Source organism: Anomalospiza imberbis, chromosome 2 (genome assembly GCF_031753505.1).
Source record: "Anomalospiza imberbis isolate Cuckoo-Finch-1a 21T00152 chromosome 2, ASM3175350v1, whole genome shotgun sequence".
In the NCBI taxonomy this organism is placed as follows: Eukaryota; Metazoa; Chordata; class Aves; order Passeriformes; family Viduidae; genus Anomalospiza; species Anomalospiza imberbis.
In genome coordinates this window covers 84,905,592-85,049,770 of record NC_089682.1, presented here as the reverse complement: position 1 = coordinate 85,049,770, position 144,179 = coordinate 84,905,592, and the positions used below count along the sequence as shown (strand labels likewise).

The following is a 144,179-nucleotide window of genomic DNA, read 5'->3' as shown; positions in this document are numbered from 1 at the left end:
AATAGCATTTACCTAATCCCACACAGGCTGGGACCACAGTCCTTGATAAGCAATTCAGAGTGCTGGGTGTTAAAACTAAACAAACTCCCACCCAGACTCTGCTAAGCTTGTTGGCTTTCTGGTTTATTTTGGTGCCCAGGAAAAGGCACACAGGGAAATCCAAAGAGTGAAACTGCACTTGGAGAGTATTATTTGTTCAAGGAAATGATATATACTCAGAAGCACATAAATCATAATACATTTTTAAAACATAGGAATTGACAAAAGAAGAAATAATTAACACAAAACAAGCAATAACCTCCACTCAGGGGAAAAACTGTTTCTGCAAATTAGTAGTGCAATGCTTGAAGTAAGAGTTGAGCACCAGACAAGTCAGAAGCACCTGCAAGTTCAAGAGAAGACAAGCATTGTTCCAGTGGCTTAAATGCATTGTCTTTGTGCCTCAAAGATCCATGAGCAGAGCACAATCCAAAACTTGTGAGATAAAGTGTTTTCAAAAGAAAAGGTAACATCTTTCAAGCCCCAAAGTGGTTACTTTCAGTAAAGTTACTACACTGACGCTCATCTCTTCAGTGTGGCAACCTGAATATAACTAATAAGAGCTAAGAAAAGAGAGGTCAAGTGTTTACTCTCCTGCTTCAGTCTCTCCTGCTAAACTTTGCCTGGCTGCAGCAGGATTTCACGGCTGTGAGTGGTACATAATTGTCAATTGTGCACTTGGTGCTTTGGGTTACAGAGTGAGTAAAGTATTAAAAGGCAACTTAGACTGGCAGTCCACTTTTGCTGTGAAAATCTCACATTTCCATGTTTCTTTAGGTTTGATAACAGCAGCAGGCTTAAAAAAAAATCCAAGCCTACATGGCATTTAAATAGCAGATCGAATATAACTATGTGTAAGTTGGAACAATTATCTGAAAATCACGCAGGGAAAAAAGGAGGCAAAGCACTCAGCCACCACAAATGAAAATGCCAGAAGGGACCTCAGACTTCATTATAGACTGATGACCGCCTAAATTATATTGCCAGAGCACACGCAAGACCATCACTGACAGTCTAATTCCAGCTTACCTCTGCGGAGACATGAGAAATTCTTCTCTCAGCCCATGCCCAGAAAGCAGATTAAAAGAGCATGAAAATTAAAGGCTTCATAGAGATCTGCTGGACCATACTGATACTGCACCAGAACTTGATTAAAGAGGTTAAAGGGACTTCATATTTCTCCAGTTGTCTCAGCAGCCACTCTGACAAGATATGTATTGGATAGATGGAGAGTGTGCAAATAAGGACAGTCACGGACCCTTTAACTCTGGGAAATCAGTTTTCTCACACGTGCACTCTTTTGAGTTGTAAGTGCAAACTGGTGCAAGCCTGTTTAGCCAGGATGCAGGTGATGGTGAGGCTGGACTGTCACAGTGGAAGTAGAGGGGGTGGAAAAGAGAACTGCTGCTGGAGTGTATCTGCAGCACGCAGGGCAATACAGGAGAAGGACCCACTAACTGGAACTGGCTTTGTGACAGTGTAAACCAAATCCAGGCTGGTTAGCTGTGCTTTGGGTCAAGGACCAGGTTAATAGAGCAGCACAGTAGTAAAACAGTTATCTGATTTTTTGGGCAGGAGCAACGCTGTGCTGTGCTGTAGTTATACACAGATCTTCACGATTTCTTGGTGTGTGCCATGTGTACAACAGAGCTGCTTTCCTGCTCTGGTTCCTTCTATGAACTGAGAGCCAATCTTTTACTTTCAATATTGACACGTGGGTGAAATAGGGTGGTTAGACCTAGCAGGCTACAGCAATACTGATGGGCTTGGTTGTGGCAGCTTCACCAACAAAACAAGTGGGTTAATGCAAAACCTTAAACTGAAACGGGATAGGTTTAAATTTTATGTTGGGACAAAATGCTTTATTGTATGGGTGGTGAGACACTGGTATAGGGTGTCCGGAGGACCTGTAGATTCCCAAACCCTGCAAATATTCAAGGCCAGGCTGGATGAGGCTTTGAGCAACCTGGTCTGGTGGAAGGTGTCCTTGCCCACTATGAGGGAGGCAAAACTAGATGATCTTTGATTCCTTGCAGCCCAATTTATTATAGGACCCTCTGATTCACTGCGCTAGGGAAAAGTTTAGCCCATACTTCCCTTGGGAGAAGAGGGAAGAGTTATTTTGCCTCTTCTCAAACAAATGGACTGCTTTGTGCTTGGTCTCCAGCAGAGAGGGACTGTACATCACTTTTCACAGCCATGCTGGTTTCTGCTCCGGCTTCAGGGGCAATCAACCACTAAAAGGATCTACCAAGAAGGCAGGGAAAAAGTCCAAAGCAATGACATGCAAAAGATGCTGAGAACAGTTTAAAAAAGTCATGTTCCCCTAGCAGAGAGGACAGAAGGTACAGACACCAGCCCTCATTCTTGTGAGTCATTGCAGTTTTGACAGACCTTGGGTAAAGGGAGCACAGCATCACTTCTCAGAGAACATCAGAAGAGAGCTGCTCCCTAATTTGTGACCATGGGGAATAAATACAGACTCTTCATACTCTCCTTTACAGTTTCTCTGTGGAAACACTGTAGGTTCAAAAAACACTTTAAAAATCAGAATGTCATCTGCCTTGCAAAGGGCAGTGTATGTCTCCGCAAACTTCCTCGGTTTTTCCTCAGGGTAGATACATGATGGGCTATTCTTATATCGTCAAACCAGTCCTTAAACCTAGACCACAGAAAATGGAAAAATAATGAAAGCTTTTTTGCAAATATATGCATGATTATAAATAATGCTTGAGTCTTTTATATGGAGAGGCTATTTTAGTTTCTGTCAAAAAAGGGTTTACCTGTCCACCTTAAGGACAGAAATGTGGAGGATGGTATTTCCAAGATGATAAGGGTGTACATTTACAAGAAAAATTCTTGCAGATACATCAATATCAACACAGTATCACACAGTAATTGCACATTTCAGGCATAGAAATCCATCACAGCTATCTTTGTGTGAGGCAGAATTCACTAATTTGCTATGTCAATATTAAAGCTGAGTGACTCAGATGGCTGCAAGAAGGTAGATGATGACCAGATGCTAGAGTTGAGACTAAAGAACATTACAAATAAAAGGAGCATCTTTACCATCACTCCCACCTTGATAAGGTTTGTAAAGTTTGGTCTGGACAACCCTCATGAAATTAAAAAAAGAAATGGAAATTTTCCTGTCATTGTGATGGACTTTGTTTCACATCTTTACTTTGCAATTTGAATTTAAGTTTTCTAGCTGTCAAACAACAGATAATGTCACTGTGATTTGTAGGCAGACTACAGTGATTTTTTTTTTTTCACAGTAGCATTTTCCAAGGGAATTAATTCTACATAAGAAACAATTATTTCTTTTTGTGTGCCTCTAAAAAATTATGAAATAATTTTCATATACACCCTCACTTCAGAAGCATCAGAATGTTCCAGCTCTGTGTCTCTTGAACAACAAAATTACCTTGTTTGGTATGAAAACATAGATTACAGCAGTTTAATTAAGACAGTTCTGGAAAAGTGAACAAATATCAGAGAAAAATGTTCATCATTAAATGAAAGACAAATCGCTACATTTTGTTTTGATAGTTTGTATATTTGGCAGGGGAAAACATGTCTGTGCCTGAACTATTCTCCCTAGCTCCTCTTACAGACAGCAAATGGCAACAGGTACTTTTAGGACACAATTCATGTGATCAGCAGCAGATATTCATTTTTAAATGGGATTAATCACATCCTAGAATTATTATCATATTCTGTCCTAGACAAATGCAGATTTCTTCCTGCTATTCCTGCAGTGTAGCTGTATTTAAAAATACAGGCAAAATCGATTTTAATCACAATATTGGGCTCAAAAAGTGTAACACAGAGCAGGAGAGAGAGTGTATGGTACCTCATTAGAAATGGCCCTCTTCCTTCTCCATGTGCAGATCCAGTACTGGGAAATCTGTCTATCATTTGCTTTCCAACATAGATGAGGAAGCCAAGCTTATTATTCCCTTATTAGGAAGGGATATTAGTATTATAATTCAAGCTGGTGAAATTCAGATTTCTTATCCTGAGGGGTGTGGCAAGCACATTTCTCTCTCTCTCTCTCTCAGGATTTTTATAAAGGTGCACAGAGAGAAGTGAAAGAGAAAGCAATTTCTATGTCTGCTCCTTGTTTTTCTCATGTGGAATGTGTTTGGAGAATTGTTTACCTAGAGCGCATGCTTGGCTGGATCTGGCGAAGAGGGTCACGAGTTGTGAGTGAGTTAGATATGATAGTTAGAGAGAGTAGCATGTAGTTTTTAGTATCCTCTTTTATATAGTATATTAATGTATTGTAGCATAATTATAATAAAGAAATCATTCAGCCTTCTGAAATAAGTCAGACATCATCATTCTTCCCATTGGGTTCACCAACATCTACAACAGAGGGGAAGTCCAAGACACTGGCACTTGGTTTCACTGTACATCACAAATGAAAAAAAAAAAACCTTCACTTTGACTGTTCTTAAATATTTTGTTTTATTTTGTTTCAGCTGCCTCTGAAATAAATGAAAACAGTAATAAGGTCAAAATAAAATGTTATAACTTTTATCTAACTAATATTTTGATATTTTTTGTACATATTTTGACACAGCCATGGCCATGATTCAATTTAGTTTCTTTCAAATAGCATTTGCTGACAGAATGCTGTTACTTTTACAACTGTCCACAAACTATGATTAGAAATTAATTGATCTGCTAATAAGGGAGCAAACAAGTGTATTTTTCCTCCAGTGACACATGGCCAGGCCCTGGGACGCTTAAACATCACCTAGACTTAGAAGCAATATTGTATCAGAGGAATACTATTGCACACAGGAGACTGGACTCTCCCTGGACTAGCCTGGCTCTGCAGAGTTGACTTCTCCAGAAGGAATACTTGTTCACACCTGCTCCAGCAATGAACTCTCCAGCCTCGACTACCTATTTTCTGCTAATGCAGCTGTGAAAGGTGGACTAAAGAAAAGGAGGAAAACCATATTTAGTACTTTCCCAGTGTCTGAAATGACCTTTTCCTTGGTCATTGGTCGTTGGTCATGTTTCTTAGAGCCTCAGCAAAGGTTTTCAAATCCTCATATTCCAAAAGGCATGTTGAGTGCAATGCACTCCTCCTAGTCTGCAATTGATCTAGCTGGTTTTTCCTCTGATTGTTTGCTTGGGTATAGATGCATTACTTTTACACCTTAAGGCCCTCGGGGTACAGAGCTATTACCCGTCATACCCCATTTACCACCCATCTTTGTGGCCATCAGCAGTCCTACCTAAATGACAAACAGTAATAGCAAAGTCAAACGAAAAGGAGACCCAGATATCCAGAAAATGAGTGGAATGTGGAAGAGGGAAAAAGGAAGCAGAGGCTGAGGACAGAAGGCAGTGAAAGATTACCTAGTCCTGGCCTTTTAGGTGGGATATTGATCCCTCGGGATGAACTGGGCTGCATCCATTCTGCCAAGGCACAGAAGTAATAAGAGCTGTTGGACAACTGGATCTTTCACCAGAGGGACAAAGGGGCTTCAAATTTTTTCTACCTGGAGGCATTGGTTCCGGTTCACCCCCACCTCCAGTACAGGCACTTAACAGTGATGGGAGTGTGGGCAGCAGAAGCTGCCTCTGCGGAGGGAAGGAGACCTCACCCCAACACATTATTTTAATAATTATGCTAATGAGAAGCAGAAGTGAAGAAATAGATCTAGCACTCCACTGGGAGAGAATATATCTGTCCTAACCATCTTTTGCATCACTAATTAACATGTCCTGAATACTAATAGGCTGGGAAAATCAAAGCTGGAAGTTGCACTAAAAACAGGTGCTCAGAAATGACTACAACAAATATTAAAATGAGGAAATCTGTGGAAAAACTGAGAATTATGGGGGAAAATCGTAATAATAAACAATAATAGCTTGGATGTATCTAATGACTCTCAACCCAAAGGAACCCACAAGGTATTGCAGCATAATAAGGAAACTAATTAAGAAAGGTCACTTTACCCAGCATTAAAACAGAGCAGCCTCTTGCGTAATTGTCTGGTTGATAACAATCATTAACAGTACAGCAGCAGTAGTACAAAATTGCTTGGTTCTGGAAGTATAAAATAACACCAAAACCATCTAAAGTAAGTTTGATCAGGAAGGTAATTTGAGTTTATCCCTTCAAATGCTGTGTTAGTAGGAACAAGATTTTCTGAAGTCAGCAACACAGGGATTTCTGTGCCTGAACTATTCTCCCTAGCTCCTCTTACAGATAGCAAATGGCAACAGGTACTTTTAGGACACAATTCAGGTGATCAACAGCAGATATTAATTTTTAAATGAGATTAATCACATCCTAGAATTATAATCATATTCTTGCTTTTAAGGGAGTCCTGGCATGTAATTCAAATGTGAACAGCTTTATTGTATTTTTTTTATTTCTGTCAGGTTAAGACTACCTGATACATATAGGCACAAGATGCTGTGTGCAAGACACTCAACTTTGCTGTGCTGATTCTTTTTTTTTTTTTTTTTAATTTTAACAAAGAAAAGAAAAGCATAGCAAAATTAAAGTGTCTGCAAAATAGGAAAATGTAGGCTTTTCTGGTCACCATTTACTCTCATGGTGATGCCCCTATCTTTCTGCGCTCTTCATCTTCATATTTCTTGCATTGCAACATTCTATCTTCTGTTTTCTTTGCAAGATCATGCTTTTGTCAGGAAAATTAATCCACAAACATCAGAGGTTTATGTCTAAAAAGGAGACAGAGGAGTCTTCTTACTTTATTCCAATAAAAGGAGAGGCCATGGCACATTCCCCTGGGGTCTCTCAAATATTTGGAGGACGCAGCCTCCTCTTTTATCCTAATTTCCTGGCCACATTTCTCTTCTCTCTTTCCCCATTGGCTGAGGTACTTGAGAGGTACAGACTTCCTGATACACCTGATACTGAAGCTTTCCTTCTAATGTATATCCCTCCCTTTTAATTTTTAATTCTTATTGAATTTAGGGGTTTTCCCCATAGTTTCTTTCATCTTTCAATGTCTAATTTCATTTATCAGCAAACTTAAAGCTTATTTGTAAAAGCAAATATCTTTTTCCATTAATCAATCAGTCAAATCCTTCCCATTGTTTCTTTTATCTACCAGCAGACCCACAGCTTGTTTATAAAGACAAATCTGCTATTCCTCTCAATCCTTCCTCTTTTATGTTTTTTAGTAATTTTCTTTACATACTTTAGTTATCATTGACTTAATTTCCTGTTCCTGGGTCTTTTTTTTTTTTTTTGGTTTTGCAACTATTTGCAGTGACATCAATTTTTGTCCATTTGTAGCTATCTCTGGATCAGTAGGCATGGTTATTACCTGCATCCCTTTGATTACATGTTGAATAAGTTGTACTGAGCAAGGGATCATGCATGGTAAAAAAATTAGCATTGCTACAGCACATAAGATGAAAAAAACATTTGTTTAACCCATAGTCCTCCAGGTAACCATGAAAACATGTCTACTTCCCATCCTTTCTATGTTTGGACTACCACCTTTTTATTGTTTCAGTAATTATGGAAGGAACACCTTACCTACCTACTATTAGTGAGCTTAACATGCCTTTCTTTGAAGTTGGGAGCAGCTCTGTAAGTGCCAAATCACCACTTTAAGGGAGAAGGAAGAGTTCAGGATACTTGGAGAAACACTATAGAGGCCACAACCTCCTTTCCTCCCCCACTTCCTATCTCTTATTATTTTTCTTTAATTGGAATTTAAAATCAAGATAGTAATTGCTTGGAGGGCATAGCCAGCAGCAAGGTCTGCCAAGGCATAATCTGAAGAGAACATACAGGGAAATAAGGAGAAATCTGCTAGGCAAAGTTCCTGAAAGAGGAAATAACTGCAGCAAAATAGTAAGAATTTCTTTCAGAAATTGTCTGTGATTTTAATAGACCATGTTTCTGAGTAGGGCAAGCAACATCTAGCTAAGCCCCGTTTTGATGCCTTTGCTCTTATTCTTCCAGTAAGTAAGTTTTATGTCTAAAAATCAATATTTCTACATATTCTGTGATTATAGTAACATGGTTAAATACCAAAAATTATAATACTAACTTCCCAGAGAGAGCATGAGAAGCAATGGCTTTAGTAAATGGCATGATCCTTGAGAACATGGGAAAATTAGTCATTTCTTAAAGTTTTTTACTATTTCAGAGAGTTACTATTTTCTCTGAGCTTTATCTTTTTCAAGAATACTAAAGGAGGTTATAATTGAAAATAAGTGAACTATTGAAATAAGTCAACTATGTTCAAAATTTACAAGAGGCAAAAAAATTATTGTCTCCAAGGACCTGATTCTGAAGGTGCAACCAGAATCAGAAAAAGTCTTCTGCAAACTCCTTTCAACAACTACTATGACATTAAATATTCATACTCCTTTACATTTACAAGAAAAGCTCTCTTAGGAGATGGGCAATTTCTTTGTTAAATATATAGCTATATTAATTGTCTAGGAGTCTTGCTGCAAATGGATGAAGTTCCTTACATATAAAGACATGATAAAATTGAACCATGCTCTGTGAGGAGGGATGCAATGAGAAAGAAGACACAATGCAATATGGAAGTCTGTCAAGAAGCCATTGTTATGAAGATCCTGAGGACTTTTTAAAATGCATTCAGAACAGATGGTATGATAGGACCATGTCCTCTGTGCAAGAGAGACCAAAAGCTAGAAAAATGGTGCATTTTCATTTCATTAGATTTGGACCATCTGGCTGTGGTGGGAGATTTTGAACTGAGGAAATCCAAGTCCTCACAGATCCTTTATGGCTCAAAATATCTCAATTGTCCCTGGTTTTTACAATGAATCCATGCAAAAGTCATAAGTTCACCTTTTCCTCATTTTGCCAGTGTATTCTATCTGTGCATATTCTGCCTTTTCTCCATGCTCTTGAAGCTCTGGGCAATGAGCATCACCATTAAATAGCATTTTACTGGTCAAACCTTGCTTTCATTTTTAAGTGCTTTTACAAGCTTTCTTAAAACATTTTTTTTCATGTCAAAACCCATTGGGACAATTGTCATAATCATTTTACAAATGCTCCTACTAATCGCTGACATATATAGAGATTAAGTGACCTGCTTAATGCTACCAGAATTCTCTTGATAAGAAAAACCAGTACAGGAGGTAGGGCTGAATTTCAGGAATAACTTTCACTCTTCTTCCAGGATTTTGATCACAGTTTTTCTGATTGAAAATCAGCCATAAGGAAAATGAATTAAAGTCATGGTCAACACTGGGTATTAAGACGATGCACAACCAGCCTCACAGAGCCTGAACACAGGATCATAAGCCAACTCTCTGCACTGGGGTGACTTCCTTACAAGCTGTACATTGCTCTGAAAATAACAAGTGTGTTGCTGTAACATAGTGTTCTAAATAACGGAAAGGGCTGGAAAGAAACGACACCACCTAATTACTGCATGCAAGAACACGAAACCTTAGTCAGGTCCTTTTATGTCCTTCTCTTCTTCTCTGTTGCTGTACACAAATCTCAAGCCAAAGTGTGCTGTCATCCTTTGAGTATATTAATTCAGGTCAAAATTGATATTAATGATCCTTTTCCCAGGAATCACATATTCTAGTATAGCACTTGGTCTGAAGGCCAGTTTAGCAATGTTGCAGTGTTCTGGGACCTCTGGAAAATTATCTCATGCATCATTGGATAGCAACCCAGGAGATTTTTGATTTTGGCTAGGATTAATTGTACTTATTCTGAATGATGGATCAGCTACATTATACAGCTCATATTTCTCATGAAAGTTTTGCTCATAAATCAAAAGGGATACAGTCTCTTATGTACTTCATCTAATGAAATATAGATTAGTCTAGGGGTAGATTTTTGGAAACCATTTGATAAAAGTTAGTCTGTGTTTCTTCTCATCAGCCCTTTTGCTTAAAAAAAAAACAAAAACACCACAACACCAAAACTGAGTAAGATACATCCATTATAAAGGTATTAGCACCCAGATATTTCTTGGAGTCAAAGTGAGAGATTATTTGTCACATACAAGCAGGCGAGTACCTGTCTCAGATTATAAACTGTTCCTGAGGTGCAGACTAATGTCCTAAATGTCCTATTTACTGAAATCCTACAAACAGTTTAAGTACTATTGGTTCCCCAGAGCTTTTCCAATATTGAGGGTGACCTTGTAATGCTGCCAGTAAGTGCTGACACAGCAGAGCTTACACGTACCTTGTAAAACCAGTGAGTTCTAATTACAAATTAAAGGTGCCCAGCTCAGCACACAGCATGGCCATAAGAAACGTGATGAATTCAATTTTGCTTCTATTCTGTGTAAGTTGTTCGGCCCTCAGTTTAAAGCATCTGTCTCTTTTTCACGTGCACAGCATTGCTGCCTTCAACTCGGTGTAAATCAGGACCAGAGCAGAGGCAAGTGAGGTCTTCCAGGAGTGGTTCTCTCTGCGGGAAGTAAGCCCAGCTCTCATGTGACAGAGGTGGAAAACTCACAGGAACAGGGACCTCTACTGCCTGCCCTCCTAGAAGCTTGTTCTGAACAACTTCCCTGGAAGCCATGAGCTCCCAGCTCCCTGACACTTCTCATGCCCAGATGAGACCAGCAGAGAGGTTCAGGCTGATAAAATCAGCAATGTCTCAGCACAGTCAGCTGCGTTGGGCTCTGACAACTATTAAGGGCTTTCCAGGTGCCACCAGAGCTAAGAGCTGGTCAGGGTGCAGGTAAAAACACAGTGGTCCAGAATGGGAGACTATGGAGAAGATGGCAAGCACTGGGAAAGAAAATAACAGCAACAGAGGAGTAAATGTGCTGTGGATGAAAGGAGGTACAGAGGCCCGTGGAGCAAAACAGCAAAGAGCAGGACAGACTGATGCCAACCACTGCAGGTCCATTGTACAGTGGAGTCAGTGGAGTGATGTTAACTTACGTGAGCTGTTGTGTGTCCCAGGAAAATGTTTTGGGATGAACTATGAAAACACTGCCTGCACAGAGCAGCCCCTTACTCTGCTGGTAGTATGAGGGCACACTGAGCCCTGAAGAGCAGATCATCCACAGAGTAGAGCAACATGACTGAGAACTCATCACAGTGAGTGAAAGCTGGAAAGGGAGTATTAAAGAAGCAGCTCCATTCCCCCTAAAGGACATAATAGAGAGATAATAGAGATGTCTTCAGAGGCCCAGTCAGACATGATAGAAGAGCGCATTTCCAATTATCTGCTCATCTGAAAGGTGAGTAATGGGTGTCATTCACAATCAGGCTTATAGAAAAAATGCACTGCTCTTTTAAGCATGACATTTCTTGTCCAATTCAGATAACACAAGCATAATCACAGGGTTTGTTCTTCCCCAGAACCATACTCCTGACATTTTTTAGGAGCATAACAAGTCCAAGGAAAGTAACTCATGGATATTTCTTTGCAAGGAAGTTTGAGAATACTGTGAGAATCCCCATATCTGTCTACTGCAATTTGCTACCACAGGGAACAGTTTCAATTTGCTCCCATAATCTCCATGGATCTTGAGGGATCCACATACCACAGGACTACCAACCTCTGCTCTGGCTCTCAGAGAAGATGACAAAATTATATAAAGCACTCCCCTTCACTGTGAATATCCATAGTGAGCATTCAATAGTCCCTGCACAGCTTTTCAGCGTAATCAGAGGCTCCTTTTGGAAAGAGGAAAAGGCAATTTTTGATAGCTTTCTCTTCCTGGCTTTATCTCGCACCACTGCCAGTTCCCTGGTCAACTGGAAAATAGCGTGTACTCTAGCCTTTAATATATGATCCTCTTCAGACTTGTTATATATTTAGCGTTCAAGTCTTAGATGTTTGTGTTCCTGAAGACTCTTTTAGAAGGAAATTCAGTTCCAAGTTCATTTTATTGTCTTCTACTCTCTTCCTCTTTCTAATTGCTGTAAGAACTCTCTTGGGTATTTGTTTTTAACTTAATAATTTGCTGTTCTGTGCTGTGGTTATGTACATACACAAAGTTGTGGAGAGTCAAATATTAAACACAACACAGGATCACATGTAAACTTCGCATAAGAGAGTCCAAATTTCAGGACTGAATGCAAATAGATGTGTTCACTGCAGCACAACTGCTACAGAGAAAAAAACCCCAGCATTAATGAACAAAGTTTTCCTCTAAGAATTAAGTAAATGCCAAAAGGAGTAAATGACAAGGTTGACATTTTAATAGTGAACTTTCCTTCTGAGTCACAGCTGTGGGCTGCGAATTGTGTTGAGCTTATGCTCAAAGGATGTTGATTACCTTTTTTCAAATTGCTTAGCAGCATGTACTATTTAACACACTTAGTTCATGCATCCATAAGCAATTTCTTCCCCTTTCTTTTTTGATTTTTGTGATTTCCTTGCAATTTTTCTTTTTTTTTGTTGTTGTTTTTGTTTGTTTGTTTGTTTGTTTTGTTTTGTAGCAGATGCTCTTGAAAACTACCAGGTTATTTTTTTTATATACACAAAAGAGGAAAATAAAAATGGCAAAAAATTGAGGTTTTCATAAAGTTTGAAAGGCCTTACTCTGTCATTTCGATATATATATATTTATTGCTCTGTTTGGACAAAATGGATATACAGTGTACAGATAAGCTAGACTTTCCTTGGGCCCTTTCCACCACAGAAATTTGAAGTCATATAAAAGTGTTGGGTTTTTTAAGTTGTTTTCCAGCACTCATTAAATAGAGTTGGGTGCTACCTATGTAGCTAGTACCTAGATTTCAATTATTTCCATTTGTTCTCCACAATGGCTTCTTATCATGGCACCTAAAGTTGAGCATTTATTCCAAACAGAAATTAATTGCTCAGTTTTAAGTTTATTTTGTTTCAAACTTTGTGAGATCAGAGAGGAAAGTTTTTGTTAAAGTAAATTGGTGTGACTGAAAAACTGCTGTGTGTCCTTCATACTGGGTCATCCTATTCGAAATATTAATGACAAAGGGAAAATGAAGATGTTGTTCAGCCTTATTTTTGATACACTGCTTTGGTCAGCTCTGTGTTTCTTCGCAGAGATCTCGACCACAACCATCACAAACTACCATGTTCACAGACAATAAAAGACAGTGGTTAAGTATTGCCAATCCATTTGCAGAGGTTGAGGATAACACATGATGGGGAAACAGTCTTGGAAAATACTTCACTATCAAGTGTCACTAACAAGACCTAAATGCTAACTCATGTTGGAGAGTTATTCACACTGAAATTATTCATAGGATAGCCTGTATCTCAGTACATCCTGATTAAAATAGGCAGCTGCCTCCTATTAGAAATAATAGGAGAATGGCACGGATAGGTTCATTTGTAATCTCTTGCCCAAAAGACACTCTGGAGGTCAAATTTTGCAGTAACCAATGTGTGTCTGAAAAGTCCAATGCAATCAGCTGCCTGTTGTAGGTGATCAGAGACTGACACCAAACACCACAAAGAGAAAGGAGGATCACAAAGTAGCAAACATTGGTAGTAAGTTCTCAGAAACCTTCTCAACTACTATCACAGTGACCAACAGATATTATTAATAAGAGATCTGAATGCTTGAGAGAAAATGGTGAGAAAACAGATGAACAACAAGGAAGAAAAGAGGACACTGCTGATAAATATTTCTAAAATCAGGTTGTTCTAGCAAGACTCAGTACAGCTATTATACATCAGCTCAACAGTGAAGCACACAAACATGTCACCTGGTGAGCTACGAGGTGCAAGAGCAGTTAAGGACAAACCCAGTGCTCTGCATCTTACTGCTAAGCATGATTTTAGCACTTCTTTTACATTTAAGCCATCTAAGGACTTAAATAGGATAATTAAGGTAAGATTAGAGATGCTATCCCTGCTGCATTATAGGAGAGCAGAATTGGCATTTCCAAACCTTGTGACATATTGACATGTTGAAGCAATAAAGACTTCATATCTACTGAGAAACTGCTAGTTGTTCCATTAGTTCTTAGTGTTTTGATTGTTTTAAGACCAAGTCTTGGTCCTTCACAGTTCAGATGTTATCTACAGTGTGCATAGTTATCCACCTGAGATGCCCTCACCCACAGGAGAAATCCAACATATGTTCAGGACAGAAGGAATTAATGTCATGATGTAGAATTTTGCACTGCTGATCAGATCTTGGGTTTTCTGGAGAGTGGGTGCAATAGATCATAAAGGTTCACTGCTATTCTCTAGGAAGCAGAATTAATGCCATTTGGCAGGGGGAGGTGTGGAATGGGTTCCTTTACCTCTCCCACGATTTATTCAGCCTGAGCACTGCACAGCTGTGTTTCACTTGCTCAGCATTCAGGGAATATATTGGACTGGGAGTGTTCACCCAGTGATTTTCTAGCATGAGTAATGAAGCTGCAGGAAGCCATATGCTTTTTCTAATTATCCATTATCCTCATTATTAGGCTACTGTCTGATTATCGATTCAAATAATCCAGCTCAGCAGTGAGATTTAGATTCAGAAAATTAAATTTTCCAGTTGCTTTAGAATAACCTAAAAAGAAAAAAGAAATCTCACTAGCAAATTATACATTTATTAAGATAAATTACTGAGACCCCTCTGAGACATGAAATTAAAAGTAAGTGAAAAGTTAAAATGCAAGACTGGGAGATTCTTCCACTGATTTTTGCAATTTCACCTGGTGCTTCATGTCTACATGGGACATTCACTCCAAAAAATCGAACTTCCACTCAGAAAGAAAGAATAAAGGGGCTTTACTAGCAAACATAGAAAAGCAATTATCCCACTCTACTTGGGACTTGTCAGACCTCACCTGAAGGACTGTGTCCAGTTCTGATCCCCATAACTCAAGGAAGATGCAGGCAGACTGGAGAAAGTCCAAAAGAGTGCCATGAAAATGATCAAAGGGCTGGAAAATATGCCCTATGAAGAAAGACTGAAGGAACAAGTCTTCTCTCCCTGGAGAAGAGAAGGCTTGGGAGAACCTCATCACAGTTCTCCAGTACTTGCAGGGTGTCTAGAAAGAGGAGGGAGGATCTCTCCACACAGGGAGAAGACAAGTGATAACAGTGATAACAACTAATCCCTGGGACAACCTCCCCAGGGATGTGGTAGAGTTCCCATCAATGGAGGTTGTCAAGATGTAATGAAGAGTTGGACCACATAATCTTCCTGGGTCCCTTCCAGCCTGGGGTCTTTTGTGATTCATGAAGAAACACACAATGAAACATGCTAATTAATGCATGCTTGCTTTCTTAAAATATTTTAAGCCATACCAATGAAGTCAAACTACAACTGTCATCAGTCATGAACTTTCTCCTCCCTCACACCGAGCATTCCTCTGCCACATTGCACAGTCTGGTTCAGTGTGGAACTGAATTGCTAATTTTGACTGATGGATTGCTTTTTCTCACTAAAATGTGAGAGGAAAGAGCTGATGGGCTCCCCCATAATAAACTGTGTGTTATGAAACACTCAAAGAAGTGAGCAGGCATCTTGAAAATAAATTATGAGAAAAAGTACAACTGAGAAAGAACTGCCACCATTGATGCAGGATACAGACTGTTCTCTGTGTATGCAACGTGCTTCATCTCCTACACAAGAAAGTATTAAACAAAGAGCCAAGTAACACAGGTGACAGATGCTGGAAATGCACTAAAAGTAATTGCCCATCTCACTCTTTTTCGTGAAATCAAAAACCAATCCCAAATTATTCCTCTGGCCTCATTGCTGAGTGTCTATGTTGAGATGCACCCAAAATGAGGATGGGGCACAAAAACAATTTTCAGGACATAACAGGTTGCACTCAGTTGCAAAAACTCTGGCACTGGCACTTCCAGTCAGGAAGGCTGTCCAAGATTACACAGCTGCTGAGCTGTATCCATATTCCAACTGTATTCACTGAGATGATAGAAATCCTCAGGTCTGGATAACTGAGACTAATCTCTAACCAGTCGGGACATGAATAATCTCTATATCATCCCCTCATCTCTGTGAGTTACAGAGAATATTCCAGATAAATTATTCTAAATTCATGTTTTTATCCCAGTTCTCCCAGCTAAATGATACTACTATCTTAAAATAACAAAGGAAAAATATTACTGAGAATAAGGTGGGAATATGCAAGCAACATTAGTTCAAAATTTTTCTCTATCCTCTTCCTATGACCTCACAGGCTGTCAATCTCATTTATATTTTATAAACTGAGATTTCTAGTTTTTTCTCTTTTTACAGGTATTTTGATGTCTTTTCTGGAAGCTTTGCAATAATGTACAATGAAGTGAGCCAAATATGACAATGAGGAGGTGGGGAATACTGGAAGGCAAGATGAGTAAAACCCAGGAAAGGAGCTTTTCCATGACCTCCCACTAATTTCTGATATCAATAGGCAATATTTAGTCAGGTTACTCACAGAAGTTTGCAAATAAGCTGCACAGCACTATCCCAGTGTATGCCATTCATGCTGTGTGATGAGAAATAGAGGAGTCATTCCTCTCCTACTAGAACATCTTCCCTGTACCTACTCACTGTGGAGAAAAACCCGAGCTAAATCTACCTAGATTCTTCCTGAAATCTTCATAATTGTATTAAACAGACACAAAACTTTTGCACATCTTTCTGGGCTCTGGAGTTGTACTAAGTTTTGATTTTGCAGAAAAAGAAATGCATTTTTTAATGATTTCATGTAATAAAGGTTGGTCCAAGTATATTTTCCACAGCCAGAATAATGGCACACATTTGTCCCTCTAGGTTGTTTGCCAACATAACTTGTAGATTGGTGACAGATTGCCACCTTTTAAGAACTAGAAATTATATCTTCCAGTGTGCAGTTTCCACAGCACAGAGTTAAGAAAACATTCAGATGTTTAATTGATTTTTGTCACTTTTCAGCCATTTTCATTCATTAGGCATTTCCTTTGATCTCCAACTTGTTGCTTCTGGGTCCTAAAACAATATTCTTTCTCTTGGAAAATTAGCCTAATCTGACAAGAGCAATTTGACTTTCAGTGAAATATTTTTTGGGTTGAACACTTCAATGGTGTTGCTGAGAGAGGGCTTCATTAGAAGTGTTTGTCATTCTTTGCATTTTATTGACTTCTATGTTACAATTATAAGGAGCTTTGAGAATAAAAACTTTTGCTGGAGTAGACCTCAACAATTTCCCACTTTGTAGAGTCCATTTTGATCACATTTTATTTCACACAGTTTTTCTGCTTGGAATAATTTTTACATAAAGGCAGATTTCTTGACCTGGGTTATTTTATTTTAAAATTAATGGCATTTGCACTAGACAATGGAAAGTCAGCAAAACTTTGTCATTTCTTTCCACTGCTTTGAAAGAACTGACAAGGCTGACAATTTTCAGAGATTTTAATTTCTTCTACAGCAATATAGCAATGGACTGACAGCTGGCCCTTCAGTTAATGCTTTGCAATGAACTATATGAGAACCTAGAAACAGAATTTGTGGACATGAGATCTATCATAACATATGCATAAAAGGTAAGTGTCCATCTCATTCAATCAGCTGTGAGACAAAATATGCTTTTCTGAAAGTGTGGCACTCTTACTCCGTATGCAAAACACGCAGATAGGTCCCTCCCAAGGCTCTGCCAGGGGACTCAGCTGCTTTGTGCTGTGATAAACCAGTGCCATATTCTGGCTCTGTTCTCCCTGATTTTGTCCTGGAGCTAAGACACTGCAGGTCTTTCTCAGGCAGCTTTGGTTTCCAGCATGGGCACAGGGGGAGCAGAGGAGGCGAGCAGAGTGTGGTGAAGCTTGGCTGAGTCAAATGTATGCACAGGGTGGGTGTGAGGCATAAGGCATCTCACATCTCAGAGGGACATGGGAACTGAAGGAGCAAGTATACCAGAATATGAACCTTTCTGCAGTGGAACTGCCCAGGAACACGTCCTAGCTCTCCAGAAATACCAAGCTGGCTGAGGTCCAAGGTAAGAAGAAGATGACTTGAAGGTCAGGGAGGAAATATATCAAGAGATTCAGCTGCACTGCCTAAAGCACCTTCCATCTTTTTTCTTTCTCACCTCTCTGAACTCTACTAATTCTCCACTAATCTGTTCTGGCCCTCTGAAACACTCCTGAAACAGGTTTCACCTTCCTCCCAAACCACTGACATGGGGAACTTCACTGCTGCCATCAGTGGACTCTGCACTCTCACTTGCCATCAGCAGGTCCAAAGCTCCAAGCCAGCCACAACCGCATTGCTCTGTGGCAAATGGAAACATGGTAGGAAGCAGAGGTGGGGGAGAAGTCAAAACTTTTGGATATTTTGAGTGCCTTTGTTTCTTCAGCGTGGTTCCTCACCTGTGAAGCAGGACCCTTACACACAACCCTCCCAGACACTGCAGAACAGTGCCAGCTGTCCTTTTGTATCCGTGCCTCCAAGCTGTACGAGCTGACAGTCGTCTGCTGCCCTCAATGAGGAGGAGAACTAGACTTCCTTCAGTTCACAGAGTGCAGCACTTTTTCTGAGCTCTCTTTTTCAGGAACTCCTTATTCTTTCCAATGCCAACACCTGGAGGTATTTTCCACAGAAGTGGGAAAAGCCATGGATGGAGTACAGTTTAACATTTGTAGTATTTTTGTCATGTAAATTCAATTTAGTCAGTAGAGTTTGGTGAGTCAATGACCACACATGTATCATTCCAGAGTGATCGGAAGTGTCCTGTAAGCTGTTCTGCAATCTTAGACCAGTTCCCCAAACTTAAGGATGTAGGAAAATTTGAGATATCCTCGGGGATCCCACCTAGCCGCCATTTTCTGGAGCCCATTGATGCTAAGCCCTTCCAACTTGGTGGGGAAAGCTACAGGAGCTCCAGCTGATCCCTCCAGATTTTCCTTATTCATCTTCTTTCAAACTGGCTTGAAAGTGTGTTAAATCAATATGGGACTAAAATAAACAAACAAAACAGACCTTGAATTTCCATATGATGCCACATCTTTCCAAACATTGTCTTCCTCTATTAAGTCTGGGCAAAAGTGGGCCAAACTTTTCAGTCTTTCAAGAAAGAAAGAAGAAAAGGCCAAAAAATCCTACTTTCCTGACAGATTCAGTCCAATGTTATCACAAATTGCCTGCATTCTTAAATCCTGTTTTGAGTGGCTGAGGCCCAGAGGAGGTGCTACATCAGCTGACAGACCATGTCACCCCATATCATGAGGTTCCTATATCTTGTTGCCTTCAGTAAAAAGAAATTGGAGGGTTTTTTTCCCCAAAAGGGAGACTTAATTGAGGTAAAAAAACATTAAGACCAACTGCACATTGCACTTCAGCAACAGGGATGAGCAAATCAATTTCTGTTCACTCAAAGTAGTGCTTTTGATTTCTTTGCTGAGGCTTTAATGGTCTGAAAAAATGCATTTTAAAATCCTCAGGATGAAGGCTGTAGCTGGCAATTGTATTAAAGAAGACAATAAAAGCATCTAGAAAAGGGGTACAGCTTGTTTGTGCAGAAAAAGTGTCTGTGGGGGCTGAGTGAGGTAATGAAGTGAAGTACCCCATAGCTGGGACCACTGTAACCCTGACACATGGTTCTTCCAGACAAAGCAGGTTGCTTTGACTCTGTCATCTCAATACACATAAATACATGGAAGTATGTGTTTATTTTTCTTTAAAATCCCTGTAAATAAATGTTTATTTTTCTTTTAAATCCCTTCTGGAACAAGAATCACTGAATTAATTTCCAGTCCCCAAGTGCGGAAAGGAAGAGAGAACAAACAACATGTGACAGATGTTATTCCTACTGTAAAGTGTATTTGGAAGGCATTCAGATACTGAGGGATAATATCTATAAAAATCTTAATAGAAAATACTTCACAGTAGATCTCATGTAAGAGTGGCCTTACAAGAGAGGTGTGTCAAGGCTTCCTTTGCAGGTAGTGCTGATGCCTCCAACTCAGGGGGAGGGACAGCGGTCTCACGCATCGAGGACTGCACAGGAACATCCCTGTTCCAGGAATTCACCATGTATTAAGATGCTGTAGGGCAAGAGAGAAGGAAAATCATGATACACCATAGATCCCAACTTTTTTAGTATCCAGTTATATTTTGAATGTTGTTACCTAGATTTGTCTTTTGAATATTGCCCTTGAGATGAGATATCCATTTAATGAATTAATAAATGCTTGCAATGACATAAATCCTTCAAACCAGTAATGCTGACTTTGTTTAATCTGATTGCCACTCCCCACACAAAACCAATAGGGCTGATCCTCTTTCCATTGAAGTCAAAAACAAAGACCTAAAACTGCTCCAGGAGGAAGAAGATTAGGTTCTGAATTAGGATGAAGAACACTGACTCACTTGTCTTAAACATTGCTCCTTCCACCATATCCAATATCAGGTAGAATAGCTGATTTTTTCCTGAGCAGTCTTTTATAACATTAATGGGTGCCATAGCGTCTAAAATGCAATGCTGGTAGGTACACAGCAGCAGTTTGGAAGCAGTAGATTAATGTTTTTTGTTGTGTTCTTGACTTTTTTTAAATTAGAATTTCCTTTTTAACAAGGAGATTCTTATGACTGAGTCAAGTGGGAATGGATGTACACAAAAGCACAGCCATAATTCTCTCCTGATAGCCTGGTAGTTTGGAACAGTCAACAAAATTACCCTTCTCAACAATTCCTGTGTTGCCTCAGAGCCATGGTCAATAGCTAGGAGCCAAGCCCAAATGCTGACTTGGCACTTTTGGCCTTGTATCTCATCAAATCAGATTTAATTCCCAAACTTTATCTTTCTATCCTGAAAGAAACTATAGAACAATATGCAACTATTTAATCACTATGCTAAAAACCAGGGCAGTGAAAGCAAAGAAATTTAAACCAACATAACAAGCCAAATAAAGACTGAGGCTAAAGAGTTTCCATCTAAAAGACTTTAAGACTGACAAGAATAAAAAGCAGGACTACCTTTTTGTTCCAGATTAAGTCAGCAGATTTTCTCAGCTCTCCTCTTTTGCCACATGAATTAATATTTCCTTAAGTAGAAGATTTTCACTGAATTTTGGCAATGCTTCTAAGTGCATCTCTGTCATTGCAAAAACTGTAATTTCTTCAGCTTCAGCTTGGATATGTCTGTTATGAATTTTACATATTGCGCCTCAAAATATCTAGCATCTGTAATTTTCAAGAAATGTAATGACCCAGATAAAGAAGAGTAGAAGGGAAAAGCCAAAGCTGCAGTTTTCTATTCTAGGAACTCTTCAAAATATCAAAGCAAGACAGTATTACTTATGATACCTTACTCTTTGAATATGGTTTGAATATGCAAAACATTTTACTGGGTGCCAGGAAAATTTTCTAATACTGTGGTTGATAGAACTCTTGTGGAACATAAGCAAAAGCAGTGGGCATCTATTCTAGCATTTGGGGACAGGAACACACTTTAAAGCAAATTTCATGCTGATATCTATCACACAGCAATCCTGGGGGGTGTGAACTCAACCCCTTATGGATGAGGCAAGGAAAATCCAAATAAGACCACTGTCTCATCAATTTCAATAATTTGTTGTAAATCCCCACTTATTTTCTCATAGGCACATGTAAGTGACTGCAACTGGGAATTTTTAAGCCTAGCAAAAGAATGAGAAACCTTGCCATGAGGAATAAGAAATGCAGAATTTCTTCCCAGGTATTGCTCAATATTTATGCTGGCAGTCTTCAGACCACACAACCCAGCCATGTTTTTGTGCTGCTCATGGACCACTTCATGGAGAGCAAAGCATATTTAGGATCATACTTTGAGTGATAAATGGCTGAAGGCTGAGATAGCACTCAGAGAAGGCCATATATGTTGCACTGTCCATATGGTCTCCTCTGGGTATCTGCTTTTTTCTGCTGTAAGAGATGTGATACTGAGCTAGGTCAGCCTAGTGTCTGACTCAGCTTGACCACTGGTGTGTAAAGAGTTCCCAGTGAGCTCTGAACAGGACCTCACCCTGGCGGTGGTAGTTCCACTCCTGGAACCATTGCTGTGCCTCTATCACAAAGCAGATGGTATTAAAATCTCTGATTGCCTCAAGTCTCCTAATTTTGCCATATCTCACACACACACAAAAAAAGGCCTTGAATCTGAGGCTATTTTTCCATTGTTAATTCTGAAATTCATCATCCAAATCACTCTCTATATTCTGTTTTATTTTGGCTTTATAGGACCTACAATATTCATGATCCTGATATTTTCCCTTCTGTTAGAAGAAAGACAGCAAGCAAGCTAAGTCATCCACTACATTTCTTTTTACATCCCAGGCATGTTTCTGAGCACTTTCACCACATTTGCCATTTCAGCCGATCAATCTCAGCCTGCAGAAGTGACTGCTCACTCTATAAAATGAATGGATGAAAATGAGGCATAGCTAATGAGCATTTTTAGAGGTGTTTGCCCACAGACATTTTCCCTTGATACCAGGCACTTAGATGAATCAAAGGAAAGACACTTTTCAGAGGGAAAATAGCAATTTGCTCAATAAGTTTATTTTAATGGGTGAAAATGAGAAGATGTGTCTTTTTGAGAAGATGGGTGAGGTGGGTTTGCTAAATCTATTTTACTGTAAACCTTCATGTTTCTTAAAGGAGTATTTCATTATTTTGCCATTTCTATGACTGTAAGGCTAATGTTTGATTTCTGGCAAAAAACCCTGCCTATATTAGCTGTAGAGCATTGGATTTGTTGCAGGAAGGAGAGATAAGGAGTCACTTGAAAGCAAAGAAAGTGTGTTTGTTTAAAAATAGTTGTGGTGTTATACACATACCCGTGTAAGTGATCTTCAAGACAATTTTTACTAATTGCCACACTCCTTCAGAAATTCTCTTTTTCCAATATAAGAGATATTTCTAAACTCAAACATAAAAATACTTTGAATATATTATAAGCATCTGGCAATAGTCACTTCACATTGGACAAGTGTCCCCCAAACCTAACAGGAAATTTTGGTTTAGTAGTCATAGTCCAGAAGAAGCTGAAGGCTAAAATGTATTTGCACACATAATCATCTAGACTTACAAGAAACAGACCTATTAATATTATAATTTGCACAAAGACAACTCTCAAGCAGAGGAAAGACAAAAATATAACAAAAGAAATGTTCTCTGCCAATCATTTCTCCTTCTAGTAATTATAGTGTGAGAAAATAGATTGAACTTGAACAGGAGCACACAAGGCTGAACACTGAGGGAATTTCCCTAAGTTTTGTCCGTGGCAGTAACTGGTGATTGATGTCTCCCAGTCCTCACCTCAACTCATGAGCTTTCTGTTTTCTCTCCCCTGAGAGCTGAGGAGAGGACTGATAGAGTGGTTTTGGTGGGCACCCAGTGTCCAGCCAGGGCCAAACCACCGCAGGGCCACAAAGCCAACCAGAGTGCTGGAGCACCTCTCCTATGAGGAGAGGCTGAGAGAGTTTGGGTTGTTCAGCCTGGAGAAGAGAAGGTGCTGGGGATATAACAGTTTTTCAATACCTGAAAGGGGCTACAAACAGAGTTGGAGGGCATGTAGTGACAGGGCATAGGAGAATGGTTTTAAACTAAAAGAGGAGACATTTACATTGTATGTCAGGAGGAAGCTCTTTACTCAGAGGATGGTGAGACCCTGGCACAGGCTGCTAGAGAAGTTGTGGATAACATATCCCAGGAAGTGTTCAAGGCCAGGGTGATCACCTCGATGGGGCTTTGAACAAGCTGGTCCAGTGGAAGGTGTCCCTATACCTACAGGCAGGGGTTTAGAACTTGATGATCTTTAAGGTCCCTTCCAAGCGATAGTATTCTATGATTCTATGATTCTACAATATTCACAGCTACCCCAACTTTCTCCCTTATTTTCTGCATTGCAGTGCTCCAGCAGAACTCTTCTGTCAGGATTGTGCTTGGCAAAGTCTAACACAGATTAGGAGTAAAAGTTTAAAGAAAATAGCAGAAGTCTTGGAATTTACAGACTTACCTTAGTGTTGATTTACTGGTGTCTTTGAAACACAGACATAACTACCTGATTAGACGAATGAGAGATGCGGTTTGTTTACAGTCATAAAGCTGTTACCATTTATTTTCTGTATGTCTGTGTTTTGAAATTCACAGATGGACTCCTAATACTGAAATTCCTAGAGGTCCTGGGGATTCCCAATGTCTAGCAGATCTGTTCATGTCAAATCTTTATCAGCACCATGCTGTGGACTCTGCTGGGAACTGACTTTGGCAGTTTATCAATATTATGAAACTAAGGAAAGATAGCCTGCTGTTGAGTGTCTTTCCACCACCTGCTTTCTCCTTCCATGCCTCCTCAGCTTTCAGAGACCACTACTTGCTCTACTGGGATCTCCACCAGGTCCTCCTACATCCAAGGATGAATATTCATATTAACTCTTCCAGACAGCCTCTCCTACCACCACAGCTCACTCCAATGTTTTCAGTCAAAGTGCCCCTTCAAAATAGGATCTATCACATGTGGTCTTCTGTTCCAACAGGATGTAAGGAACAAAGAGCATGTCACAGTGAGTCACCACAAAATGATGACAAAAAAGCCCCATAAACAACCAGCTGCCTGAATCCAAAAGGTCCCAAAACAGTTTCCCTTTGTATTCTCTAATATGCTTGGACAGAAGCCTTTGGGTACAACTATCACATTTTCATGTGGGTTATTACCTCCTGTCAGGTCTCTAGGCATTAGCAATCACACCACACATCCCAGTTGACACAAAACATCTTTGAATGTCATACTCCAACATTTCTCAATGCTCTTTCTCACTGCACATTGTCAACATGCTAAGCACAAAAGCTTCAATAGGCTTTTGTTAGTCCTTTGAAAGACTGAAAACCTCCTGTCTGCTAGTCTGGTCTCTGAAAGCCTTTCCAGAAGACTTGCAAGCTTCTCTTTAGTTCATTTCCATGGCTACTGATATTCTGCTGAATAGTCTTCATATCTGACTGAGCCAGGTATCCAAATTTGGAACCTCTTCATCCTATTTACTATGAAATACATTAAAAAGGGTTCAGTGCATTAAGCCTTTTGGCCACTGCATAGACCTAAAATGGATGCAAGAATTTACACCATGACCATGCTCTTTTGCAAAATAGCTGCTGGCTTTGAGAAAAAACAAGCGAACACAAAAAAAACCCCAAAACAAACAAACAAACAAACAAACAAACAAAAAACCCCCAGAAAAACCCCTTATTTGCTTCAGATAGCAAGTGATGTAAAAGTACCTCTATAACATGGGGATATACCACTCACACCCTTTGGATTAACACTTATTTTGGCTATGCTGCTTCTTCTTCTTGTTGTTCTTTCCATTATATTATGTTGGTCAGAGCTGCTGACAGGTGGATTGATGTGTTTGGTCACAAATTATCAGGGAGATTCTTCTATGACTTTTTCATGTGGAAAGAGTGGATGGTAGAAGACGAAGAGGGTATTTTGGAAAAAAACAGAAGTTGTGATATACATTACATGTACATTCTAGCAGAGAGTTCTCTTCAGTAGGATGAAACTGCTTTGAACAAGTTCCTTTCCAGGTTTCAGCCAAACTTGAACTGCCCTGGTGAACACCAGCAGAGCTGGCAGCAGCCTGCAGCTCAGTCTGCTGAGCTGACTGAACTGCCTGGAAGGAGAAGACCAGATTTCATTTAGCTGATCCTGCTCTTCCCTTCCCAAGTATTCTCAGAGGAAAGCAAGCAGATAATGAATTATATATCCCCTAAACAGGGAGGGATCTGGGGACATGCCATGGAGCTCAGGGCATATCCAACATAGGTGGGCAGCTACTGGGCAAAGGACTGATGGTGAAGCCTGACAAAAGTGAATACCCCAAGTTCCATCTCTTGCTTTTAGTTTACTGTGTCTTACCACATATGGCTCATTGGCTGAGCAAAGGAAGAACACATATAAAACCACAGACACGCAGATCCACCCCAGCTCATGCAGAGATCTAATCCAAGTCACAAACATCACAAATATTTCCTAAAAAGAGGAAATATTATCAGATATGGGGTAATCATTCCACTCTCTTAGAAGCTCCCAAACTGCCCAGAACAATACAGGATAAACTCTGACACTTCTGATAGACCAGAGCATTAATAGCAGGCAGGGACTAAGCAACCTGTCTTCAGATTAAAACATTGGAAGACTTCCAGCAGATGCTTGATATGGATTTTGCTGAAATACATATGACATAGACATACACTCCTGCTCAGCAAATGATATCAAAGCAATAAATTAAAGATGCACTTCATATTCTCCACTGTCCGCCTAATAAGCTAAATTAATTTAAATGTCTTTATTTGCAAGGCCCATGACTGGCCTGATAGCTTTATCCTGTCCTTTTCCCTTTCACTGGGAGCTACACCAGGCTTGAAAGTTCAATCTTGGCAGAAAGAGGCCAGCCTAGGTTTGGTGGCTGGTGAAGAGCCACTTCTGAAGAATAAAAAATCTTTACTAGAAAACTGTGTCCCTTATTGGGTAGATGAACTGCTCAGACTTACAGATTTATTTCTGAAATCAGAAGATAAAGAAAAGAGTTGTCCTGGTTTTGGATGGGATATATTTCCTTTTTTTTCCACAGTAAGAATGCATCACTTAAAGGTGACTTTTTCACATCATACCTTTTCAATTACATTTCAAAACTCAGCTTTTTGCCTTGATCTATAGATTCATGGTCAAAAATTGGGGGGAAGTGAACTTTTCCCATATGTATTTCAGAATGTCTATAGTATTCTGCAAGTACTTTTTTAACACAAAAAGGATGCTAGCAAAACAGATAACTTGTTACTTGTATGCAAAACAACAGCAAAAGCAGTATTTATAATACTTTACACATGCTGTATATTCACAAAACTCTACAAAATAATCCATAATTCTTACTTTTATTGCCTCACTAATAATAAGAAATAACTTGCATTGTCATTATTTTACCATTTTAGCTATTACAGAAAATACAAGGTATGGTTTTGTGAAGAATTTATCTGTCTTCTGCTTCCAGATACATTACCCAGTTGTTCCTAGCGTAAACTGTCTGAGGCAGAGATAGGCACAAACATAGAAATTATGGAGCAGGACACATTTAGATGAATTGCTGTTTGGAAACCTCCTTCCATCTTAGATTCAGATGCTTTAAAAGTGAATACAATAGCTGTAGGATTCCAAAAGGAAGAGAGACTGATGGAAGTTGAACTCTCTTTAGCTTCATTGTACAACCCTCGGTTTCTGAAGAAAAACAAATCAATCAGCAACCTGGAAGAGTAGAGGAATTATTGGTTTTTTAAACATATAGAAAAGAGAATGGAGGAAAAATTGGAAGTTAAAGATATTCCAAATACATTTTGAAGGAATATTTCAAATTTGCCTTAACAGATTTTTCAAAGATGAGGTAAAGAGAGCTGAAACATCGCAAATGGAAATGTCGGCATTCATAACCATACAAAGAAATACATGCTGAGTAAGAAGTTGCTAAAGGTTATTTGAACTTACTGGTATTTCAACTGAAATGGGGGGAAATAGAAAAAAGAACTTACAGAATGTTTTCTGTAGTGCCCAAATCATCACAGCTCAGACAACAGTATCAATATCTGTTGCACTGTAAATAAAACAGCCTAAGCAACAAAACTGAGAAAGTTTAGCTAGGAAAATTATTCAAATTTGTGACTCAGTAGTAGACATTGCAAAGCATCATTATACAAACCAAAATAAAATGTTGCAATGTTTGCTAGCACCTGTTTGTTTCATCTACATCTGTTCAATTGCTTTTAATGACTGCAGCTTCAATCATTTCACTCAGCAAATCACTCCAGCAGGGCTCAAACACCAAGAATCAACTTTGAAGTTTGTCAGGACAAATCTATTTGTCACCTGTCCAGTAATTTGCATGTGGACTGGGGGTTTATGCAGTTAGCAGGAGTGAGAAACTCCTGTCAATTCCCATGGAGTTGTTTCTTCTTTCCTCTACTGTTGCTATCTTCCTTATTTCCTTAACCATTTTGTAGATGCTTTGTTCTCAATGTTCTCATACTGTGAGAAATGTCAGATTTCTGTTTCTAACAGGATGCAAAATATTTCAGAAGTTCAGGATGCTTTATCCCAAAAAAAACTCAGACACTGAAAGATCCTCATTAAGTCTCTTGAGGACTTTTTGACAATTCAGCTATTATTCTGCAGAGGCCCACACGTGTGGATTTACAGTGTGAGGAGAGTTAAAAGGAGCTTTCATGCTTTCATGCTCCACATCACAGTGTGAAACTACAGCTGTTGACTTGTCCAGCCCTGGCACAGAACAGCAGGATCCAACACTATTCACTTTTCAGTTGTGACCATCTTGTAGGCTATGCCTACAGTCAGATGGATGCTGTGGTCAAGGTTTAACCCCATCCAGCCCCACACAGCCACCCACTCACTGCTCCACCAGCAGGATCAGAGAGAGAATCAGAAGGGTAAAAGCTGGAAAACCCATAGGCTGGGATAAAGATAGTTTAATAGGGAAAGCAAAAGCCATCTGCACAAGCAAAGCAAAACAAGGAATTAAGTTACTGTGTCCCATGGGCTGGCAGGTGTTCAGCCATTTCCAGAACAACAGGGCCACGTTACATGCAATGGTGACTTCGATAGGCAAATGCCTTCACTCCAAATGTCCCCCCTTCCTCCTTCTTCCCTCACTTTTTATACTGAGCATGGTGTCACATGGTCTGGGATATCCCTTTGGTCAGTTTGGGTCACCTGTCCTGGCTGTGTCTCCTCCCAACCTCCCATGCACCCCTAACTTCCTCACTAGCACGTCAGTACAAAAAGCAGAAAAGGCCTTGGCTCTGTGTAATTCTTGCTCAGCAATAACAAAAACATTTCTGTATTATCAACCCTGTGTTCAGAACAAATCCAAAACCCAGTCCCATACCAGCCACTGTGAAGAAAGTTAACTCTACCCCCGCCAAAACCAGCACAGCTGCTTACAATCCAGGCTGTCTAGAAGCCATACACCTACTATTAGCAGACACAAAGAGACCAGAGGGATCAACTGAGAGGTTGTGCCTTTCCAACTGGCCTTAGCACCCTGCAAATACAGCAACATGGCTTATGGGCATGTTGACTGAGCAACATGTGCAGGCAAGGGACCACGCAAGCATAACGTAGCCTAGAAGCACTGCAGGCTCATCGTGCTCAGGGCTGTCTTCTGTCCTGTTGCTAAAAGCTTCTCTGGCATTGAAAAACAATCAGCCAGTAATTACCAGCCCTGAGGAAGTCAGATTGATGAGCCGTTTCCTATGAAGTTGTGAGCTTGGTTTGAGAAGCATGAGATTTTCAAAAGCTATAATGAACCTCTGGTTTTAACTGCCAGGCTTTGTTATTGAGCATATTATATGATTGTTAGCCTCCTCCCAGGATAGTTTTGCTATTTCTTTTTCAAGTCTCAGGCCCAAGAAAACACAGTTGGGCTGTAAGGCTGCAGTTTATCTTCTAGATTTAAAATGTTGTTCTATCCTTTACACCAGCATTGGGGTTGATCAGTTCAGTAGATTTCATTTGACTCCAGCTACAAAGTGTGAGATTGTACCACCCAGACTGGTGAAAATTAGACCCTCTGAAGGGAGGATGCCACCTTTGAATGGACGCCACCACAGAGACCAGCCTCCTGCATTCTTCCTCTGTAAGGTACATTAAGCTCCGTGGGATTAGCCTGGCCCTCTGTGTTTGCAAATGTGTTTAAGAAGAGGAGAGGCTCTTCTCAGCTCTCCCAAAATGACAGGCTTCACATGAAATCAAATCCTGAAATAATTCCAGAAGTCCCACATCAAAACATATATATTGAAAATATTATTATGTCGCTTCCCTAGCATCAAGCTTAACCTCATGTCACACTGAAGCAGGTGTTGCCAAGACAACTTACTCAAAGTGCACGTCAGTACTATCCTCAGTAAAGATCTGTTTCTGCACATGCAGAAGAGTTTTCTAGGGTGGGATCTTCTAATTTAAAAAAAAATGCCTTTGCCCTTAGTGGAAGTGCAAGTAAGAACTGTAAGACTGTCTCACAGAGCCTGCTGCAAAGATTATATTACTTCCTAGGGGATCACTGGATTTTTCATTCAGCAGAACCTGTGTTATAGTAAACTTGTGGGTCTTTATAATCTAAAGGCAATTCTGCACTGAAAAGGTTTGTCTGAGAAGTATCAAGGAGTACAGACAGTACAGACAATTGTTAAGTTGCTCCTTGGAAAATATTTTTATCTGATGGCAATTTTGACAGTTGAAACAAGGAATTTAGCAAAGTTCAGTTACAAATATATTCTTTACCTTTTCTAAATGTTGGAAATAGCACATAACTGTCACTGTTCAACAGAAACTCAGAAACTCACAAAATTTTCCATTAAAGCGAGAAGCAATCTCTTTTTCCCAGTATGCTTTCAGGTCTTATTTTGTTTTGCTGTAGCCTCTGACCTCACTTGTATTCAATATTTCTGTAATACGTATTCCCACAGCAGCTTGTCCATCAAATTGATTTACGAGACAGTAGGGTGTAAATAACCAAGTGATAATTTTCTATACTTAAAAATACCCTGTCAAAGACCCAATTCAAAGTCTCCCTGATGACAAAGGGAGCATTTCTGCTTTAACCACTGAACATTAAATTGGTCTTAGTTTATTGGTCTGGAGAAAGACCTACAGCCAACGTGAAAAAGTACAGGTCTAGCTCTGAAAGTTACTTTATTTTAAGAGACCTTCACACATAAAATTTGCACAAACTTTTCCTTTAGGAATGTCTTGTTGATTAAAATGTACAAAGCCAGCATTCAGCTGCTCAGTCTTGGTCCTGTATAGCAGAAAAGGACACAAAAGTTTTCAGCAACAGATCATAGGATTGCAACTGTAGTACTAGTTGTTGCAACAGTTGCAACAACTTACTTGAAACTATAGAAAGACCTGTAAAATGACAAGGATTAGAGGAACTACCCATTGATTTATCTGGATAAATCTCCTGCTCTCAAATGAAATATGGTATAAGTTGAAGCATGACAAGTTCATATTCTCTGTTCATAAATTCAGGACACAAGCTAAGAGATTTTATGGCTATTCACAGCCAACCTCAAAGAAAAGAACTCACTTCTATTCACTTTTCCTTGAAGACTGTTACTAGGACATCTCAGATTTATGAGCTTGCAATTCTTCTGCCTCAAAATTTATTTGCTCTGCTGCCTGACAACAACATTCACAAGGCATCACTGAACCAATGTTTAAGACAGTTATATCCCAGAGTACTGAACTTTGGCTTGATCCCAAGGTTAATGAGCCCAATTTCTGGTGTTATTTTGGGCAAGAGTTTGTCCTACTCCCAGGCAGCAGAGAAGACCAATGCATCAGGCTTCATGCAAGGAAGAACTTCAGCTTCAGGTAAGTTTTTGTCATCAAATGCTAGCCTCAGGCCTTGACAACCAACTCTCTGCCACTATTACCTCTGAATTATTACTTTTTAAACCTGTTTATTTTTAAACCTGATGATCTGGGGCATCCCCAAGAATTGCCAAAGGAAATTAAAATTGTTCTGCATTTTCAAAAGGGAGAAGATGAAGCAGTTCAGCACAGGATGTAGGAATATACTAGACAAAGAATGCATTTCTCCAGCTAGCAACTGACAATGTTGCTAGTTGCTCCAGTTGCTCCAGTTTGTTGATGGAGATTTTTATTCCATTCCTGATTATCTTTAGCTAAGGATAATTGCAAAGATTATTTTCTGTCCCAGTGAAAATGTAGAATTTGCACAGTCAAAGCAGTTGCTCTCATAGATACTGTGCCCATTTAGAGACAGGCAGATGAACAGTGCACGCTGATGTCTTTGTGCATCCAAGCAGCTGGTGTATTGAGACATTGTGTAACAAGGTCTTCACCTGCAGGCACCTTCTCCTTCTCAGTCTGTGTGTGATAAGGCAGTTAACATCTTTTCAAATCTGCTTCTGTTGAAAGAATTCCCAAGAGGTAATGTTAATCAACAAATTCAGGGCTGTGTGGTGCTCTCTAAGTTGATTTACTCAGCACCTTCCTCTGGTCCCTCATAGCTATGAGTAACCACCAGGAGAACCTCTCTAATAGGCACTGGCCTGAACCATCTGTAATACTGTCCTAAGACAGTAATCCAACAAATTCCCAAAGTGACCTTTTCCAGTTCACATCTCTATGTCATTTTTGCTGGTTAAGGTGGTTAGTTCCTACCCTACAACCCAGTTACAGAGAATAATGATCACCACTCTATGTTGTATCCATCAGTTTAAATGCTGGAAAAGGTTGTAATTTCTGCTCCTGACCTTTTTTCTGGAAAAGGAATAATTTGTTCAGAGTTTTCTTATACAACCCAAAGTTTTTAGCATTCTCACTACTATTTTCTGTATGTTTCCTACACATTTTCATTCTACTTCACAGATCGGTACCAGTACTCCAGTTGAGGTCTCATCAGCACAGTGAAGAGACATACATTTATTTCCATGTGCTTTGCACATTGCACTTTTATAATCTATTCCCAGAAAGGATCCAGCTTGTACTCTGCTCCAACTCTCAAATGATTTTTCACAGTACAGCTGCACTGGCAGATATTTCTCATTTGATAGCTGTCTTTTACTTTTTTTCTTCCTTAACCACAGTTCTTTGCTCTTGCCTTGGTTGAACTCCCTCTTGTTGATTTTGGATCACTATTCCAAAATATCTAGATTATTTTAAATTAAAATCTGGCCCGTCAAAGTACTTCCAATTCTTATCAAATTTGTTTATTTTAAGACGATTATAAGCATTTCTCAGATTCCATCTTCCAAGACATTAATGTCTATACTGGGTAAAACAGACAGACCTCCACAAGACCACTTAAAATACACTGCTAATTTAAGACAGAATTATTCTTAACAGTTTTTGGAGCAAATTTAATGCAATTATTCATGCCACTCATCATTATTTTATCTAGAGCATTCCCTAAGTTGCTTATGCAAGACAGTGTCAAAAGCCATGCTCAGGTCAAGATACACCTTTTAATTCCCCTTAATCAGCCATCTAAATGTTTTAACATGGCTTATTCTTGACCAATTCATATTAGCTGACACATATCACCAAATTTGTGTCTGTAAACTGCTTTATTTAGATATGGTGCTTAGTGACATGGTTTAGTGGTGAGCTTGGCAGTGCGAGCTTAATGGACCTCTTACATCTTAGAGGTCTTTTCCAATTTAAGTGATTCTGTGATTCTCTAGATCCTCATTTTTCTCCTTCTTAGTGACCTGTTCAATGTCCTTCACCTGCTCTCTGGACCCCACTGAGGAACTGAGAGCATCAGCTTGCTCCATGTAACCTGCTCTGTTTGTCTCTTTCCATCTGGAGTCATGCAGCCTTTTCTTGATGGCTTTCACAAACCTCACCACTCGGAGCACGGTTTGTGTGACAGCCTTTCTGTTCTTCCCTCTATGTACTTTACCAGAGGCCAACAACTAACCAGGGAATAAGGATCAATGTTTGGGCAAGGACAAGTTCATACTGGAGAACTTCACCTCAAATGGGCATTGTGTAAGTACCTTCTTTTCTTCCATTCCTATTGTTTTCCAGTAACTTTTCTTGGGTTCATACACTCACAAAGGGCCTGCTACTTTCAGTAGTAATCTGGACACAGACTGCTGCAGATGAACCTGTGGTAAATAGATGTCAAAACACAGCTAAGGCAGAAAAAATTCCCCAAATTTCCATGTAAATTCATGTGGGCACAAATGAAGTTGCATAGACTCATTTTAAAAGATTAGCCTGTACTGTAATGTGAGAAGTTTTAGCAATAGAGCCATGCTTTCTGTCTGGCCAGAATGCCTCTGAAACAGCAAAGGAAGAACATTACTGGCACAGAGTGTGTTAATAGTACTAGAATTTTCAGGCTAAGCCTTTTATCTCTGCAGTTCATTCTGTCAGTCTTAAAAAATTGTAAAATCTGATGTTCTTTAAATCATGCATTATGCAGTGGTTATATGAGATGCAAGCACCTAAAGTTTTGCTGATCAACAAGTCTTGAGGACTGGTACCAGTCAAACATTTTCCTACAAAGGTTTAGCATGGGGAAAAAAATGTTTTGACAAGCCAGAACCTTTATGTAGGCACATATCACTTGCAGTGACATTTTGTTTGGCAAAAAAGAGGTAAAGAAAGTTCGGTCCTCTGAGGACATTCTGCCAATCAAGTTCTTTCAATACTTTTCAAACCACCAGGTTTGAATTTTCAGCTTGAAATGATGTCTGGTTTTGCAATGTCATGGTATTAAAAAGCAAAAGTTACTCAAAGCATTTTAGTGTTACCATTAAACTGAAACACACAAGAAAATTTCCAAATATTTCTTAGCTATTTTTCTGGGAGACTGACAGTTTTAGTTAAAAATAAATTTTAGCATTTTGCAAACTCCTGCAAAAAGGACAATCTGGTTCCCTTCTACTCTTCAGAGGGAATACTTCAAATAGCATTTTAGTGAAAATACATTGAAAAGACATTCATGAACTCTAAAGTTTCAATGTTCTCAGCTGAACAGTAGCTTCTCATTTCTGACATGTCTCTTGTGTCACTTTCTACCTGCAATTTTGTCAGTGACAACAAAAACTGACTTTGAGGGTTGGCCCTCAAAAGATCTTTGTTTTCAGTTAGGAATTTCAGGAAAAAAAAATCAGTTTGCCTTCATTTGTGCTGAGTCAGACTCCATCTTCACACACCTAGGACAACTAATTTCTAAAGATATTTTCATTCTTAAATCAAAGTTATTTAATTTAATACTATAATTAATCTCCTTTGGTTTTTTGAACTAGATTCCATCTTCAAATATCTTTTGCTTCCTCTGAAGAGGACAGGGTTCTCAGCCACCAATGAATAGAAGAGCTGTGAAAAAAATTACACAGGGGTGGGTTTCTAACGCACAGAGGAGTAAAATATCTTATGTTTGCATGACACGAAGTCCAGATTTGTAGACTAGGCTTGGACAACAGCACAAAATACCTATGGGTACTTCATTTGCCCTTTGTGTGTTTCAGAAATTCTTTTCAGGTCTGTTCCCCAACTAAACTTATTTACCAGTGCTTTGCAGTTCAAGCTAAATTTTCCAGAAGTCTGCTATTAAATTTTTCAAACACAGACTTTATTCTTGTTTCTTCAAATAATTCTATTTTAAAAAAAGAACATAAAATTTCATTTCCACAGAAAAACTATAATATTTAAAAAACGAAAATAAAAAGCTGACTGTCAGCTATTTTTAAAGACCAGAGACTAAAGCACAATTTTGATTTCCTCTTTCAAGTGGGTGGAATTTATTTTTCATATGAAATGTATTCCATTCAGACACTAGCAAAATATATTTAATGCTATTGTAATTACAAATTGATTCATTTTCATAGTGCTCTTATTGACACTTATTTATGCAACCTGCATAGGAAAAATAATAAAGGTAGTTTTAAATAATCTGCTACAGTTTATGTCTGAGTAAAAAAATCAGACAGGTAACAAACACAACTAGCTGTTAAAGTTAAAATATGCAATTACTGCAAATAACATTTTTAGCAAGAAAATATTTTACCATATTTATTTGATATTCCAATGACGGTTTAAACAACCTTTGCTGAGCACTGGGTTTTTTTATTTCTACTCCAATTATGGTTCTGGCTGCCAAATGATGGTGAATCACCAGCACTGGGTTCAGAAGTTCAGACTTCCCCAGACAAGTGGCTTGCCCGAGCTGTTCACAGCACATCTGCTGTCAACAGCAGGGGCTCTACCAAACAAAGAGCAAGGTGGAATCATCACTTCTCTAGACTGGATGATCTTGGTTTTCCTGGACTAGATGATCTTGAAAGACCCTTTCCAATCCAAACCATTCTACAATTCTTGAAGAAAGCAGCAAGCTCACAGGGTTTCCAGCACAAGGGCAAAGCCTTTCAAAGCTGACTTTTGTTGCAATTGAGTGATGAGTCTTTGTCCTCTTCCCTTGTTTTGATAATGAGCATCTTACACAATCTTGCAAGTGTTGTCCATTTTTATGTAATTGACCTGAAGCTGCTTAAAACACTGAAAATTCAAGAAATATTGAACTCTAGGAAAGCGTGAACAGCCATTCATGTTGTCACAGTGTCTCTTTCTCGGCTTTAATCACTTCTGATTAAAATCAGTCACTGAAGACCTTCAGTGTTTATTTGCTTGTGTGAATGCCTCTATTCACCAGTAACATGACAATCTCCCTCTACCACTTCTCTCCTGAAATAAAGCAGAATTAAAAGTCCTTATAAGATACTTCAGAAATACGAAACCCTTTCTTCCCTCTGTAAGAGATGTCTTTGTCAAAGCAATTAATAATGCTGTTCCTCTCTTGAATTTCCCAAACCTTTTACAGGCTTCTTGGTAGAATAGGCAGGTGCAGACATTTTCTTTTATTATGAAATGGAGTAACATTGCCAGAAAATGGTAACAGATTGCCCTAGTAGCTTATGGGATGGCACTGTAGTATCACAAAGGAAGGTGGGGAAGGTTTTAGGGGGTTATAAGATGGCTGGTTAGAAACCCATCGAGATCTACACTGACAAATATATCTAAAAAGTATCTTAAGAACTGGCAACAAAAACATACTCTCATAAGTACACTTCTCGCTTTACAATCCACTTTCAACCCACTTTACAATTCATTTAAGTTTATAGCACTGTGATTGTGCAAGGAGGTGAGAAATCACACGTGTATTTCAAGCATACACCCCTGGGCCTCTGGCTACTGATGGATGCCTTCTGTAGGTTTTCTGATGCCTTCTGTAGGTTTTTTTCCATGTCTCTTGGGTGCTCAAGGGCATCTAAGGAAGCGTTGCATACCCATGTCTGGGCACTTCTCACTTGTACATATTTTACAACGTGCAGCACCATGTCACAGGATTTGGTTATTTAAGCATTAAGTCCATGTTTATGGCTGCTGACTTCATCAATGTACCAGTGCCTTTCTAAAGGATTTAGATTTCAACATATCTTGAAATGCCTGGTTTAACGGGGGGTCATGAGAACCATTTTATCAGAAAGTATGAACAATAAGTTTGCTGAACTGTTTCAATAAAAACCTGCCATTAAAAACCCTTTAGGCAAGTCAAGAACACAGCAATAAACTAACAATTCACTTTGGTGTCCATGCACAAACTTCTTCCCACTCCTCTGGCTATGCCCAGAGCCCCAGGGCTCCTTCAGGGGAAGTCTGCAACTCACAAAAACCACTTCCAGGCTAGACCTAAATAACCACTAAGTTCCACAGGCACTGTCCTGGCCAAGCCTGCCTGCCCAGCACACACAAACTGCTGAGCTCTTGCCCAGGGACACGGGCAGACATGCCAGCCTGCCCCAGCTACAGTGCTGTGCCTGCCAAACACCGGGATCTTCCATCTTATCCTGGGATAACAGAGGGCAGCTGCCATCGTTGGATTTGCCTGTCTGACACAAGGCAGGGGAAAATGCCATCATCAGGTACATTTTCTACTCAATAAAAGGGCTGTTCAGTTCCAATTATGCTCTTGTTATTCCTTTGAAGGTCATTTCCATGTGCTAAATACCATAACACTATTTTGCAATGCTGAATGTTTTAAACCCTTGGTTTTGAGTTTACATATATGCTAATTTAGCATATCAAAGCACATGTTTTCTCAGCAACTGTAAAGCTGTAGAATTACCTTTACAAATATTGCTCAGCTGTCTGAGTGCTGGCCCTGTTCCTTATTGCTTTGTTTTATTGCAGTGCTGCTGACAGCAACACCACATCAAATATTGGCCATTCTATCATCAGTCAATTCAGCTGTATAGCAAAAATTAATCCTGTTCTGGGTAGATTCAGCCAGCCAGTAATGTCTGAGATTTTTTTGCCTTATAGGTAATCAAGAATATGACATGTGATGTGCTACTCTTGTCTCACTCCCAATAAGTTGAAGGTAGGGATTTCTTCTTGTTCTGTGATTTTTGTGTAGTACATCTATGCTACAAATGCACTTCGGACTTGCAAAAATTTGTAAGTCGAGCACTTTAAACTACAATAGATTTTTTTTTAAGGGAATAGATGTTGGGAGCAGGGTTTATTTCACCCATCTGTAATTTCACAGGCAGAGAAAGGGACTTGATCAGAAACCTACAGACTTCCAGACACAAGTGATGACTACCAGAATGCTCCATACCAGCTTGTTGAGACCAACTATTAGATAACATTTTCAGCTTTGCACAGGACTGGCTGCATATCACAATATTTGTCCCTGAATATGCAGAGGCACATAAGTTTTCCAGGCCTGAGAAGGAAACCAGGACTTTTAACAGTCTTTTCCCTCTTTCATTATTTTAAAAATGTTTCTGTTTCTCCAGTTCAGGGGTTTATACACCTGCAGACATAACTTACAGCACCGGGATGTATTATTTACTCATTCTGACAATTCAAAAAAAGAACTATTTCTCAAAAAGAGGTTTTTGCTATTTTTGGAAGTGAAACTGTAAGGAAGATTCAGAAATTTAAAAATACAGTGTGCCCTTAAGGATAAAAATGAACTAGCTAGAAAATAAGTGCAAAACCTCAGCGTTAAAATAGATGGATAAGGGAGAAAATATCTTGCAGAAAAAGACCTGTGAAACTCTTTAGAGAATGTTAAATTAAATTCTCTATGATCTAATCTATAAATACTGAAGGTTTAACTATTCTAACAGAGTTGGTGTCTTCCTCTTGTTGTACTTACACCGTAATACTTGTAAAATTCTCAAGCACTGTGAAAGCTGATTTGAGATAATAATTTCATTAATTAACAATACAAATGCTCCCTGGTGAGATAATAAAAGAAATTGGAAATATGCAATTTTGACTTCATTGTTGATAAAATCTTTTCACTAGATTTTGGCCAATATAAGGAATCACAGTCTCTAATTAAGCAAGATAATTGAAAGTGTATGCCTAACCATAGAGATATGAATAGCTCTATTATCTTCAAAGAAGCAACCTGATTGAGAAAAGTTATTAATTGGCTTAAAGGTAGGCATATGATTGGGTGGATGAGGGCCATGGCAGATCAGAAATGTGTCGCGAGGGTAGTTTCACCTGCAGTAACAGAATTCAGCATGGTTTAGCTCCAGACTAAGCTCCATATTATTCCAGCACATTTTTTGAAGCTTCCAGATCTGAAGCCACCATCACTATTTCATCACATGAAACAAAGCTGCCCCTCCAAGATTCAAGGATCTCCAAGAAACTTCTGATTCAGATTCTGCTTTGCTTGTGCCATCCTGTACATTATTTGAGCTTCTAAAACTCTTATGTCACAAAGCATGTAGCAGTGGTGGCCAATGCTTGTAGGAGTAGCTGACAGACATTGCATCCCACTAGGGTGGAGAGTGCGGCCTGAGGAAGGGAGGCAAAGGGAAGAGGCCAGGTACAAACACACACCTTCTCCCCAGGATTAGCTCCTTTAAGAGGCAGCATCCCCTCTAAGGCTCAAAATGCCTGTTATCCAGATGGGGACAAAAATTATCAAATTCTGCCCCTGAAAATCCTGTAGTAAAGATCTAGAGCTAGACCAGTGTATGTGGGGGAAAAACAAACTAAAACAAACCCACACCCAGCCCACAGATCAATTGGCATCCATGGAAACAAGCCCATTTTTTTCCCTTCATGGTCTGACCTCTCCCCTCCAAGCATACAGGTAAGCAGAGCTAGCCCATGACGTAGATGCTTTGCCATAAGCAGCCTCTCTTTATTGGACTCCAGTCTGAAATGGGGCCATCATCTTCGACAAATTGCTTTATTTTTATGTAAATTCATTTGCTTGTATGACAGAAATATATGTAAATGCCAAAACTGAATCTAATTGTCTTATAAAATAGGTCATTTTTTCCCATTTTATCTTCCAGTTAATGGCATAAGTCTTCAAATGTCACTTTCCTAACAGAAAACATCAGAAGCTGTTTTGCAGTGCCAATTAGCCCTTGAAGGCCTTACCCTTGATTCAGTACAATGACAAACCATACAGGGCAACTCTTCTGTCAGTGAAGAAATTCAGATTGGGTCTTGAAACATCGTGGCATGTGCAGATTATTGCAGACCCATTTGCATGGCTCATTGAGGTTTCAGGAAACAGATCAAGCTCTTGTCATGTAGCTGTAATGTCTGTCAGGAGAAAAGCTAGCAGTGGTGGGAAAAGAGCAACGATACACAACAGTCAGAAATCAAAACCAAACTCTGATGTTTAACCCCAGCAGCCAAAGAGAAAGGAATATTGTCAGTCCCCAACAATAACTGCCTTCCTGTCCCTGGTGGTCTTGAAGAGAAGGAAGAATTAGCCATCTGTTGCTAATGCTTAAGACAATCCTAGCTATGCCATGTTTCAACAAGCAAATAAGACAAATGCTATTCCTCTGTAATAACTGAGTGGTAAAAATCCTTTTTAACAGAAGGGTATTAAATAAATTTCAATCAAAATAAAATAAATATTTAGTAGCATGAGCAAAACATAGATGAATAACAGTACATCACAATCCTGAAATGATTTTCAGTAAATCTACAGCATGACAAGGAACAAGGTCCCCAGATCTGCCTCCCCTAGCACTTATTTTACTCCAAATGGCATTGGTGCCACAAACAGGTATTCTCTGGGACATTGGATGTGGAGTTTCTCTACAGTCATGTATCCTTCTTGTTAATTTTATTTTTGATCCTTGCAAGAGGTGAGATGCAGACATGGGACAAGCACAGTTATGATTTACTGCAAGGAGAGATACCCAGAAAGCAGGAAGAAAGAAGGAGGCAATTAGAGGGTTAAAATGGGGAAAAGAGTAGTGAAAACTCTAAAGAAAGAGAAACAAGGGGCAGAAATATGAGTGGTATTTGAGAGAAAATATTTTTCTAATTTGATGTGGAAAGAAGTCATAAGTAATCATAACAAGGGAGATTTTCAAATGTACATTGGCAGCTTGCACTGGCTGTTATATCTGTGATTCAGGGAGAGGAGAGGCAGGAGATCCACTGGCTGAGAGAAGACCATGCCTACACTCTAGGTGGGCATAGGAGCAGCCCACTGCTCCAAGGGGATTTGTTAATGCTGTGGATGGCTGCACTAATGAAAAGCTTGGCTGACAGTGGGAAAAGGAGAAATGCTCTACCCCTCCAGGACAGAGGAAGGTGGTAATTACTAGAGTTAATGAGTCCTGGCTCTGATTTCAATGGCATGTCATTATGTTGGTATAAACTCCAAAAATGAGATGCAAACAGGGGAGAAAAACATGAAGCAAATATATCAGATGCAAGAAAATGGTTGTTGTATATGAAAACTAAGAAATGTAAGATTGCATTATCATTAATATAATTAAAAGCAGCACAAATCCTCTAATCTAAACCTGTAGCTTTACAAGTGTGTCATATAAGCAGGAACAGTTAAGAGAAGTGAACAGTAAAGACAGTTTCCTAATGGAACTAACTGTGAAATTCACTTGAAGAGCTAATTACTGCACATGAGATTATCTTCTCTGCTGGATCTAAAGCAACAGTTTGCCCAGAATTCATCTTTCAAAGGGAAATATATCTTACTCCTCCAAACTGAGAGGGAAAAATGATAAATTTGGTTAATCAGGTAATCAGCCAAGTAGAAAGGGTCTTTAGAGAGATATAAAAACCCAAACAAGCAGAGGTCCAGGACAGACCAGTACATGCAAGACTTATTCACTTAGTGCTCTGTCCAGGGATTGCTGCAGCTTGGCATCCCACTCTACTTCCTCACATGAAGACTTTCACAACTATTTGGAATAAAGTCTGATTTAAAGTCAGAATTAGCTCTTTGCATGCCTCTTGGACCATGTTGGATGGGGTTGAGCAACCTGTTCTAGTGGAAGATGCCCCTGCCCATGGCAGGGGAATTGAAACTAAATGACCTTTAAGGACTCTTCTAACCTAAATAATTATATTTTTCTATAATTCTATAATTTTATGATTCAAGCTGATGCCTGACTCTTAAAGACACTGCAGTACATACTTGAAGAAGTATTTTGGCCACAGGTTTTAAGAAAAAGAAAGCCAGAAAATATAATTTTCAGCAGTCCTACAACCATCTTTCTTAAAGACATTTAAAAGAGAGGAATAATTTGGAGATACTAATGCTCCACCCAAAAGTCATTTGGAGATACTAATGCTCCACCCATTCCTTTCACAATGGATACATTTAGAAAGGTGCCAGATGAGGCTGAGTTCAGTCAGCCTATTCTGCCAAACCTGTAAGATGAGCTCTTTCACGTTATGCAATTTTTACTTCAATGCATAATTCTGGATTGATACAAAATGGACCTTCAAAATATCTCTTGTTAGCAGAAATATTTTGATTATTTTTTGTTGTGGTTTGAAGTCTTCATCTACTTTATCTACATACAGTGCACTAGTCACCAGCAAAGCCAAGAAAGCTCCTTGCAGCCGTCACTGAGACATTCTACTCATGAAAAATGAAGGATGAAATTAAAGTCTTACAAAAGCAGCCACCTTACTTTGAAACTAGGCAGCCCAGGTTCAAACAGCAGCATAACCTATGGGAGCAGGGTGCTTTGTGACAGCCAGTGTCCCCACATGGTTTCTCCAAGCCCCCACATGTCCCCTGTGTTGCCATCACTGTGCTGCCATCACTAGCTGACTGGTCTAAGGCTGAAAAAAGTTACCTGAAGCAGGCACTGCCACAAGTTCTGTTCATAAAGTCTCAGAGAGAAAGGGCAATTCTGAGGTAAAGAATTTTACTTATTTTATCTTTGTCCTAATGTAGCCAGATTTATGCTTAATTTGAACTGTGTACTCAGATGTGGAGTTATTCAGCAACTCCCTTCCAAAAGGCAAATGCAGGCAATCTTGCTAACTAATTTCTTTTTTTTATCAACCAGGCGGTTCTTAGGAGTAAGAAATTATCCACAGGGATGTCAGACTGACATAGGTAGTCAGAAAACAGAAATAGAAAGGCTCTTATGATATATTATATATTTCTGTCCACTGCCCTTGGTAGAATGTGTACTTCAACTTTGTAACCTCCCTTTTCAGGCTGTTCATGGTTTGCTTCTGTTTTATTGTTGCTCTGTTGGAGGATGTTTAAAAGTTCCTGCCAAGAGGGAAGACCCCTATGAAACACACTGAGGCACAAGAACTAGAGAATATTTTGATAGATGAGAACCAGTAGTTAAAGGGTATCTCATGTATTAATAGAGGACTAAAGCACAAAAAGTTGATGTTCTTGATCTTGATCTTATTCTTTACAAACAAAGCCTCCAGCAGAACTGAAACAGACTCCAAGGTTGTAAGCCAAAGCTTACCAGCTTAATCACAACAGTGTCTTCTCTCACTGACAAATCCGTCCTTTGAAACAGATTAAAAAAATGATGTTGTTACCATGGCAGATCCTGGGGCTTTATCCTCAGATCCCTTTCCAAAATGACCGCTGAAGCTGAAAGATCATGTCTAAAGAGCTGAAAAGGAACCTAAGCAGTTTATCAAATATTCAAAGCATCCACTGAGAGCCAAAGTTAAATGTTTTTCTCTGTTTAAATCTCCCATTTCAAGATATTTTCAGGAGTAGGTTAAATAATATTAACCAAATATAACCTAAACAGCACTGAGTGACCAGGTGCAAACCATCAGCTGAAGTTTCATGCTCAGAGCAAGCTGCCCTCATTCCCCTTAGTATGAAAAAAAGAAAGAGGCACCTATTCCAAGGCCAATGGCAACCTGTATATCAGCAGTAGTGTGGCCAGCAGGATCAGAACAGGGATTGTGCCTCTGTACTCAGAACTGGTGAGGGCACACCTCGAATCCTGTGTTCAGTTCTGGGCTACTCACTAGAAGGACTCTGAGAGAAGGGCAAGGAGCTGGGGAAGGGTCTGGAGCACAAGTCAGGCGAGGGAGCTGGGGGTGTTTAGCCTGGAGAAAAGGTCTCTCTCAGGGGAGACCTTATCACTCCACAACTCCTGAAAGTTGTAGCAGTGGGTGGAGCCAGGTGGGGGATGGTCTCCCAAGTAACAAGCAACAGGACAAAAGGAAATGATCAGAAGACTTTTAGATTGGATACTAGGAAAATTTATTCAGAGAAGGGTGGTCAGGCATTAGAACAGGCTGACCAGGGAAGTGGTTGAGTCATCATTCCTGGAGGTATTTAAAAGATGTGTAGGTGTGGCACTTACAGACCTGGATTAGTGGTGGACTTGCCAATGTTGGGTTTATGATCAGACATTATGATCTTGGACTTTTCCAACTTAAATAATTTGATGGTTGTGTGATAATCCCAAGTAGCAGTCCTTCTGCTCCTGTTTCATAAGGATCATATTATGCTACTCTAAGCTTACCTCATCCTTCAACTGGTAGTAACACTGCTCCAAAAACCATATAGTCAAAGAATTGTGGAATGATTCGGGTTGGAAGGGACCTTAAGGATGATCTAGTTAAAGCCCCTCCCTGCTGTGGACAGGGACATCTTCACTAGACCAGGTTGCTCAGAGATCCATCCAACCTGTCCTTAAACACTTCTAGAGATGTGCCATTCACAGCTTCTCTGAGCAGCCTGTGCCAGCACCCATGTGGGGCTACAGTCACCAAAGCAAGGTTTCCAGCCCTGAAGTACTGTGAATATGTATTTTATTGTGTATGATATATTTTATAGTATATTATATATTTGTACTTTAATTATGTATTCAGCTAGAGTAGGTTTGTACAATGCTCAGGAGTCACCAAGAAGCCTTAGTGTCCACAGACACCATCAGCAAGAGTCTTCTTCAATCTAGGCGTGAAGGAAACATGGGTTTGGATTTGGGCGTAAAAATGTTGCCCAAGTCACACTTGGAGTATCTAAGATCTTCAGAGATTTTTGTGCTTGGAAGGTTCAGAGATGGGGTGAAGAGGCATTTTCCTTCTCCGGCAGTTTGCTCAGCTTGTCCCAGTGCTGACAGGGGGACTGTTCATTAACTACACAAGGTTATCGTGCTCTAAGCACTTTGGGGAGATAGGACAGGGCAATGCACAGAGCCTATTGCTTTGAAAGTAGCAGTAGCTAATTTTGGACTTTTCCATCTTATATTTCTATTCATTTTATGTCATTCTGAACCCCAGGTGTTGAGTTACCTGAACCAGGTACATGAAGGTAATGGTCACATGTGCTGGCAACTGATGTACCCTTGCTCCTCACAGCTGAATGATGCTGCCCACGTGGGCCAGCCAGCACAGCAGTAGCTTAGCAACACTGCCTGCACCACGGTGTGGATGTACAAAGTCCTGCTTGTTTTTAACAAAGAGAGATAGCAGATAGAAAGAGTCATGGTGTAATTAAAATACATCTGTCATTCCCCACCATGAATATCAGCCCTTCCAACCGCAAAATAATGGGAAGCGATTAAAACTCATATTTACAATTAAATAGAGAAAGGAAGAATGGTTTAGCTGGGTCAAAAGAAATCCATAAAGCATGCAGACACTGCCTACAGTAGTGTATTTATAATTAATCAATAAAAAGCTGACATAGACAAGGAGGCCCTTTATTGAAAATATGGCACTTCACAGATCTTGCATTCCCAGATCAAAAGCCCTCTCTAATACCCAGCAGTATTTTTATATGGAATGTTGTTTATCTTGCAAGGCACTTGAAACAACATACATTGTCAAAAAGCAGGCTGGGAAAATTATAGAGATAGAAAATTGCTTTACTGCATTAGCGCTCCCCTGAACACTTTCCTTATTAAAGTAATTAGACATTTAAGACAAAGAAACGTAAAGCCCTCGAGGTGTGCAAATTTCAGATGCAGTTGACATTGTTTTGGTGCACAATAGGATTTGATTAGCAGTTGCCACACATAAACCCACCACATAGCATGAACAACATTCACAATAAAAAACCCAAGAAAGATAAGCTCTTGGCTTTAGTGGTGTTTTAAATTTCATAAGAAAAAAAAATGTATTGGGAAATATTCTTAAGTGGATGCATCCTGGGAATTTAAACTGCAGTCATAATATATAATGATAATTTTGAGTGGTGCTTGGCATGTTATAGTCAGTGAATGCTGTTAGTGTAGCTATAGCTGGAGAAGTGACCTACTGTGGAAATATTTTCACCTGGAAATTTTCTCTCTGGAACTGCAACCAAAGGGCAAATCAAAATTAACATTCAGCACCCCGTCAGGTTTCTTGTTTACCTTGGATAAAGTTACAGTTGCCTAGGTACTAAGTGTAGCAATTGGACCTGGAATTAGCCAAATTCTTGACGACATCACTTAAAATATTCAAATATTTACTGCAATTTTCACTTGCTGGTAGCTAGTTATAAAGTGTGTAATTATACCCATTGGTTCAGTGAAGTGAGAAATAGTCATCGAAGAAGACATTTAAACTATTCACCCGTGTAGTTGCTGCACGTAAAAGCGCTCCATTACCCAAAGTGGAGCGGCAGCTGTGAATTGATACAAATTGTACAGAAAATGACCAGGTTCTTGCTAAAATGTAGCTCCAATGCTTGTCAGCAATGTGAAAGGAAAGTGCATTTCCAGCTCACGCGCCGCTCCGACTGTTTGCTTCTTCCTTCAACATCTTTTGTTCTTCTATGCCTTTTTGTGTTCCTGTAATCAGGTTTCGACAATAATTAAAATCAAGGAAAGCAAGGGCTTAGAAAATTTCCTGCTTTAATTATATTCCTGAAGCATATAAAAGTACTGCATTTCTTCTTTAGAAGATATAATAAACCCATAATAATTGCTTGCTGTATCATTTAACTATCCTAATTATTGCAATAAAAAAAAAAGACTCCTTTTCTTTCCTAGAAAATAATTAGGTAAACTGAAAATCCCAGGAATGAGCTAGTATTTAGATCTACACTGATAAATCAGACACAGTTGGAGTTTTGATGTTCAGGTGTGCTACCATCAGGAGATGTGTGCATCTCCAAACTCCATTTTGGAAATACAGCCCATAATAATGAAAATACAATGGCATATGATAAGAATATACAGAGATTACCAAAAATATGTATATATATATATATTAAAGGGTCTAGAAGGATCTCTCTTAGCTTCACATTGAGCCTGCTGGAGACTTCAGCTCAGGAAAGCATTTGAACTCATATGCTGAAGTATTGATTCAGCCACATACCTAACCAAGAGCTGGATTCAGTACTGCTCAGGAAGATACCCGAAATTCAACCCACGCCTAAAATCTTGCCACAGCTGTGTTCTCCACTGCTGCCACTAGAGTGATGGATTATCTTGGCTGTGTCAGGGAACTGGTGAACTGTGAATCACAAACTGATCTCCAAAGGCTGGCAACTAGTTTATTTGGACAAGGAGCATGGAAGTGCCTGCTGGATGTGCATTTAAGAAACAGAGCACATATGCTAAAAGGCATAGAAAATGCTAATGAATATTTCTCAAGTGTGATTTTAAAATAGATTTTAGAAAGAGAGTATACTTTTTGAAGTTAATTATATGTATAAAATACAGAACCAGAAGAAGAAATTTATCCTTTTTAATGGGATGAAGAGACACTGCATTTTATTGTAGCTAGAAGTATTATCCTTTAAAAAGGAAGATTAAGATTTTGCTGAATGTTAAGAAGTAGTAAATTCATTAAACATTCAAAGCATTAAAAAGAAAAGATCAATAAAGTTCAAAATTAAAAGCCTGGAAATATGGTTTCTGCTTTTCCAGATTATGGTGGGGTTTTTTTGTGCTTTGTTGCAAGCTGAAATTTTTGCAGCAACTAATTAGAATTGCTCCGCTCACATCAGCTGTGATCTGAGCTCAAAGTCCCTAGAACTCATGACTCTCCACACTGTGGTCTATACTGCAGTAAAAGAAACCCCATCTTCCTCCACATACAGATGAGTTTGTCAAAGTCAGTCCAATTGGCTACCCCAGAGTGTTAGTAACCCTGCTTGACTTCTTTCTATGTCAAATTATATCCCATTTATAAAACTACACATCATTATAGCACTTTGTCTGCTAACAGGGCTGGGTGAAACACATTTCTCCTTAAAGACAGTGCTTATCCTGAAACAAATTTTGAGGAAGGAGCCTGTCATAGCAGAAAACTATCAAGGATTTTATAAGAGACATCTTATCTGCACATAAAGAATAAAAATTGTTATATTATTACTGTTGCTCCATAAGATTGTTTAAGACTTCTGCTGAACAATTTTTTAGGAGAGGGGAGGAAGCAGCTCTACTCACATATGACTGAAATTGTCATTACATTGAGACAGACTTCTTAATACCTACCCATCCTCCAGGTTCCTTTCCATTGATTTCCTTCTGCTGACAAAGAAATAAGCCACCCATACTTTCTTTCAGTCTGTTTATCTCATTTATCCTGATCTTCCCACCATTCAAGTCCAGGCTGCCTCCAGTCCTCTAGGTAAGGCAAAGTCAGGTGTTTTTCCAGGCATAGGATAATAAACTCAAATGAAAAAAGAGGCCATTACAACTAATGCTTTCTAAAGTGCTTTCTCCTCTTTTTTCCCCTTGAAAATTTATGAAAACAACATCCACTAAGAATTACATTAACTGCTGGCTAACTCAAACCTGTAATGTGTCATTTTTAATGTAACTGGATTTTTTTTTTCTAATCTAGCTTTGAAGCTATCCCTCCTTTTAGGCAGGAAAATAGACTTGTTTCCTCCCAAAGTCACTTCCAACCTGAAGTATTCTGCAGTCCTGTTTGTTAGAACTCTGCCATTAGAAGCATCAGGAAGTGTCATGGTTTAACCCACCAGACAGCTGAACACCACACAGCCACTCACTCAATCAGTCTCCACCTCAGTGGGATGTGGCAAGAATTGGGAAAAAAAAAAAGTAAAATTCATGGGTTGAGAAAAAGACAGTTTAATAGTACAGAGAAAGAAGGGCAAATACTGAAAATAATTATAAAATAAATAGAGTATACAGAACAAGTGATGCACAATGCAATTGCTCACCACCTGCTGACTGATGCCCAACCAGTTCCTGAGCAGGGGCCTTGGGCCAGATTTACTCCAGTCTGTGCTGAGCATGAGGCAGAGCTGGATGCAGCACTCCAGGTGGAGTCTCACCAGAACAAAGGAGAGGGGCAGAATCATCTCCCTCAACCTGCTGGCCATACTGCCTTTGATACAGCCCAGGAAGAAGAAAGGGCACATTGCTGGCTCATGTCCAGCTCTCCATCCACAAGAATATAGGAGAAAGCAAATTGTAACAGGATAATTAGGTGAAGGTTCATTTCTGGTTCAATCATTATAGCAAAGCATGTCTTTTGGAGCACAAAAAGCAGTTCAACAGCACTTAAAGCCAAACTAGAACAAGTACTTGCTCAGTCATGCAGTAAGGTTGGATGAACAGAGGGACACTGTATGGAGCTGGGGAGGAAACCTTCATCCTGCCTATGGACTGGCCATGTCAGAGTTTTGGGCTAATGCTGGTCTTGCTGAAGCCAACGACAGCACTGTATTTCAGATATAAATTTTTGTTGGATCATTTACATGAAGAGAGGTGCTCATTCTAAGCAGGTCTGCATTAAGGAGAGCTGGGAAGAAGACAGCAATGAACAGCTGCAGCAACTTGCAAGTATTTGTGCTAAATCTGTGTCAAGAAAGATAATATGCAATGTCCAAAGTGGGACTGTTATGAAATCATTTACAACCCAGTTAGCCTCTGGTTTAAATTCTTTTTGTTATAGCACTATTACATTTCATCCATAGTGCTTTCCTTTTATGCTTTTTGGTTTTCATGAAAAATTAGAGACGAAGCTCAGACATAAAGTTTCTGATGAAGCAAAGCACTTTCCTGTCAAATTGTTCACAATAAAATAACCATACAGATGTCACAGCATATAATGAGATTGGAAACAAGATGATATGTGTCCTTCATGTCTGGTCTCAGTCCTTTTTAATAACTCTTGGCTGGGCTACATGGTTTATGGTAAAAACCATAAACTCCATTCACAGGCCCAGGCTTTCCTGATAAACGAATACTGTTCCCTCATCTTTTTCTTCCCTGTGTCTCCATATTTACCCCTACTCTAAATCTTTAGACAGTGCAATGCTTTGTCACAGCTGTCCTAAGGCAAAGAGAGAGGTGTTTTGTAATGTATGCAGGCAGCCCTGTGAGAAATGTGACACAGCTCGTGTGTCCCCTGCTGACAGACCTCATCTGTCATTCAGCTGCAGAAAGCACCAGCAGTAGCTGGAAGGGGGAGAGCTGATGGACTGTACATGTTAGAAAGAGCATTCACCTGATGGTTCCTGCATTGAGTTCTTTCTCAACTTGCAAAATTCCATGGACCCTTGAAACAGTGGGCTGGCATTTTTTGAAATCTTTTATGCATACTGTTTCTTTTCTGATGTGCCAGCATTCTTTCAAACCCACACTTGAAACCTTAAATGAAAAGTGCTGTTGTGTTGGAAACCTCCAATGTGAGAAAAGGAAAGTTCATCAGAACCCTCTCCCCTCCCTGCCTTAGTTATGCTCTTGGCTGTAAATGATGGCAGAGGAACCCAGGATTTAAAAAGCAAAAAGTTTCAAATACAATCCTGCTGCTTTTCTTATCATGTAACTCTTCAAAAATAGTAGATGGGAAGCAAGCCAGTAAATTACTTTCCCACTGTAGGTACAGCGAAGAAAGGAGAGCAGATTGACAGCAACCATCACTATTTGTGTCACCAAACAACCTCTGCATGAGATGCAGCCTTCATACTTGTTCCTACCCTGACAGTTCAGAATTTCTCCTGATTAGGAGGTTCACAATTATTTTGTGATACAAAAACAGATCAGTCCCTTGATACAGACTGATCATAAGTAATGACTTCACTATGTGCTGCTTTTGGCTGGGATAGTGTTAATTTTCTTACTAATAACTGCTATAGGGCTGAGTTTTGAATTTGTGACCATCAGAGAGCCGAAAGCACAGGGATGTGTTTGTTACTGCTCACAGCTGAGCAGTGCTGACACAGGGTCAGGGCCCTTTCTGCCTCTCACCCCACCCCAACAGTGAGAAGGCTGAGGGTGCACAAGGAGCTGGGAAAGGACACAGCTGGAACAGCTGACCCCAACTGGACAAAGGGATATCATCATCATCAGAATTTAAAGCTGGGGTAAGAAGGAGAAAGGGGGAGGATGTTTGGATTGAAGGCATTTTATTTTCCCAAGTCACTGTTACACATGATGGAGCTCTGCTTTCCTAGAAATGGCAGAACACCTGCCTGCCCATGGGAAGTGGTGAACAAATTCCCTGTTTTGCTTTGCTTACTCTTGTGGATTTTGCTTCACCTGTTAAACTGTCTTTATTTCAACCCACAGGTTTCCAGGCTTTTACTCTTCCGGTTCTCTCCCCCAGTCCTCTGGGGGAGGTGTGAGCGAGCGGCAGTGTGGTGCTTAGCTGCCAGCCAGGGTGAAATCATGACAGGAGAACCCAAACCTTCCCCTCCTTCTTCAGGGTGTCATCTCCAGCAGCACCCACAGGCTCTGCACTTCCACAGTGCTAGGATGCAAAGGTTGTCCAAAGACAGGGAGCTCTTGTTGTACCCTTGGAGAGGCCAAGGGGCTGTGAGAGGTTTTAAAGTATAACATATTATGTTCTGTTTACTCAAAACCAAATTATCCTCTTCTGTAACAATGTAGACCCTTGGGAAAAAAAAAAAAAAGAAACAAACAAAACCAACCTTTTCCAGTCTAAAAACTTTTCACATACATATTACAAATATTTACATGTTTATAGACAAATTAAACTGTTCACACCATAAAAGTAATTATAAACTTCGGGTGAAAACAAAATGTACTGGGTATCCAGTTATATTAAATTCCTTCACTCCTCTATTCCTCCTGAAGGAAGCTTGTGGACTATTCTATGTGGTTTCAGTATGGTGTATATAATGCCATGGTGTTTCTGCTTTCCCCTTTCAAGTCCCCAGGAAATAACTTACAGTTCTGGTGCATCCGAAAACCTTGGGAGAAGGCAAAACAGATGGGGTGGGATTAGGATTGTTTATGAAATGAAGTGGTCAAAGATAAACCCTTGGCAGGGCAGAGCAATTTACACTATATGCTGGGTGAGTAAACTTAAAATAAAATGTTATTTAGGTCCCAGTACACAGAATGGTCTTTCACAGAAATGTCAGTAGATATATTCATGCCAGGTTTTTAGCAGTCGATTTAAACTACACCACAGAGAACGGGACATTTTAAGAGTTACTCTGAGTAATGTCATGCCTTGTACCTGCCTACTTTCACCTAAGCTATTTCATTTGTGAGTTGATGGCATGAGATAATAGAAAACATGTAATATAAATCTTGCAATGTGTGCACTTGATGTCTTTTGAATGTGAATACCCCTGAAATTTGCAGAGTAGACAGATGCTTTAAATAAAAGTGTGAAGGTCAAAAAAGGCCAGAGAAGCAGAGCAACAACTTCAGTTGCTTCCCAAACCCTGAGACAGAAATGGCTAAGGTTGTAAAAATGCACTTGCAGTTACTGCTGATTATACAGTAGGACAAACAACCATGTAGAATCTGCTTGTGCCAAGAAAGAAGTGTCACTTCAGGGGAGGTCAGATCCTTGTTCTATTTCCAACACTGTATATTGCTCAGTCATCTTTGCTGTCCTGTCCTTCTTATTTGCCCCTTACAAGCTCTTAATAGCTTTGCAGAATGCATTTCTTTCAACCAGTCAAAGGCTCTGCTATGTCTACCTGGGTATCAGTACTTGTTTCTCACTCCTGATGATTTTAGCAGTCCTCTCACTTGCACTTTCCTCCTGATTCCAGCTGTCTTGCTTCAGCATACGGTGGCACGGGGCAAGGCTGAACAATAGTCTAATGCACTCCGTTAGAGATTCGGCTCTCCTACTTTGCTCCATGTTCAGCAGCTGTCTATATTACTTTAGAGCTTGCATTGTAGATTTTAGTCACTTCTGTGATGTCTAGATAATGATACTTTAAATTTATTCTCAATAGCACTTGAGTCAAAACCATTTTGTCTCAAGTACAGCTGTCATTAGTTGCCTATGCTATGCAACAGCTTCAAACTATTTCAGTGAGCAGGGAGAAATAAATGGAGATATCTAATCAATATAGTAGGCTGAACTTGAAGTACCCATCCTTTATTTAAGCTTCTTTCCTGAGAGTCAGTGTTTTATTAATCTTAATCCTGAGAACTGTGGTAGGTTGAAAGAAAGTCATTATTGACATTCACTACACTTACCCAGGAAAGTACTTCCCTATTGGAAGTTCTGCAGGAATACAGACACAATCTGAGGAACAAAGGGTCATAATCAAAGGTGTTTTTCATCTGAAAAAAATTAAAATATCAATGATGAAATCCAACATCAGGCTGCAAATAACCATTGAGAACAAACCCCACGCTTGATGACTGTGTACAGCCACATCACTGTTTCCATCCATACACAGCTCCCCATCTGGGAAATATTCTCAGGATCACACAGTGCAGGTGAAGAGAGAAATGTCAGGTGCTCAGATGTGTGACTTTTAGCCAGGTTTTATGTCACTGCAAATTTCTCTGGAAAGGTGTGAAACCACCACCCCCAGAGATGGGCACCCCTAGGAATAAATATTTGTGCAGCAGTAATTGCCAAGCTTATGATTGAAATTAAGAAGGCTTTGTATCACTTTTCTCCTTCTTCTCAACCGTGCAAAAGTAGAATAAGATCCTTATCCTGACATTTCAGCCCATACAAACACAGCCCACTCTGTTGTGGCTCAGCCTTGAACATGGTATCTCTCATAATGTGGAGGGATTGCTGTGTGTGGGCACAGAACATAATAATGCTGCTAAGTATCTGTTTGCAGATCAAATCACACTGATTTTTTTCTTCCAGAATAATAGTCTAGAATGGTGTAGCAGAAATGCTTCCAAAACAACCAGTTACCAGCCATAGTCATTTCCACACCCAGAGTCTAGCTCAGATCCAGGGCTAGGAAAAAGCTGAAGCCTGCCTGACCAGTGGTATGGTTGCCATAAACAAATAAGATTAAGTTGTCTGTGAAATAGTATGATAAACAGAGGGCCACTACTGTTACAGCACCCCACCTCTGGCACTGTCTGTTTGGGATAGTTGGCTTTTTTTCCTAGTGTTTCAGGGCACTGGTGCCAGACAATACCTTTCCCACTGAGTACCGGCTGAGCTTGCACTGGTTATGAATGTGTGGGGGTGGAATAGAAACTAAATACCTTAAAAACTGCTTGAACTGCCTTCAGTTGTGTTTATCTCATGCCTTTACAAATGACCTTTTTTACTTTCAGATCACTGATTTTCCAGAGAAGCTGGAAGTCAAATGAGAGAGGAAGGAAGGGCCCATCTTTACCCGTCTATAAGTACAAAGAAGCTCTGGTGCCCATTCCTCTTCATAGCAAAGCCTGTGGTACTCCATTAAACTGTGACTGATGACAGCCTGAACAGAAAAGGCACTGGATGACTCACATTCCAAAAGGGTCTTGAAAGCTTCCTTTTTGTGTGGATAAGTAACAACAAGCTGTTATCCAAGTGCTTGTTTCTCTGATAGCACCAAAGGCCACAGCTTGGTGATCACCTAGATTTCTGGGACTGGGAACCAGGTGATTTTGCAGAATTCAGTCCTATCTCTGGCTGTCTCTGCAACACAGACAAGGCTGGGACACAGGGAACAAGATCATCAAAACTTAGACAAGCTCACCTTTATTCCATTTCACTGGGGAATTCGTGTTTATGCATTTGAATCTAACCACTTATTCCAGTCCCTTGTGATCAGGCAGCACCTTAAATGACTGAGACATTGGAAAGACTTCCACTGCACTGCAGCCAGCAGGATTCATAGAATCATAGCATAATTTGGGTTGGAAAAGACCTTTATGAACATCAAGTTAACCTAACACTGGCAAGTCCACCACTAAACCATGCCCCCACATCTTTATCCATCTAGAAAGTAGGGGTTTAGTCTACACCAATCATCTAATTTATCTAGATAGCAGGTTCTCATCTCATATCTCAAGACAGGTGGGATGTCTTCTGTCTGAAACTTCTCATCCCTGCCTTGGATTATGGAGGAGACAGAAATTGGTAAAATGCAGCTGCCTGACCCTTATATAGAGCTGGCCAGCCAACTCAGGTCTTTTCTTGTCATTACGTAGCTGAATGTTTCCCCAGCTGAATGTTCTGCTCTTCCTGGCCCTGCTTTATTGCCAGCTCTATACAGGAGCACAGCTCAAGCTGCTGCAAACTGAGAAATATGTTCATGCTGTGGGGTAGGACAGGGAGAGAAGAGACTTGTTGCTGTATTGGAAATACAGTTATGAATGTTGATAAAAGCAACTTGAATGTTATCTTTGGCAATTATTATCAAAGTGTCCTGCTTCTTCTGCCAAAGGCTGATGAATAAACCTGAGGGCTGTGTTGAAGGAAGACTCACAAAGCCATACCCACAAGGAGCTCAGTCCTGCAGTACAGTGCCACACAGCTCTGTTTGCGGAAAGCCAAATTCCTACCTTGTCTGTCTACATACAGAGCTAGGAAAATCCTCTCCTCCATGAGATGCTGAAGGCACAATTTTCTTCCTCTCCCTGCTCCAGCTCTCCACATGCTCCCACTCACAAGTCACAAGTTGTCTTACCATCTCTTCTCCATCTCGCTGCCGCTGGCTCTCTCAGACCATTTCTAGTTTGCTGCCTGGTCACACCTGTAGGAAGAAGGAGTTAGGCTCTGCGTTAGCACTTCCTGGGGCCAGATCTATGTGTCACCATGGCTGTGAAGTGCCTCTTAGTTAGGATAGCACATCTGTGATCCTGGAAGGATGAGAACAGCAGCAAAGACAATTGTCAGGCCTGCAACCCCATCCTTATGTCTGTAGCCTTCTGAACACCAGAAACCCAACCCTGGAGCTGATCAGTATTTCCTTCACCCTTTGCCAAGGCTCTCTCTCACTTTTGCTGTGTTAATAATTCTGTTTCTCCATATGCTGAATGTTTCACACCCATTCTGGGATCCAGGAACTAAGAAATGTTACACATATATAAAATTTCACCCAAAAAAAGTTGGCATGCCACAGAAGCCAGAGCACAAAAGTGCCCTGCTTCGACTGTTGTGGGAGCCAGGAAGGAAATAGGAAATTAATATTAAACTTTCCAAAGTCCCACATGGCACAAAATGAGCCAGTTGCCACAGTTAGAGTTACAGGGCAGCAAAGCTAAATGTAATGGCAAATTACACGACTTTCTGGAGGAGAATGCAATGATACTTCACAGTATCCAGTGAATAAAACTGCCTGAAACACCCAACCTGAATGATGCTTCATTCCAGCATCAAATGTTGCAGTTGGACTGGATTCCATGTTGCAAAACATCCTGTGTTCTAAGTCACAGGATTTACTGACTTCAATCTTATTTTCCTTATTTTAGTGAGAGTGCAAGGTGCAAATTCATTCCAGCAAGCCTAAGTCTTCTCAATTAGGAGGCTAATCGAAAGGCATGAGGTTCTTTAGAGAGCAATTCAAACCTCCACTGATGTGAACTGCAGTCCTTTGCCATAAAAAAAATAAGATTGGGTTTTCTATGAAATAGTATCATAAACAGAGGGCCACTGCTGTTGCAGCACCCCACCTCTGCCATTGTCTGTTTGGGATAGTTGGCAGTCCTTAGAGGAGCAGAAATGGAACAAGCTTTCATAAAAACTCCTGCAACAGATTAGGAGTTACTGTCTGCAAATGATCTAACAAATTCCCCACCAAGAATTGCTGTCAGCATGAAACAGAAATGTGATAATAAGAAAAGCTACATTAGCATGTTTATGTTTATTTCTTACATCCCCACTTTTTGATTTTGTTTTGTATTCTAAGTTATTCTTCTTTCCCTCACCCTCTTCCCCTCCTTCCTGACACTCCTTTATTTCTGTCACCATATGCTTCTCCAATTTCTCGTGCTCTCAGACATGCCTCTCTCCTCCCCTCCTTTTTCCTTTTGCTGTGAAAGTCGAGGGTCTCAGCCTGGTTTGGTGCACCTCTTCCTTAAGAGTGGTTTTTGGAACAGTTTGTGGAGATGTGCACTAGAGAATACACAGTCACCTTTCACCTTTCACACCTAGAAGGACTAGGAGTGGTAGGTAGAGTAGCAGGATGAGAGGTGAGAAAATTTTCTGTGCAGCTGTGGCCCCTAATGTGCAGAAATTCCAGAGCTGATCTCCACAATGGTTCTTTTCATACACAAAAAGAATGAGTCACCTACATGTAGAGTATCAAAAGAAATCCAGAGAAATTCCATTTTTCTGTCATCCCATGAGGTCCAGGGGAGGGGTCAAGCCTCTTAGGATTTTTTCCCACATTCCTGCCGTTATGTTGAAACCAACAGCCCTCCTCATGGACAGCAGCAGAGGCCATTGTCCTCTCCACTCACTGCCATTCACTCTCAAGCATGAGCCCTCCATCGTGCAGGATGAGTCAGTTTCTACATCTTTTTCTCATTCATTTACCACTTTTCTCATCTTCCTACTCAGACCATCACACTCAAAGATTTCCTGCCATGGCATTACAGGCATGCATCTATGCAGGATCCATACAGAGTACCACCATACAATGAATCCAGCTCTACTATTCATCACCAAACCTTGACCACTCTGTGGGGATAGCATCATTATGGCAGGCCTTGGACTTATGTCAATCCCATCACCCCCTGTTTCTCTGTGACCTATAAAACTAAATCAGATGGGAAAGATCTTCAGCCTGAGGAATTACAGACCACTTTAAGAAGTTGAAAGTGAAACAAAGCATCTGAGCAACAGTGCAGGAGGGCTGTCGAAAACAACTTTTCTCATTTCACTTAGTGGGTTTTGATACATACAGGCATCCTGGCAGCAGGTAGATCACACCAAAGGAGCTGAGACTGGAAAGTGCTCTCACCATTGTAAAGAGATGAGACCATGCCACAGATAAATAAGAGAAGCAAGGCAAAAAGGATGGTCATGTCAATGGTAAAAATGGACAGGAGTTAGGAGGAATAGGAAGAGGATGGAGAAGACAGATACAGGCATATTGGTGGTGAATCTCTCCAAATTGTGACTCCCAACAAGGTTTGCAAGGAAGAGGAACTCTAGAGTAGGTCTATTCCACAGGAAAAAGGGGTCCATCCACACAACACCACTGTGTGTTTGTGTTAATAGTTACTGCATCACCTCACACAGAGTGGTGTGGCCTTCTGCCACCTTAATTACTACCCAGGTGCTACTGCTTCCAGTGCAACAGAGAGAAGAGACGTGGGCTGGTGCCTGGTGGGGGAAAGGTGACCATTTTCACTTGTCTCACAACAAGAGAGCCACTGTGTTTGCCAGATGGATCAACACTTCTCTCTGCCCTCTCAGCTTGTAACAAGCCCATCCTGGGAAGAGAGCACAAAACCTCTCCTAGAAATGTCACTGGAATCACCAAGAGACTCTGCAGTTCACAGCAGCTTTGTGCCCTACATTCCTCAGGAAACTCCCTAATCCAAGGAGGCAAAATCCAGAGGACAGGAGGCAGCACATCCCACACGGAAGCAGCACACCCACGGATGTGCCTTCAGCAAGGAAAACTGTTAGTCCGAGGAAGCATTGGCTGAGCTGGGTCCTTGCTGCCTCCATTGCAAAGCCTTACCATAGCATTTGCTGAGACTAAAAGTCATCATGGAAATGATCAATCAGAAAAGTTGGTGGAGCTAGCAGGGAATCTTCTATCAGTACATATTAAAAATGAATGATCGGCAAAAAAGCTTCTCTCTTCCAATGACAAAATAATGATGGATGGTCAGATGAAAAATGAGTAAGAAGACAGAAAAGAAATTTTCAGTCCCTCCTGCAGCTCAGCAGTCATAAGTCTTCCATTAATTTTAGTTACAGACAGATGATGTATTAATTAGGTTTTGCCCAAGGCATGTCACTTTAATTAAATATCTATTCAAACTAGGAAAACAGGAAAATGGTTTATTTTCTTTCCTGATTCCTTATCAAGAGCTTAATATTTTCTTACGTAATTTCAAAAAATAACCAACAACTTTTATTAAAAGTGAAGTCTGAAATCCTTAATGAGGCACAGATATCAAATAAAACTACAGAGTCATAGAATACAGTGTTTACAAAGATTGGTCACATATTTAATTGAGAGACTATCAGCTTGTTCAAATAAGTGTATATTTTATATTTGACGTGAGCTGAAATCCCCCACAGTATTTGAAATATCACAGTGCCTTCTGTGAGCCTTCAGTTGCAGAATTGCGTAATGACTGGTGCCATAAAAATGCTTCCAGGAGGATCTGACCTGCTCCAAAATAACAAGACAGCCTGAGCCTGCCAGGTGGAAGCAGGGTTCAAATTGTTGGGATATGACTCAGCACCTTCATTCCCACTGCCCTTGGCTATAAAATACAGAAATACAAAAGCAGTGGGATGAACCATTCCACATCTGAGTTGTAAGTGCTTGAACTAGCCCCCCAGAACAGATGCCAGAGTTCCCTGCCTTGAGCACAGAGGAGGAGTGTATCAGACACAGGCGTCAAAGGTCTTCAGAGGAAGAGGATGCTGCCCGCACACATCTCTCTTATCGCTGGCATCAGAGAGAGGTAATATCCCTGTGGAGATCCTCAAATTAAAATATTATTTGATATTTGGGGCTTCCCCAATCACTTTACAAGAGTACTTTGCTATTATTTCTGTCCAGCAGAGAGCAGAGTGTCTTTGCCCAGAAAGACTGTTCCTGCCTCCCTTGCCCTATATACCATAAGATACTCTTAATCATCCAGAAATTATCCATAAGAAGAGGAGAGGAAGGCACTTATTTAGAGGAATATAATTGCAACTAATGTAATATGTGTACAAGGTGCCCAAAAGCCACACAGCTTTATGAGCTGTTCACTGGGGGGTGAGTAGGCTGTAAACTAATAAAACTATTTTATATAAACATTGTGTAATGGAGCCAGGAATCCTACAAAGACATCCACACTAAGCAAGTGGTGAAGTCCTGAACCTGAACTTTTACAGAAACCTTCAGTTCCCTTTTAACAGATTCCCACCAGCAAGAACATGAAAAACTTTAAATAGAAAATAAATGTGCTTTCTGCTGTTCTGTTCTCAGGGGGAAAATGGAGGGACAAAAAAAGAAAAAACATACATTAAATGTAGAAAAATTAATGTCACTAGTTAGAATAAAACTCTTCAGAATGAAGGTTCAGGAGGGCCTATCCAAGGAGTCTGGTTACAATATTAGTGATAAATTGTACTTATTCATACTTAGCATTTATTTTTGCAGTCCAACGTCATTCACTTGGCCCCTGTCATTCAAGCCTTTCAAAAAGCAGTTTGATTATTTGTGTTTATTCCTTAGTAAAGGGACTTCAGTAAAGTTCATAGAAAATAAACTAATATAGTGATTTGATATTTTTGGATTACTTAATCAAATCTATTCTTGAAAATGGTGTGTGAAAAAAACTACCATCTCAAGGCTTATGAAGAAGATGAATACATTTTCCACAACACATCAACCACTGACACTTTTCCCATGCATTTATCAGAAGGGAAGTTGCATAAAATCTTGTTGTTTGTCAGTCTTATTAAACCAGCTAACAAAGAGGGTCACTTGCTAGCAAAGCAGCTGAGCTCTGAAACTCAGTGTCTTTCTCCAGTCATTGCAGTGTTGTAAATTTGTGAATTTGCATGGGAAGCTTCCTTCTGAAGAATTTTACACACACACATATATATATATAAGTATATATATATATATATGCTTGTTCTCAATAGGGCTAGCCATATGCTATTGAGAAAAGAGAAGAGAAAATCAAGCAATGCATTTTCTCTCATCATTTTATTTTATAAAGACACTGTTTGTGTGTATGGTGCACCTAGCCAGCAAGTTAGCCCCTATTCCTTCTTGCTTTTGGTTTTCTCCACTTTCTCTGGACTTCTGGCTTTTCAGATTGGTAAGCAAGAAATCCACCTCATCGCCCCCAGGGAGGATGCACATGTACCCAGTGACACCAGGGATATTCCAAAGCAGATAAGGTTAGGTACCAATAAAAGCACCTGGAGAGTTCCTCATAAAAAACTGGTGAAGGGCTGTTGTGGGAAGGGGTGAGGTGGTTGTGTGACAAGTAGAAAATGAAGAGAGTTATCAAATGGCCAAAGGTGGCAGAACAAGGGATATTTGAGCTGCTGTATGGTGCCCAGGTAAAATGACTGGCAGCAAACCATGGCCATCTAGTGGCATAAAACCAGATACAAAGCACAGATGTAGAAAAATATTAGTTAGTATTGATGTATGCATCTGAAGTGTCACTTTCTAAAATCTCTTGGTGGATAGCATACATGCATGCAGATGCAATAATTCACTGGAGTTAGAAGAGATTGTGCCTACCTGGGATCACAGTGGGAACTCATACCTTTGTGGCTTTGCCCAAAGCGCCTCCGTTTAAAAAATCTTCTGTAAAACCACCATGACTTTCCTGCTAGAGTGGAGACATCTTTTCAGAAGCAGAAAGGACCTGGCCATCATGACAGGATGTCAGCTAAATGCAAATCCAGGAGATCTGTCCTGCACAACAAGGACAATCCAGAGGCTTAAAATCATCACCAACAGCTGCATTCAGCTTCAGAGAGTATTTATTCATCTACTCACAAAATCATTGTGTTTGTCCTCAGGTATAATTGTGTAGGTGATCAATTCCACTGAAAACCCAATAATATACCATGAGCACTTGAAATGGAGCCATCTCTGAGTGAAAAAAAATATTAGGCATCTTCATTTTAATCACTTTAATCTTTGGACTTCAGCAGATGTAAGTGAGAAAAGGTTAAATTGAGTGTTGGGAGGTTTTCTTTTTCAAAGCTGATTGATTAAAAGGTGTAGACTTGTCTTACATGGAGTTTCTTGCATTCTTTTTTGTTCTAAAAGGAACATCCTTAGGAAACAGCTCTCTTGGCCATGAATTGCATAGTTAGAGATGAAATTGTGCTCTCTGAAAAAGTTTCAGGAAAGAGGAAGAGAGATAACTTTTTTCTTTTGCTTAGAATATCTATTTTTAAAATTATCTACTACTTATAATGAAAAATCCATAATACAGACTAGCATTAGAGTCCCAGATATAACAGTGCTTGCCTCTTAAGTTAATCAAACAAGGAATGCTTCCTACTGAATGGAATATAGAATTGTGCAAAGGATTTTGTCAGATATTTTCAGAATTGTTAGGGTCAGATATTTGGACATGACCTCATTATATAGATGTCTAAGAGTTATGATAAGAAATTGATTCCTTGCTATAAACCACATAATGCTTCAGAACTGCTTATTTTTACTGAACATTGCTGATAAGTATATATAATCAAAGCTGCTTCTCCTCACCAGATGTACAAGAATCCTCCATTTTGGATGTATTATTTGTAAAGCATTAGGGATCCAGAATTAGATCAGCTGTTCTTGAAACAGCATCTATACCTTTACTAGTAAGACACAGTTTTCCCTCCACTTACCTTCCACCTCTGAACACTCCGAACAAACAAAAGACCTGATAGAGCCTGCAGGATTTTTCGTTTAGTAACTCAGAGGACAGTTTTACTATGGAGAGGTGCAAAACTTTCAAGAATATATAAATACCATGGCTATCTCAGTTCTTTGTGGCCAATTCCAGGTATTTCTTACAACTCTGATGCAAACATTTTGTATTAGAAGTCAGCCCTTCCAGGGGGTCACAGATAGAAGGCCTAACTCACGCAATGGAAATAGCTGCTGCATGGCAATTGCTGCTGTCCCATGTGCTTGTCCACACTCATGCAGGGGAGATGACCAGTCTTGACCTGAAGAAAAAATTCCATTTGAAAAATAATCAGTGAGGGAAGAAAATCAAGGACAAGCTCAGTTGTGTCTAATATGAAAGTGTTGGCCATGCTTTGAGAAGTAGGTTGCACTAAAGAACTCCAGAAGTCCCTTCCAGCCTGCATCATTCATGATCCTGTGCGTAGCCCCTAGTGATACCTCTGCTCAACTCTTATGGACACAAAATCAAGGAAATTCACCTCAAATCAGCTCAGAACAACAAGTCTTGCTAGGCACAGGGTTTGCCAAGGCAAGTGAAGAACTGTAGGGAAATGGATGAGGCTAATTAAGCCAAGCTATGGGAAAGGACCTGGAGCTTCCATTACTCGGAACACATTTCCAAGGGTTAGGTCAGCTTGCAGCATGAGTCCCCTGACTGGCAAAAGGGTCAAGGGAGGGACAGAAGAAAGATTGCCCTAGACTTCAAGACTGCCCTAGTACTTCAAACTTTAACACTGGTTAGTGTTAAACTCTAACATCCACCTCTAGGTTTCCTAGTGAAGGCAGGTGCTTTGTCTTAATTTGGCACTGCTTAGTGATCTGCAGTGCTGACCTCACCGAAGAGGGAGTTGCATCTGAGCTACAGCTAGCTTATAAGAGAGAAAATAATAAAGCTGCCTTTATTTGAGCACAAAACATCTTACTGAATTAAAAAAAAAAAAAAAAAAAGAAAAAAATTGATGATTCCACAAAATTGGCATACCTTTGCTTTCATGTTGCTCTTCTACTTCAAGCTCTGCTGTACTTGTTAAAGTTTGATCCACTGGAGAGCAAATATGTGTTTTAAGTGAGGTGGAAATTAAGGTAATGATTCTTAAACAATAAATAAGCTTCTGATTTGGTTCCAAGCAATCTGGAGAAAGATGAACACCTCTGTGAATACTGTTGTTGAGAAAGCTTTCAAAAGGAAATAATTGAAAACAATTGTTGTGATTTAATTCTGCCTGGCAATTAAGTACTAAGCAGCTGCTCATCATTCCCTCCATACCCTTCCCTCTGGTGGAGAGAAGAATCTGAAAGAAAAGGTAAACCCTGTGGATTGTGATGAGAACAATTTAATAACTTAAACAAAATATAATAATTATAGTAATAATTGTAATGATGAGGAGAAAGAGAGAGAGTAACAGAAGCAAAACAAGTAATGCACACTACAACTGCTCACCACCCACTGACCAATGCCCCAAACTGAGCCTGGCCCCAAGCAGTGATCAAAACCCTCCAGGTAACTCTCCCAATTTGCATACAGGACATGATGCTCTGTGGTGTGGAATAGCCCTTTTGTCAGCTCAGGTCGCCTGTCCTGCCCATGTTCCCTCACAGTTTCTTTTGCAGTTCCTTACTGGCAGAGCATGAGACACTGAAAAGTCCTTGACTTAGGATAAGCACTACTTAGCAACAGCCAAATTATCAGTGTGTTATTAACATGATTCTCATACTGAATCAAAATCACAGCACTGCAGCAGGTCCTCAGAAGAAAATGAACTCTGGCCGATCCCAAACCAGGGTAACAATCTAGCTGGTCTTGCTCACATATGCCACAGGTGGCCTGAGAAGAGCTTTGTATTTTTTTCTTGTAAATACTTCTATTGGAGCTAGAATAGACTTTTTAAAAATAAAAATTTTAATTATTTCTCTTATTTTAGTAAATCTGTCTTAGTGCCGGTGCCTGTAAGAGACAGATGCTCTTTGCTTTGCTATGCCAGGGAATGCAGAAGGAAACATGAGCAGGTTTCTGGAAGAATGAAAACAAACACACAAGGCTGGGGCCCACCAAGCAATGCAGGTGCCATGTGTCTGCAAAGTGAGGAACTGATTTGCAATTCTGTAAGCCTTCACAAAAATATGTTAAAAGGGTAGCACAGAAGTTGAGAAAAAAATTTAAGAAAAACTGAGATGTCATAAAAATATATGCATGTTGGATTTCTCTTTTTTTTTTCCTAATTTTCTTCCCAATCCCACCTCACTCGAGGAACTGAGTAGCTGCCAAAAACTAAAAGTTAAAGGTGTAAACTAAGGGGTTATCTCAGGAACACAGCTGCAGTGGAAAGCGTGTTACACTTTCAAAATGTTTGAGGAATACAAGTTTAGACCATCAAACCCATTTGGATGCACAATTAGAAGTAGTGATGAATGCATCAATCTATATGCTTTGTCACCACAGGCAACAGAGAGAAAGTTGAAAAAAGGCTTAGGTCTTGTGTTTTCTTAGCTGCCTTGATTACTGTTCTTCTTCTAGGTTATTATTAGAGTTATGTTAGGAAAGTCCAGTTTAAGTGTGGGTTGCCTAGACAGTCCAAGCTGCCCTTGAACTGGTCTGGCAGCAATCAGAGTTCTCCTGTCTCTAGTGAAGTGGACACCCCATGAAGAGACTCTTCTGACATCTTTTTCCAGCATCTCTCTGAAAAGATGTTAATTTCAGAAAGGCACCTGGGATTCCAGTGTGTGCCTGACAGGTCAGGCACTGGTAGTGACATGTCCTGATCTGCTGGTGATGTCAAGGATGACTCAAATTCTATCCCTCTGCTTAACCATGGACCATGATTGCTTAGAGCCAGATTGTTTCTTTCCTAGAACAAATTGAAACATATTCTTAAAGTGCTCCTTTGTTATTAGTAGTAGTATTCACTATTCTGAATATTCTAGTCACGTTTGAAAAAAGCACTAAAATTAGAAAGAAAACTTGTAATTTTTAAACTAGTCAAACTACGTCAGCTTGCACTGTAGAGCATCATTTTAAAATGACTGCAGTCTGTAAGGGCAGGGCACAGGACCTTGTGGACTCTTCCATCCCTATTCAGGGACAAATTTTTATAACTGCAACAATGTCCTTTTTTTCAACTTCTGCTAAAGACACTCTACAAAAGAAGTTAATTTCCTTCTCTCTTCAGCAGTGTTTCAGAGCAAATTGTAGCATCGTGAAGCTTTATAGGACAGCAATTTCAGTGAGAAGTTTACAACAGATGGAAACCATGAGCTTCTTCCCCTTCTAATATCCTTATTGGGAGAATCAAGAGTCTTGTATAAAATACAAAGAAAACAATAATCCAGAAGAAAGTAGTCTTGTGCCTTCAGGGTGACTGGAAAAATGAAAGAGTAGCAAAATTCACCGAGGTGAAGAAATAGAAAGTGTTTTTATTAAAAATAAAGAAAGAAACAAACAAACAAAATCCACCTAACAAACCTTTCTGAACAGTTTTAGGGGGAAAAGACTTCAGGTGTAGATAGTACAAAAAAACCCACAAGACAAATATACAGCCATGTGCCAGTATGTTTGTAGTCATAAGAATCCAGATGAAGTCAACTCAAAGTAAATAAACTCATAAACTAACTTCAGGACACACTTCACTTCCTCAAGCACCTGTTGCTGCTCTAAGGGAGAAGAGCTAGGGAACACACAGCAGCATCCTGGGAAAGATGCAGCAGATAACAGGGGAATGTGCAGGGTGCCTTTTACCCCTCCTGTTTGTCTTTGTCATGTTAGTATTTAGTCACAAAATTTTATGGGTTTTTTGTTCACTGTAGGTTGCCCTCCTCCCTCAACTCACACACTCAAGGAAGGTGCTCAGGTTATGAACAGCAAGTCAACGTGCTGGTCTCTTCCCCTGACACATAATGCAGTGCTTAAGCCCTGCCCTGGCCACCAAGATATTTGTATGGATCCATCTTATCCCATTCATTTGTTCAAACAAAGCCCCTTTGTGTCAAGGAAGCATTTTCCCATTTCAAAGGTGGAAGGAAAAGCCACAAGGGACATTTGCAGATTTCAAGTCCTCCCAGAGACCCAAAGTCAGACCTTAGAGCAGTTTGTATTAAATAGCAATTTTCATGCAAAATCTGAAAAAAATCTTCCCCTGACCAAAGCTTCGGCTCTTAGCATGCTGGCTCTGACCCACAGTTCAGCTATCTAGAAAATAAAGAGCAGGAAAAACTTGACTGAAAAACATTCACATATCACATCTATGGCAGAGGCAGGGCCAGGATACAGCTCTCCAAGGAAGCACTGGGGCTGCTGCTGCATACTCCCTGTTTTGCCAAATGCACACCAGCCAACATTTCCCACAAATTGCAGTTTATAATCCCAACCTTATGGGCTTTCCAGAAAGTATTGCAGAGATCCTGTCTTCAAGGTTTTATATGAGAAATCCTAGAAAGTATGTGTAAATCATTCCCTGCTGACTTTCAGTGAATGCAAATATAGAGTTCTTTGGTAGAATTAAACTCTTAATGCACAGATAAAATGAAAATGGGGAAACACTTCTCCTAATATTTGGAGAATATGGGAATAACATGGAATAATTCTACCTGAGTCACTCACAGAGCATTAGTCTCTACCACTGCTACGAATGGTGTTTGCATACCGTTTGTATTTTTTTTTCCTGTGGCAAGGAAATATAAACATCTGTCTTTCAGTGGTTGCTGCTCAGTTCTCACCGCGAGATTATGTTCCCTGTTTAGAGATGGAACAGATCCTAATGTCCATCCTGAGGACACTTCAAAGGTCTCTCAGCACACAGACATTTGGCACCTCTGTATCCAACATCTACCAGTGCTTGAGTTTAAAGAAACAAGTGATCACACTTCTGCAATAACCCAAAATTTTACTCTTGCCTTCGCAACTGAAGGAGAGAGGAGGCTTTGCCTGGACCTCAGTGTATTTTTAAGTTATGCAGGTATCTTGGGATTTGTGTGCTGTAGTAGTTGGCTTCTTTGTTCATCCATTTATGTGAATAATACATGAATGAAGGACACTTGAGGCTCCTTGTGCCATAATGAAAATATGTTCATTATAGCTTGCTGATTGTTAAATTTTCTGCCTATGAAAATCAGACCAGGGTATAACTGCATGATGTAGCACTTATTCCCTATATTGCCCACATCCAGGTTGCCGCTTTTCAGTCCAATATTCTCGCCACAGGATGTTCCTGGTGTTCTTTGCTTAGAGGGAGCTCAGTACCTTAGGAGGACCAGAGCTGCCCTGTACATGGGAACCTTGAGCAACCAGCAAAGGCCACAGGAGCTGTAAATGTGGGAGAACTTTCCAGCTCCTCCTTCTTCCTCACCCCACCAGGCACCTGTGCCAGAATCAATGCTTCCAAGCAGCTGTCAGCAGCATCTTCCTTCTGTGGAAGTGTCCAGCTTACAGCCAGTCAAAGCAACAGCTCCTGCTCTGGCCCACGGCATCTCCTGAGCCAAACCCTCATTCAAGCAGTGCATCCTGTATCATATTTTGCGGCTTAATAGTCCTGTTCTACCCCTCTAGAACTGAGAGCCGCCAGGTTTTGAGTTAAATATTCTAATGGATGTAGATGTTGAAGAAGGTCTGCTCTTGATAACACAGTAAATCTCCTGAAGGCAGCTTCTGTCTCCTGCTGTCACAAGTTTCCATCTCTTGAAATCTCTTTATAGTTGCAACAGGGTCAAAGTGTAGCCTTTGGAGACAGCTTTTCCATGGGATAAATGGAGCTGTGAGTGGATGCTTTTTTCAGATATTGTTATCTGAAAGTTTTAGCAAAAATGAGAAAGGGGCAATATAGGTTCAAGTCTTTACAGGCTGAAGAGGATGTAGAAAATGTGTCTCTTATTTCCTGAGCAAGAACTCAAATAAACTTTACTAATATATTTTTTTCTCACGCTGTCTCTTCCAAAAAGCAGAAGAGAAAGCCCCAGTTTATGCACATCAAAGAGCAGGTATAAATACCACAGTAGCAGGTAGAGAGTTAATTCAGGAATAGCTTCAGCTCTTTCTCATTTCCCCACTCAGACAGATAAAGGATGCTAATCCCACTTTGAGGCACCCAGCTTTCCCTCCCTCAGTGGTTAGGTGCCACTCAGCCTTGTGAATTCCTCTCCTGGAGACATCAGTTCTGTTCTGGGCACTGCAGCACTTGAATCTCACACCATGAAAGTCCGCTTTTCACACCTTTCTTCAGACAGCCACAGGAAGAGAGTTTTATTTTTGATGCTAAAGATGCTCTAAAGTCTTCCGGCTTGAAGCATGCTGGCAAGGTCTACCAACCTTCATGCTAGAGAGACACCAGAATAGAATATAAAAATTCATGAAGTGGCTGAGAAATATAGAAGACTGCTTTAAAAGGAAATAAAGAAGCTGGTCTAGAAGAATACCCGGAGCTCTTCTGGGTAAGTAGGTTCTTGCTGCATTGTTTTGAAAAATGCATATTTTAAACATTATTTCCAGCTATCAGGAAAACAATATTGTAAATGCTAAGACTTTGCCAAAGTCTTAGCGAAAGTGGAAAGCATGGGGCAGGTGGCCAAAGGATGTAGAAGAGGGAGGAATCAACAATACACTTTGTATCAAGAATAACCTCTAATAAACACAGCAATTAAGCAAGAGAACTTCTAATATGCTTATATGAGCTGCCTTTCACCCTTGTGATGTGTCACAGCAATAGCTGCACATTTCCTGATGATTCCTTCCTTGTGCCTTCTTTCTTGATAATGCTGTCTCTGTGCCATGGTTTAAGCTTTCATTAATTTCCTTCCTTTCTCCAAGGGAAGTTACATTTCCACTGCCTCTTTTCAAAGCATGCATTAGATTATTGGGCCCATAATTTCATTTTGCAGTTGCTCTTTTGGACTGTGATCCAGAGTCCCCTTGGAATGGAAGAGCTCTTTGAACCATGTTATTTAGCTCTTGCTTGGCTGGACTTAAATGAAAAAAAAAAACATGAAGGAGCTACACAGTCTCTCAGTCCTAACCCCATATCTCATGTAGTGCTTCATTGCATTATTCATAAATAATGACCTCCTGCAGTGTGGTCAGGAGCAGAGCTGTACAGATAATGCTGGGATGTGCCACGGTGGAACAAAGAGGCTTCAGCATGAAAACCTTTAGAAAAACCTTTACAAGGTGAACTGGCACTTTGCTGATGGACAGCAAAACTGATGGTGGGGAGAATAGTAGGAGTGCAAGAAAACAAGAGGAAAGGTAATGAATTAAAATTAATTCTTTAAATATATAGAATTAATATATTAATTTAATCCTCCATGTTTGACTATTTCATTCCAAGAACCCACAGACTGGGGACTTTTAATTCCTTTTATTGATTGGGGATCTTTCATCACTTGAGCAAAAATTACATTGACTTTATATACAGAACCTGAGAAACCCTGTGTGCCATGTAACTCTAGCAGAGCAGAGTAGAAATCCTCCAGTAATACTAAAAGCATTAAAAATTGAGTTTTTACTGAATAAAACATGACCATGAATAATGTAGTCTGCACAGTATTTCTTGTGTTATTAATTTGATGGTAAGTTTAATTAACTTAATGCTGCCCTAAATTTTAATTTTCCTTCTGCTGCAGAATCTCAAGCTGGAAATGCCAAAGGGCTTTACAGAAGTTTTTGAGAAAACACTGAGTATTGGTGAGAGTGAAAAGAGGACAGCTGGAGTTGCTGGGGATGTAAGGCTTGGGCAACTGTGCAGGAAAGTGGAGCACAAACTTTGGTACCTGGGTCTTCCAAAATCACCAGTAATTAAATAAAATGCAAGGCTAATGTTGGGAAGGCAGGGGGACGTATGCCACAGAATTTATTTCTTATGCCAGCCGCAGCAAGCTGAGGTAGACGAGGAGCATGTGGAGTGCCTTGTGAGCCTATGCTTAAGGAGGGTTGCCAACTGAGATGCATGTTTTTGGAGTCACATGATGATTAATGTTCCAAGGAAAATTTACATTTCTGAGCCCAGTTCGGTGCCCAACTCATCATGAACCCCATAGAGATGAGAGGTGTCAGCAGGCAGCATAGAGGGCCTTTTTTATAAGAAGAATCTCCAAAAGGAAGCATGCTCTAGCAGCAGGGACTATCATTAATAAAGTGGTCTCCTTCCAGTTGCTTGGATGTGAGTGTCCTACTGATGTAGCACTGAGCTCTTGGCAATGCTGTGATCTGACAGGTTTTATTCCCCAGAGGACTTACTCACAGGGCTGAAGTCATCCTCCTGTAGCTCGCACTGGTGTCTTTGGGTACATACATCCAGGCACTAAAGGTCTGCTGTGGGGAAGGTTTTTCCACTTGTCCTCTAGGCACTGAGATACATCCTAGGAAGGAGCATTCAGAAAATTACTTTTTATCTATATGTTTATTTGGTAGGGCTCCAGCTATGTCAGGCTAGAGTCAGTCTACCCTTATACAAAGGACAAGAGCCTGCCTTAAATCCAAAGAGGCCCAAGGTGGTTCAAGAACTGGCATTCAGAAGAGAAGGGACTGAGGTAAATGTAGAGTTACTCTGTGTACTCTGTTCTAGCCCCTAAATTTCATATGGTTCAGTAAATCTGAGTACACAAAATATATTTATGTGATCCTTCAAATCTTTCTCAGATTTTCTGTTGCAAGGAGAAACACAGCCTGCTGTATTGCAGACCTGCTTTCTAGCAAGCTTCCCCCATTTCTTCAAAGTTTTCATTGGTAAATTAAGTCGTTGTGCTGCTGGCTGGCTGCCAAGCAGTTCTTTACATTCACAGTTACAAAACAGGATCCTCCTAAAAAGGAGCTGTCACTGACAGCCAAGAAATTGCTTTTGTCTAGAAAACAGTACATTTGGCTTTTTGAAGAACCAACCCTTTTGCCCTGGTTTTCCAGGCCAGTGGAGCATAATTCCAGCATTCTCATGCACATCTGTCTTGCTAGGTTTTGATTCCCAGCCTTTATCTTTCCAGTATCACATAAAAAATTCTTGGTCCCCATCTTCAGCCAGTTGGTGGGTTTCTCTCTTCCAGGTCCTCCCAGAACTGGAGTTTTACTGTGAGGGAGAAAAGCCACCACAGTTTACTCCCTGTTCCTCTCTGTCATGGTACATATCCCCCTGAGACAGACATGGCCTGGTTGCTACTTCCATGAACAAGGACATAATCAACATGCCTGCTCTCAGCCAGAAAATAGTGAAAAACCTCTCATATTAATTTTTCTATCACATATGACTTATAGCTTGTACAGTAATAGGAAATATAAGGTTAAGAGCTTAAAAACATTTCATTTTGCTATTTCCACTTTGCCTTTTCAGGGACAGAAGAACCTTTCAGCTCTCAGTGCATTAATGATTTGTTTGTGATCTCATCAAGAACTTAAGAGTTCTGCTACAGCTGTGTGAGCTGTTCCCATATGGACAAGGCATGACCTTCCCCATGCTCAGAGATCCTTCAGGAGTGGGGGTGAAAGAGGGACCTGGGGAAGATTAAAATCCAAAGGGGATCTCACAAAAAACTTAAAGAAAAGTTTGAATACTAGCCTATTTAATCTGTTTTGGAATGTGAAGTGTGAACTAGACAAACAAGCACAGCGAAGTACAGAGCAAGAAGGAGACACGATTTTGGAATAAATCAGCAAAATTTAGTTTTCTCCTGTTTTAAATGTATTTTTATTAACCCATGTGACAGATTTTTCTAGGTTAGGTCCATTAACTAGCTACTTTTATTTGCTTTAACTATAACCTGACTTCACTTTTGGGGAATTTCATTTTCCACCAACAGAGGGATTAACGTTTTGAGGGTGTTCTTACAAAGCTCCTGAGGTCTCTCCCAGACATCCAAGGGCATCACATTACATCTCCTCCTGGACAGATGATCTGCAGGGTTTATCCCTGCTTCAGGTATTCGGTGTTCCCAACTCCCAGTAAGTACCAGAGATGTCTCCAGTAAAACCAAAAAAAAAAGCAGAGAGCCTCCCGGTTAAAGATACTTAGCTACCCAAATAAGCTGCCAGGCACTAGTGGTTGCTGAAATCAAAGAGAAGCACTAAGTGTAATGCTGACAGTCTCTCATATCATCAATACAGACAGGCTCCTCTTAAGCACAGTTTGAGAACAGGGGCCTTTTGGAAAACCCCAAAATGGGGCTGCTGGTCCCCTTGATCAAGCTCAAATTTACCTGCTGGTTATCAACAGAACTAGGCACTGGCCTCCTGCTGCTGAAATTAGCTTTCTGTCTCTTGCTTGTCCCAGTATGGCATCTTCAGGTACAGAGCTATATGCCTACATCTGCCCTGTGCATACAGCCCTCACATCTTGAAAGCAGACTTTCAAAATCTGTAATGAATATGTTTTAACTCAACAACTTAAATTGACCCTTGTCATTTAGAGTCACTCTAGTATTAACTCCAATGTCAGCATGTTCCTTCCAGGGGAGATCTACCATAGCAATGCTTCGCTTTATGTATTTCAAGCCATTCTGTTTACAGGGTTATAATAGCACTGTCTTACCCTAAAACTAATGACTGCTACTTCTTTTAAAATTTATAATTTTCATTTAGTTCCTTTTCCATGAAGCTGGTGGGTATTCCTTCTCACCACTTCCACGGGAAGGTGAATAGCTCCCTCAAGTGCCCCATTCAGTCCCTCATCTGATGGAAAACTAGAGCTGACACTTCCTTGGGAATCCTTCTCTCTGTTCTGCAATTCCAACTGCTTCTTACACTGCATCAGACAGAATATGAATCAAAAACATAGCCCATGAGAGCAATTACCATCCAAGCTGTGGCCTTTCCTTCTCTCCTGTTTATATGCAATAAAAATGGGGGAAATGCTCATCTAAAACCTGGAATTTTGAAGAAGGAGAGCTGGCCCCAAAGTAGGCAAAAAACCCCAAAGCAAACCACCAAGGTAATATTTTGAATAATTTTTTCACTGCAAGTAATTTTTCTGTATCTCATTTTGCAAGCTTTCATCTTGTGAAAGTGACATTGCAGACATCAGTGGTGTGCAAATCCCACACTTGAGGCTAAACATTCTTGGTTCAGTAGGAAATAGTGGTTAAATAGATATGACAAATAAAAAATACTTTAAAAAAAAAAAGTTTAAAAAGCTGTTTGTCTCATTGGGAAAGTATTCTTCATTTCAAGATGAACTTACCAGGATGCCAATTACTTTTTTACACAGATTCCTTTCACCAAACCATATTATCACTCCCAGATTTACTACATTTGCTCAGCATGTGCATGTGAACAACTCTATGGATCAGATTTGCTATAATACCAAGAAAAGGCAGTTGCTGATGAAAATCTGACTGAAGTGTGATCAGAAGCTTAGTCTTGAATGCAGTCAGGATTTCAGTTTGAACAAGACAAAAAGTGCAACGGAGGCAAGTGTCAAAATTTCCTTCTGGCCTTAGTCAGTTTGAACACTCATATTTGCAAACATATTAAAAATTCATCTGAGCAGCATTGTGTTTTGAGTCACTCAGCATCATCTCATCTCAGCTCCTGCCTGGGGGTCAGAGTCTCTCTCTTCACAGCTGTCATGGTTTCACCTCAACGAAGCGCCACACAGCTGCTCACTCGCTCCCCCCGTGTCAGGATGGGGAGAGAACTGGAAGAGTAAAAGTGAGAAAACTCATGGGTTGAGATCAAGGCAGTTTAATTGCTAAAGCAAGAGCCATGTGTGCAAGCAAACCTAAACAAATTCACCCCATTCACCACTTCCCAAGAGCTGGCAGGTGTTCCCAAGGGCTGGCAGGTGTTCCCAAGGGCTGGCAGCCATCTTTAGCAAAGCAGGGCTCCATCATGTGCAAAGGTGACTTTGGAAGACAAGCACCATGATTCCGAATGTCCTCCCTTCCATCTTCTTTCCCCAGCTTTATGTGCTAAGTATGACAGGATACCCCTGTGCTCTGTTGGGATCAACTGTCCAGACTGTGTCCCCTCCCAGCTCCTCATGCACCCCCAGCCCTGCTGCCAGGCACGCCACTGGAACAAGGGAAACCTGAGCGCAGCAGCTGCTCTGTGCAGAGGGCTACACGGACACAGAGAACTGGGGGCAGAGGCAGAGCTCTCAGAAAGAGCCAGCTGCCCTCAGACATGGTCATGGGTTGCCACACTGAAGAGCAAGGTGAGCTGGGAAAGCAGGAAAAAACTTCAGTAAAACATTTGGATAATACAACCTGGATAGGATGCAGTTAAAACCAAGGGTCATGCAGCTGTAGTTCCAGCCCTCTCACCTCAATTTTTTCTGCATTATTTTCTTTTTACATCACAGTGGTTCTCTCTCCCTCTAAATTCTCTGTGATTAAGGAGTGCAGGCTGGGTTTTTAAGAGCAGCAGTCTCAGGGGACTTGGAGGAATTTAATTTCTGCTGTCAAAGATGCTGAAAATTTGAGGGAGAAAATGAGCTTTCATGCCTGCTAGAAACAAGGAGGCAGAGGCATTTTTGAAGAAAGGGGAATATGTGTCAGGGGAGAAGCAAGATCTAATGTATATCTGCTCTGCTAAACCTAGTCAAGTTGAGGATCTCTCATTGCCTACCCTGATTACTTTTTAGATTGCTGCCTTTCTGTTTTGGGCTGCTGTGACCAGCTTTCTTCAAGATGTATCCAACCTGGAGGAAAGTAGCCCTAAGAAGGGTCAGTGCAAAACTACCCCTGACTTTAATAATGAGCATAGACATAAATATGGAGGCCAAGTTCCTCTTCAGCAATGCCCACTCTGGAAAACAAAGATAGTCTAGGATGAAATAAATGCAATTTCACGAGGAGGTTGCTCAGAATCTCTCAGCCCTGAGCTACAGGCTTCATCAGGAGGATGGAGACAAATCCACCCCCACAGCTAAGAATATTTCATACATCCCATAAAAAAGGAGGTAAGGGATAGTTGTCTTATCAGCACCAGCAAGGAAACAGCTCCTTACTGCATTTAAACACAGAAAAGCAGGGTTAAAGGAAATTTGGCAAGGTCTAACCCACCTCCCCTCTAGTTGTTTCTATAGGTCTCTGCAGGAAAGACTCAGCAGTGTCCCACTCAAGCTGTCCATACCAGGAAAAGCTCTTCCCAGTAACTACTTACAGCCTGAGAGGTTATGCTGTAAGCTTGGTGCTTCTCATCCCATCTACCACAAACATGGAGAACAGATTATTCCTTAACCCTCTTTCTAACAGGCTTTATAAACTTTGTTTACTCTCAGACACTTCTTCTGTACCATAAGCAATTCCAGTGTTCTGTCTCTCCTCCCAGGTCAGGTTTCCCAGAACTTAGATCACTCATGTTGGCCTCCCCTTCACTCTCTCCCACTGAGCTACATCTTTCCAGGTAAGTTGGAAATGTTACTTCACTAAAGATACTGAGTAGAGCAATACTTCTCTTTATTCATCCCTTTAAAATGTATTCCTTTTCCACAATAATACACCTCAGCTGTCTAGCTCTCCTCCTTTTCTGCAGCTGCCATCTGGTTCCCTGGTGTTTGTTACCACTGTTCAATTGAAACAGCTCATTTTGCCTCTCAAATTTTACCCTTTAAATTAATTTTGAATTTTGCTCTCATCTTCAAGTGACCATTTGGCCCTTCCCAGCTTTATGCCATATGTACATTTAATGTGAACATCCTCTCTTCACAAATGCAGCTAAAGTTAGACCCAGGACAGACCAGAGCATGACCTTGCTCCCCCTTCAGCAGGATGCCTTCTGTAAAGAAGACGCATCACAACTACTTGGAGCAGTTACCCACCAGCAAGGGAGGCCAGGTGGGATTTTGGGTGAGATGGTACTTTAGAACCGAAGGTGACTGACCTGGCTTTAGCTTTAAGAAAGGACAAGGAAGTGGTTGATAAACAGAGGGCGGCTGGGAGATGCCTTGACTTGTGAAGATGAATGTTAAAAATTGAAGAAAAGCCATCTGCAATGAAATGTGAAGAGAGCAGGAACAGCTAAAAGAAAGTGGCTGGGAAGAAGGCACTGTGTTCCTATTATTGTCTCCCATCACTCCATGGCACATGTGTCTTTTCTTCCTCCTTTATTCTAGTTGAATTGGAAATAAACGAGCAGGAACTGTGTATTCCCACCTGTGTGCTATGGTTAAGGAATATAGGGCCCTGATTCCAAGTAGGACACCCAAGCAAGTTTAACACAAAGATATGAAAGAAATAAATACGTGATGGTGAGGTCAAGCATACAAGAAAGAAGAGAGAAAACACTCCTGACACCACACCATCTAGCACAAAACTCAAGCACACACTGAGATGGACAGGTCATGTTCAAGTGTGGGTCAATTGCTATAAAAATAAGCAATTCAGATCTCAATGGCCCAGTCTGCGCCAAGTCTTAGGTCAGGGGAGTTAAGTAATCATTTTCCCTTGAAACACAGCCTGTGACTTCAAAATGAATAGACAGCACTATTGTCTAGCAGCTTAACCACTTACCAAAAGCCAGGTGGGAACCAGACATCTTTCTTTTGAACTGAGGATCGCAACAACAACTGTGTAACCTAACAATTAAAAAAAAAAAAAAAAAAAAAAAAAAAAAAAAAGCCAAACTAGGAATCTTTACTTTAAGGCACAGCTGTACATATTTAGGAGAAAGCCTTTTTTAACTTAAATGGGTTTTCACAACTAACCTATTCCAAGTGAGCTTTGAATAAACGGTCTTTCTGATGGGTAGAGCAACACATTTCAAGCAGGATCTTTCCACAGCTACACAAGCATCCACAGCCGTTCAGGCCCACTCCCCAGTGGGAGGGGAGAAAGAGCAGAGTGAAGAAAAGCAAAAGGTTTCATGAGTCAACATAGAGACAGTTTAATAAATGCTGCAAAGGCAGTCACTCACCACCTCCCACAAGCAGACTGATGCCCAGTCATGGAACAACAGTCAGCTTGGAAGACAAAACCTTGACAGACACATGTGGGGGAAAAACGATCAATCAACAAAGCAACGCAGAGGACACATAGGGGCAAGCTGCCAGAAAGCAGCAGAGAAGGACAAATAAAGGAGAGTAGTGTGCTTTAAACACACAGAACATGCGGCAGAGCTTCTCTAAATGCAAGGAACTAACACCAGAAAACAATAATATGGGAGGGGGTTGGGGGTAGAGAGGTTTTTCCTGGTTTTCTTTTTTAAACTAGAATAGTATCAAGCTGTCACAGTGTCTGACAGAGAGCTGTGCTGTAGTGGCATTAGTTTCCTTACAAGAACACCAAGAACAGGAGCTGCTTTAAATCCATTTTCTTTGAAATGGATTTGCTCTGAGTGATTTTGTTTCAAGGACCTAGTCTGATTAGAGGTCATGGCTGCAATTCTCTTGGAGGAAAAGAAATGTCAGGTGTCAGAGGTAATCATGTGTGATCTGCAGACACTGCTCAGGGGCTGCTCCAATCTGCCATAGACCTGTCATGACAATGATAGGTTGAGGTCATGCCAGGGAGCCAGGAGGGCAAAGGGTTCATCACTCTTATAACAGTAATGAGGGCACCATTCAGTATCCCACAGTTGCTTATTTCCCTAGATTTAGCTCCTTTTATTTTTTTTTTTTTTCTTATTTTTCTTGCTTCTATTGCAAGGACTCCACTGCAGCTCCTTTACCTTTGGGATCATGGTAAATTAAAGGGAATATAAGGAAAACATTAAAAGTATATGCACTATTTTCCTGAACCAGTTATATGATTATTTCAGAGAAAAGGGATAAGCAGCTAATAAATACTGAAAATTGCTGCTGAAGTTTGCCAGCCAGGAAACAGCTTTAGGCCTTCCATCATCAGCCAACTTTGCAAGGACCATGAATGCTGCCCACCTGCCCAGCCATAGTGGGTAGACCCAACCAAACCAAGCAATCAGGTCACACCCCACACCTGGTGTGACTCCTTTGAGTGGAAAGATTTGATGTTGCCTAGCTCAGGAAAGGTCAGAAGTGTAGACAAAGAAGAGGAGAGATCTCTTACTGCTTACTCATGGGGCTGAGGACCCCCACATCTGGCTTTGTCTTTCACATATGATGTTATTTTCCAGTGACCTCCATTCTCACTACAGCCTGAACTTCCCAAGTACTGAACACACTCAAAGCTACCAACACCTCTGCCAACCCACATCAGCTGCAAGCAGCACTTAATTGGGTAACAAAGTTAGTAGGAGCAGAGAGATACAGCATGCAAACAGATAAACTGTTGACAAATTCATATGTATTAATCTCAGCATGTTTATACATACACATGCATAGACACATATGGCTGTATATGCACACAGACACACACAGTTATGAAGCTATTGGCATGTTCTCACTCTCAGAATCTGGGTGAAATATAAAAAAAACAGTACAAATACAAACAGTAGTTTCACATTATTTGCAGTGAAATCTTTTACTCAGGCTGTACCCACTCAGATCCCTTCTCAAAAAAAAAAAAAAAAAAAAAAAAAAACCCAAACAAAAAAAGCCAACACTGTGAATTTCCCTCAAGGAAACTGAATTATGTTGGAAAGTCCAGCACACAGTGCCTTAGGCTCTCTTCCTGTGCTCTGAATTTCTATTTTCCTAGAGCCAAGGAGCCAATTACTACCTGTGAAACCAAAGACACCATCCTGAAATAACCTGCCCTGCAAACCCTGAAGACCACAACTCTTTATCAGGGAAAAAACTATCCCTATTGCTGTGTATCTATTGCTTGCACACTTGCTCTGTCTCTTAGACAGCTGTATAGTTTCTTCTACTTTAACACAGGAAATTTGGAGTCAGGTAGAAACAAATAAATCAAAAAAACCTTTGTCAGAAATTAATTCTCAGTAAGTTCTGTCCTTTAGATTTTATTCTTGTGAATGAAATTTTCTACTGGCCTCATATCAGCCACCACAATTGAGCAACTTTACTCCTCTGTGCTCTGTTCTTTATGGTAAAAAACACAATTGCCTCAGGATTTCCTGCTCATGAAAGTAAGTTGCTCAGTTGTAAGTGGAAGAGGGGAAAAAAGTCACAAACCAAGCAATAGAACTATGTGCATGGGTCCTCCACTATGTGCTTGCACTTTAACACATACTTGAAGTAAATTTTTCAGTACATTTTAAGAATTGCTTAATTATGACATATCATATCTTACAAAACTAATGATCCCAATTGTCTTTTTAAAATGTAATTTGGTTTGCAGAGTGTTTCAGCTATTTACCTGAAATGAAAATAAATGTGCCTGATGTGCCAAAGCTCACCTGCAGAACAGAAACTCCAGGGTGCAGCTACTGCCAGTTTTGAGTGATTTTTGCCTCATTTGTGTCTACCTCCAACAACACTCCAAACTAGGAGAGTGTATTTGTGAGGCATCATTGTTACTTATCTAGATTGAACACTTTTCAGAGGCATCCACTACTATGTCAGCATTTCATCTGACCCTTGAAGACAAGCCCTGTGATGCAGAACAGCAGTAACTGAATTGCAGTGATATTTACAGTTCATATTAAGTTTTGCAGTCAGTATGCACCAAAGCTGCCAATGTCTATCCAGACAGGCTGGAACAGTCAGGCTTCAAATTAAATCTAGTGATGAACTCTTCCTTTCTCAGGTGTTCAGTATTTCAACTGCCAGGCAGCTTGCTGGGAAGAAGAGAACAGTTGATGTCTCCTCCTCCTCCCCCTTGGCCCCAGCCTCTGTTCACTAGGGAGGTCAAGCTGCACCTTTTTCTCTTCCCTGTCTGCCCTCACAAGATGAAAACTGTATGACACATCTTTCTCCAAACACCAGCCAGTACAGACATTTTCTTATGCTGCATCTTCCCCCAGCTGGGGTACAGCAGTTGAAGGCACCACCTGCAGTGACAACCTCTGTTAGGCAAAGAGGTTCATCAGGCAACCTGAAATCAGGATTTAGAAGCAAGCCTTGGTAGACTGGGGCACAGATTCCTCACTACAAAATAGCAGCAATTCACTACCTTCTGCCTGCAGCCCCACACAGCTCAAATATGACCTGCTCCTTCATTCCATTGACTTTCTCCTTTGTTTGTATCAGCTTGACATTTGAATTTATGTATTTATTTTTCAATAGCATAATCTTAGCTTGCAATTAAGCCTTCATTAAATCCAGGGCTACTCTTTCATCTGTACATGGTAAGAAAGCCAGCTAGCTACTTGAAGTTTAGAAGTTTCACTTCCATTAAATCAGATTTTTCCTCTTTGCTGCAGGGAGTTTTTTCAAGGTGTTAATATACAGGCCTTCCCCCACATTAAATGCATTCAGACCCATTAGTAGTTTGAAACACATCTTTATTCCTGACTCCTCCAGAGCTTCATTTTTTATACTTTTCTTCCCAGCTGTTCAACACTGGAATCTATCATAAGAATTGTTTTAACCAAATTTGACTTCATCTCCCAACCATCTCTATACTACCACTACTTAAAATCCTATTGTCCTATTTTTCCATGAAGGTAAACTACTTCACCTAAGTATCACAGTAGAAAGTAGATTAATACATTAAATAGAAATTGGTGGAGTAGAAAACATATTAAAAATATATATACTTAAAGTTTTAGGAGGCAATTTAAAACTTAATATTTCAAAAGTAAGTATAACCCTTAACTTTCACCAGAGCTGTCTTCAAGCACATTGGCGACAAAAGTGACCTGATTTCAACACTTGGGGTTGCTGTGGAATGTGAGACCAGCTAATTTCTAAGTTTCAAAATTGGTAGTGGCTACATTACTCTTCTGAAAAGACATTTGCTTTCATGGTATTTCAAAAACAGTTACCAAAGTCTGCACTGCTAACTGTATCAAAAGACAGCAAATCACCTACTATAAAATACTGCTCCTCTGAAGCTCTCATTTTTGATAAGTTGTTTACACATCTTTCACATTTTGATTACGTTGTTAGGAATTTTGCTTCTGGCTGTACAGACTAATTTTAGCAAGTCTCCATTCCTACACACCTTTTGATTAACATTGCAATACAGTATGGGTAAGGAGGTTGTCTATAAGGCTGTAAATAGATTCTGATACATCAGCTTTGGGCCTTTAAATTATCAACTACACACCAAATGAACTAACATTCCTTGGTTGCAACATGCTTTGATTTAGGCAAAACAGTCTGAAGAATGTTTAAAACATACACATAATTAAAAGGCTCCTCAGCACTCCTATTCCTTAATTAAAGCAATCTCAATACACTTACTTCAAGATACTTACTACAAATCAGTCAGTCTCTAATTCTGTTTATTCATCATGTGAAATAAAATAATGTTTCCAGACCCATCACTGGAAAGAGCCATGCCTGACACCTATTGCTGTCCCAGTCACAGTCCTTCTGTATTATTGATCACACATTTCCCATGTCTCCCATCCTGTCTGTAAGACCATCTGCAGCCTCTTACCACCAATTCCAAAGGGAAAATTGCACTTTTTCCAATTAGGAAGTATTTGGACTACAGATATCCCACACCTATTCCACATCCATTGTTAAAGGAATACTATGGCTTTAGAAATACCCTAATTGCAAAATGCTGCTTTAACAAGTCTGCTACTTGAAAATACATTACTGAGACTGTCAGTATTTTACATTCCTCTCAAAGATAGACATGACTTGGCCTTTCCTCCCTCGCCCCTACTCAACTACACTTAACAATTCAAACAGGGTATAAGCAAATTCTGGAACAACAGTAGGAGTTTTGCCTCCATTCCTCTACATATTTGTGTGAAAAGATAATTTCCATTTAACATTAGCAGTTCACAAAGATTTCAATGTAAATAGAAAAAAAGCTAGAAGCAAACACACACGCTAAAAATGAATTATTTTCTCTAAATTATCCATTGCAGCTTATGAAATGCATTATTTGCAGCTTCATGAAATGTCTAACAGATTTATTCAAACTACAGTTTGAATGGCAGTCATCTCTGCAATTCAATTCAAGGCAACTGAATAAAAGCAATTCCAAGCACACCCACATGCCAAATTTAGCATGCTGGATCAACAACACACAATATTCAGTGAAAGAACAGCTAGGATCAAAAATAATCCAGTTTAAATCTGGAGAGAGTTTAACTGCTGCTGATTTTTACTACTGCCAAAAAGATTACTGAAATACACCATGCTAGTATAAAGTTTTTCATTTAATACCTCACTTCTTCATAACAACACATTATTGATTTTCCCACATTTCATATAATCCTTTTAAGTCCTTAGCTCATAACTGTATGTTTTCCCATTCTGAATTCCCATCACAGAAGTAGCTTCATTATTTCCAGATAAAACTACACTGTCATTAGCCAAGAAAATAACATTTCAAACAAAGAAGCCTACAAAATACAAACAAAAAATGTGTTCTTATTTGGAAACTAAACAGTAAATGGATTATCATCCAAGTTCCAAGTTCAGTGTAATGTGAAAGTAAAGTGACAAAAATTAATGGTTATTCATTAGTAGAAGCAGTATTTCCCCAAGAAGCAACAATTTCCTGCATATTTATTTATGCAGAGATTAGTTATATTTTAGCAAGATATTACATGCATGATATCTGTCCAAGCCTTTCTACATGAGTTTATGTGGTTTTAATCACAGTGCACTTCAGGGAGGAAAACTATTAACAAATGTGGCATTACAACTTTACTCCTAAAAAGGTTTCAGTTTGCTGTCTTAAATGAGGGCTTAAACACTGGCTATATGCAATGAATCAAAATGGCAACATATAAAAGAACAACAGTAAAAGTTTTGGGAGATTTTATTAATGTACAATTTTATTAGCGATGTACAATAGACATTTTAATTCTCTATTTATCCCATCTCCTTGAAGCTTGGTAAATGCTTGTTTGTATATAAAACTACACAATGCTTTTTCATGGGGACCAGAAACTGTGAAAATATAAGTGCTACAGTATATTTTGTAGTGATTTAACACGTTGTCCAGAAGAGTTACCAGCCACTTCAATGAAGGACTTCTTAAAGTATTTCTGATCAGTTCAAATGCATCTGTTCATAAATAATGATTGGTTTGCTCATGTCCATTATACTGCTAAGTACAAATGTCTCCAACATAAAATACCGTTTCAATACATTTTTCCACATGGACAACTAGATAATTCAGTCATATTTACTTTTAAACAAGGCTAATACAAATTTACAAGTAAAGTAACTTCAAAATTTATTCAGAATAATTATGTTTTCAACCAGAAGCTTTACTTTGGACAACGCAGAAGTATATTGCAAGTGACATTCTGCAGCAGAAGCTGGAGGCTTGAGAATAACAACTAAGAAAGACTAAATATCAGCAATACACACTTTTACAAGAATTCTGACCATTCTGAATGTTAACATTAAAGATCAGATGCTTCAGTTTGTGCGCCTGTCAATCAAAACCTCCACAGAAAAGAAAAATTAAAATTTCCCACAGAACACAGTATTTCAGAGAACAAGTTAGACACTGGCATGACACTTCCCAGATCAAATTGGCAACTGAAATTTAACATCCACATGAGCTTGTTTTGCTAAGCTTACTATTTCAGATAGCTTCACCACCTGAAAAACAGAAAACAAAAACTTAATTTCAAAGCAATCAGAACTTGACTGAGCTGGATCAATCTTTTTAAACAAAATAATACCAGGGAATCATCAGTAAGATATCAGAGGGGATTATTATTTAGCTCAGTACTTCTTAATCACTTTTAAATGAAAGATAATAGAGTCTTCTAGCAAACATCTCATGGATTTAAACTAGTCTGCTTCTCATTTATAACAAAGTATTTTGATAAAATGCTAAGTTTTAAATTTTATGTGCCACCTTGTTATTTTGCGAGGTGTTGAGATAGCAACTCACAAGAAATTCTATATATCTAGAAGCTACTTCTCCTCTAAGTTTTTGTTGCAAGCACTTCTGGATCTTATTTTGACACCTTAAGGATCCTCATCTTCTCCTGCATGACGACTCTAAATTTCTCTGAATTATTTCCTGCTTAGAATGAAATGTTATAACAGAGTAAGTGGTTCTTTGGGAAAAAAATTCCTAAGTTTCCCCATGACTCAAAATCCACCAGGTATCTTCTAACTTTTTTGCTATACATTTCTAGTACAACTTTCTTTCCCCAAACAAAGCAAAGCAACACACACACAAATCAGGGCATCTGAACAGTGCATTTGAATATCTAATTATCTTATGAGGCCACATCATGATCAACTATAGTTACAATCATGCACACTGAAATACAGTGGTTGATAAAAGGAAGCGTTACATCGCATTTTTCAGCCACCTCAATTTAAGCATTTTCTCCCAATTAATAAAGCTAATGTCTTAGTCATTCTCCCACCAAGGGGAGTGGCTGATCATTGATCTGGTTTTGGTTTGTGGGGTTTAATAGTTTCTGACTGCATCATTGTTCCCCTGACAAATTATGCACTTACTAATTCGTAAAATATTTGATTCAGGCACTGGTAGTAACTGGCACTGGGATTTATCCTAAGCTACCTGTAGTTGATTGAATGGAGTTTCAGCTTCACAATACTCTGCAACAGATGCTATGTTCTGAAAAGAATATTCATAATCAGCTATCTTACCATTTTTGCAGCTTCATCCAAGTCATCACACGCAAGGATCTTGAGGCCACTAGCTGTTATTAAAGCTTTGGCATCATCAACTCGTGTACCTTCAGAAACAGATAAAATGCCACTCTTATTGAACAGGAGAATACTACTACTACTAGCTACTAGTCTCATATTTCTAGGAAGCCTTTTCCAAAAGTTAGTGAATAAATCTAGAAAGCGACATTAGCAGTTAAAAAGCAGGAAGTCTCTTTTTATTAACTTTCGAATCCTCACCATCTAAATTCAAGCTTTGCCTTATTTCTCCATTGACTTCAACTCACAGGCAGCTTGCTATACAGTATATAAGCTCAATGACACCTGTCAATTAGAGAGAAATATATTAAAATATATATGAAGCACACTCACCTTGCAACCGTACCACAATAGGAACTTTTAGCTCCAAATCCTTTACTGCCGTAACGATGCCTTGCGCTATAACATCACATCTCATAATGCCACCAAAAATATTCACCAGAATAGCCAGTACCTACGGAATCAATGACAATATTCACATTGAAAATGGCCAGAGACATCAGATGAAAGTAGCACACAGTCTTCAGTCTAAGGATAATTCAAGCTCTTTAGTTGTATTAAGGGACTCTGCAAGACAGAACACTTCTGTTCTACAGAACATCAGCAACCAAAGTACAGTTCTGTAGAGTCACATACAACAGAGCAGTTACTTCAGAAAACTGTATTTGTCAACTATTTATCTTTCCATTGCTAACAGTACTCCATCAGAGGTACCCCCACACCTGTAACTCCACATACTGAAAACAGGAAATTTTAAAAATTCATACACAAGACCCTGTTTACACAGTTTACCTAAAAGACAACATGCTTAGAGATAAGCTATTTGAAATACATTTTATTCAGGAGGATTAAGACAACAGTTAAGGGAACTGAATGGAAGTGGTAGTGGTAGAAAGGAAAGGTAAAAAGAACCATGGTCAAAGATAAAAAAATGAAACAAAGCAGGAATCAAAATGGGCAGACAGCCTTAGACGACAGAGCAAACTTGACAAGACAAAACATTCCTGTGCAACTGGTTCATGAAGAGTAACTTGGTTCCCATGATCTTGCACTTAGACTAGCTCATCTGCGTAGCATTGTTCTTCCTCCTCCTACTAATGGGCAACTTAGACTGGCACCTCAGAAGGCTGCTCCAAACAAGCCCTGAACTGAACCCTGAGCGCAGTCTGTGACATCAGTGGGCTGCACTGCTCTTTGAGTTTCAGCAACAGGAATCCCAGCTATAGTCATTGTTTTTTAATAAACTAGTGAGCAACTGAAAGAAAGCAGAAAGGAAAAGCTGTCTTAAGAAGTCTGTTTGGACACCCTCTGTCCACATATCAGCAGAGAATTTGCATTGCAAAAACTTTTCCCAAATGAGCAACCCGCATTCTTCCTCGTTTCTTCTCTTCTCTCTGTGACTGTGTCCCTCATTGTTCCCTCAATTTGCTGGAAAAATGTGAAGAAAGAACAATGCTTATGAGGATGGGCTGATGGAGCTGGTGTATTTAGACTGGATAAAAGGAGGCTCAGGGGGGACCTTACCACTCTCTACAACTGCCCGAAAGGATGTAGCAAGGTGGGGTTCTCCCTCCTCCCAAGTAACAAGCATTAAGAGGAAATGGCTTCAAGTTGCACCAGGGGAGTTTTAGATTGGATATTGGGAAAAATTTCTTCACCACAAGGGTTGTTAATCATTCGCACAGGCTGCCAAGGAAGTGGCTGAGTCACCAACCCTGAAGGTATTTAAGACTTGTAGACGTGGAGCTTAGAGACATGGTTTAAGTGCAGGACTGGGCAATGTTAGATTTATGGTTGGACTCAATTTTAAATGTCTTTTCCAATCTAAATGATTAAATGATTCTGTAACACTCTTGGAGTGTGTTACAGACCCTGCATTTGATAATAAGTCTTTCCAACAAGAAAGAGACTAAGCTCCTCTGGAATATCACACACTATTTGTTTCTGGACCTTTCCAAAGATGAGCAAGTGGTACATAAAACTGTCATGCAAAAGCAGCATATCATTAGCAGGTCTCGCAAGTCATTCCCCCCTTTTAAAGTTACCCCTTTTAAAATAATTTTCTTTATTTTAAAAAGCCCCAAACTGCCGAGTTCCCCCTGGGATAAGCATCTCTATGTAGACCATCAATCCAGCCTTCACATTATTTCTGTGGAAAAGCTTTTCCTCCAGTTTCAACCAATGTATTATTAAAATAATATTTAAGCACTTCTGATAAATTTTTAATTAGGATAAACATTAAAGCCCTTCCAAGCCCCTTACAAAGTTATTTTATCTTACATTACATATAACCAGTACCCTAAAAACTTGTTTGTGCACAGCACAGCAAACATTCATCTCTACAACTCTATGCAAAACACAGACCCAGCTGTAAAACTCATCCAAAAGAAAAACAAAACTGGGAAAACAACTGAATGCCGCTTTCTGTTTAAACAGCAGACAGTAGGAGTTTCTGAATCCAAGATTTCTGAAAATATTAAAATACAGCTGTAACTTCAACCAGCAGACACAAAACTGTCTACTCAGTACACAGCCAAAACCCCTATTATTTAAAAAGGTAAAAAAAAATCCATATATTATTAGGCCTCCTTCATCTGCACCAAGATGAAGCTAAGATTTCCATCTTCTTTCTTTCTAGTTCTGTGCTTATAAAAACATGTTTTCTGGAGAACATGTACCAAGCATTGTTTTCCAAATCATAGCCTGTCTTACCACTGTGTAGGACCTTGATATGCCAACTCTTTCCTCACCTTTTTATCAGAGGTAATAAGCTTAAAGGCTTCTGTCACTTGCTGCGCTGTAGCACCACCACCAACATCAAGGAAGTTTGCTGGAGTTCCGCCGTGCAGTTTAATTATATCCATTGTGGCCATAGCTAAACCAGCACCATTGACTATATGAGAATAAAGATAACATTTAGGAATTCAGCTTATAAATCCATTAGGTCATTTAAAATTCATTAAATAGTACATACCTAAGCAGCCTATGTTTCCATCCAACCCTATATAGTTGAGATCTGCTTTTGCAGCATCCTTGTCTCTTTGGTCTTCCTGTGTCCAATCCTGCATATCAAAGATCTTCTTCTGACGATAGGCTGAATTGCTGTCAAAGTTTATCTTTGCATCCATACACATCACTGAAATTGAAAAAAAACACCATTACTTACCATCATTTAATATTATAGTAACAATTCAAATGCTACATGAATGTGTTAAAGTATGTTAAGTCAAAAATGGCAGCTAGGTCATGCAGTCCAAACACAAAGTTTTGCTAAAAAGGCATATTTACGACTGTCAATAAATACAAGATTCTCTCCAGTTTCCCCATATTATCAGTTATGCACAAAAAGGGAAGATAAGTATTTCTTGAGACACTCTAAACCCAAAAAAGCTTACAACAAGCTGTTTGATAAATCTGAGCAAATTATGTTTTCTCTGATCACACTGCAGCCTGGAAAAGAATGGGGGGAATGCACCACAAATAATTAGCATAAAACTAATCCTTAAAGAAGGTCTCTGATTTGGGGTTTTTTTAATCCATCTTAGTTTTTGCTTTTAGAATAAACATATATAATGTGTGCATGACAGTAAGCACACAGAAACATGATGAAAAAGTGCCCGAGTTGGAAAATAAAATGTTAGGAAAAAATACACAGAAGTAAATTTACTTAAGATTTAGCAAGCAGAAAACCTACAGTATTCTTTACATCAGAACTAACATCGTATCACTTCATTTCTATCCCTCAGTGAAAATGATATAAAAATAACAAGGCACAAGAAACAGATGGAAAAAACTGCTCTCTATTGATCACTTAAGCATTACTAAAAAAAAAAAAAACCACACAAAAACCACCCCAGTGACAGTAATAATGAACACTTTGATGAAAGAGGTACATTCATATTTAAATTTCAAACTGTTGTATCTGAGTTCAAGCACAAATACTCTCTACAGGCTTATTTTTTTGTAGAGTGGAATTGGCTGTGATTGAACATTAAATAACTATTCTGCAATTGGATATGCTAAAAACCTCATAAACATCAAGATATTACTTAAACCCCTACAGTCTTTCCATAGATCACACTCCATCAGCTATTCTAATGCCTGAGTCATAAAGGCAGCAGATTTCTCGTAGTTGCTACTGTTCTGGTTACCATCACAGTACCAATTTTGGATACATGCGGTGGCTCAAATTTCAGTTTATGAATTTTCAAAAGACCTGATTTCCAGGAATGCCTTATCTTGGGTAGATGTGCTCTTTATTAAAAAATTTAAAAATTAAAAAAGGAAGTTACACTTAAGATCATACTTGGCAATTAAGAGCAGATTCCTACTATATTCAGATTCTCAAATTTATCTGCTTTATTAAATTTTTTTCAACGTGCCATGTTAATACTAACTCCTCTTGCTGTATACAGCTGAAGTTTTATCAGTGTGAAGCAACCTAGATTTACAAAAATGTCAAGATGTTACATGAAGAGTATGAATAAGATACATTACCAACTCCTGATGCATCTTCCACCATAGGATTTATTTCTATCATGGTAGCATCATATTTCAGAAAGAGATTATATAATTTGATCATATTTTCAGCTGCTTCATCCACTAGATTAGGAGGAAATCCCATTTTCTGGGCAAGCTGAAAGTAAAAGAAAAGTTACTGTTAACCCATGTTAGGATGTCTCAGTTTAGCTATTATTTCAATGTCATTTGGATTTGTAGATGTAGAACCTGCCCTGTCTACTGGGGAAAAAAGAACAAACTCACTCTTTGATTTGAACAGACTGTTTTCAATATAGAACACTGTACTTATCCTAAAAAAGAGCTAATAAAAATTTATCATGCTATGCCTTTGCACAGCTGTATAAAAGCTTGATGAAGTACTGCCATGCAGTTGGATTTACACTGATTCACCTGAAAATATTTAAATATCTACTTCAAATTTGTTTCAAATAAGGATTTAAGACAACTCAGCAGATTGAATACACACACCCTTTATAAAAATTAGAAGCAACTTTCCCATCCTCACTAATGTGTACTTTCCCACATTAACAATTACCCTAACAGCTTGTTCCTTTTTTATGCCTTCTACTATATCAATGGGTTCCTTAATTATCGCCTCAGGATTCTCTGCAGCAACATCTTCAATATTAACACCACCATGAGAACTGCCTATCAGCACAGGACCCTAGAACAAAAACAGGAAAAAAAAGCATAAGTAATTTCATACCACACAATTGAAACTTCGCTCTTCCCATAAGATACTTCACAGCAATAAAAACTTTTTTGTTAAAAGATTTAGTGTAGCTACTCAATACCTCCCTATAAAACCTTTTAATAATACTTTCCAAATGTTAAAGTGTGTGTCAGGTCCACTTTCTTTTAACAAGGAAAAATTTCCTCTGTAAAGCAGCAGCAAAACAATTAACACCGACATACTACGTTTAAATTTTGATAGAAAGATTCAACTTCATAATCACATACATTTTATCTTTTAGGTGTCACCAGAGAAAGTGTAACTACGTTCTCACCTCCACCTTCTCCACTCACACCTACACAAACAGAGATCAAATACCAGACACTCATTTATTCATTCTGCCATGCTCCAACCCCAAGGACACATGGAGGTCTACAGAACTTAATGATAAATTACTGCAAACCATACCTGTTCAGTAGGATCACAATGTCCAGTAACTAAAGCCTTCACTGAAAGTAAGTCATAGCAAAACAAAACAGCACTCAATTATTCATTAATAAAAGAAATTAAGAAACCAGAATTGACAGCATTTGCAGCTGAGTTTATTTTTAAAAAAGCCAAATCTCAACAAAAACATGAAGGACTCACTACCATGGAACCTAAAAATCTCTCCTCCAGTTCACAGTAAAGACATACTTGGATCCCTTCAACCAACCTTCCCTTAATATCACCCATGCATGGATTATGGCCATGGGTGTACTAAGACAGCATTTCCTATCAGCAGAACTGAAAGATTAAACAGCCTTATAACTGCTGACAATTAATTATAGAAAATGTGACCCTGGTTCAGAGAATATGCTTAATAACCACATCACTCCCCTCCCATTACCATCCTTCCAAATGAAAATACACAGCTTGCAAATTATCCTGCATCTAATAGCAATGTTCAACTCAATGAACATTTTTGGATATTCTTATCTTGAACTGTCAGTAAGCTACAAACTGATCATAAAATAACTCATTGTTCCATAGAATTGACCAGTGTGAACAGTTTTGCTTCAAACACAAACCCCTGATGGCAAATAATATCCAAGTCATAAAGTTCCAGTTTCAGCTGACTATTTTAATCATTTTTCCCCTCCTTAAAGGAGGCAACAACATCAGGAATAAACAGTATGTGCTATTCAAACTTCACACTTCCTTCTTTTGAAAGCCATTTCCTCATCCTAAGCATCCTATACAAGTTACAGTAATTACAAGCACATCTAAAAACATGACTTTTGAAGTCACAGTAAAAACAAAGCACATCCATCCCTATCAAAAGGCAACAACCCACACAGTACGATCGATATATGCTAGCAAGATTTATCTTTCATACAAGATCAAGAACAAGCCATGAAAGTATGTTTCTTTTCTTTATCTAATTTGCTGCAATCAGTTACAGTAAATTTTATTTCCATAAGCATCACCGCTTAGTGCTTACACAGTTTTAAAGAGTCTGAAATGCGTTCATTTACAGCATTTTAACGCCACCTTGAGGTGCATACGGTAACATTTGAATCTCCCTTTCCCCATTCCAGCACACATCACAATGGCGGTGCCCAAGTCACAAAATTCAACACAACTGATACTTTCCTATCAAAAATAACACTACGGAGGAAGAAAAAGGAACAAATATGTAATTCCTAATATGGCGACCAAAAAAAAATTAAAAGTAAGAGTAGTTTTCTCATTCCTCTACAGAAAATTATTTCATTCATACTTAAATATCCCCTAATCATCAAAACCACTGCCTCTGCAAACTCTTAAGCATCTGAACAGACAAAACTCAGTTTTTCTCAGCTTCAGCAAATAAAGTTCTAAGACCTGTTCTAAATCCTGGCTTCATTAAAGTTACTTACCAATTCATGTTCTATGCTCCAAATAGAACGCTTGTCTGTCAGAAAACACTGACACATTTCAGCAACCACATTTGAATTGCAGCCTAAAAAACTACATACCCACACATACAGCCCATATACGCAGAAAGACTGGCTTTCGTTTTCCTGAAAGATATGAAGACAGACCTCTAGGCCCAAATCTTCTTACCAATTTCCTGGAAAGCATTAGTTTAAGAAAGCTACTCTCAAAAGCACTCTCAAATCAAGGGACACACCTGTGCACCTCTGAGAACCTTCACACACTGGAAAAAAAGGATGTTGGATTTGCTCTTCCACAACACTGTCACTTATCTTGTCTCTGACACTCAAAAATGGGGTGTAAATGCACATGCACACATATAGCTATGTTTTTAAACTAAATTGCATAATCTGGTAGGCAAATGCAAATTAAAACCAAAATTAATATTACGCCCTTATTCTACCCATCTCCCCTTTGGCCATGTGACTCTGGACTTCAGCTGGGGCTACCAATACTCATTTATTATTCTGTAAATTCAAATTGTAGCATTAGATGTTTACCGCATTTAAAAACAAAGTAAATCATGTAGTCAGATATACTGGAAAACAAAATTTAGCTTGTATACTTCTGATTTTCAAAAGTAAGTGAACAGTAAACAGTTTTGCTGATTTTTTTTTTAAATTCAATTGTAACAAGTCAATTCGCTTACGTCTATTTCTAATATTACTCACCTGAAAAGACCTTTCCATTGTTATTGCAAAATAGTATTCTCTCCTGGGATATCTGCGTTCACAGATAAATACTTGATTGCATATCCTGCCCTTCTCTCCTGTTTGCTTGGTAAACAACTTCTTTCCAATCATTTGGGAGGAGACAGCTTTTGCTTCTTCTGGACTAGAATAAAAGAAGCACAGAATGAGACAGAGAAACGGCTGTAAAAACAGAAGTAGCATTAAAAAAGTCTTATCTAATTTTTGTTATTTTAAGGTTAATAATTAAAACCCTGGTTTTAAAGAAAGCAATAGGTTCAATCCATAATGTGAAATGTTGACGTTTTTCCACTTGGTTGGATAATTTAGAAAGAACTTACGAAAAAACTATTTTCACTCCTCCTTTGAGGCCACCTTCAAATGTTCCTTTTCCTCTACCACCAGCTAAGACCTGTGCTTTTACCACAATATCCTTTGAACCTAGAACAAAAGAAAACCCCAAAAAATTGTCATCAATAACTATAAAACAAATTGCTTCAGTTAAAATCACAAAGGCTGCTTTAATTTTATCCTACTTTCTCCACGCCCACCATTCAAAACACACCCATGTGAATCAAAGACTATATTGCAATTCACACAAATAGTTCCAAAAATCTCAAATAATCCACAATTTTCAGCTTTAGGCTGTTCTGTGAACAAACTCTGGTGAGTTAGTATCCAGAAATGCTGGTGTTCTGATCTTCTTTAATACTTGTTGGAGTCACGTATGATTAATCACCCAGTGAGAAATTGTTGGCACCTCACAGATTATTAACAAGATGAAACTGAATATCTGACACACCATACGCAAGGTTTTCCTCAAACAACTACAAATACCCTGTACCTGTAAGCCATTACCCTCCCAGCAATGACATGTAACTATAGCATTTACCTAAGTCAGCTTGCCAGGTCTGCTCTGGCTTCCATCCAGCACAGCACTAAGGCATAAGCTTGAGTGCTTTGCAGAAGTCAGAGGCCTAAACAAACCCACTATTCTTCCAAGGGTAGGCAAAGCAAGCCCTTTAGTTGGCTTTAACTGTTTAAAAATCCTTTACAAAATATTCTTCCAGGTAGGGGAAACTGGGTATTTGAGTTTAAAAAGTAAAGCGTGACAATATAACAAAAATCAACTGGGATATTCTGAACTGTCAATAAGAGACAAAAAGCAAAGAAAAATAGTTCATCAAGTCATTTAAGGTGATAAAAGAAAAAATCTGAAGTTCTGAATTATTACTCAAGTTTTCTTACACAGAGTACAGACAGCAGCTAGACTGCAAGATGTTAAGAACTGCCTCATTGACATTTGTTCAGCACATCCCATTTTTTCTTATGCCACCATCAGCTGAGCCAATCTGATCTTTCCAAGCCAAAAAAGAACTTGCTGTTCCTTTGGCTGTCAAAAGAGAACCATGGAAATGCTTAAGAAAAATTTTGCAGTACTCAAGCAAAACTAGCCACTACATAAACAGAGGAAGATTATGACAGGCACAAAAGTTGTGTTGGTTCCTATTCTCTCCCGGGTCCTGCTTGGACTGGTGAAACTAAACTCAAACTGTATCACAAGCTAGGGTGGCTATAAGCAGAAGACTCTAGTCACCCCTCCCAATTAGCTATCTGTTGGTATTACTTCAGAGATCTCTGAATTCACACATTATTTTAAAACTCTTTTGCAAAACAGGCATGTAGGTTATAAACACACAAGTATATATTTACTTACAAAGTAAGTATATTACAAGTATATTATACAAGTATGAGTTACTAGTTTGTGATAATATTTAATTCAGTTCCTGAAGGTAACTATTTTTACAGGCAACCAAGTTAACATACTTTATAGAAGTCACACAAGACAACTTTTATGCAATGACTTTAAGTACAAAGCTTGTTTTCCATTCCCTACACTAAGTCCATAAGTTAAAAAGTTGCAACTACAGAGAAGTTTTCAGAAAAGCCATGAAGTTCACCCACAGGCACCTTCTCTGTAAATATCCCTCCTAGCAACAAACACCAGAATCTGAACAAGTCAAATGAGATCCCATCTAAAGCTCTGGTAAGATCTCAGCTGGAACATATTTAGCTCTGGGCATAAAAGTAAATTGGTAACTAAGATGATCACTGAAATTAAGTGATTCCCTTACAAGAAATGAGCTTAGCACATCCTTAAATCTATCAAAGGAGAAGAAAGCAAGAACATGATTACGGTCTTCAGCCATACCTGTGACAACAGAGCAAGAACACATGACTGCATATACATCATTCATTCTGGTTTCTGCTCTACACCAGCCAAAAACAAAGGCCATCTACCAAGGAAGTCAGTTTTCTAAAAGTGCAAGAAAAAAAGACCCTTCATTTACACTAAATATAAGGAAGCTTGCCAGAAGATATGAAGGAATAATAGAAGAGTCAAAAGGAACTGGGCAGAGGTATTCTCTCTGATATTCTTCAGACAAAAAATATGAATGCTGAAGGGAAATGAAAAGTAATGGACTGCAGAAAATAGGGAGGCTAAGAATTGCCCTAAATAGGACAATGTTCTTCTGTTCTTAGGCAGAGTAGTGGGCTACATGCACCACTACCCTGATCCTGGAAGATATTTCTTAAAAATGTTGTTACTATGATGCATTATAATATTTTGTCAACATATAGACATCCAAAAGAGTGTGAGAAAAACAACTTCTATTTTTTCACACTCAGTTTTGGCCGTAACATCGTTGCACTAATCCTTATGCAACAACTGAGTCATTAAATGAGCAGATTACTAATGCTCTGTAAATTGTTTTCCTCTAGCACTGCAAAATAGCTGCTTGATTGCATAAACAAGTTCAAGGTTCATTTGAGCAGCTATGTTTACAAGCAATTAAGCTGCACAGATGTACCTGAAACAAACTTAAGATGGTACATCCCAAGAAAAATATAACCCATCATGCAGAAAAGTTCACTGTTTAATAAACGTTTTATCCCACAGCTCCTAATGAAAATTACTTTAAAACAAGAGGAAGTGGTTGATCACTCACCTCATCTGCAGTGCTCCAGCAGAAGCACTGTCACACAGTCTGACACAACAAAGAACTGCTAATACACAGTAACCCAAGGAAAAAAATCTGGAAACCAGCAGCTACCATAGTTTTCTACTCAGTATCAACAGTTGTGCCCTTGTTTTTTGCTTAGGTGGCTTTGAAATACTGCTAGGCTTGCGTTTCAATGAAAAATAGCAGTTTCTGCCCTGGAGCAGACAACCCAGCAAACACATGCCAGCAAACACACCACCAGAGAATTCCCATCCTGCCTCCAGCCCTCAGCTTTTCACTCCAGCCTCACTTCTTGTGCCAGTAGAAGCACTTGTGCTATCATGCCTTGAAGCATATCAGAACAGTGATTCCCTGAGGGCAAAAGCTCATCCAGCAGACAGACACTGCTTCTGCAGACTTGTGCACCATATGACAGGCACACACACAGGCACTTCAGTGAGCAGGACTTCAGCTTTCAGCAGCAGTAGCAAATTGTAAAGCCTTAACACAGGGCACTGGAACACCAGTAGAACTCGTGCTAAAGGCCAATGCACAAATCTTTGAAGAAGCATTTGGTAAGCATCACATTTCCGTGTCAATGGCAGTCAGCCCTAAAAGCACATATAAGTACAACAGCCTGAAAAAAATAGGAAACGCTTAGAAAATTAAGAGTAGATACCAATGAGAAGATGTGTCTGAAATCAGAACACTGACTTAGCATTAATCTGTTCAGGACAAGGAAAATCTATACATTTACTAACGCTACAGTTATCACCTTCAACAATCATTTATTCACTTGATAGTGAAAGAGTTATACAGTCAACAAACAAAACCATCTTCACTTCCATCAATACTAATGTCTATATTTTAGAAGGAGTAATTTCTGATTCTATAATTTAAGCTTTCAAACTGGGAGAAAGATCAATGCATGCAGGCAAGCAGAAAGACATCCATGTAAAATACAATCTTCAAATAAGCTTATTAAGAGGCAAGAAGGGTCATTGTTCCACTGTATCTCTGAAGTTTTCTGTAAAAGTAGAAAGTCCAATGATTACAGCAGACAGGCCTGATTCAAACATTCTGCTTTACAAGTTTTCATTTTGACTTTTGTCAAATCACATTAATTGCCACTTCTCTGCTCAATATTATCTGTAGCAGAGGTACTGATTTCCACATATTACAGACACCTTCAGAACAACCATGCAAGCCTAATCTATTCTGACAAGACAGACAACAGTAAAGGGCAGTGACAGGTTAGTAACTCAAGTGTCAATCAAGTTCTCAACTACCATTCATCTACAAACTTATCCTGGGAGAGACAGAGACCTGTAACTTTTGCTTCAGTTTGTGTTTCAAAGTTCTTGCACCAGAAAAAGTAACCCTCCATTTATAACACAAGCTAATTTTTTCTTGCTGCACAGACACAAAAAAAAAAGTTTAAATAATACAGGTGTATTTACTGGCATTAGGAAAAGATAGGTTTGTAACTAACAATAGGAGTGTCAATATAAATAATATTCTGATCCTAATTCTGTCAACAGAGCAGAGAATCTCTTCAAAGTACACTGCATTTCATTAGTAAGTATAGCTATTGGGAATTTTAACTTCAAAATCACATTTTTTCAGCATTTGAAACTTTTGAGTGTTAGAAAACTCATTGCATGCATATCAAAAGTATAACTACTGAAATAATTATGTGCCAGGAATCATCACATTTTCACTGAAAGGACCATACCAGTCAGGAGACTGAACAAGATGTTTTGCTATTGCAAAATATCTTCTACAGGAATACTTCCTGACATTAATCAACTGCATCAAGTTCATTATCAGCTCACAAGACAGGTTTGGTTTTGTCAACAGCTTAAGTCAAGCAATTAAAATACAGAGGTCAGAATTTGAATGTGCTAGTTATACAAGTCTATTTTAATTAACAAATTAACATCAACAATATGTTTTGATATTTTAACTTCAAAGGACTGAAGTGCTACAGAAGAAAGCAAAGGCTGAAGCAAAATGTAAGATTCAGATGCCAAAAAAAAAAAAAACATTTGCCAGAATGTAAGTAAATGTTTGGTTTCTAAACTACTACTGCTGTTTATCTAGACATTTTGACCAGGTAAGTAGGAACATAATTGCATGACTTTCTTAACACCTGGGGAATTTCTGCTTAAGTTTGCCACCTTAGATCATCATCTATATCCTAGAGCAATTGAATAAACGCTTTGGAGTTTCAGACAACCTAAAAGACATCAGAAACACAGACGTAGACCAACAAGGAAAACTGATAATAGCAAACAAAAAAATACCATAAATAAAAGTATGGCAGACACAAGTTTTCACTGTGACATAGACTAGAAAACCCCAAAAACTTAAATCAGACAGCCAAGGTGGGTGTGGCACACACTAAGGAGAAAACCATCCCAGCTTTTTGCCACAGTGCCTGGAATATATTTTTTGAAGAGCTAATAAAGAAAAAGCTAGCACTTTACCTAGAAAATAATTGCACACATTGTACTAAGCTTTGATTTCTGACTAAATCAAGCCTGGGATCAAAAATTCTATTTTTAAATCTACCCAGGTTCACATATTAGTTTTTGAAGCTTTTTTAACAGATACAAGTTGTATGTTTAAGCAACAGACAGAAAAATAAATAACACTGAAAAGTACTTAAAAGATGTTAGTAACATTGAAAAAACTCTAGAAGGTCTGAAAAAAAAATCTATTAATCACATAACTGTCAGCAGGAATACAGCCAAACCAATTACTGGAGCTATTCTGTAGAAAGCATACCAAAACAGAACATTCTTTATGAACCACACTGACATGGAGCTGCACTGGACCTCTTAAACCGCAACAGCAAAAGTAGCAGACTCAATTCCAGGACCTTTCAGTCTCCTTTCAAGAACTCTGATGTAGAAAGGTGAAATGTTTTGCACTCACCCTCTCAACACCTCCTATTTTATACAGCTTTATATTTTACTAAAATTTGACAGTCTGCCATGCACATAAAACTGTGGGATTCATTACCTGAAAACCCAACAAAACCACCAGCACACAAAAGCGGCTTCCAGATATTAATGTCTTAAAAAGTCTTACTTCTCAAATCATCATGAATCAAAAGATATGCTATTAAAAAACCCCAGACAAGACACAATATGTCACTGTCTTTCACTCAACTGTTACCAGAGGAAGGGATCGGGAAGCATCAAAACTTGAGTTACAACAATACATTGCACCTATGGAAGTGTCTTGTAACAAACAGCAACGTTAACTTCAAATAGTGCATTCTGCTGAGCTACCTGCTATCACACTGATCAAGCATCTGTTCACTAAACAGTCTTTAGGTTCATTAGTCATGTTCTTGACAACGCACACATATCGGCTTCTCAATCAAAACTGGTCACAGTGCTAGCTGGAATGCACACATGGCTAAGAGCAAACCATAAACTTCAAGGTAATCAAGTCATGCTGCAGTCTCTTACCAAAGCTTCGAAACAGAACTTAATCAGCTCATTTGTTTTTCAAAATTTAAGTGAGATGATTAGGTAACACTGATTTAGCTACAGCCACAGCTAACCTATGATAATCTCTATTAACGAGAAGATCGCATTTGCTATACATTGGGATAAAAATTTACCCATTTCTAAGCAAAGTATTTGCAAAAGGGAAGAAATCCAATGCCAAACTCAACCTTTAGTCGGAAATCTGCTCTGTGTAAATTTACCAGGAACATGTGGATCGGCACTAGGGAAACAGAGCAAAGAGTATTACCAACTGTCTTTGTAATGGTCTAGACACACATTTGATTAAACAGCTTAGCATATAAAAAGAAAAAAATCGTTTCCTATCTACTGGCAACTACTTCCACACAACAAAAATCAACAATGCATGAGTGGGCCAAAAAAGTGAATTTTTTCATTCTGATAGAGATTGGTTTGGTTTGTGTTTTGTTGATTTTTTTAAAGTACTAAATTAAAAGCTAGCAGCTAAATGCCTACAAAAACAAAGAAAACCAAAACACCGGAGCAAAGAATAATATTTCACCACGCAGAATGAGTTCTGGACTTGTTTGAGCAATGCCTCAAAACTTCACACTCCTTCAGTGTGTGTTCTTTCAGGAAGTTTTCCCTTCCTCATCTCAAGTACCAAAGAAAGCACAGCATCGACTACACACCAACTCCAACAAAGTATTTGGCTGACAACCAGAAGCCCTGAATTCCTTTACTAAAGGATGCCAACTCACACACTTCACAACTTCATTCTTTTAATCCCCAAGAAATTGCCCAGAGTCCCACACTCCAGATAAGAGGCATACCTATGATGTCACAGGGATGACACAGAGCTATAAACCAGCAGCCAGACATACCCACACTGCTGGAAGAGCCCTCTCTGAGCAAGAGCAAAACAAAGGAACCCTGACCTATGAGTTTCTGGCCTGTTGATTAAAGGGCCACAGACAAAGGTTCTCTCATTTTCCTCCAGCAATGTCTGTGCAGACATTAAAGTAGAGAAAAGGGGTATGCCTGATTTGGGTAGTTTTGATCATGCTATAAACTCAGCCTTCACAGAAGGTAAGGTTCTGAAGTTTAAACTATTCTCAGAAGTACTTTAGCAACTTCCTTTCATATTAATGAAATTATTCTAATTTTGTATCACTTACTCTAACGGAAACAAGATAAAGAAGGTATCTGACAATACCTGAATTTCTAGGACATCATGCCTGTAGGAAAAGAAGCTTTTAAATTCTTTTCTACATTACAAAGCAACATAACTGGCTCTAGAAGAAAAATTATCAGTTTTTTCAGATCTCATTTCTCACACTAAATCTCCATATGAAACTGAAATGAATCCAACAAAATCTATAACCTCAGGAATCACTATGAACATATCCCTTTGGAGGTGAATAGAGATTTGAGCATTTGCATAGGAAAAAGGAATATGTCAACCTACGTCCTCTACTAAAAACTTTTTGACAAGCCTAATACATTTTTCCAGGAAGGAAAAAAAATCCCAGACTTAAAACTAAGAAAACCCCCCCAAACAAACGAATCAACCAACCAAAAAATCCCCACCTTCTAATGCCTGACACAATAGAAGCTGACTTCCATATTAAATCCAAATTGAACAACATTTTACTAGGACAGAGCATAAGTGATGTGGCAAATTACTAGGCAAAATCAAGTTCAAAATTAAAGCTTAATTCTAAATTAAGTATTTAAGCACCTAGCAAATGAGACTGGATACTTTTTCATCAACAAGCCAGGAATTTAGCATACGATACAAGCCACCAAAGTCCTTCCCTCCTGTATAAAGTAGCTGCATTCTGCCAGAAAAGCACACTCACAAAGGAATAGGATTTTACTCTTCTCTTGTAGCTTAAAGAGAAGTATGGTTTGCATCTTCTGTTCTAAATGAGACCTTGTCACCACCACTGAAACTCTTCACACAAGACTTCCTCTAACCTTGCTGAAAGTAGAAAGAAATCCAGGATTTGCACAAAGTAGAGTCTATTACTCTCAAAGAAGTTTAACTACTTATATTAGCCTAAGCTAACAGAATTTATACCTGACCTATTCCTTCTTAACGAGAAGGTTGCTTCACAGGGAAGGCTCTCTTAAAGAGAAGGCATATTCAGAACTCCTAGCAACATCTCACTAAGAAAGACAGAAAAAGTAGGTACACCTTGTATCAATCCCATGCCTATTAGTATATGTTCTCTTTAATATTATACCTATTTCTTTTGCTATTTTGTAAGCTTCATCTGGCGTATTGGCAACCACTCCATGTGGAACAGAAATGCCAGCCTCCTTCAACAGTCCCATGCTCAGGTATTCATGGAGTGATAGCCTCCTCTGTTGCTGTTGTTGCACTTGAAACCCATGATTGTTGAGTATTCCTGGACTTCCAGCAAGCACCTGAAGGAAAAGAATAAAAAGAAAAAAAAAGAAAACAAAAAGAAGAACGTGACTGTTATGAAAGACCAACCTCTTTGTTTAGGTTAAAAAAATCAGTCTACATATTAAGCAAGTATACTTTAGTGTTCCAATGCAAACACCTGAACACTTAATCCTACCCTTCCACATTAGTCATTCATATCAGGTCTGGTATTTGATTTTGTGAGGTTTTATTGGGCAGGGGAAAAGAGCTGGTGAAACTACTAGCACTGACAAGTTGACAAGGACTGTAACATAAAAATCAACAACAACTGCAAAAAAACATTTGCTGCATATTTTGTATTTCACTATATGCAAATAAGACCTTAATTTTATACACAAACAAAGCAAGAAACCTGCTGAATTCAGCTAATCCATGAACATGGATGATCGCCAAAAGACCCAAGGTAAAAAGATTACAAACAAAACTTACAAACAAAACTTACAAACAAAACTTACAAACAAAACAGACTTTTGCTTTTATTTTTTTAGTATGCACCACTGGCACAAGTACTGTAAAAATCAGCCTGAACTAGGAAGTTTCTAACAAGCTAGATTTTTAAGGCTTCATTTCACTTCAAATGAAGGAAACAAGCGGACGACACATGAGCTTTACTAGAGCATTCCAAGCTAGCGAATCGACAGGGCCCGTGTAGCCTCCAAAGGATTCCTTCTCCAAGCAGGACGTCCTCTCCTTGGCACGACCCCAAGGGAGAGGCGCTGAGGAGGCTGCGTGTAACTCGAGAGGGGCACTCAGGGCGACCTTCCCCAGTACGTGGCAGGAGCAGAAAGTGGCAGCGAGCGTCACACACCGTGTCACACACCGCAGCCTCCCGAACTCCTTCGTGTCACCGCTTCCCAGAGGTGCTACAGCCAAAAACAAGCCCGCACCCCCGAATGGCATCCACGGGAACCAAGAGCAGAGGCTGGCGGGGTGCGAGCGGGAAGAAGAGTTTAACTGGCACAGCCCGACCCCTCCTAGGAGCAAGGTGACGGCGGAGATGGAAATGCGGGGCTATCCCAGCAAGACAGGGGACGGGAGCGCTGAAAAGGAAGGGAAAAGGAACCACGCAAGGAAGACATGCCACAAGCAAGCACAGCGGCTGCGGGGCCGCACACCAAAGGTGAGCACCGGGCTGCCATCCACAGGAAAGGGCAGGGCAGGACGGCGGCGGGAGTGCGCCGAGACGGACGCTGCTCTCGCCGCCGCTCTGTAGGGAGCGACCTCGACCACAGCCGGCCCGGCCCCGCTTCAGCCCCGGCCCGGCCCACCCCCGCTCCCGAGCGGCCGCTACCTTCCCCGCGGTGGAACCCAGCGAGGCACGGAGGCCGCTGCCCCTCAGCCCGGCCGCCACCCGGCTGCAGATCATGGAGGCCGCCATGGCCGAGCCCCTTCGCCCTCGGGTGCCCCCGGCAGCGCGCACGCGCCGCTCGCGGACCGGGGCGGGGCCAGGCAGCGCCTCGCGCGGCCCCGCCCCCGCAGGGACGCCCGCCCGGCGCGGGCGAGGAGCGGCGCAGGGCCGCGCTGCCCGGCCTCTCGTGCTTTCCGCCCTCTCGGCTTCAGTAAAGGTTACTTTTGCTTCGCAAGGATGCTAAATGGGCTGTAATCCACCCACAGCCTCCCGACCACGTCGGCCTCGGTTGGCAGCACCTGTGTTAAACGTGAGGGAAGAGGCACAGCTCCCTTAGGCCACGCCCACACTCCTTCCCTGGTCAGCTTCCCGATGGACGGACTTCAGTCCTCCTGAGGATTGCTTTTTTTGGTTTCCTATTTGAGGGTATTTCCGTGCAGCAACGTAAACACAACCATTCTTGCTTGAGACAAGGGGCAATGGTTTTAAAGTGAAACAGGGCAGGTTTAGATTAGACGTAAGGAAAAAATTCTCTGTTGTGAGGGTGGGAGGCAGTGGAACAGGATTTTCAGAGAAGCTGTGCATGCCCCATCCCTGGCAGTGTTCCAGGCCAGGCTGGATGGGGCTTTGAGCAACCTGGTCTAGTGGAAGGTGTCCCTGCCCATGGCAGGTGGGTTGGAATTAGATAATCTTTAAGGTCCTTTCCAACTCAAACCATTCAGTGGTTCTATGACTGAACTGAGGACTAGTATTTCTAGATATTTTGCAGCCCCTTCCCCATGCCACCACCTCCATTTCTGCCTCACACAGCTCCACACTGCGCCTCCCCCTCTGCAATTCAGCGTCTGTACTTGTACTTCGGTGGCCTTGACTCAGGTCACTAAGGAACTGAAGCAGGGGACAGGTGTCCCTGCAGAAACTAGTGACCAGACCTTGTGATTCACCAGAAGGAAAAGATTTTTCCTTCAAAACTAAATGGTAATTAGGAAATTAGCATTGGCCTGGGAAATTGGAACAAGAATGTCCTCTACCAGTATTAAGGAAAAATACAGTTACTTCCATACATTATGAACGTCAAAGCAAAATCTGATGTGAAAGAAAGCTATGTCAGAGCTGGGATTCTACTTGAGTTTTGTAACTTGAAATACCCAATAAATAACTGGATGAATTGCCTCTTTTTGTTATGAAACTGAAAATGCATTATCATAACTTCTCCTTGGGCGAGTGTTGCAAAAGATGGAGTCATTCTGCTTCAGTTATTTTGCTCCTGGTCCTCCGCTGACCTGGTGTTACTGTGACCTGTTAGCACTGCAGTGAGCTCTGCAGAGTGCTTAGCTCTGCTCCTCTGTGTGCAGACACACAACGTAGGAGTATGCGTCACTGAACCTGTAATCGGCTGCAAAATTTTGGTAGACTATCCAAGATTTCCCACCACAGCTGATAAAATATTTCTTCCGGCCAAGGGGAAGGGAAGAAAAAGCACTTGAACTCTGTGCTCTTTCTGCCCTCTGTACACACAGTGACTCTTCACTAGTCACAGGACCTGCTGCAGTTCCGTACTGCACAGGACAGTACATGGATGCCATTTCCACATACGAACAAAGTCCTAACTCCAGGAGACTCCCCAAAATGACCTCCACCCTGGAAAGGATTTGCAACAAGAGAATGTAATGGATCTTGGCAAAACCTTAACCTTAAAAGCCCAAAGCTACTCTTCAGACCTAAGTACTGCTGCAGGTCAGGAAACCAGACTTATATCCTGACTCAGTTGCTTGCTATTGGAAGGAAATTGGATAACTGTCTCTGGGCTTATAATTAATTCTTGCCTTAGCAAATGACTGTAAGACATTCAGATTACAACTACTACTGTATCTTCTTCTCACTAGGATTGACTTATCCTTCCAGTTTCAAAATGAAGACAGTTTTTACCTTATACATCGAAAGAAGAAATGTCACATGGCTGACAATACTGAAGGACTAAGGCAGCTGCTGCCGCTATCTAGAGTCTGATACACAGCTTAATGGAGAACTTTAGTTATCTGAATGTTTTATATTGTCTGGTTCCCTCTTGGCTGTGGAAACTTGTCCAACTGAGGTGGACTGTAAACATGCCTGGATTTCTGTCTGATCACCAGTGCCACCACCTGGCTCTCACTGTCAGCACAAGTTGGTTGTAAGCCCAACTCAAAATCTTAAAAGCAATAGTTCTTGGAAATGACCCATTCACCTCTTCTTCATTTTGTTAGACACACAAGAAAAGATAACACTCTTGGCTACAACCAGACAAATTCTTAGTGAGTCCTATATAAACTCGGGTTTGTATGGGCTCAGCCTCATTCAATATCTGACCTACAACTGAAGAAACTGCACAAGGAATGCACTGTAGGATTCCAGCAGATATCCAGAGGTTTTGCTAAATCTCCAGAAATAGATTCCATCCTATTCAAAGTTTAAAATTATGAGATTTCTTGCTGAAATCAGAGTAAGATTTTTAACACAGGATCAAGGCCCTCTCTGAAAAGCTATATTTAAAACTATAAAGAAGCAGGGTAAAGGTACATTACAAATGAGATAGAAGGAGCCAAGAACTTTTAATGGACAAGCAGGGCAAATAAAGCATCCTGTTTGAGGCCAAATATAGCATCCAGGAAGGCTCAGGCATTATGAATAGACATGAATTTGCTTTATTATAAATTTATTACATCCACGCAGTGACAATGGTACAATCTGATTTATTTCCCAGACCTTGTAAGCTCCACTGGTTGATACTTTGTAGTTGAAAAACATCAGGAGAGAGGGTCTTGCCAAGAACATCAGAGTCAGAAAGTGAAAGCCCCTGCCAAGGCCATGAGTTCAGATGGTAGGAAATTTCCAAGACAAAATTTATCAGAGGCTTAAAAAGCATCCCAGTACCTGTGGAGAAAAACACCCTGAGCTTTCCAGAACACTTTTAGTTGAAGACAGAAGGGAAGAGCCCACTTGGTATGGTAGATGAGTAAACAGATTTAGCTGATGAATCAGCCATGGTCAGAGCAAAAAAACTGACTTTGAAGCAGAGTGAGAATAATCCTTCAGTGGTGTCTACACTGCCTTACATTGCACATCTTACACATGGTGAATTCTCTCTGCATCACTTGTCTGCAGGAGTACCCTCATGGTTCTTTCTCTCTGGACAAACTGCAGGTTGCTAAGGGGACCCTCAGGCATAGCTAACAACATAAAACTATTCACTGCACCCATTTGCAATATTAACAGGTTATTCCATCTCTTCTCCCAGTCATACAGAAAAGTCAGTTCAGGGTCCTTCCCTGAAGGTGCTCTGGTGTATCTCCTGCAAGGATTCTGACATCTGTCCCAGCAAACAGGCATTTGGTGGGTGCACTCTAAGGTCTAGATAGATGCAGTTTTCTACAGAATACAGTATGAACATTAATCACTAATCTACCATTTCTTCCCAGCCAGTGAAGGCTGGTAGGTGAAAGGTTCAATGAAAGCAAAAGGATTTGGGTGCAAAAAATGATCTTTCACATAGATAAGTTGTGGAGCACCTTGCCACAGATGCTGCAAATGATGAACATTTACATGGGCTCAAGAGGAGTCTTGGTAGGTTAAAAAGGAGAAACAAGAAGAGGGTTAGTAAATACGCAGAAGCCACCTTTGCTTTGAGAAGTCACCGAGCCACAGATGGCTGTAGAATAGTAGTCAAAAACCCTGTCATGATTTCTTGCCTACTGCATTCCAGACATCCATTCTGGACCTCCAGGTACTATTCTAGATGGATAAGGAATAGACACTTTATATTCTTCTGATTCAGAGTCCCCTGGGATTGAGTACACACAGAAGTTTTATCGAAGCTGAAGCACAATCCACCTTCACCCGCCTATGGGTTGCCCAAGGTTGCTTGAAGTGTTAATGACAAAGCTACAAATAAAACAGAATTGTCTCAGCACCTTCACTCATTCCAATGACTCAGTCCCGTCTGTACACAGCAAATAAATAATTAACAAGCAATGAAGACAGCACACCTGTAGTACAGCTCTAATTTGTCCTATTGCTCTTACACACACCATTATTCTCTCCTTATGTAAATATGATTAGAGGTTATTTACATTTCAACATAAAAACTATGTATCACACTTTGCCTAATTTCCACTAATAATGCTTATGAAGCCATAATATTACAGCAAGCAATGATTTATGGTAAAAGACAGCCATTTCATGGAAACATGTGGTGTCATAGAAATAATTCTTCTAAAATAAAAGTGAGGAAACAGTTAACAATGTTACATTTTCAGTATCAGGTTTCAGGACAACAATCAACTGCTTGAATGCAAGAGAAGAAAAATCTCTCAAGTTCAAGTTTAAGCCAGGTTGCTGGCAGGACTTTGGTGTCATGCACTGCTGTCACATTCCACCCAGCTTCTGAATGCCAGCTTTTCAATGTGAAATATTTAAATATAATCCTTCCATCTTCCAATTCATACTTTGGCTAAGAAAATGCAACTTTATAGAAAATTCCACAGCCAGGGGATGAAATTCTCAGAAAGATGGATGTTTTCTGCTTGTGTAGCTGCTTTTCAATAAGCTGTTGTACGCTGTGTGCTCTTCTAACCTGCTGTCCCTGTGTGTGCTCTTCTTAGGGAACAGCTGTGTAGTCATTTTCATCTGACATAAATCTGGCCTGTCTCTAACAGGGTTAGTCCCACCATTCTTGTTCCCAGCTGCTCTGACTCACTGCCTCCCTCACTTATGTACCTGAGCTGTAAATTGCATCAGGGATCACATCCTACTAAAAGCATAATTTCTCTCCCAGTTTGCTGAGTCAGGTTTGGCTTTGTGCTGTGTTCAATCTGATCAAACTCTGTCCTGTCCCCTCCCTGTGCCACCCACAGCATGCTAGAAAACAGATTAATGAAAAAAAAGGGTTTTTAAAATCCAGATCAGCTCAGACATACAGTTCATTCAATAACACTTCAATAAATAAAAGAGTTAGCAGAAGGAATGAGGGATTGGGCCTGAAAAATATCTACCTTTTTTCCAGTAGCTGCTGGACACATGCTGGTTTAACTACCCTGTTTTAGCTCACAGAAGTACTTTCTCAGGTGAAATATTAATAATCTAGTTTACAAATATATATAAATCATAATCTTGCAAGTTTTTCAACATACTACTGTGGCAGAGGATTTTGCTACTTTCTCATTCTTGGTTTATTCCCATATTTTTCTTCAGTGGATGTCTTTTCACCATTAGATTCAAAAAACCAGCCTAGATTTACTTCATGTTCTGCAATTCCTGGCTGCATAGGTATGCCCTAAATAAATCCTAGAATGAGATCAATTAGAACAGATTCAGTCAACAAAATGCTTATTTTCATACAGTATTCTTTATATTAATGATCACAAATGTAAAGTGAAAAAAATGAAACTAATCTGAGCATCTGTATACAATGAGATTTCAAAACCTTAACAAAAAATTAGCCACTTTAAAGTTTTGTAAAAGGATAATACTTCACATCTTTGTTGTGATCAAGAGGATGGTAGAGAGGAAGGGAAAATCTTAGTGTACTGACAAATAAAAATATATTGTTTATAAAAATATACTTTTTATACTCTACATAATAATCTTCATATGATATTTTCATTGAATGGTATCCAGCTAATATAGTAAACAAGCATAATGACCATATGGACTTTTTTTTTTTTTGCATTTAAAAATAAATCAGCAGAATGACAATGGTTCACCCTCAAGACTCATTACTAAATGCTGTTTGGTAAAAGGTACAGGAAAATGGTGTACATAGAAAGTAGAATGTTTTCATTGTTCAGGTAAAAAACTTTGTGGTGTTTTGATGTATTGGACCAAAATGAGCTTCATGGGTGAGGAGGAATCTTTGATATGGCTTTTGTAAGATCATCGTCTTAAAATGTAAATACAGAAGTGATATAACTTATATGTCTGGTGTTTTATCTGGAGATTAGGATACTCCTAATGGATATCCTCATGGATTAGGATACTTAGGATACTCAGCTGTACTAGGGAGACAGATACAAATGAATGAGCTTGGTTTACAGAAGGTCTTGTTAGCTTGGCAATTTGCCCAAGATTATGTATTACTGTTATTATTGCTGTTATTTACCAATGTCAGTAATTCAGGGTATGGGCTGACATCACAGTTAAGCAGCACGGCCAAATACTGCCAAAGGGCAGCCTTGCTGCTAGCACACCCAGTCATTTGATCCTGACATGCCCTTCATGCCAACGCTGGGACACATCTCATGCTGTATTGAGCCACTTCGGGCAGTTAAGCCCCAGAAAACTGATCCCAAAAAATGTGATTAAGTTTCAGCCAGTTTGGCCCTCTGACTTTCATATGTAAATAAAAACATCTGTACTTAGGTATTTTAAAACCTTACCAAAAAATCCCCAAAACCAAGCAAACAAAAACCCAAAACCAATTTGAAAGGTCTACAAATAAAAACCTTCTTTCTTTGTTGTGATCAATAGGCTGAGGAAGGGGAAAATCTGATGAACTTTACAGTTTTTTATAAAGAAAATGAAAGCTTGTATCTTGTATTCTACATATCTCTGTAATTTATAAAAATGTGAGAATGAATGTAAATATTTGCCAACAGAAACTTTTATTTCTTTTTTATCAATCAGGAACTATTATTCTGCCTGTGGAGCTCTGCTCAGCTAAGTTCGTAGCTTCCTTTTTAAATAATTCCAGCGTGACACTTCAGAGTCAGAATCTTCACAGCCCAGAAGCAGTGGGCTAACCAAAGAAGGGCCACTTTTTAAATTCTGAACAAATCTGCAGTCGGAGACCGACTGGCTCCCTGACCTTCAAAAACCGAGTCGCATCTTGCTTGTTTTCAGCTGCCCCTCATTTGCACAAAGGCCTTTTCTGTTGGCGGTGACCTCACAAGTCCGTGCGCGTTCAGAGGCGACGAAGCCCAGGCGAAGAGCAGGACAGGGCACCTCACCCTCTCGAGCGTGCCTCGGGACCTCGCCACCAGCCACGTCACCACCACGCGCCTCTCGCGAGCTACGGACACACCCCCCGGCCAAGGGCACCCCAAAACCCGGGATCCCAGACCCCGATTGCCGGATCCGCCCCAGCCTGCCCCCGGCGGGACAGAGCCTCGCCGAGCCCCCGGGGCTTGCCATGGGCGAGGAGGCGGCTCAGCCCCGGCGGCCCGGGGTGGGCGTGGGGGTGGTGGTCACCAGCGCCGCGCACCCCGACTGCGTGCTGCTGGGCAAGCGGAAAGGCGCGCTGGGCGCCGGCACCTACCAGCTCCCCGGAGGGCATCTGGAGTTCGGGTAGGAGCCCCGCGCCCTCCCTTCTCGCCCTGCCCTTCCCTTGCTCCGCCGTGCCCTGAGGCGGCCCTGCCTTCCCTTGCCTTGCCTTGCCCGCCCGCAGGGAGAGCCTGGCGGAGTGCGCGGCGCGGGAGACGCTGGAGGAGGCGGCGCTGCGGCTGCACCGCGTTCGGTTCGCGTCGGCCGTGAACGCGGTGTGCGCGTCCCAGCGCTACCACTATGTCACCGTGCTCATGAAGGGCGAGGCCGAGCCAGGCGCCGAGCCGCGCAACCAGGAGCCCGACAAGAACGAGGGTGAGTAATCGTCTAGTTCCAAGCGCCGTGCCGCGGGCACGGACACCTCCCACTAGATCAGGTGCCTCCGAGCTCCATCCCGCCTGGCCTTCTGTACTCCCAGGGATGGGACTTCCACAGCTTCTCTGGGAAACAAAAAAGCTGCTCAGGCAAAATGACTCTGTATGCATCAGAGAACCTGGCTTTGTATTGGTAGTTTCTATATGATCCATCTAGGCTTGCAGAGGAAGAATTGTTGTATCACAGAAACAAAGAATATCCTGATTTGGAAGGGACCCCCAAGCACCATTAAATCCCATTCCTGGCCCTGCACAGGGCAACGCCAGCAATCCCACTGTGTGCCTGAGAAGGTTGTCCAAGTCTTGAGCTCTATCAGGCTGCACTATGGAGGCTATTCCAGTGCCCCACCACCTTTTCCTAACATCCAGCCTAAACCTTCGCTGCCACAGCTTCATGTTGTTTCCTTGGGTCGTGTCTTAACTCTGTACTCAGGTTTTTCTTCCCTTTTTTTTTGTTTTCCTCCTACAGGCTGGGAATGGGTCAAATGGGATGAATTTCCTCCAGCAGATCAACTGTTCTGGGCCTTACGCTGTTTAAGAGAGCAAGGTTACAATCCCTTTACAGAAGAGCTCGATCATCTAAAGGGGTACACGGGAAGTCACCAATTAGAGTAAAAACAAATTGTATGTTATGTAACAAACTAAAGGACAGACCCGCTTTTTTGGTGTAGAAGAAAAAAAGACATGAAGTGCTCACCCTGCCTATGTGAAAATATTATCTTTCCCAAAGAACATACCAACTGTTTCAGTGTTTTTCCCATGTTTCACATGACAGTTGTCTCTCATTCCAGACCCATTTCTAGGTTTAGTAGTTAACAATTAACGTTTGCTTTTACAGAAAACTCTGTGTTTTATCTAGTTAATCTTTATATTGATGAACATTTGGAAATCAGCACTAGCCAGGGAAGCTTACTCACTTAAAAGCAGTTACAGCAAAACTTACTCATTTAAACCTGCTTTCCTGTAATTATTGGACCAATTTTAAAACTTAGGCTTGTCTCTCAGCTTCAGTTATGAAGCTACTGTCATGAACAAAAGTTACATTTAATAGACAATGCCTTTTTTTCCCTGCAGACAGCAGTATATACTTGAAAATCAAAGGAGTATCATAAATGTGAAAAAATTGTCATGACTTATTGCAGGGAATGAAAATTCCCTGACCCTTCTTGCCAGTTGCTTTCATAACAGAGTTCTGTTTAGAGCCTCAGTTATATTGAATTTATCTGCAGCAATGTCTCAGATCTCTGCAATTGATCTGAATTTGTTACTGAACTCTTGGAATGGAGAGGTGCTTACTCTGCTAGGCTGACACAAATCTCATTTACAGGTGTAGCTCCATGGCAAAAATCATACGTTGTGGCTAAAAAAAGTTGTCAGTATTAAACAGCACAGATGAGTGTAATTCTGTATGGCTGGCTACTGAGATTTGGTAAAATAGTGAATTTTCAGTTTGATTAAATGGCTGAGTTGTTAGTGAATGAAATTACAGTACACACAAAACCAAGGAGTTCATATTTTAATTTTTTTTTAGAATCTGTAACTAATTTTGATTAGTTGTCACTGTCCAGCTGTGGTCACTAAGATATCAGCAATTGTAGGATATAACTTTTAAATAAATCACTAATTGGCTCATTTTTCTCTTGTCAGTGTTCTTTTATAGCACATCTCTTGTCTATTTCCTTTAGATATACTCATTGTACAAAAATGTTGTAAGATATCTTTAATTTCTTTGGAATAAAATAAAGGCACAATACTGAGATTAAAATTGCCTGAAATTATGAATTGACTTCTCAATTCTTAAAAGAAATCAGCTTGAGGCTGATTCCTTACTTGGTACATAGTTTTTTTAAAATGGAGACGGCTCTTCTTGCTGAGAAACAGAGTGATGAAGCATAAGGATGCTACTGCCCCTGGCAATCCTCCTGCTTAGAGTTTGAAGTATTAATTATGTGCAACTTCCCTTAGGACAGACACGTTCTCTGAAGTGAAGAAAGAAGTAATGTTACACAGCAATTTTGAAATGGGAAATTTCACCAAAAATTCCTTTGCTACTGTACCTTTGTAAAAAGCTTATTTTTGTATTCAGAAGTAGAGATTTGCTTCCTGCAAGCAACCTTATGTACACTGAAAATTATTCCATTCAGCTGTCAACAAAGAAGCTGTAGGAAGAGTTAACAGATGTCCTGCCCATCTGTCACAAAGAATAATGAATTTTAAAAAATTAACTTATTCAGTACAATTTTAAAGTTTAGAAAACATCTAGGTCCTGATGAGAGAACAGGGACCACTGTAAAATGGTCTGTCATTCAATAAATACTTTCTTGGAATATTTTGTTAATGGTTATATACATTCTATTTCTTGTAAATACACAAGTAGACACTGAAATGAGGACACAAACACTATCTCCATATGTCAGCATTTCTGTATCTTTTCAAAATGGATCGATTAAAAGACTACAGTGCATTACTGCAACCAACTGTCAGCAATCCCCAACTTAAATAACTTTGTTTGTAGCTATCACAAATTTGTATTTCCCACCCCTGCAGAAAATGTGGTTCTCAGTCGATTTTAGCTGCCAAGACTCAGTCCTTTCAACTAAGTCTTTACTTTGATTTTTGGTATTTTTGCTAAATAGAAAAATCTATTATGTACACATCTAAGCCACTGAATAACAGAACACTCAGTTACCATATCATGGTTTACTAAACTGCTTGTAACCGACAGAATTCACCTAAGATGGCATTATAATTAGCCATCCTATAATTAGCACTGAGAATCATACTCCTGAACTGTGCATAGTTTGGAGCACTGATGCAAGGAAACTGATTAGGATGCATCTAATATCCAGAGTTTGATTTTATGCTAAGCGAACAGTGGGCAGAGTTGTTGTCTTACCTATTTCTTAGATGTAATACATTGGTCCCATTTAATCCTGTAACAGAGTAACTAACAAGCCAGAAAAAGAAGTGGTCATTGCTTCAGTTCTGTCATGTCTGAAAACAATCACCCACCTCCACAATATTTCAGTTGGTGAATTACATAGATACAGCCATAGAGGAGTTTTGGGTAGATTGTAACACTACACTTCCCATGAGTTTTAATTGTATATTTTTGTATTCTGTTTCAAGAATGTCCTTGTAAGTTAGAAGATAAAAGAGGCTGGTGAACTGTGTCTGTGGTGTGTTAAGAGAGGGGCATTTAGAAAGAAAATACCAATCCCATTATACCAAGCATTAAGAAACTCCATTTTGCAATATTGTGTATGATTCTGATCACACATGTTTTAAGACAAAAACTAATGTGAGCTAGAAAATGGGTAGGCAAGGTTAACTAGAATGACTGATACAGGGCACATGTATTTGGATTAATGTGAATTAAACAGGAAAGACATTGGAGATAAGCACGCAAGAGGAAAACATAATACTGAATGAAAGTTACAGAATGTATGCATATGAATAACTTTAAGCTGTGAAAGAGGTGGAAGTTTAATAACTCTGAAAATACTTCTAAAAGGAATAGCTGAGACAAAACCAAATTCCCCATTTCTCTGAAAAAAACCCCACTAGCCCATATTGTGTGATTGAATGTGACTGAAGTCCTTTCTACATCCTTATGGGATTTGCACAGGTTGGTTACAGGTGGCAGCATTACTGGCAGCAATGTTTGGAAGATTACTTGAGCAAAGGAGGAATTACCTGATTCATCAGGTACTTCCTGTGAGGAATCTACAAAATGGAAAAGGGAAGAGAATTGTGATCTGTGCTGCAGTAAGCTGTGCTGCAGGACAGAAACCTGTAACTGCCAGGAGCAACAGTTCACATGAATTTTGAAATTCTATCAGAGGGTTACATAAGAGAAAAGCAGCTGTCATAAAATGACTCCTTAAGCAAAACAGAACGAGGAAAGGAAAGCCAAGGAAGTTCCTTTGGAAAGACAAAATAACATTGCAGCTAATGCAGGAAATGTAATTGCAAAAGTAAACAAATTAGCAGGTTCAAAGAACTCAAAAAATTAAAGATGACAAGAACAAAAAAATCCTTAAGCCCTTTGATCTGAAAGGAGCTAAACCTGCAGCATGCCCCCATGTCACCTCCAGGGTCCCAGGACACTTAACCAAGTATTTGGGGCAGCCTTGTGGGTGGGCACTCACTGCTTCAGGGTCAGCCCAGCTTTGTGTGTACTTGGAAGGGCTCATCTGAAAAGGAAGGACAGGCTTTCCACTTCTGACTCCTCCTGAGCTACTTCTAATGCTGATTGGGCATTTTGCATAGGGGAAAATGGAGTACAAACTTCTGAAACTCAATCAGAATTCAACCACATACTGGGATAAAATGTGCTGAGTACTGAAGTTACATGGCAACTCATCTAAGATTCCGGTTTCGAAATTTAAAGTTAGATCAAAGCAGAGTTTATTTATGACAAATCTTTCATTATATATTACAATAATTACAAACTCTTTTATTACACCTTATTGCCATATTTTTGTTCTTGATACACAGATGATCAAGAACAGATTTAGGCAGTAAAAAAAAGATACATTACAAACTTCATGTTTAATTTCTGTGGCATAGAAAAGGCTATCATCAAAAGAGTAAAGTTACTAACAAACATACAAGGGGATTCCCCTTACACATTTTTTTCCCAGGAACTTATGTAATCTAATGTATAGTAAATACATATATATAAATATATATTTACACATCTCTTGCAAACATACATTTACACAATCACTGAAAATCTGACCTCTCTCCCCCAGCAGACAGCTTCCAGACATTTCTCCCAGCTCCCAGAACATCTAACAGGAAAAAAACAATTCTATAGTCCATGGTTTTAAATTAGTCACCCTATTTCTGAGCCAGCTGTTATCTTCTCCCTACACAGGGCTGCTGGTGTAACAAAAGGATATTGCAGTTTGTGACAAACAGCATCTAACCTACCTTCACCACAGGAAAGGTCTACTAGGGATACTGTTCCCCTAGTCTGAGTCACTGCTGCTGCTTGAGGAGTCTGTTGACATAACTTCTACATCATCTTCATTCTCTTTATTGTGTCCTGGAGGCTCCAGCATGAAGTCATTACTATGATTAGGAGGTAGCATGTTCATTGACATATCACTTGACTGCCAAGGATACTGAGGAGCAAGAACATCTAGAAAAAAAAGAGGCATAATCATGAAAACTTTCCATTTTGTATATTGACAAATTCAACAAGAGAGCTCAACCAGAACTTCAATTTAAAATCAAAACAAATCTTGAAATCCTTTCTAAATTTTGGACAGATTAAACCCTCCATTAACAGCTGGAAAAATCTCATGATGGAGCAATTCTATAATTCTAAAAGTCTGCTCTTACAGAGAGGCCCATTTATGTAGGTGGCTCTTGATAACTCATATACAGAGCTCTTGATAACTCAATACAGAGCTTTTCATCTTCAAAGCACAGTTTGAACTGATTTAGCACTCACAACTACTGGGAGTAATGAAAACTATCACAGTCTGTCAGTATGCAAAAACAGATTAAAATATTAGATTAAAAAAAAATTCAAGCAGACCATAAAAATCCAGAGAAAAAGGCTTTATCCAAATATGCCTGAAAAGCCTTTATCTGAACGAGCTAGAATGGAAGTCAGTGCTTTACATTGTATGGCCATGCTTCAATGCTAGAACCAGTCTGCTATTAAACCAGGCTGAATGTGTGTGTGCTAAGCAGTCTCAAGGTTTGGAGGCTACCAAGCAGTCCAGAAACTGGTCTGCACATTCACTAAGGACTCAGTTACTGGACATCTCTGCAGGAGTCTCCAAAAGGACCAGATCCCATAATTAGCATTCTCAGGACATGCCTCCACACACCAACAGATTCAGCATCCCTACACAAAATTCTCAGGCAGCTTCAGCTTTCTTGTAAATCACTGTTTCCCTCTTACCCTGACAGTCTAGTTATGTGAGTGTTTCACCTGACAGAGGAGCCCAAGACTCACTTAAGAATTTTACTGGAGGAGTTTAAATCCCACATTTTCCAGCTTCCTAAAATTCCTGAAAATTCCTTTCAGTTCTCATAGAGACAGCACTCAAAAGTAAATGGATCAAGTCTGCATCCTCTAAGGCAGAGAAGCCAGCCAGAACAGGCTCTACCAAAACATACACAAATAAATGCTCAAACTCCATTAGGAAGTCACAACCTTAACATCTCCTCTGACCATATTCCAAAAGAACAGAAAAGGTACGTGGGCCAATCCCCAGCATTTCACTGGTGGGGTGCTATGGACAGATGTCAGGGTCCTACTCCCATTCAGCTCACTGACCCATTTTATCCAAGCCCAGAAGTTTACAAAGCGAGATGATGCAGAATTTCAAGTCACTTCCTAAGAGGTGACAACAGAGTTAGACAGATGATCAGAAACACAAAATCCAAATGTACTATTTCTGCAGTGGAGTCGCAAGAGGGGTTTTTTAACAAATTCAGCATGATTTTTGAAAGCAAGCTTTCCATAATGCCTAATAGTGGCTTAACAGATATGTAAGAAACGTTACAGATCTCCTATGAAGCCAAACTAAGACTTTTTCCACCATTAAGTCTAACTGTGGTAGATCAATGTTACACAGGTACAAAGCAACTGAACTCTTGATTCAATTACTGTAATTTACTGCTAAATTCAATTTTTGCATGAAGGAATGAATCTCACTGAAGTCAATGGAAGTGCCCATTTCACAAAGCAATTAAGGGATTAAAACTTGATTCCTACACTCAGTGTACTATCTCAGCAGTTGTCCCCGGACATGTCTTTTAAATGCAAAACTTCTAAGCACAGACTCAAAGAAAGGTAGGTAATGACAATAAACCACCTTTCTTCCAAATACAGCTTTCACAATTCCATGCTTGGTCATCACCACTAAGCAAAAGCTGCCCACAAAGTGCTTCTTTCTAATATGTCTGGAAATCACTTAATTATTTATTTAAAATACAAGAAGGTAACTGAGTTTCATTTATATTGACTTAGCTGTAGTGTCTGCAGTTTAGCAAGAAATGAAAAAAATTATGCAATTTTACCTTTCTTTACTAGGTCTTCACTGCTAGGGAACAATATTAACCACAATTTTCATTGCTTTACCTCTGATTTGCCTTTGTTAAGGGAAATGTATAGCTGCTGTGAATCTCTAAGCAGTAAAGAAAAACAAAACAAAACTGAATTTCACTTACCTGGCAGTCTGCCTGCTGCAAGTGCATCCCCTGGTAAGTGTCCATTGACTCCATTGGTGGATGGGTTGTTCATCTGACCCAAGAGACCACTTCTCATTTCCAGATCTGTAGGATATGGCCTACGTGGGTCCCCTTTAAGAAAAAAAAAAAAAAGAAAATGAATGCTTTGAAATATTTACCAAATGTCTTGCAGACATTAGCTTTAGCTTCAGGGCCCAGTTTAATGACCAAAAAACCTCATACTCTGGTTGCGTGGATGAGCAATGAGCATCACACCTGTTTTATTAAAATCCAAGTCTGTCTTTCACTTAAGACTTTCTTTGTTCATTCAAACTTGGCAGAAAAAGCATATTAAAAAAACCCCAAACAACCCAAAGCAACTCAAACAGGAAAAAAAAAAAACCATCATGTTTAAAAGGTACCTTTGCTCACCCTGCTATTTCACAGCTAAAGAGCAAGGACAGAAATTGGATCAAACACATTTTCATTTTGGACAAAGAGGGTAGCACCCAAAATTGAAACATGTCATAGTAGAAATTCTGCTTCTGGCTCCCCTGTTTACTAACATTCTCTGAAAGAATATTGTAAGGGGCAAGAGGGAACACAACCAAACACATAGAAAAGCCTTTAGCATACTTGGCTTTGACTTATAATCAGGGTAAACATTCAGGGGAAAAAGGCAAACAAAGGAGAATAGAGGCCAGTCTGTTAATGAAAGCAGACAGTTTCATAACCTTTTCGAGATCTATGTGAAGTCCACAGGATTCTGGATATCCATTTTAGATAAAACTAAATATTTAGAATTAAATATTAGATGTAAGAGCCGAAAACAATGTTTTTCTAATAAACGCTGGTGGTTATTGCTGTATAAAAACATTTTAAGACCAGATATTAACCATGATTTATTATTTTTAAAACATCTACTGTCATAAACACAAGAGTTACCTGGTACCCATGTCAGAGGGGCACAAACAGCATTGCTAGCACTGATCCTATGGGCATATTTAATTATTTCTTCAGAGGAAATGGCACCTGGAAGAATGGAAAAAAATGTTGCTTCATTCTCAAGAGATTGTGCATTTAATTATTTCAGAATATTGGCCACCAGTATCTAAAAGACTGGGAATGCGATTTTGCCAAACATTAAGAGCCTGGTTCAAATGCAATGACTGTTTAGAAGATTCTCAAACTATCCAAAGATGAGCTTTGCAGTGAACTGATTTTACACACACAAGTACAAAACACCTTCAATATCAATGGTTCTCCCACCTTGTGAAAAACACAATCTCTTAAACAAGTGTACTTGACAACCACAAAAAAAAAATTCTGAAACTTCAACTCCTGCTTTATTATAGAATTTTCTGTAGCAAAGAAGTTTTTTTTTGTTCATTTAGTAATTACAGACTGTACCCAGAAGAGTCCTTCCAAATATGTGCCTTTATTAGATTAATAGGAACTTTATTAAATTCCTTGATTTTCTACATGAAAGAGACATAACAACATTATAAAAGACACTGTAGAAAAAAAGCAAAACAACACAACCTAAAGATGCCTTCTTCCTTCCCCCTGCCCCCCCACCGAAAAAAATTTAAAAAGTTCAGCATGGTAAGTGCCACAGAATGGCAGGAATTGCTACTATTAAAATCTAGTATTAGCAGCTAGTCAGTCTTTCAAAATACAGTGCATATGCACACAAACATTCTCTTCCTTTCCTTAGCAAACCTCCTGAGGCCATTTGGTAAAGCACTTAGGTAATCAGATAGACTATTATCAGTCCAAGAAGACTGCTAAGACACTTTCATATTAAAATATGTTTTAAAATATGTTTGCCACAAAAAAAATATCAATGCTCTCTTTTTTCTGAGAAAATGGATACACTTTCATAATGAAATGGAAATTTGTTTACACACAAAGCATCTGAAATCTGTGATAGTAAAATTAAAAGAAATTTAAAAATGCCCAATTTGAGCTCACTAACAACTTTCTTTAGAATTGCATTTATGTAGTATGTACAATTATGGATACTCACCTTTTCGTGCTTTTTCAATTGATTTCAGTTTTTCCTTTGCTTGATAAACAGCTGTTGCCTAGTTGTAAAAAATAAAAACCCACAAGGCAAACCAAACCTTCAATACAGTTTTAATTTATAAACATCTACATAAAGTCAGCTTTGTGAATAAACCCTTCCATTTAATTGCATTTTAAAAGAGAAACTCTGGTGAACATTTTCAAAATACACAGAAATAAAGTAGATTTAGAAGCAAATTAACATTATTAAAAAAAAAAACTTAATACCATGATAACTAAACAGTGTTTGACTACTGAGAAAAAACCCAAACCACTAAGCTCTTATGAAGTTTTAAGTATTTAAATCTTCTCAAACTAACATAAGACCACTTTGCCCAAAACCACCTTTTCTACGAGATGCTCAAAAGCAAACACATCATTATGAACTTACCAGTATGTGCTCTGCTTCTTTAAGCTGTTTCTGCAGCTGCTGAATATCATTATCCCGCTTTTCTACTACCTTTTCTAAAAGCTGCATTTCATGATGGATTTTTCCCTGATCAACTGCCAACTTCATTAGCTCTTGAAACTCTCCATCTCTCTGAATCAGCAGTTCCAGGATCTATTGAACAACAGTTTTGTAGAACTTTTAATTTGGCTAGAGTAACACACCCTCAGTCATGCTACAAAGAAGAGCAAACAGCATCCATAGGAGTATTTTTGTTTGAATGAAAAATGAAACAAAATTTATTCCTGTTTGCAGAAACAGCCTATGAAGCACATAAAAATGAATAAGCAACAGGAGAAGCAAAAATGCCTTTGTAGCAGGGCCAAAGCCCCATCATGACCATTAACTCGAACATAGGCAAGGACAAAGGGAGAAAGTAAGGACAAACAAAAGAACAAAAATTAGAAGTAAAGCATTATGCTTACCCAAAGAAACACTATTCAGAAAGGCAGCTTACCTGGCTCTCTTCTCCTGGTTGTGGAAGCTTTTGGTTTCTTGAAATTGCCAAAATTTCAATTAGTTCCCTGAAAGGAGAACTCTGTTTGCACAGTTTTCTAAGGCATTTGCACATCAAGTCATCTCAAAATTATCAGAATACTGGTATCATTACGTAAGTATTCATGGACCTGAGTATTTTATATTTTATAGTACAGTGTGGGCAGGGACTTTTCAACCAAGAAAGCACATTCTTTTCTTTGTTATCTGAGCTCATGAAGCCCTCGTGTATCTGAACTCAAGAAATTTGCTAAATTCCTGTTAAACCATAAAAGACATAAACAGAAGCTGAGAGAATAAACAGCATAATCGAGTGCACTTACATCCTTCTTCTATTAGCTTTGTTTGTTGCAAGAGGGTCTTCACTGTTTTACTTCTCTACTTTTCTCCATTTTTTCTCCAATATACTTGTAATTTACAGCAATTAAGTCTACACTTTCAAATACCAACAAAGTCTGTTATGGAACTGCTTTTACAACAAGTATTTCCACAATGGTATATTAGCTGTGCATCAAGCACACAAAAAATATAAAAGAACCCTGGTAATACTCTGGTGCTAGGCTAGAAGTGCTTCTCAAACAGACTTCTTGATCACTCTTCCAGATATCCAGACACTCTGCCAGTGTTCTGAAAGCCAGCAAGAACCTCTGGATACCACAATGCAAAAAGGCATTTTCTGTAAATTCAGCAAAGTCATTTGGCTTCTAAGGCTATGAATGGCAATTCAACCCTAAGCACGAGTAACTGTCTATCTGGAGACACTGCCCTTGGAAGTACTGATTCTTTGCTTGGTCCAGTGTAAGCAGCTTAGTGGGGTGTGTGAGTAATATAGCAATGGGGCCAGAAATGTCTAAAAACAATCCCCAGTAAAGCTGTGATCTTGGTGTATGTCTCTTGGTCACTCCTGAACACTACTATGATTTTAAACAATTAGAGAATAAAGAAAATTGTCACTGTTACTAAAGCTTTATTCTACCTGACCAACATGGAGCAGCAGCAAATAAAATCCATTTTAAGTAGGTCAAAGATGATGTCATGGAGTGCTGTAATTCTACCCTGTGTCAGCCAGATAATGCACAGATGTAGATTAGAAACTATAGAAAGGCTACAGATTAGACATGTGGCTTAATTTTTGCCCCTACCACCAAACCAGTATTGTGACTGAGGAAGGCCTAGCCCCAGGGTGCTGCAACACTTTGCTGATCAACAGGAAGATTCACTAAATTCTGCTGAGCATTGCTCTGGCTTCATTGTGGTAGAATGCTAGTTCCAGCATAAAAAAAATAGTAATTTAGATAAAGAACAAGTTTGTTTTTATTTTTCCATAAACACACGCTCTCCAGCAACCCTTATGTCACAATAAAATCTGTGACACAGGACAAAACTTAACCAGACACAAGGAGAGCAACGCACCAATAGCTTATCCTACTCGTGGTAATCACTGAGTGAGCGAGCCACATGGATAGCACATGTTATTCCCTCTGAAAATGCTTTCCTGAACTCCTGTTCTCCCTGAGGCGTGGAAAACAATTAGGAACTATCTGAGCTTCACTGCCAGCTGTGCCACCACGACATGGTCGACAACTCGGATGGGGATTACCAGCCTGGACTAAAGACCCGATTAAGTATCTGAGCATTTCTATCACTCTGAAGACAAGCTCTGCAGCCTACTTGGAGTGAATGTGGCACTGACGAGAACACCATCTACGTATTTCTGACTTAAGCATATTTTTAGTGACTAATAAAATGCCTAAAATCGGCGTGTGAGTGTGCACTTCACAGGAACAAGAGGTGTCAACCAAGTGAGAAAGGCAAGTGGGAGAAAAAGGAAGCTGCTCGTTCTCTCTGCAAACCGCTGCTTTCCCAGCGGGATGAGCGCCGGGAAGCGCAGGGCCGGGCCGAACCCCGGCGCAGCACCAGCCCCTCTCCCGCAGGGCCGGCCTCAGGACGGCGAGAGCAGGAAAACGCGTACCCGAGCCGGGTCGGGCCGGCGCTCCAGTCGCGCCGGGCTCCTCCCATCCCAACCTCAGGGGCTGCCGCTCCGCCCGCCGCCCCCGCCGCCGGCTCCGCGCACGGACCGCGCCGGGAGCCCTCACCCCGCCCCCGGTGCCCCGCCGCGACCCGGGGCCGACGAGGGGCCGAGCGCGGTACCTGGCCAAGAGCTCGAGATCCTCCAGCGCCGCCAGGAGCCGGTCCCGCGTGCTGCTCCGCTCCCCGCCTCCCCCGCCCGCCGCTGCCCCGGCCCCGGCTCCCGCCACCGCCGCCGCCATCGCGATCCGGGCGCGGAGCCGAGCGGGAACCGCCCCCGGGAGGCGCGGCAGGCGCGCGGCAGCGCCCCCGGCGGCGGAGGGACGAGCAGCAGCGGGGCGGAGGGGCGGATCCCTTCCCGCCGGGGGCGGGAAGGCAGCGGGGGCTGGCGGGGCTCGTCCCCCCGGACCGGGGTGTGAGGGGAAGGGTGGTCACGGCTGCCTCGTGGAGGCCGCATGCGACTCTGTCAGCGGCCTGTCTTAAAGCCAGGTCGCTGCGCGAGGATCTGCGCTTGTTGCTCTTTGAATCATAGGATCATTTAGGTTGGAAAAGACCTCTGAGATCATGGAGTCTGAACAGCATCATGTCAACTAGACCACGGCACTAAGGGCCACGTCCAGTCTTTCCTTAAGCACCTCCAGGGATGGTGACTCCACCGCCTCCCTGGGCAGTCCAGGCATTTCAATGCTTAATCACCCTTTCTGTGAAGAAAATCTTCATAATGTTCAACTTAAACCTTGCCTGGTGCAGCTGAAGACTGACCTTTCGTCCGGTTGCTAGTTGTTGGGGAGGAAAGGTCTGCCCTGTGCCCCCACCTGGCTACAGCATTCCAACTGGAATGCGTTTGTGGAGTCCCGGGCCCCCCACAAAGAGCCTCCGGATGGCACTGACAGATGCTAAAGATACAGAAAACAGGCTGCAGGTGAAGTGTGTGCAACTGTATTACATCTTCAGGGGGTTTAACTCAGTTTTTGAGAGTCTTGGTGTCCAAAAATCCCTCAGGTGCCTTTGATCAGATGGAGGATGAAATCACAGAATCACAGAAACGGTCAGGTTGGGACCACAGAGGGTCATCTGGTCCAGCCTCCCTGCTTAAGCAGGGTTGTCTTAGAGCACACTGCACAGGATTGCAACCAGAGGGTTCTTGCTATCTCCAGTGAGGGAGACTCCACAACCACCCTAGGCGATCTGTTCCAGTGCATGGTCGTCCACACAGTGAAGAAGTTCTTCCTCATGTTCAGGTGGAGCTTCCCGGGCATCAGTTTCTGCCCATTGCCTCTTGTCCTATTGCTTGACACCACTGAGAAGCACCAGGCTCCATCCTGACACATCTCCTTTAGACATTTATATATCTGATGTTTTACTGACAACTGAAGAGGGTTAAGTGCATGATACTGAAAGCATATCAAAAACCTGAGCTTTAAATCAGAGCAAGACCAGGGTTTTACCTGGGCTGGCTGTCCCCTACATGACTAGAGGCATCACTGTTCTCCTGACGCTGCCCGTGCACACCTGTGTGTCCATGAAGGCAGCTTGGTGTCCATCACGGACCTCTGCACACAATGATCAGGGCAGGTAGTAGGCTCAAATCCTGCCCCCAGCCCTGCTGGCAGTTGAGTTAGAATTAATACTACTGCTGTGTTGTGGGGGTTTTTTAATGCTGCTCTATATGGGCTGGTGAAACCGGCCGCTCCTTCTGGGTGGAGTCACAGTGTAGCCAGTGGAATTTTTTTATATTCCTGAAAGTTTCAGTAATGTGGAAAGACCCCGCGAGGCCGGGGTGGAGGGAAGATGAGGGAGTACAGAAAAAGAGCTAGTCTGGGGCCAGGGTTTATTAACTAGGGCAAGCACTGCCACAGAACAACAGGGGGCCCCGGACCCCATGTCCTTCTGCTGTCAGCAGACAGCTGCCAGTAAACAGCGATTTTCTTCTCCCCTGATTAGAGAAAGGCCTACAGGAACAATATCTCTGACTGCTCTGGTATTTACTCTGATTATCTGTTACCTTCTGCAATAAGTGTGTTCCTGAGAAATTTACATTTATTTAAAGAAGAAAAAAAAGGCAAGAATCTCATTAGTCAGTAATTCTTTGGATTGTGATTTAAATAAGCAATTCAACATTATGAGATTTTTGATAAAGCAATGAGATTTGGCAACTCTGAGAAAAAGACTTTGCAAACAGGAGTTATTTAAAATTCCTTTGCAATGCCCAACAACCCTCAACATTCTGATTGTAAATAGTTTGGGAATTCTGTTTAAACTGCATAGCCGATAAAATCTCATCAAATAGTTCTGCCTTTTAAATAACTTTTGCTTGCTTTTTTTCCCTCCTCTATTTCCTTGCTTTTGTTCAGGGAAAGATGTAATCAGTGATGGTGTCTGGTTGTGCATCCAGTTCACTGATTTGTTAGTGTCTGTATGGGTGCATAAATAGAAAGAAATAGCAACATCAACAACAAAGCAGTCCTTCCACTAAATCATTTTCTTCCTCATACTCATTTTGACATCTGAATTATTTAGACTTGAAGTACTTGTGCTATATTTCAGCAATAATGCTGGTTTCACTTGAGCTAAAAGCTTGCAGCATTAATAGGACACCCAGAGTTGACAGGTGTGAATATTGGCTATAGGTGATTTCTGTAGCCTGATCTTTCATTCTCCTTGTGCCCGGGAGCTTGTTCCCTCCCTTCCTCTTCACAGCAGTACTACTCCCACTCAACCAGGCCAATATCACCCATCTTTCCCTGAAGCAGATACCCTTCTCTCCCTACTTCTGAAATTTCTGTCCCTCTTCCAAGCAACATGGGCAATTGTCTGCTTTCTACTGCTCCGTGCTTTCCTTCTCCTTGCCCTGGTGATGCAGCCATGGCTGGGGAATGCAGTGGAATAGGCAGAGACTTAATTGTGCTTGTGCCTCTGTGTGAGAGGACAGGGTGAGACCAGAGGTATCGGGGAATGCCTGCCTGTGCCAAGACACAGAAAGTCATTCAAACCATGTCAGAGGGGTCATCTCCTTCAGAACGAAGGGAAAGGCTGGATGAAATCTAGTTTGTGTAGCCATACATGGATATTTGCACAGTGAGTTTATTAGATATTTCAGAGCTCTTTCATTTCAAATTGTCTATTCAATGACATACTGAATGTATTGTTAAGAACCTGCTAGCATAAGCAAAAATAGCTTATTTTATCTTGTTCAGTTGAGTCTTTTCTCTTCCAGAATGGGCCTTGAAGTGATGATCTGCAGAGCAAACTGATTCTTCTAGACAGGTCTAGGAGCAGCTGATCTGATCTAATAGTTCACCAAGGGCAAGAAGCTGAGATGTTGCTAACTTCTCATGTCCCAACTGCAGATTTTCACCCACCCTTAGCTCCTCCTTGGTGTTTGCCATATGGTCCATGAGCCATTTCAACTCAATAACCAGACTGAAGAATATTTAATTTGGGAGAGGGTGTTCATTTCCTTCTGTTTTAGATAGTGAACTCTAACCTCATCATATGGAACCATGCCTTCAGAGTGTGGCTTTAGTTACAACTAATTTCTTGGGACTCTGGGCTAGTGCTGAAAAGTGAGATCTTCCCCTTCTTTTATTCATAATTCAGTGCAATTCAAACCTAGGATTCCTCTAATGCAAAGCATTTTCTTCCAACATAATACTTTGATTCCTTAACTTCAGTTATTCCTACATTTTTTTTTTCATGAACTAGAGGATCACTTTAGAACGTGGAAGCTGAGCTGTAGAGAATCTCACCTAAGAAGCCGAAAGCAGGTGTGTGCTTCAGTTAAAATCTGTGTTTTTTCTGGGCTACAGTGCTTTTCAGCTGTCTTCTAATTTATACATTCCAGACACTAGACATCAAGTGTTCAGTTGACAACAGCTGGGTTTACCACACCTTAAAATAATAAGGAAAAATACTGACTACAGAAGATACCTAACTCCTCAAGGCTCTCAGGACCATGTGTAATAAAGCATTGCAATCACTACAAATAAAAAGGCAGGAGGATAAGCAAGGAGAGCAAAAAGGAAAAAGGACAGAACAATTACTCATTTCCACTTCCCCTACATAATGTAAAAATAAAATCCTTTCTGTCAAATATCAACTAAAATAGAAATCAAACATCTTGAGCACTGTTTGGAAGGATTTCACAGCTATACTTTGGTCTGGGAAGATGAGAATAATCGTCCCTCATTTATCAAGATGTCTTTACACCATTAATATTTTGAAATGTGTCTGATAAATCATCCATTTCTTATTGCTATTTAAAAAGAAATCTATGTTTCCCTGCTCACTCATGTTGGATAGTGATTTGAGACCAATTAGATAAGACAGGAAATGCAAAAAGGTGGCTTTGCTTTTTAGTAATTTTTCTAAAATTACTTGTGTAATTTTAGAATAGGTTATAGATGAGATAAAAATAGATAATACTATGAGCCAGAACTTATTTTTGGGGGAAGGAGTGTGAAACACTAGTACATATGGCCAAAGCCAGAGTTTGGTATGCCATTCCAGACTGTTTCAGCACAGAATTAGCTCTGCTTTGAGTTATATTAAACTTTAGTTACACTGATTTCTTCTGTGTAAATTTGGGCACAGAGCCCTCAAGACAGGAAGTCACCCAGGCAGAAAGCAGTCCTTGCTTTCAGTCTGCTGGAGGGCTTGTGGGGACCAGAGCTGCCTATGAAGTAGGAGGTGTTGAGTGGGAAAGAGAACCAGAATTGGCCCTGGATAGTGAGGGGAGGGAAAATAAAGAAAGAAAGAAAGAAGAAAGAATGTCCTTTGAAAAGGAAAAGCTTGTTTGACAGCTTGGCCACTAGAGATATTTACAATCCTGCCAAGTCTTCCCGGGAATAAAGGAAAATTTTGAGGCAATTAAATATGAGATTTCTTTCCTCACCAAGCTAAAAGTTAATGCTGACTACTTCATGAAATAAAACATCCAATTAGAGATAATGAGACTCCTGGGATAACCCCCCAGCACATAGTAATTTTGAGCCTTCATTAAGTTAAACTTGTTTATTTGGGAAAAAAAAGTCTCATTTTCCTGGTGGCTCCTGCTGTAAACTGTTTACCAAAAACTACTGGGACACCCACACAAGCTTCTGTAGAAGCCAGGCTGAAATTTAGAGTTGTTTACTTCCCTTCACAAAAAATCCAAGGGCAATGATGACAGCTGCAGGCCTTGCTCTCCCACATGCTGAATTCCAGCTAGGCTGATAGGAGTTGTAATTTACTTAGAATGAATCTCTTCCCACATCTCCTTCATCCTTTTATTGTGCCTGTTAAAGATAAAGCTGCCATCTCTTCCTATTTAGACTAGGTCGCCTGTCTTTTAACTGGGTGAGTTCATCTTCTAATCTCCAAGATGCTACTCAGATTTTCACCTGCTTAATGCAACTTCCAGACAGGGTTTCAAATACCTGCAGCTGACATCAGCACCAGGTTCTGTCCTGAGATTCAGAAAGAGCAGAACACCCACCAGAAATAGAGGTACCTGGCTTAAATTAGTTGTGAGGACTGAGTTGTAGGGTAAATATAAAATGGAAGATTTATTTAGAAACCTACATGAGCAAAAAGTAAAAAAGTGGTCTCTCTCCTAGCAGTTGGAGATGGGCAGAGGTAAAACTCCTTATGAAAGAAAAGTCTTTGGACAACCGAGGAAAGTTTTTACTGGCAGCTGAGAAAACAGTATGATGCACTATTCCAAAAGCAATTACAGAATTACTTATGCTCAGCAGCCAAATAAGATCCCACGGGACATTCTGAAATCTAACAAACTACTAACAGTGCTGGTTCCATGTGAATTGAGGGGAGAGTTCATAGCTATTAAGCCTGGGAAAGAATACAATCAGTAGTGGTCTGTCCTTTGTGAAACAGGCCTTGCATGGATCTCTGCTTCAGGGCTCTGCCACTTATTTGGATATTAGCATATCATGCAGAAAGAAACTCTGATGTAATTTAAGTGCTGGCAGAATTACGGTGTCTGTAGATGAGTTGTTCAAGGGTTAGTGGTAGGCCAAGTGAAGAGCTGCTTCTGTAGCTTTGATCATCCACAAACATGGGTACTGAAAGCCCATTGAAAAGACATTCCTCAGTAGTGACTCATGTGGATGCTTTCAGGTAGACAACAGAGCTCTTTAGAGAGTCGACTTATCTGCTTCCAAAAAGGATGAAGCCACTCAACAGCTTTGTCATTGAAGAATCAGAGACTATGTCTCAAAGGCCAGGTTTCCTGGGGCTCTGAGCCACCTGATCCAGTTGGTGTCCCTGCCCATGGCAGGGGGTTGGAACTGCATGGTCTCTAAGGTCCTCACCAACCCAAACCATTCTGATTTCTAAGATGATTTCTATGTTAAATTCACACCAAACTCCCCTCCACTGGAAAAATCCTAACTACAGTTCATGTTCGCTCATATCACATCTCCTTTTTAGCTCAAACTGTAACATAGTACTGACACAAGATCATCAAAAGCCATACAGTCTTACCATGCCACCTTATGCTAGATAGGTGGCAGTCAATGAAAGTAATCTGACGAGTTCATGATTAAGATAAATGTATCCCTGATATCCAGGGTATTTTGAAATTATTCTGGGTTTTTTACCTGTTTAATATAAACTTCTTGTGCTAGAACTTGTTTTTTGTGCCTTGTATAAGTACAGAACCTTGCTCAGCTCCACGCTGCCTGTCAAAATTTCATGTTATGCAAATGACAATGCCAGCATTGGCACTGCTTTGTTAAAAGCTGCTTTGTAGGCATGAACTTGAGCACATAAGGCATATATGCTAAAAGCACATAGGAATACAGAACATGAAAAGCAACCAGTACAATCTGTCACATCTTTACAGACCTCAAAAAGTGTCATGATAGGAGAATAATTTACATGTTTTCATTTCTCTTAACCTCACCAAATTCGTTTCATAATGTCTGCCTTGCCCTGCCCCCATCCCAGGAAGAGCTGCGTAGTCACTACAGTAGGAGGGAATGTGGCCAGGCTGGGATCGCATGTATTTCTTGTCCCCAGGTGCTTCATAAATGACACTTAGGTTATCTGGTAATAAAGGTGGCAATGAAAAGAATGCCATAGGAGTGAGTTATAAGCATTTGCAGGTAGTGTGGCAAGGAGTTCACCTCAGGGAACCCTCTTAGTCAGTCACTCGCTTCTTCCCCCACAGTATCCCTTGTGCTTTTAATTCTCACTTGTCTCTGATTTTGTTCTGGTTACTCAGGGCCTGAGTCATACACCTTGAAATAACAGTCACCCTCATTTCCAAATTCAAGGCTCAAAGACACATGAACAATTATGGTATTTCAAAAAATTAAGGTCCAATTTTGCTAAGGGTTGACCTTGTGAAGTGCTGAGGGTTCTTTCCCTCAGTTCAATATCATGGCTCTCCCTATGTTGAACTTTGGGCTTTGGGCTCTCGTTGCTTGCAATTAAGAATGTATTTAAGCTGTTTGGTACATTATGGCCTGAGTATACAGTACCTGGCAGATTCCTCTGTCTTGCAGGACAGAGTACCCGAGAACACATTTGTGCTAGGAGTGCTCAAATCCATTTCTTCTAGATGCTCATAACTCTGCCAAGTCCTTCTGCCTTCTAAGCTGTGACATTTTGTTCTTTAAAACACAGTGTAGTTCTACTGTTCTTTGAGTATCTTCACAAGAATGGAAGTGCATTCAGCATGGATGCAGGCAGGATATCTATAGAATTGTAGGCAGTTTTATGCACTATTTGGGTTGCGCCTGATACGACCATTCCACTGGCACCGTACGTTGTCCTTCTGCAGTCACCCAACAGCTCCAACTCCCTTCCTGGGCAGTGTAGGTGACAAGTTAGTGCTGGAGATGGCACTGTGCTGTGCTTTTCCTCTCAGCACTAGCTGTACCTTTCTGTTACATGCCAGCAAAATCAAGCAATCTCACGGGGTAAACACCAGAACACAGGAGTGCCTCTGCAGTAGTCCCAAGTCCAAACATATATCTGATATGTCAGGGTGAGCCTTGGGTGTGCACCAGTCTATCCTTTTGCCTCACCCACTTCTTTTCACCTTTGATTCATGGGAAATACACTCAGGCCAAAAGACAACCATGACACATTCCTCCAGACCCCCAAGCAAAGAACATAATGTTTGTATTCCAGACATGCATTCTGCATGTAGTCACATGTCTTGTGTTGGTTTAGGGACCATAAACCTTCTTTCTCTGTTAACTCACAGTACCTGTCTTTATATATTGCATAAATATATATAATACAAGTTTGAAAATTTATTTTTCAGGAAACATATTTCATAAACAGGCTTGCTTTTGTCTCTGTGAAAAGGCTATCCTATCTCTATGGGATATCTACTTCTCTCAGGCTATCAGATGCGTGCAAAATTGTCCCTTGCTTATGAGAGACCCACACAAAGCTCCTGGCTTGTGAATTCACATGTGCCATTGGTTCTGTCGTCTTCCTACACAGTTGCTTCTCTCTTCTCTCACCAAGACAGACAATCCAGGTACTAAGGTGCAGTCCCAAAACAAAAGGCCATGCCAGACTGCAGAGATAAAATCCTAAATCCATAATCCTCCCTTCTCACCAAGCTCCTCTTCTTGACCTGAACAGAGGTGCTGAGAAAAACAATTACAAATTAAATAGTTTCTAATGCTACAGAACTTTATGAACAAGAGGAGGACTCAACACAGATTTTTAAGATTGTTTATGCAAGGAAATTATATTGAAATTCTAGTCAAACACAAGCAGTTAGAAAAGGTGTCAGAGTTTGGTAAATTCTGCCATTAAAACTTAGAAGTCTTAAACCTTAGATTTCTTGCAGAGACTGTAATTTTGCTGTTTTTAACTATGATTTTAGTGTCTCTTTGTTGCAGTCCTTATTACAACTGTGCTGTTAATCTCATGTACCTGATTACCTCAAGGCTTGTTTTTATTTAAAAAAAAAAAAAAAAAAAAAAAAAAAAAAAAAAGCTGTGGTTTGTTTCAACATCTGAACACTGGCAGTAGGTTAGCTGGTGGAGCCATGCAATGTCCCTAGTTTCAGACTGACCTCTAGCAATCCTACCTCCTGCTGGAACAACATCATGTGTTCACTTCCAAACACCTGATTTTCCAGAAGTAACCATATGTAGGAAGGGAATCTAACTTTCAATCACACCTCATTTCCTCTATCTTTTGGAGAGATGACAAGCTTCCATTAAGAGAAGGAGAATTGAAACAAGTCCTTTCCAATTTGAAATTTCACACATGTAGAAGAATATGCTAACCAAAGTTTTCTGAAAATAAAATGGAAAGTGATGAGGAAGCTGAAGTAACTGCACGTGCTGTATTCAAAGCCAGACTGTGAATGGATTTCTTGAAATATCAAATTTTAACTGTAGAAAAGCTGTCAGAATGCATCACATATGAACATAGAAAGACATTACAGTCTGTAGACAGATGAATATGTGTGATGAGAAAAACAACCCAACTGGCATGTAGAGAAATGCTTGAAGCTTCCTTTGTTATGACTACAGTAAAAATACACATCCATTTTCCTAGAATAACAAAACATTCATTCTCTCTCCTGCTTGGAGCTGTTGGCCATTTGCAGCATGTTATTAGCAACTGTACAAATGTCTTGTGCTTTAAAAAAACAAAGAATTTAGTAAGTAAGGAGAATTAATACCTTGCCTATAGCCCTGCCTCTAGAATTATATGGTTTGCATTAAGGAAACAGTCAGATTAAAAAACTGTAATCTATGCTGAAAGCAAGGACTGGTACCCAAGACCTCCATTTCTCAGGGGAGCACCTCTATAATTAAGGTACAGACTTGGGCTTCCTATTATTGTTTGTGCTTTTCCTGGTTTTGCAATTCTTTTTTTTTTTTTTTTTTTTTTTTTTTTTTTTTGTCTAGAAATCTCTGCTCTAGGTGGGGATGGTCATGCACCTTAGCCTCTGGCTAAGAGGTGCTTAAGCCAGAGCCTCTTATCCTTCTGATAAGGGAACTGCAGGTTTGAACAGTGTCCCTCTGAGGAAAAACCTCTTTTTTCTTTGACTGGGTTATTGGGTCTGACTGAGATAGAGTTCATTTTTCCTTAGCAGCTCTCACAGTGCTGTGCTTTGCATTGGTAGCTGGCCAGCTATTAGCCACAGTAGCCATACCATACCAGGGTTTTGGCTACTGCTGAGCTGTGCTCTCCCTCTAAAATTCCTTCCCCCATCAAGGGTCTGGGAGTGGGAAAGAACCTGGGAAGGGACACAAACAGGCCAGCTGACCCAAATTAATCAAAGGGATATTCCATACCATATGTCAGCAACTCAGATAAAAAAGTTAAGGGAGACAGGAAGAAGCGGGTCCATTTGTTATTCTAGAATGTTTGCCTTCCAGAAAAACCACTATGTGTGCTGAGACAAAAATTTTCACCTGTTTGGTTTTCCTTTTCTTTAGCAAATTGCCTTATCTCAACCTATGAAATGTTTTCCATCCTTTTCTCTCATCTGTCTCACTAGGAAGGGGAGTGATAGAGCAGTTTCATGGACACCTGCACCCAGCCAAGATCTAAACACTACATTGTTATATTTCCTATCTATTCCTTTACCTTCATATCTTGATGTCTCATTTGATTTCCTTTCTTCATCCTTTTTTTCATGAAAGCAAATGAAATCTTAAGGTTTCAGTGATAATCATGTAATGAAGTTTCCACTCATTTCAATGCACTTCCATTCTTTCAATTCCTTTTAATTAGTTTTGCTTCCCTTTTCCCCATTCCTTTTCATTAGTTTAACTTAATTTCAGAATTTTTGGTTTTTCCAATTTCATTTTATGTCATTATACTTCCTTCCCTGTCCTTCCATTACACTTCCTTCCTTGATTTCTCATTTAATTTCCTTTCATGAAATGAAAAAAATTCATTTCATGCAAGGAAATAAAGTCTTAAAATATGAGAAGAAAGTGAAACAAACAAACTAGAAAGGGTATATGATGAAATCAAAAGCAAGTATAAAAAAGAAGAAACTGAGTGAATACAATGGATGGGTTGGAAATTAAATGAGGGACAGTGAAAAGGGCAGAACCTTGCCAAAATTATACACATTGAACTCTTGAAATCAGAGAACAAAGTGAAATGAAGAGACTGAAGAAGAAATTGATGAAATGCTAAAAAAAATAATTCTGAGTGAAAGTGAAAACTTTTAAAGGGAAGGGGATGACATTAACTGCAATGAAATGGTCCCAAACTTGATTGAAATCGCGAGGTTGTATTTCCTTTCATGAATAAATTATTTCATTTCATGAAGGGACATGAAATCTTGAAATCAGAGAATGAAGTGAGATGGAAATACAGGGAAGGAATTATAACGACTTTAAGTGAAATTGGAAAAACAGAAAATCCTGAAATGAAGTGAAACCAATGAAAAGCACTGGAAAGGCAGGAAGTGCATCAAAACGAGCGAAAACTTTATAACGGTTTTCAATGAAATCTTGAGATATCATTTCGTGAAAGGAAATGAAAAATCAAGGAATGAATGGAAATGAAAAGACAGGAAAGATAATATAACAACATGAAATGAAATTGGAAAATGTGAAAATTCTAAATGGAAATGAAACCTTGATATTTCTTTGACAATCATTTCTTGAAGTTTCAGCTCAATGCGATTGTCTTCCTTTCTCTACAAGCCCTTTGGTTGTTTTGACTTCAGAATTTTCCATGTTTGACATTCAATTTAATGTCATTTGTATTGGTTTTGCATGGCACAGTTTTTGGTATTGAGGGGCCACGTTGGTGGCTTTTGTGAGAAGCTGCTAGAAGCTCTAACCATGTCCTGCAGAGCCAATACCTGCTGTCTCCAAAGATGGACTGGTGTTCAAATCTGGGCCAATTAGAAATGGGGGTAACACCTCTGTGATAGCATATTTAAGAAGAAATCTAAACAAAGGTGGTTGCACAGTTTTAGTTGTGACTAGAGAAGAGTGGAGTAAGAATACATGAGAGGACAGCTATGCAGACAGAGAACTAACATCAGTGAAGGAGGGGCAGGAGGTGCTCCAGATGCCAGTCGAGATTTCCCTGCAGCCCCGGGTGCAGCCCATGGTGAGGCAGCTGGGTCCCTGTAGCCCTTGGAGGATCCATGTGGGGATGCAGAGATCCACCTGCAGCCTGAGGAGGAGCCCACGCTGGAGCGGGTGGATGCCTGGGAGGAGGCTGTGGTCCAGTGGGAGACCTGGTGGAGAGAGACACCCAGCTGCCATGCTGCAGCAGCGTGTCCTTGGAGGACTGCACCCCCTGGAAGAGTGACCCGTGCCACAGCAGTTTGAGGAGGACTGGTGCCTGTGGGAAGGACTCACATTGCAGCAGGTCACAGGGAGCTGCTGCTCATGAGATGGAGTCACGTCAGAGAAGTTCACAGAGAACTGTCTCCTGTGGGAGGGACCCCACAATGCAGCAGGGGAACAACTCCTCTCCCTGAGAAGTGACAGAAAAACCACAGGTGATGGACTGACCAAATCCCCATTCCCTATCTTCCTGCACAGTTGGTGGGAAACAGGGGGGGATTGGGGCAGCTAGGGTGTTTTTTTAAGAGCTTATTTTACCTCTCATTATCCTGCTCTGATTTTATTATTAACAAATTTACCTTACATCTCTAAGTCAAGCCTGTTTTGCCCTTGACAGTGTTTGATGAGTGACTTCTCATAGTCCTTATCTCAACTCATGAACCCCTGGTTAAATTTTCTCCCCTCTATCCAGCTGCAGAGGGCAGTAAGTGAGCAGCATCCAGCCAGTGTCAACCCACAAAAACTGGATATTTAAGCTATTGCCTATTTTCTCTTAGAGACTATTTTTCAGCAGGAAACATTTTCCCAGGGCAGAGCTAGTTACCTAAAACTAGAAACAAATGAAAGGAAGGAGAGATCAAAAAATGTTCCAATCTTACACGCAGAGAATTCTAAATATGAGAAGAAGAATCTCAGCTCTTCACTGCCTTGTATTTCCCTCTGGCTGGTTTCAAAAGATGCTGCTCTCCCACATTCAGAGGCTTTTTTTGGTAGACAAAGGACACATCACTACTTAACTTCCTCAGTTCCTGAAAGGGGAGAGAGATGCCTAAATCACTCTCATGAACTAAAGTCTTTGAGATGAAATATTCCATCTTTAGTCCCTTGTGAATCTTCCCCTTTTGTTCTTAGTGCCTAAGTTTGAAAACTCACCTACCATGCATGTTAAAAAACTAACAGGCTGTTAAAAATGCAAAGTAGCTTTCTTCCTTTGTTTACACCATCAGCAAAATGTTTGTACCCCATCCCTTTAATGAGATTGGCTTATACTGTGGTCTGATTCAGAAAACAGATTCCCAAGGGAAAAATTTTCAGGACAGGTTATATTTTAGTTAAGTCAGCTCCCTGAGCATAGTTTGTCTTCTGGTTCCACTGGCATCAATGCTATGGAAAACATAATACCAAAACATGCAGGAAAAGAAGAAATGTGTGAGTAAGGAGGGAGGGGAATCAGGCAGCAGTAGCCCAAATTTAGAGTAGCTTCTGCTGTGCTGGAATCATACTCCAAAGTACAGTTTGGCCTGTTATCTGCCCAGTGGGTTGCCATCATCTGTACCTCCTGTAAAATAAATCTGTTTGAAATGCACACTGAGTCCCAAAATAAAATAGATATCACCCACTGTAGGGTTTTGGAATTAAAAAAAAAAAAAAAAAAGGACTTGGCAGTGAGCAAGGCCCAAAGGTGGGGGTTCATGTGATGCTGGATGCAATTTAACAGTTTGCTGCTGCTGGAAGGAGCTGCTACTCTTTTTTTGTCCTGTATTTCCTCCCACACAGGCACATGCCATTAACACTTGCCTTGCACCAATGCCAGCGTTCACCCAGCACTTAGTTTTAAGAGTGGGTCAGTTTACCTCACTATTTGCATCAGAAAACAAAGCCAGCAAAAAAGTGAGTGGTCTCCTGAGCTTAAGAGCTGAGTCAGCTTTCTTGGTCACCCGTCATGTTCGACTGAGTTCCAAACCCAGGAATTCCATGGAAGGTGCAGGAGGCTCTGATGGGAGCAGAAGGGTGAGGGGGAAGATGGGAATAGGATCACAGCCTGTTGGCAACACCAAGCTGTTAGGTTGGTCCAGTTTCCTGCCAAATTGCAGCCCAGCTCTTCTTAGGCTCTGCTATCCAAAACATATCAAATACATGAAACTCCTATGTCAGAGCTTTACCAGACTTTTACTGCTATGCACTCTGGGCCAGCTGAGTTTGCAGATCCTTGTGGATTCAAGAACCAGCCTTCTCCTTAGCTCTTGCTGGCACCTTAGGCAAGTTGTGGAACAGAGCTGCAATGTGCTTCCCCTCCAGGAAATTCTTCTTATTAAGGGAGCAATCTAATTATGTGCTTGAAACTTCTGGAGAACTATCACCAGCCCCTGGAGGGGAGCAGCAGGAATCCAAATGCTAGGCAACAATAGTAGGAAATGCTGCGATGAAGCCTGCATTCAGTATGGAAGAGTGTCACTTAAATGACAAAATACCTACTTGAGAACTTCCTTTCTTTGAGCAGCAGTCTAGTGATTCCTCTGCTAAGAGGACTTGACATTTTGTTCACTGTCAGGTCACAGATTTTACAGGCAGCTGTCATAAGAGGGCCAGCCTCTCTGTGCTGGGATTTATAAACCAAGAGATTCACAGATCTGTTTTATAGGTCACAGCTCTGGCCTTTTCCTGTTCCCCAAACCAAAGTGATTTCAGCTGGCCAATAGTCAAGCAGAGGGGAGAGGTCTTTCGCCCCTGAGGAGCAGCAGCAGGATACAGTTTGAGTAATTATAATCTACAAAGTCATACACGTTCTTTTGAGAGGAAAAACAACTAACTCTCTCCCTGAACCCCAGACACCCAGTTAACAGTATCCACTCAGAGCAGCTGAGACCCACTGGGACTTTGTGGAAGCTGTGGTGGAGATATAGGAACCTTTCCTCTCCTCCCACACATGAGCTTTCCAACATCCTTCACAGCGAAGTCGATTTGCTTCAGTGAAAATTCCTCTGTGCAGTACATACACCGAGTTCCTACCAGCAGCATCTGTTGCTGAGCTATTGTGGAGTATGTAACGGAGCCATAGGAACCTGAGACCCCAGATTATTCCTCACAGAATCATTCAATTTATGCTGCCAAGATCTTGAAAGAGGATGTGTGCACTTTCTGACGGAATTTGGAAACTGCAGGTATTTCAGTAACATGGCCAGGGATTTCTGAAGAGGACATGTCCTGAATTTCTTGGCAAGGGTGAAAGAAGCGGGTCTGAGTCACCGGTGGTGCAGCAGAACTTCCATATTTTCATTTGTGAGGGTGGTTTTATTTTCTTCTTCCCACACTTATGCTGCAGTGTGCATGGTCTTTTACACCCTGTTTCAGGATCTAGATGTGCAAAGGAAGATGATTTGTTGTGGCTGCATTCAATGCCTGGTGTGAAGCCTTCTTTCTGAGAACACACTTGCCTTAGGCTTGGATGAGTCTTCAGATATGCTTAGCATTAAAATGTGGTTATCTTGGTTTCTAGCCCAGCTGAACTTTGACAATAAAGAAAGACATTGTGCAGCAAAATATCAGACTTCTGTGTTTATTTCTTTTTAGCTTCTATGGAAATTATGATGATGCAGTCTTGCTCTGAGCATATGTGTGCTCTTGTGTGTCTGTCTGTTCTCTCTCTGCAAACAACTTCGGGCCACTTTGAGCCCAGCTTTATTCAGAGACAGCAGTTTCAAACATACTGGGTCCATTGATCTATCAGGAAAACAGCTGAAGATAGCAGAGGGAAAGCCTACTGCCTTATATGGAAGAAAGGTATACCATCAACCCAAGCCATCTTAGGTAAAAGGAATCTACACAGGAGAGCAATATTATATATCCCAACCTCATAAAGAGTTTTAATCAGAGGTCACACCATTATCAGATGGTGGAAGATCCACCATAGATGAAAATGAGTTGGAAACCAAGTTTCAGTTGCTGCATGGCATATGGAAATACTTGATTACTTAGGTGAGTAAAAAATAAATACTAATTTTGTCTTCCACTCTTTCCTGCTCTGTTGCTTTGCTTCTTTTGCTGCAGGCCTGTAATCTGGAACCAGATCCTGTGTGACCAGGAAGTGGAGTTTGATAATTATGCATACAAGGTTTATTTTAAGAGAGTGTTCAAGAAGCTTATAAATTTGAACGAGGAATACTTTACTTCCCATCATCTTGTAGATCTCATCTTTTATCCTACATTGGTTAGGTCTGAGCAAGTCACTGCATGTTTGGTAAGTCCTTTACCAAAACTATAAATTATATTATCCACATATTATTTCCTATAGGTGAATCCAAAGACTCTGTTGGAGAAAAACACAATAAAACTCTGCTAGCTTTGAAATTCTGGTAGAATTCTAGCTACTTTCAACTATTCATACATCTCCTATCTTGTGGTGAGTTCCCCAAATCAAATCATTTACCATACCAATTTTCTGAATCAGGACATAGTGAAGAACTAACAGAAGTGTGACATAGATTTCAATTGCTAAAAGAAATAAGCTGAATGTTGTGAAGTGTGTTCACAGTGGGTTTTACTGTCTGTCTGTGTCTCAACCACAGCGTGTCAAACCCTGAAGTATGCAAGTAACTCTGGGCATGTAAATAGCCACCAGATCTTCAGAGGTCTGTGGCTCTACAGAATAAATGCATATGACTATGCAGAGACTGCTGTTATAATAATTCCTAATCATATTGTAGTTTTACATCAATAGTACAACATATTAGATCTATGCCTTCATCAGTATGAGTTATTCTGTTGACTTCAGCACATTTATTCATGTTAGTAGCCAAATGCACTGCTCTCCCTGTACTGGTGAAGAAGATAGTAAATGCCCCTTGGAACTAGAATTTGAGCATCCAGACTGTTAAGCTGGAAGAGGGATCCCAGCAAGAGCTCCTGTGAGAAGGCTCTCCTGACACTTGTGCTAGGATGTGTAGCCCATCCCCAGACAGCCCCTGGATGCTGTATGGCAATCAGTCACGGACCATTTGCAGTGTGCAGTTTGGATGCAGCCACCCTGTTTGGGAAGATAAGAGAGTTTAACAGAATGGGTAGGCACAGTGGCCCTCAGCGGGATCATAAGCATATTTAATTTGCTAGCATAGCCTTAGCATCAGCATCCTTCAATTGATAAAATGGATACAGCTAATGTAAATTAGTGAGTATAGAAATAAGCTCTTTTAAAGCCTGGCTATTTGCTACCCTTGCTTATCCATTTTGTTCTTTGAAAGATGATTTTAACATCGGCTCCTTCTTCACCTTTGAGGCCCAGCCATCAGCATTTCCAGTTTCTGCAGCTCACCCTTAAATTAAGGTAGACTCCTTATGCTCCCCTAAGCAGCAGTGGTGTCAGCAAATACTACAGAAGCAATGCAGAGCCAGAAAGAGTGTTCTGAACTCATCTTTGGCAGATTCAAAAGCCTGTTATCCTCCAGTGCAAGAACAAGCCTCTGTAAGTGAGGATTATCTCAGAATGCATTTTACATTAAAATTCAAACACTGTCATAGGAGGAATATGCTTTTCTTATTTTTTTTTCTGAAAGGAAAACATTCTAGTGCATATTTTAATTGCCGTTCATTCTGCTTCTGATAAAAATCTGTGGAGAAAGACTCAAAATAACAAAATACTGTTTAAATGAGGCAAATCTTGAGTAATTAAGAAGTCAAAATATGCTTTTCATTAGTGAAGGATGTATTAATCAACAGTTTTTAACGTGTTAAAACCTGCTGTTTAGTCCTCAATTATTTTTCACTACCTTTCCTGTACCTTTCACCTATTGTCAAAGCCTAGAGGTCCAGTCCTGACTGAGGACTAGGGTTCTCATTGAGCTCACACATGGAACTTATGCTTAATGGGTTTATCTTTCTTCCAAAATGTTTGCTCAGCTATGGTTATTACTCAAATGATGCAAAACTATGACTATATATTTAGGATTATCCTGGACAGATGGTCTTGAATCAGTTCACTGTGTTTTGTTGTTTTAATAAATTACATGTTTTAATTAACTAAAATGTCACACAGAGGTTTCCCTATCAATTTTCCATAGGTTTCCTTAGCCTTTTTAATTGTAACAGCAACCATTTCACATTCAGACATTTAGAATATATATATTAACAGCATTTTCATGAATAATTTTGAAGCCCCATGCAAATCAAGTGCTAATGGACAATTATTCTCCTGGTGCACTTATCTGATTATGAAATAAAGCTGATTTTGTCAGCATTCCTTGCTTTGCTGTAAAATATTATTACTGTTTTATAGTGGAAGGCAGTAAGAAACACAGATTAATTTTTGAAATCTGATATCAGGCAACTTGTACCTTCCAGATATGTCTAAAATTCTGGGAGCAGATACATCAGTTCCCAAAATGTATCCTGGCCACATTTTAAATTCATATGAGGATAGAGTTCAGATGCACTATTTTCTCCCCCTTTCTGCATCCTGTTTGTCACTGGAAGAAAATTCACATGTATGGAGAAAGAAGGCTCTACAGTGTACTCCAATTGGTCTCCATCTGAACAGGCACAGGATCACAACAGCAGTGAGGACAGTTGGGGAAGGACAGAGGAGAGACACACTCTGAAACCCTGCACACTGCCTCTTACGAGTGACAGTAGAGATCCAGAGTGAAAAACTTCCATTAGCACAGGGGTCTAGATAAAGGAATTTGCTGGCAAGTATGGGACTAGAGAATTTTTCTGTTTTTATTCAAGGTTATAGTCTTACTCCAGCAGCATTCTTTCCCTCATTACTCTTTGCTGCTACAGAACCAGTCTGGATACTATGATATTACATATTTATATTATAGTTGCAAAATAATACTCTATGCAATTTCAACTTTCATTTTTAGAAAGCACCTTGTGATATTCCATGTCAGAAACCAACAAATTTCCTTCCTATGATCAGTTCATCTGTAACCTCTCTCTACAGCCATATTTTCACTATACCTAATACTCACCTATAGATGATGGGTTTTTTTCAGACTATTTTCATTATTAATCTTCCTTTCTGAGGAATATTTTAGTTTCTCTGCAGCAGACTGGCATTTTTCTGGGATGTTTCAAGGGAAGCTAATTTACATCAGGAAATTGCTTCAAGGTGACCTATCTGGGACAGTCAAACAGTCTGCATACTCTCTATTTGCTTTGTAGACATATTTTCTACTTTAACACATCACCTCTGGCTCACAAGCATCTCACCTCCATGACCAATCTTTGCCTTTATCCTTGTGAGTGGGAAATAAATTTTCGATTGCCAAATGTGGCATCCAAGAAAATTGGGAGGGAAAAGCCTATGCAAACTTAACAGCTGGAGGCTAAAGAAGACTGCCATGGGCCAAGGCTGGCTTACAGCTCTGAAGGAAAAAGTGCTAAGGGACAAAAACAGGTCACTTCTTTGCCGGGAGATACTGCAAAAGGACTGCTCAGGATGTCCTTCCTTCCTGAACAAGGTGAATCTTTTACTAAGTAGAAAACCTGTTTATTATCTGCCATGTCCCAGGCTGGACATGTAAAATACTTCATTTACCACAGAGGCACTCAGCATCAAATCAAGGGGCACCATGCAAAACTTGAAGTGGATTGAACAAAAGCAGTTCCAGCAAGGAATTTACTGACACATACTACTGAGAAATCCTACTTTGTTGACTGACGCTCAGATCCAGAGCTACATATGTGCCTGGTCACAAGACAGGCAAAACCTTGCATTTCTGCAAAAGTCCACTTCTCTATTCCCATCCAGCCTTGATCTCAGGCAGAGATTTAGAAAACAGGATTGCATCAAAGTGGGGAGTAGCGTGTGCTTGAATTGCTGCCACATTTCCACCCAGCCTATGGCACAGCTCTCATTACACAGTATATGTGGCTTTTCTTCTTTCTCTTTCCTCTCTCTTCTCTCTATTCAATGACTTTTTTGATCATTTGGACAGATTAGGCCAACAAACAGCCCGTTCAAGTGTTCTACACAGCCATGTCAAACATATGCACTGAATCCACTAATGCCATAGCTCAGTTAAAGATCTCCAAACTTCCTGCCCTCCACATCTCTCTCACAGGAAGGCTTTCTCCATAAACATCAGTAAGCTTGTCATTATACACTGTCCCTCAAGTATTTCATTGCATTCCTCAAAACTATCCTTTTTGGAGAAGAGCTGACAACAGTGAGGAGCTGCCACGCAGGTCTGTTGGGATGCCTGAGTTGTTGTTCTGTCTTGTCTGTTTCGGTCTGTTGTCTTTGATTTTAAACTTAACTGCTTGGTCCCGAGAGGTAGAGACCTTGTGTCCTGTGTCCGTACTGTACACAGCATTATGGCGTCCTGTGTCCATTGTTTCAGGTTTCTAAAAATGGATGCACACTGATTGATCCTAATTGCTCTTCTCCATTTCTAATGGTTTTCCATATTTCGTGTAATCCTACTCTCCCTGCCTGAGTACGAAATTATACTCAGAGCAGCAAAATCTGCAAGGATGAAGAACAAAAAACTATTTCCTTCACTTCTCATTAATTTTTGGGAATAGAGTGTGTTTCCTCAAGGGCTTCTACAGAGGACTTTGGTGCCTGAAAGTGCTATACCCACACTGTAACAGGCCACTCAAATTTACCACTCAAGGATTTCTGCTGCTTCACCCCAAAATGGGCAGCTTCTGTCTGTAGCATATACTGGCAGTAGAAGTTCCCAGCCAGGTCTGCCTTTCCTGTACCTGTTCCCAAACACAAGATAGACAGCTTGAGATGATACTGACAGCATAGTCTTGCTCCAGTGCTGGTGCTTCCTGAGGCAGACAGGAACCTGTCAGATGAAGTCAGTTACAGCCACAGTGTTAAAAAGAGTTCCTGTGCTGCTATTTGGTAGCAGCTCTGTGGTGGAAAGAAAGCTGTCTGAAGCTGTGCAGTTCTGGATGTGTTTTAGTAAGAATGCAAGTATATACCCAAACTGAAAGTGTCAGATTAGAAAAATATGCAAACTGTTATGTAACAATAATGCAAAAGAATCTTGGAAAGATACTAATGTCTCTATGTTTCCAGAGAGAGAAAAATGAGACATA

General features: G+C 40.1%; 3 protein-coding genes and 1 long non-coding RNA gene across 5 annotated transcripts; 2 read left to right on the top strand and 2 right to left on the bottom strand.

Moving 5' to 3' along the window:
• Positions 1-67,584: 67,584 nt before the first annotated feature.
• Positions 67,585-76,721, top strand: LOC137469447 (uncharacterized). Of its 2 annotated transcripts, none has more exons than XR_010996520.1 (4): positions 67,585-68,917; positions 70,106-70,204; positions 71,803-71,885; positions 75,738-76,721. It is a non-coding gene; the product is annotated as an uncharacterized lncRNA (long non-coding RNA). The 2 variants fall into 2 exon arrangements; XR_010996519.1 differs by lacking the exon at positions 67,585-68,917 and adding an exon at positions 69,107-69,728.
• Positions 76,722-83,158: 6,437 nt separating this feature from the next.
• On the bottom strand, positions 83,159-103,295 carry SUCLA2 (succinate-CoA ligase ADP-forming subunit beta). The gene is made up of 11 exons (XM_068182170.1): positions 103,138-103,295; positions 101,641-101,824; positions 93,246-93,345; positions 92,887-93,049; positions 90,119-90,247; positions 89,560-89,698; positions 88,037-88,198; positions 87,813-87,955; positions 85,396-85,516; positions 85,003-85,091; positions 83,159-83,970 (listed from the first exon to the last, which is right to left on the bottom strand). Exons 1-11 carry the CDS (start codon positions 103,222-103,224, stop codon positions 83,896-83,898), a joined length of 1,392 nt encoding a protein of 463 aa, XP_068038271.1. The 5' UTR covers positions 103,225-103,295; the 3' UTR covers positions 83,159-83,895.
• Positions 103,296-110,248: 6,953 nt separating this feature from the next.
• Positions 110,249-111,920, top strand: NUDT15 (nudix hydrolase 15). Its single transcript, XM_068182169.1, has 3 exons — positions 110,249-110,514; positions 110,615-110,805; positions 111,334-111,920. Exons 1-3 carry the CDS (start codon positions 110,360-110,362, stop codon positions 111,477-111,479), a joined length of 492 nt encoding a protein of 163 aa, XP_068038270.1. The 5' UTR covers positions 110,249-110,359; the 3' UTR covers positions 111,480-111,920.
• A 3,337-nt stretch (positions 111,921-115,257) lies between these two features.
• Positions 115,258-123,365, bottom strand: MED4 (mediator complex subunit 4). The gene is made up of 7 exons (XM_068182168.1): positions 123,223-123,365; positions 121,034-121,100; positions 120,520-120,690; positions 120,091-120,148; positions 119,007-119,093; positions 118,062-118,193; positions 115,258-116,013 (listed from the first exon to the last, which is right to left on the bottom strand). Exons 1-7 carry the CDS (start codon positions 123,339-123,341, stop codon positions 115,841-115,843), a joined length of 807 nt encoding a protein of 268 aa, XP_068038269.1. The 5' UTR covers positions 123,342-123,365; the 3' UTR covers positions 115,258-115,840.
• Positions 123,366-144,179: the final 20,814 nt, after the last annotated feature.

Coding starts and splice junctions, on each gene's coding strand:
- MED4 (XM_068182168.1), bottom strand. CDS start 123,341: ATGGCGGCGGCGGTGGCGGGAGCCGGGGCCGGGGCAGCGGCGGGCGGG. Junction 121,101..123,222: donor GATCTCGAGCTCTTGGCCAG/GTACCGCGCTCG, acceptor TTCTCCTTTCAG/GGAACTAATTGAAATTTTGG. Junction 120,149..120,519: donor AAGAAGCAGAGCACATACTG/GTAAGTTCATAA, acceptor TTTTACAACTAG/GCAACAGCTGTTTATCAAGC.
- NUDT15 (XM_068182169.1), top strand. CDS start 110,360: ATGGGCGAGGAGGCGGCTCAGCCCCGGCGGCCCGGGGTGGGCGTGGGG. Junction 110,515..110,614: donor GGAGGGCATCTGGAGTTCGG/GTAGGAGCCCCG, acceptor GCCCGCCCGCAG/GGAGAGCCTGGCGGAGTGCG. Junction 110,806..111,333: donor GGAGCCCGACAAGAACGAGG/GTGAGTAATCGT, acceptor TTCCTCCTACAG/GCTGGGAATGGGTCAAATGG.
- SUCLA2 (XM_068182170.1), bottom strand. CDS start 103,224: ATGGCGGCCTCCATGATCTGCAGCCGGGTGGCGGCCGGGCTGAGGGGC. Junction 93,050..93,245: donor GGAGTGAAAATAGTTTTTTC/GTAAGTTCTTTC, acceptor CTTTTATTCTAG/TCCAGAAGAAGCAAAAGCTG. Junction 85,517..87,812: donor TTATTACCTCTGATAAAAAG/GTGAGGAAAGAG, acceptor TTGATTCCGTAG/GTACTGGCTATTCTGGTGAA.